The 133,608-nt window shown below is 41.6% G+C and overlaps 3 protein-coding genes across 7 annotated transcripts in view; 1 reads left to right on the top strand and 2 right to left on the bottom strand.

The window, feature by feature from the left end:
• Nucleotides 1–16,729: 16,729 nt before the first annotated feature.
• Nucleotides 16,730–64,839, bottom strand: PRKCG (protein kinase C gamma). The gene is made up of 18 exons (XM_058183815.1): nt 64,284–64,839; nt 51,166–51,197; nt 41,506–41,588; nt 40,540–40,651; nt 36,470–36,601; nt 34,105–34,261; nt 32,851–32,985; nt 32,421–32,508; nt 31,094–31,123; nt 27,994–28,131; nt 27,676–27,849; nt 26,991–27,082; nt 25,619–25,681; nt 24,029–24,167; nt 21,879–21,959; nt 20,607–20,714; nt 18,501–18,641; nt 16,730–17,743 (listed from the first exon to the last, which is right to left on the bottom strand). The coding sequence occupies exons 1-18, from the start codon at nt 64,448–64,450 to the stop codon at nt 17,492–17,494; spliced, it is 2,124 nt and encodes a 707-aa protein (XP_058039798.1). The 5' UTR covers nt 64,451–64,839; the 3' UTR covers nt 16,730–17,491.
• An 865-nt stretch (nt 64,840–65,704) lies between these two features.
• LOC131198076 (protein lev-9-like) lies at nt 65,705–85,711 on the top strand. The gene is made up of 8 exons (XM_058182587.1): nt 65,705–65,870; nt 76,046–76,201; nt 77,584–77,769; nt 78,216–78,327; nt 81,945–82,021; nt 83,255–83,434; nt 83,549–83,746; nt 85,456–85,711. The coding sequence occupies exons 1-8, from the start codon at nt 65,789–65,791 to the stop codon at nt 85,518–85,520; spliced, it is 1,056 nt and encodes a 351-aa protein (XP_058038570.1). The 5' UTR covers nt 65,705–65,788; the 3' UTR covers nt 85,521–85,711.
• A 45,672-nt stretch (nt 85,712–131,383) lies between these two features.
• MYADM (myeloid associated differentiation marker) overlaps nt 131,384–133,608 on the bottom strand; it is an 11,523-nt gene continuing 9,298 nt past the window's right edge. For all 5 annotated transcript variants that reach the window (XM_058181187.1, XM_058181185.1, XM_058181186.1 and 2 more), the window contains one exon: nt 131,384–133,608. This exon is cut by the window's right edge and continues 860 nt beyond it. In XM_058181187.1, coding sequence (XP_058037170.1) covers nt 133,552–133,608 — 57 coding nt within the window. In that variant the 3' untranslated portion in view covers nt 131,384–133,551.

The following is a 133,608-nucleotide window of genomic DNA, read 5'->3' as shown; positions in this document are numbered from 1 at the left end:
ACTGTTTTGCTCTGGATGAAGTTTAACGCACTTCGTCAAGCATCTCATCACTGTCAGTCAGGTGAACTCTGAGGCCATGGGATCAGCCCACCACACAGTAATCCTTGACTTATGACCACAATTGAGACCATCATTTTTGTAGCTAAGTGAGGTAGTTGTTACGTGAGTCACACCCAAGTTTTTTGCCACAGTTTTCATAAATCTCTGCAATTGTTAAATGAATCATGCAGTTAAAATGAATTCAGCTTCTTCCATTGACTTTGTTTGTTAGAAGCCAGTTGGGAAGATTGCAAATGGTGATCACATAACCTCCAGATGATGCTACAGCCATCAAAAATACATGCCGATTGCCAAACACCCAAGTTTTGTTCACTTTTATTAGTGCTGTGGTAACTATGAACAGTCACTCAAAAAAATTGTTGTAAGTCAAGGACTACCTGTATTAGCCATCAGGCTGGAGACAAACCACACTATTCTCATCACCTTGACTTTGCACCCAGGCATAATCCATTTTTCTTTGCACACAGGGAAAATCCATTATTTCAATCCAAACTTTGGGGAGGGGATTGGAATATGGGGGATAGGTTTCTGTATCCCAGGCTCATGAGGTTGTTAAATTGTCCAATATTATAATATTTAACATGTCACATTTTTCCTGCACTGCCTGGAAAATCTGGGTTATTCAGGCAGAGTAAGAAGGAAAATTTGAAGTGTATCTGGTAGGGATTGGGATTGGCATTCACAGGCAAAGCTACAGCCCTAACAGGATTGCAATCTGGCTTCTCCAGGCAGAGTGGAGAGACTTTCATTCGTATCTTAAAACCAACTGTGGAAACTTGAAAACTCAGACTTAAGCACCCAGCGAGCAGCTTAATTTCTATTTATTTCTTGTGGTTTATTGATTGAGGCTTGGAAAAATTTGTCCTATGCTGTTGCATGTATTCATGACTCTGGGCAGAAAATTGTGTAGCATCTACCCTGTTATAATCAGAAATGTGGCCAGGGAATTTAGGATTGCAATTGATGTCTCTTAATTAATAAATTCTTTGTTTGAATTAGATGTGTATCCTATCAACAATATTAAAAAGAATGGAGGGGGGGTGGAAGTTAAATAAATAAAATTGTTCTTTCCAAGCATTTATACCTGGATTTTTTTTTCTCTTTTTCTCTTCAATTCTTTGAGTGAAAAAAGGACCAAATTTTCAGACCTCTTTTTATTGAACAAGTCTTTGCAATTGTTTAAATTAGATATGTATCCCACCAACAATATTAAAAACAATATTAAAAAGAGTGGGGATGGGAGTTAAATAAAGAAAACGGTTCCTTCCAAGCAGGAAGCTCCTTCGGAGCTTTTTCTCTCTTCAAATCTTTGAGTTAAGTAACAAGGACCAAATTTTCAGACCTTTTATTATTAAGCAACATTACCAGCTTAATATGGAAGGTGTCAACTTCAAACTGACCCTGGCCGCAGCCGTCTTTCTGTTCCTCAGTTTCCACCCAGAGGCGGAAGTGGGAGAAGGAGATTGGAAAGTATTACTAGACACAACTAAGAGCTTTCTCATGAGAAGCAAGGTCATCTCTACTGGGAACAGATAAGGTTGGGGAAGGAGTGCCTGAAGATCCCGCCAATTAACTCAATTGGCCAACATGACCTGTGACCCTTGGGGATGGGGTTATTTCCTAGTTTAATTATACTGAAACCGTGGGAAAGATTTAGATTTGGCTTTCCATTGAAGCTGTGCTGATACAATATACTCATTAAAGAAGACCTTTGAGAAGGAGCCAAGTCTCAGGGTTCTGATTGTTTTATTAGACTGAGCCTTGACAGAAGGTTTTTTGGGGGTCAGTCTTCCAAAGTACATTCCTCTAGAGTTTCAGTCTGACTTTAATTAAATGGTATTATTTAAAGCAGAATCCTGAGTTTGTGGTATCAGGATGATAAGGAAGATCAATTCTATTGTTTGTAACACAGCAATTTTAAGAGCATCCAGTCTTATTGGCACTGGTGTAACTCATGGTGGTTTTATCTTTATTTAAATAATATATCTTGTTCTTAGATGCATGGCTACACTCTAATTAACTAATTTTTCATTAGAAAAAGAATTAATTTGCCAAATTATTGGTGGAACCAGGCCTAATTTACATACATAATACCTCTGTCTCCAAGGCAGATCCCAGATTGGATCCCAATCTCTCTCTCTCTCCTTCTCCATGTTGAAATTTGCTTGTGTTTATCTCCTATTTTCAGGTTGATTTTGAATGTAGGTTTAGTATTTTTCTAGCATAAATGTGGAATCAAAACACAGACTCAAAGCAGGGGTGGCCAACTTGACAAAGTTAAGATTTCTGGACTTCAACTCCCAGAATTCCCTAGCCACCATAGCTAGCTGGGGAATTATGGGAGTTGACGTTCACAAGTCTTAACATTGCCACGGATGGAAACCCCCAACCCAAACTAATAATCTAGCCTTGCTCCAGTGTTTATTTGACAGTAGATACTGGAAGGGGTCTCTTCCAAAGGAATAATGAAAGTTATATCCCTGCAGACAAAGAGATCTCTCATATATTTCCAAAAGGAGGGTGAAATGATGTATATATATTCACAACTAATAATGTAATAGATGTCAAGTTACTTCCAGCTCTTCTGTTCTCTACAAAGAACAATGGTCTCAGAAGAAACATTTGCATCTTGAGATTCAGGAGTTGCTATGGGCATGTTCTGATAAAACTTACTATGGGCCACTGTGAGCTGCAAGGCCATTCCTTGTGTCTCAATTTTCCCGCCTTTATTTTTACAAATAATTCAGGGCAAATACATCTAATACACCTTCTTTTTCCCATTTTCTCCACAACCACCACCCTGTGAGGTGGGTTGAACTGAGAGAGAGTGTCCGGCCCAGAATCACCCAGTTGGCTTTCATGGCTTACATGGGACTTGATCATCTACTTTCTAGCCTAATACCTTAACCATTAGACCAGGGGTGTCAAACTCAATTTCATTGAGGGCTGCATCAGGGTTGTGTTTGACCTTGGGAGGCTTGGGGTGCATGGCCAGGGTGAGCGTGGATAGCTTGATGTCACTCATGTTGGGAATACCTGTGGTGGCCCAAGCGCTCCGCCAGCAAAAACGGGCTCCCAAGCTCAGTTTTTGGCTGGGACGGCCTCCTGCAACCTTCTGTCAACAAAAACGGAACTCAGGAGGGCCAAATGCAGCCCTCCCGAGCTCCATTTTCACTGGCAGAGGCACTGTGAGCTGGTCCTTTGCTGTTTCCAGGGCAACCCTGCAGGCCAGATCTAAGCACCCTGCGGGCCAGATTTGGCCCCCGGGCCTTGAGTTTTACACCCCTGCATTAGACCATACTGCCTGTTAAAGAGTCCTATTCTGGGGAATTCTGGGAGTTAAAATCTATACATCTTAAAGTAGCCAACTCTGACAAACACTGCCACAGACAATCATAATAAAAGTCATTCTAATCTTCCTATGAAGTTGATTTCTTAGTCTGGTTACATAGTCGGGCTATCAGTATCCCCCCAAAAATATATGGATTTTATTCAGTTATGGTCCTTTTCTACCTGTCATGATTTTCCTTGGAAAACAGGAAATCTCTTCTCCTGCAATTACTTATTCACTTCCATCTTTAGGGGATTTCCCCTCCCTTCCCCCCCCCCAACAGGGAAATGAAAGAAGTCACAAGGATGCCCAGCTGCCTCTCTGTAGATCTAGCAGTTGGTGACTGGAATGTGAATGCTGAACCACTGCAGATAGAGTGACATCACAGACAGAGAAACACTTCTCTCTTTTACCCATTCAGCCTGAACCTCTGGATGAAAGTAGCCACAGAAACCCCAGGCGATAATAGAGAGATTATGGAAAGGGAGGAAGGAGGAGGACCATTAGCATGTGGGACATGTCTCAGCCAGAATGCAGAACAAGATACATGCCAATGTACATAAATATACTACCTGCATTTACATAACAGAAAATCAGCCTCCTGCATTCGGAGGCATCCTGACTAACCACCGTTGCATCTAACTACAAGCAATGCTCTGGTGAACTGTCTTTGCTTTAACCAGGACATGATGCAGATACACACAAACACACGTATGATGTAGAGTGTGTATCAGTAATAATGTAGCCCACCCATAGAGTATGCTCCTAAGCATTTTTCACTGTATTTAAGAAATAGTTTAATGGGGATATTTTTTTCCTGTCAGCTCATTGATGTAGGTAGGATCAGGAAATACAGATAGTTCTCAACGTACAACTGTTGCTTAGCAACCTCTCTGGGGCAGGGGTAAAATGCTACTGGTTCGCTCCGATTCGGGCAAACAGGTAGTAATAAAAACTACCAGTTCAAGTGAACCGGTAGTAAAAAAATGCTTTAAGAAAGTAAAAACAAAGGTTCCGATAATCCCGCCGCACAGCTGTGATCATCAGAATCTTTTAAAAACTTTTTAAAGCATTTTTTTTTACTCCCTATTCGCCTGAACCAGTAGTAAAAAAATGCTTTACAAAAAGTTTTTTTTTAAGTTGGCCACACCCAGCCAGTCACATGACCCTACCACCACCAAGCCACGCCCACCAGGCCATGCCCACAGAACTGGTAGCAACAAATTTTACATTTCACCACTGCTCTGGGGGTTACTTAGGGTCACATGACTGCATATGAACTGCTTGGCAACCAGACTGCATTTATAGCCACTTGCAGTGCTTCCCGGTTTTGGCAAAACCAACCCCAAGAGAACCATCAGTTCAGCTTAGACTGCCATGTTCACTTAACAAATGCTGCAAAAAAAGGTTGTAAAACTGGAGTTGGTCACATGGGTCACCTGCTTTATGACCATCATGACTTATGACCGTGATGAGCAGGCTCCATTAAGGTTGTAAATCAAGGGTCACATATAATGTGGGAGTAGATTGGAATGTATTTTAAAATGGTTAAGGTATTGTTACCAGTGTTGGTATTCAGCCAATTCTATCCAATTCAGGAGAAACAATAGCGGTGGCAGTAGGCTCCGTCCACCCACCCAGACATAATCACATCCCGTTTTTGATGCTCTGCACATGCGCAGAAGGTCCTGTGCATGCACAGAATTGGTGCATACACTCACAGTAGCAAAGGTAAGTGAATACCATCCCTAATTGTAACCAAATCTTGAAAGTCTGTTTTTATTCCCCACCCTTTACTTAACACAATCAAGTTGTTTTGAGTTCCTTTCTTACACATTCTCTGTTCCCAAGACTCAAATAGCTTTTCTTTACCAGCTCACTATTGTCTTCCTCCTTCTCTGAGCCAAAATTCACATTTTCCTTGAAACTCAGCATAAAACTGTAGCCATGTTATTTCTTTTTCCAAATATGCCAAACATTTTCCAAGTTCTTACTTCTGGGTACAGTAGTACAATCCTTGTAGTTATATTTAGTCCATGAAATTTAAAAGCTGCTGGTAGCAAAATATACTTTTTCACATAACAAAACACTGCTCAGAGGTGGGTTTCAGCAGGTTGTGATCAGTTCTAAAGATCTGATAGCAGAAATTTTGAGTAGTTTGGAGAACCGGTAGTAAAAATTCTGACTGGCCCCACCCCCATCTATTCTCTGCCTCCCGAGTCCCATCTGATCTGGAGGGAATGGGGATTTTGCAGTAACCTTCCTCAGCCACACCCACCAAGCCATGCCACACCCAGTATGCCACACACCCAGAACCGGTAGTAAAAAATTTTGAAACCCACCACTGCACTGTGTCTAGCATAAACAGGCAATAAATCTGTGTCTAGTTCTTGCAACAAACAGTTTGGGGGAGGAGGATGGAATCCACTGTACCTGTAGTAATGATGTAGGGTAGATTGGAACATAACATGATAAAAATGGGAGGGTCCAACTGAGGCTATCAAGCTCATCCCTGCCCAGGGCAAAAATCCAAAGTAAAATTTCCCAGAGTGTGTTATCCATCTATTTGAACATGAAGTAAAGAGGAACCTATGCCATCTGGGGGGGTCAACATAACCTAGGATCAAGAATCTTCCTGAGCAATTTTTGTCCATTGTTTGTTGTTTTGCCTTCTTCAATTTCCTGATCCTTCCAAGCCAAGATCAAAACCCACAATACATAAATATATGCTTGAGGGAAACAATTTTTGAAAAGAGGTATGTTCTCTCCCCTGGCTATTCTTGTACTAGGTATGGTTACATGCCTTGTACAAATGCTAGAAATTCAGTCTTTCCAGAATGCAGGAAAATCCTCATCTATTTGTTCTTTGTTATACAGATGTTCTTTCCAGAGGTGGAAACACCCAGAAGGGATTAATTCTTCCCAAATAAGAGTGGGGGTGGGGGATGGAATACTGCTTTTTATCCTGCAGTGCCCTCTAGTGTTCATAAACCCTAATTACATATGTTCCAGGTAGGAAAAAATTCCATTCCTGACTAATGGGAACTATATATTTTTGTTCAAGAGTTAAGAAAAACTAAAAAGACTTGGATTTCAGCCTCCAAAATCACTAGAAACTGTAAAATCAAACAAACTGATTTTTTCCACTTTGGACTTTCTTTTTTCCATCGTCTTCCAGAGGCACAGGAAGCATTTATTATGCCATATTACAGCAGTCTCATTGACAGAATAAAGATGGTAGTCTAGCACTCCACCAGTTAAGAATATTTTTATTTATTTATTTATTTATTTATTTATTTATTTATTTATTTATTTATTTATTTATTTATTTATTTATTTTAGTCAATCATGTATTTTATGACAGATATAAACACATGTAAAGAGTATGAATAAAAGAAAACATTAGGACAGGGACGGGAGGCACAATAGTGTGCTTATGCATGCCCCTTACAGGAATGGGGTGAGGTCTACAGTAGACAGTCTAAGGTTAAAGTTTTGGGGATTTGGGGAAGAAACCACAGAGTCAGGTTGTTCTGTCCCCCTCGCCTCAGTCCGAGCGATGGCTTAATTAGCCAGCACTATCAGCTCTGGCAGCAAACTATCGAGCGTCTGCCAAGTGTCTCTGTTATCTGCCTTGATGCTCTGTTATCTGCCTTGATGCTGATGTAAAACAGTACTTCAAACAAACAGTACTTCAGCTCTAGTCAAGCAGTTGATTTGCCTGCTACGAAGAGGCATAGCAGCCCTTGCTGCTTTTATATCCTGTGGGGTGTAGCTCCATGACTCAGCACTTCCTAGGCCTGCCCCACCCCTGCTTCTGTTGTTCCTGCCTCTCCTGCCTACAAAACCTAGGGTCCAGCCAGGCCTGATTGCCATCAGCTGGGTCTGGAGGCGTGGCCTGAGGGAGGAAAGAGTCGGGACGGAGGCCTCATTATCTCCTCCACCTGGCCTGCCTCTGGCTCCTGGAGCTGAGCCAGGGAAGCCGGTGCTCCCAAGGTAAGTCCTGATAGCCCTTCCCCCTCACTTTCCAAGTCACTTTCTGGCAGGGGGCCCAGCTCGGGGAGGCACAGACACAACACAGGTAGTGCATTCTAGGCGTTGACAACTCTGTTACTGAAGTCGTATTTTCTGCAGTCTAGTTTGGATCAGTTTACCATGAGTTTGTATCTATTGCAGTGGTAGTCAACCTGGTCCCTACCACCCACTAGTGGGCATTCCAGCTTTCATGGTGGGCGGTAGGGGTTTTGTCCGATACTGAAGCACTTTCCTTTTTTTAATTTAATTGACTTTTTAAAAAAATTTCATAGCATTATTTAAAAACATTTTTATTAGGTTTTCATAAAATTCCCTGTCACAATTTAAATTTCTGAAAATATACTATTTGTATCGCCCACGCATAAGTTTAGTTCACGTTACGTAAGTGAAACTAAATGGTGCTATAGTGTGACCGCAAACAAGAGCCTCGTTCCAGAATAGCTCGCGCATCTCCCCCCACACCACCCAGCTGTAACAGACAAGCAGAGCTGGTAGCTGGTGCCCCTCCCCCCAAACCCAATCCACGATGCGCGAGAGGCATGCACAGACAACAATACACGGAGCATTACTGTGGAACCGGTGGGTGGTTAGAAAATTTTACTACTAACAGAGATACAAAAGTGGGCGGTAGGTATAAAAAGGTTGACTACCCCTGATCTATTGTGTGCTCTTGTATTGTTTTGGTTGAAGCTGGAGTATTCATCGGCTGGTAGGACATTGTAACAGATGATTTTATGTACTATGCTTAGGTCAGACCGAAGAAGTTCTAAGTTGTCTAAGCCCAAAATTTCGAATCTGGTGGCATAAGGTATTTTGTTGTGAGCAGAGGAGTGGAGGACTCTTCTTGTGAAATATCTCTGGACTCGTTCAATTGTATTAATGTCCGATATGCAGTGCGGGTTCCAGACAGATGAGCTGTATTCAAGAATTGGTCTGGCAAAAGTTTTGTATGCCCTAGTTTGCAGTTCAATATTACCGGAGAAGAAACTACGCAAGATTAGGACTGTCCTTGGCACAAGTGCCAAGTTGGCAGACATGATGCCCACCCAAATTGTAATCTCTATTATAGGCAAAGGTGTTGTTCAGTGAGACATGCCCAATTTTATGACCTTTTTGACCACAATTATTGAATCACTGCAGTTGTTATGTGACTTATGTGGTCATTAAGCAAATCTTTCTACATTGACTTTGCTTTTACAATGCTCCAACGGTGGTGAATACATGCAAGTTGCCAAGCACCAAACACCCAAATTTTGATCATGTGATCATAAGGGAGTTGTAACAGTCATAGTGTGAGGACCAGTTGTCATTTTTTTTCTAGTCCCATTGTAACTGTGAATCATTGTTAAATGTGATAGAATATTTGTAGCTCAGGATTGAACTGTGGAGTCCTAGGAGCTCTCTGAGCTTGATGGGCCCAGAGGACACTAAGCAAGGAGCCCACGGTTGCTAAATGAATGGTTATTAAGTCTAGGACTATCCATATATATTATTTTGTATTTTAAATGGACTCAAAACAAGATACCCTAGGTAAGGAATAAAATGGACCCTGGGATGATGTTAAAACTCATTTATATTGGGCTGTGTTCATAGTCAGACATATGGCTCACTGCCCTTCTCACTTGAAAATGTTTTAAAATAAACTAAGAGCCTTGCCTTGAACCTAGTATGGCTGCAGCAGCCCACATCATTTGCTGCTAAGATATTAATGGGGAAAGAAGAATAAGAGAGCTGAAAAGGACTTTAGAGGTCTTCTAATCCAACCCCCTGGGAAACCCTATACTACATTTCAGACAAATGGTTGCCCAATCTCTTCTTAAAGCAGTGTGAGAGTATCTTGAGATTCAGCCTCAAAATCCACCTGTCTTCTACCTCTCCTTCCAACTCTATCCTATTAACAATTTGTTAATGAAGGCAGAGGTCCTTTTTTCAAAACCTTTTCTTCAAACCCAAACCCTCAGAAGCATTTCCAAGACTTCCAAGGCATAATTTTCAAGATATAATTTTTTTCCCCACAAGCAACCATGAAAATCCAGTGTACGCAGTCCTTTATTTTCAACCATTCATTTGGGCTGTGGGTGGCTTTTATTTTCAAACCTTAGAAAAACCTTAGAAAAAATACAGGTAGTCCTTGACTTACCACCGTTCGTTTAGTGACTCTTCAAAATTACAACGGCAGTAAGGTGACACCTGGAATACTGCATCCAGTTTGGGTCACCACATTATAAAAAAAAGATGTAGAAGCTTTGGAAAGAGCACAAAGGGCAGCAACAAAGATGGTTAGGGGCCTGGAAGCTAAAACATATGAAACAGCTAAAACAGTTGATATTCAGCCAGTTCGCACCGGTTCAGGCAAACTGGTAGCGGCAATCGCAGCTCCAAGTCATGCTATTTAGGCATGTTTTCAAGGCCAGGTGCAAAAGGCGCACGAGCTTGCGAAGTGCATGCGCGGAAGGCCAGGTGCATGCGCGAACAGCATGCGTGGTGAACAGATGGTAACGATAAGTGAAACCCACCCAAGATGGCTAATCTAGAAAAGAGAAAGACCAAGGATGACATGATAGCAGTGTTCCAGTATCTAAGGGGCTTTCAGAGAGAGGTCAACCTATTTTCCAAAGCACCTGAAAGAAACAATGGATGGAAACTGATCAAGGAGAGATTCAAATAAGGAGAAATTTTCTGAAGGAGAGAAAAATCAACCAATGGAACTGTTTGCCTTCAGAAGTAATGGGTGCCCCATCACTGGAGGCTTTCAAGATAGCCACTTGTCACAAATGGTGTAGGGTCTCCTGCTTGAACAAGAGGTTGGACTAGATCATTTCCAAGGTCACTTTCAATTATTATTGAAAGACTATTGAAAGACTAATAAAGACTTATGACTTGTTCACACGACCATTACAGCATCCCCATAGTCACCTGATCAAAATTTGGATGCTTGGCAACTGGTTCATATTTATGACAGTTGCTGTGTCCCGGGGTCATGTGGTCCTCTTTTGTGACTTTCTGACAAGCACAGTCAATAAGGAAGCCAGATTCATTTAACAAGTGTTACTAATAACAACTGGTTAGTAACTTGCTTAACCACTGTGGCAAAAAAAAAGTCGTAAAATGGAGCAAAACTCACTTAAGTATCTCAGCGATATAAATTTTGGGGTCAAGTGTGGTCATAGGTTGATGATTATTTGTAAGACATTAGGGATATTTTAACTCCCAGAATTCCCCAGCCAGCATAAATTTTGGGGCTTGAAGTCCACACACCTTATTTGCCATGTTTGAAAAACACTGCAGTAAGGCAACCAGCTTTTTCCAGCTGACCAGTGGACTAAAACAGTACCGTTTTCCCCAAATAAGACATCCCCTGATAATAAGCCCAATCAGGCTTTTGAGCACATGGCAATAAGGCCAAGCACTTATTTCAGGTTTCAAAAAAATATAAGGCAGGGTCCTATTTTCAGGGAAATACGGTAATGACAACAAAAACTACCCAACCAATGCCCCTTTGCGTATACAATGTGTTTGCTTGTCAAAACCCAATGCCACAGTCAGGGAAAGCTGCCACAGCCTCATTCTTTTCTCAGAGCTCCTGCCAATGAAGGGGGAAAAAAACACCCACCCACTAGTTCTGCAGAGCTATAACGTTTCAGCTGGAAAACTAAACTCACTGTGAATTTGGAGGCATGACTGCTGAGCTGGAAATAAATGGGCTCAGCTGCTAAGCAGCGACATTATGGCACCCCAGAGGTGGGGCGCGGATTAGAGAATGGTGTAGAGGCAGCCTATAGAAGTGCCATGTGTGTATGCTTGAATGTTCTATGGCAAGCATTAAAAGCCAGGGGAAATTGCTGTTACCATCCAAAGGACAGAATTCCTTTAGGTCTACAGTCTAAAATTATCCAATTGAAGCCATTGCTTGAAAGTAATGTTCTCGGCATTATCAGCCACCACCCAAAATCTGTAGTGTCGTATCACCCAAATTATTGAAAGAAAAACAAACACATGCTGAGGATTGGATAAATATTTTTTTATGTTGAAATGCATAGGCGAGTCCATTCGATTATGATACTGGCTACAGAGAATCACAAGCCAAAGAGAAGGTAGGAGTAGTGGGTGTCCGATTATCCCCGAATTGGTGGTGGCGGTGATGGAGAAAGGTGGGGTAATTAGCAGATGGAAGGGGAACGAGGCAGGAAACTGATGGAAGACTTATGCATTTTAAGGGTTGAAGGAAAGAACTGTAGAAGTATTTGGGAAAAAACAAATTGGCACACTCTAGAATAGGGGTGGGGAATTATGGTCCCTTTATGATCTGTAGACTTCAACTCCCCAAATTCTTGAGCCAGTAACTGAGTTAACCAGTTGAAATCCACAGGTGATAAAGGGGCTATAGTTCCCACCCTACTCTAAACCTTGCTCACTGCTCATAAACCCAGAACTCTGGACTCTGAAACCTTCTGCTCTATCTATGAGCTACCTTAGATACTTGTGCAAATCACTCTGGTTTCCTGCAAATTATTGGCCCAAGCTGTAGATAGGCAACAATGCTCCTAATAGCTCTATATTTTAACATCTCCATCTATATCTAACTTGCTGTATATATCTTGCTTTGCAATTCTGGGACTGATATACTATATAAAGCTTGGGAATTCTCCCTACTCTTCCGCTAACTAATATACTGGAATTCTGTATATATTTAAAATGTTCCGTCTGCCAGAGAGGGAAAACATGAAAGTCTACCAATCTTCATATATATAAGCCCACAATATTTTTCCTCAATCAGGAATGAGAAAGGGGGGGGGGGACACAAAATTGTAGACCAGTTTGCAGAAATTTGCTATAAAGTGATAGTTTCCACCAATGTAAAGGAGAGAAAAATCAACCAATGGAACTGTTTGCCTTCAGAAGTAATGGGTGCCCCATCACTGGAGGCTTTCAAGATAGCCACTTGTCACAAATGGTGTAGGGTCTCCTGCTTGAACAAGAGGTCGGACTAGATCATTTCCAAGGTCACTTTCAACTATTATTGAAAGACTATTGAAAGACTAATAAAGACTTATGACTTGTTCACATGACCATTACAGCATCCCCATAGTCACCTGATCAAAATTTGGATGCTTGGCAACTGGTTCATATTTATGACAGTTGCTGTGTCCCGGGGTCATGTGGTCCTCTTTTGTGACTTTCTGACAAGCACAGTCAATAAGGAAGCCAGATTCATTTAACAAGTGTTACTAATAACAACTGGTTAGTACTTGCTTAACCACTGTGGCAAAAAAAAAGTCGTAAAATGGAGCAAAACTCACTTAAGTATCTCAGCGATATAAATTTTGGGGTCAAGTGTGGTCATAGGTTGATGATTATTTGTAAGACATTAGGGATATTTTAACTCCCAGAATTCCCCAGCCAGCATAAATTTTGGGGCTTGAAGTCCACACACCTTATTTGCCATGTTTGAAAAACACTGCAGTAAGGCAACCAGCTTTTTCCAGCTGACCAGTGGACTAAAACAGTACCGTTTTCCCCAAATAAGACATCCCCTGATAATAAGCCCAATCAGGCTTTTGAGCACATGGCAATAAGGCCAAGCACTTATTTCAGGTTTCAAAAAAATATAAGGCAGGGTCCTATTTTCAGGGAAATACGGTAATGACAACAAAAACTACCCAACCAATGCCCCTTTGCGTATACAATGTGTTTGCTTGTCAAAACCCAATGCCACAGTCAGGGAAAGCTGCCACAGCCTCATTCTTTTCTCAGAGCTCCTGCCAATGAAGGGGGAAAAAAACACCCACCCACTAGTTCTGCAGAGCTATAACGTTTCAGCTGGAAAACTAAACTCACTGTGAATTTGGAGGCATGACTGCTGAGCTGGAAATAAATGGGCTCAGCTGCTAAGCAGCGACATTATGGCACCCCAGAGGTGGGGCGCGGATTAGAGAATGGTGTAGAGGCAGCCTATAGAAGTGCCATGTGTGTATGCTTGAATGTTCTATGGCAAGCATTAAAAGCCAGGGGAAATTGCTGTTACCATCCAAAGGACAGAATTCCTTTAGGTCTACAGTCTAAAATTATCCAATTGAAGCCATTGCTTGAAAGTAATGTTCTCGGCATTATCAGCCACCACCCAAAATCTGTAGTGTCGTATCACCCAAATTATTGAAAGAAAAACAAACACATGCTGAGGATTGGATAAATATTTTTTTATGTTGAAATGCATAGGCGAGTCCATTCGATTATGATACTGGCTACAGAGAATCACAAGCCAAAGAGAAGGTAGGAGTAGTGGGGTGTCCGATTATCCCCGAATTGGTGGTGGCGGTGATGGAGAAAGGTGGGGTAATTAGCAGATGGAAGGGGAACGAGGCAGGAAACTGATGGAAGACTTATGCATTTTAAGGGTTGAAGGAAAGAACTGTAGAAGTATTTGGGAAAAAACAAATTGGCACACTCTAGAATAGGGGTGGGGAATTATGGTCCCTTTATGATCTGTAGACTTCAACTCCCCAAATTCTTGAGCCAGTAACTGAGTTAACCAGTTGAAATCCACAGGTGATAAAGGGGCTATAGTTCCCCACCCCTACTCTAAACCTTGCTCACTGCTCATAAACCCAGAACTCTGGACTCTGAAACCTTCTGCTCTATCTATGAGCTACCTTAGATACTTGTGCAAATCACTCTGGTTTCCTGCAAATTATTGGCCCAAGCTGTAGATAGGCAACAATGCTCCTAATAGCTCTATATTTTAACATCTCCATCTATATCTAACTTGCTGTATATATCTTGCTTTGCAATTCTGGGACTGATATACTATATAAAGCTTGGGAATTCTCCCTACTCTTCCGCTAACTAATATACTGGAATTCTGTATATATTTAAAATGTTCCGTCTGCCAGAGAGGGAAAACATGAAAGTCTACCAAGCTTCAGTTATATTAGTCCACAATATTTTTCCTCAATCAGCAATGAGAAAGGGGGGGGGGGGACACAAAATTGTAGACCAGTTTGCAGAAATTTGCTATAAAGTGATAGTTTCCACCAATGTAAAGGAGAGAAAAAACTGCAAGAAGTTGCTTCTAAGGTACGAGAGGAATGAACACGCTAATATTTCATTTTTCCTAAATATGTCCTGCTGTCAGCAGAATAAGTCATCCTTTTACCTCACCCACCTGAGGTAAATTCAGTTCTCTTTCATCTGTAGCACAAATTCATATGAGTAAACACTTCAAGGGTGTGAATAAACATTGCACTTTCAATGTGCCGTCTCATGACAATTCAGTAGCTGACATAAGCCACGGCAGGAAAATTTTAGTTTCCAGTGGAGTTCTATCACCAACTAAGTAAATACCAAGATGGGGGATTTTTTTTGGCACCAAAAAAGTAATTGGGAAGAATCACGAGGGGAGTTTACATTCCGATCATTAGTGATGCTCTCAGAATAGAGAGTAAGATCTCAGTTTACCATACCTCAGTTTTAAAGCTGTAAAAAGGTGTAGCTTGGAAAAAATGGATGTCCCTTTAGAAAGATGGAAACGTGGAAGGTACACATATTCATTATGTACATATAAATCAATTCATTATATAATAGTTAATGCATGAAAGCAAAGACAAAGTTTCCATCTCAACATGCTGTTCTGTGGAAGAAGACACATATTTTACCCAAAGTCTAATACCAAATTTATCATCATCATTGCTCTCTTTCAAGGTTTTATTTACAGCCGATGAGTTGGTGATGGGAAGCCATGTTAGAGGAAGGTGTTAATGTTGGGAAATTAAGGACCAGGCGGCTGTGCCACATACTATGCGATCCAGCGTTTCTCAACTAAGGCAATTTTAAGATGTATGAACCAACATCTTAGAATTCTGTAACAGAATTCTCTAGCTTACCAAGGTTGGAAAACACTGGTGCGATGCTTAGGAGGGAGGAGGAGGACTGGTGAGGTTTTCACAAGATTTTGGAAGGGAAAGTCTACTAACAATGTGTGAGGTGCAAGGAATCAAGATTTTAAGACAAATACATCAAGTATTATAATATTCCACTGTAGCAGATAAGACTAGGAAAAGCACCATGGAGGTGAAGCTGAAGATTACAATTTGCAAATGGATATTAATTGAAATGAATATCAGAAATTATTTGAACCACTAATTAATGGAGAGAGAAGACAGTCATTCTTTCTCGATAGCTTTCCACTTTAAAAAGCATTTCAAGGGAGTAACTCAGAATCACTTAATTTAAACTAGATATCCTTTGAAACGGGGTTTTCCAACTTGGCATCCTGCAGATGTGCTAAAATTGGGACTTCTGGAACTAGTTTTGACATACCTGAAGGAGAAGTGCAGGAGACTCCATGTTTTAAGTCTGTGAAGAAATATCTCCTCTACACACTACAATAGTAGCCACTAAAGAGTAAGTTTTCTTCCACCAACACTTTCTATATAAATGTAGCATTCTGAGATTGTTCTTTCTCCATGCATTGCATATCCAGGTTTGTTAAATGTGAAGTTCTCAAATTTAATAAATCCATGCCACATCATTCCCTTTCTGGAGCCCAAATCTCAGATAGAGTTAAGTGATTCAGTGTGCGCTTCATATTTAGATCTCCGTTTTCATTGCACAACCACAATTTACCATACAGCTGTCATTTTGCTACATTATCGGATATAGGATATTTTCTAAAGCATGACAGCCATTTTATAGTCCTGAAATAAGAGCAAAAGGTATAGTCTGGATAACTCCAAGTTAAAATTCAGAATGCCCCTTCACAAAATACAGCTGTTATTCTTTGGCCAGTTATTTTTACACAAAATATGCATGACATAAAATTAGCTGGGTAATCCATGGTTTAACCATTTCTAACAAGATGAGTCATCCGGTACCCTAACTATCTGGGGGAAATTAGGAGGACCTTATTGGAACTAGTCTTCTACTCTTTCATTCGCTGTTTTCAGTCAAAAGCCCAATCTACATCATTTGAAGGACCATCACAAAAGACACAGAGAAGCTGAACTCCAGTGAAAAGATTACAAGGCAGAAACAATTTTTACAAAATTCTTCACATCGGTAATCTTGATACGTGAGAGGATAACCTTGATAAAATTTCAGGACCCACCAAAGGTTGATTGTAATAAGAGGAATGCCTCTCTTATCTAAGCTCTAAAACTTTATTTCCCTTGATGTAGCTACATATCTCTATTTATTTACTTAACTATCTATATCGGGGTGTCAAACTCTTATTTCATTGAGGGCCGCATCAGGGTTGTGTTTGTCCGGGGAAGGGCATGGCCGGGAGGGGGGAGGGCATGGCCGGGAGGGGGGAGGGCATGGCCGGGAGGGGGAGGCTCGACATCACTTGTGTTGGGGGTGCCTGTGGTGCTCTACCAGCAAAAACGGGCTCACAAGCTCCATTTTCAGCTGTGATGGCCTTCTGCAACCCTCTGCCAGCAAAACGGAGCTGTTTCCAGGGCAGCCCCGCGAGCCAGATCTAAACACCATGTGGACCAGACCCCATCCCCAGGCCTTGAGTTTGACACCCCTGATCTATTATAGTATGTCTGTGTGTACATGTGGACCAGACCCCGTCCCCAGGCCTTGAGTATGACACCCCTGATCTATTATAGTATGTCTGTGTGTACATGTATCTGAGTCAGAAGTCCCAAACCCCTGGGCCACAGTCCACTACTGGGCCTTGAGATGTTTAGAACTGGGCTGCGGAAATGGCAGGAGAATGCAGCATATACCCGCCACTCACACAGAACCATCCCCTCCCATCCCCACCAATCCGCAAAGTCGGAAAGGTTGGGGAACTCTTGGTCTGAGTATTTGTATTGTATCTCCCTTTCCCTTTCTCTCTCTCTCTCTCTCTGTGTGTGTGTGTGTGTGTGGGTGTGTGCGCACATGTGCGCTTTCTCATTCTTAACCTCACCAGTTTGATTGCACCTAAGGGAAGGAAGGAAAGAGGCAAACGACACACCAGAGAATGCAATTAATAAAATATTTCTGGGGATCAGAGTTAGGATTGAGTTTCAACAGCCAAGGTTTACCATGGGGATGTTGGGTGATTACGGATCATTCTCACACTAAAGAGGTAGGAGAAGGGATAATTCCTGCTGGGGAGAGAGGCATCCCAGTTGGGGAGAGAGGCATCCCAGTTGGGGAGAGGCTTCCCTGCCGCAATGTTGATGGATGCACGAAGTCAGGGTTGATGTAGGTAAATCCTTGGAATTCACTCTGATCGAGGCTTGCCAGAACCAGCTGGTCTGGGGGTGTCAGCGCTGGTGGTGCCCGTGTAAAGAACTTGTCAAAGTTTTCACCACTCCGACCACACTAGAGTAGACGTAGAAAGAGAAAAAGAAAAGGACCAAAGAGATTGAGGGAAGAAGTTGAGAAGAAAAAGAGTTATTTTTCAGTCTGTTAATATAATCATCTCTTTCCTCGTTTACTAATTAAGGCTTAAACTACCTAATGGTATTTATGAAATTAATGATGAACACACATTCTGAATTTTATACTTAGATTTTGAGGAAAAAGAAAAAACAAACAAGCTTCTTCAAAGAGTTCTTTGTCCAGAACCATATGAATTCATACAGGTAGTCCTCGACTTACAACTAGCACATGTTCAGAGTTACAACAGCACTGAAAAAAAGTAACTTACAATCATTGAAGCATTCCCTGAGATCATGTGATCAAAATTTGATCAAAATACATGGCACCTGGCATGTATTTATATTTTAAAAATACAATTGCCATTTGCAACCTTCCCAGCCGGTTTCCAACAAGCAAAGTCAATGAGAGAAGATTTATTTAACAACCTCGCGATTCATTTAATAATGCAGTGATTCACTTAACAACCGTGGCAAAAAAGGTCATAAAATCAGGTGTAACTCACTTGATGACTGCCTTGCTTAGCAATGGAAAGTCTGATCCCACTTGTGGTTGTAAATTGAGGACTGCCTATGTAACCTTACTTTGGGATTCTTCTCTTAGTTTTCTATTCTAAAAACATGGCGGATAGCAGAATAATATAAACTCTATTTGGAGAATAATCGGTGAGCCTGTCGTTCAGCAACCAACAGCTACTCACGGGCCTAGGTATGAAAGGTGGAGCAATTTCCAGCTGTTCCAGTTTCTCCCAGTCCATCCAGCGGAAAAATCCATGCTCCCGAATATCCCGTTCCCCTTCTGGTCCTGATCCCAGGCGCTTCAGGGGGTGTTTGGTCAAGAACTAAGGAACAGAGAGAACAGTGCTAGCCCTGCATCTTACTTGAAGGAATCTAATCCAATCTGGCACCAGATGGGAAGACATAGTGGCAACGCAGAAGACCATTGTTATTTCGAGGAGTTTAGTGACCTATTTTGATCTATCCTTCATATTAAGAAAAGTCTAGAAGTTTAGAATCCATTCTGAGCAAACCTGTTTGGTGTTTTTTTACTCTTGCTATTAAATAAGGGAGAAGAAGGAGGGGGGGTGAATCTTCGCCAAGCTGTAAAGCTTTTCTTACTGCGAAAGCCTCCGATTTTTAATTCCCATCCCAGAGGCCTGTGCAAAACAGTCAAGGTCAGGTCCTGCAGTCTCATCACCATAGCAGGGCCATAAATTCGTGGTGCCCGGTTTTGGTATAATAAAAAAACAACCTTGGGGCTGTTGTTGGAAGCTTTGGCACAGACCCCAGCAATTGGCCACTTTAGGACATCTCTGCTGTCAATGTTGTATCTTGATGAAGGTATCTTTTCTTTTAAGTACACTGAGAGCATATGCACCAAGACAAATTCCTTGTGTGTCCAATCACACTTGGCCAATAAAAAATTCTATTCTATTCTATTCTATTCTATTCATTGTTCAGGAGTCCTGGCAGCCTGTAAGAAATTTGGGTAACATTTTGTTTGATATGTATTGCTTTTTATGTTGTGATTTTAAATCAGTTTGCTTGAGCTAATAATAAAGGTTTACAATCCCTTTATTCACTGGTGAATACTGGTGTACTTACTGTCTCTGGATCTAAAACAACCAATTGTCTGGGCATCTGATACGTGCTGTGACACTTGGAAAAACAGAAGGAGACACTGAACTAAGCAAACAAGAGTTCCCACATCCACACCTAGAAGCAGAGGAACACCCACAGGGCAAAGAGATGAAGTAAATACTTAGAAGTATAGAATAACAGAGTTGGAAGGGACCTTGGAAGTCTTCTGGTTATCCAACATCTTCTTAAAAACTTCCAGTGTTGGAGCATTTACAACTTCTGGAGGCAAGTGGTTCCATTGATTAATTGTTCTAACTGTCAGGAAATTTCTCCTTAGTTCTAAGTTGGTTCTCTCCTTGATTAGTTTCCACCCATTGCTTCTTGTTCTACCCTCAGGTGCTTTGGAGAATAGCTTTACTCCCTCTTCTATGTGGCAACCCCTGAGATATTGGAACAAGCTATTATGTCTCCCCTAGTCCTTCTTTTCATTAAACTACGCATACCGAGTTCCTGCAGCTGTTTTTCATATGTTTTAGCCTCCAGTCCCCTAATCATCTTTGTTGCTCTTCTCTGCATTCTTTCTAGAGTCTCAACATCCTTTTTACATTATAGCGACCAAAACTGGATGCAGTATTCCAAGTGTGGCCTTAACTGCTTCCCACCATATTGATTTTCCTCTGCCAGTGTTTAATGTAAACTGAAATTGCTTTTTGGTTTGAAAACCAAGCAGGGAACAAATCCATATAACGTAAATTTCAAAGGCCAGATTTTTTTCAAAAGACAATCCATCAGTTTGGATTCAGTTGTATTAGTTGTCCCTTCCCTGCAAAACAGTACCTTAGAAATGGTTCTTGTAGCATTAGATATGTAATGGTGTGTGGGAATAACCTTGGGGCACAGGAGCTAGAAGAGAAACTGCCTAGGGAACTATCAGATAAGAGGGGGTTTAGTCTGCAGCTGCATAACAGGAAGAGAAAGGGACTCATAAAATAATCTCCCTAATCTATCAAGTGGTTAAAAAAAAAAGACAGTGGGAGATCTGTACTTTGAAACTTGTAATATTTTGTTAATGTAGCCTCACAATGAAGTAGAATTGGCTCAACTGGTCATGTTTCTTTTCCAGACTACCTGGGAAGGCTGACAAGGTTCAGTCTTTCATGTTGCCTCAGGAAATATGATAAGGAGCCCCTTCCACCTAGGTGTGCCAGTTCTGAAACAAGACTCACTCCTTTGCAGATGGAGACAGCCTCTCGAGAAAGAGATTTAGGATAGGATACTGTGTGTTCCATAATCGATTGGAAGAGTTCATCCTCATCCTCTCCATCAAATGGTGGCTGCAGACCAAGAAAACACAGGGAAAATAAGCAACGATTATTCTACTTTTCCCCAGAAAGCACAGCATGTGTGTATGAAATGTCTGATCCATGAAATACATTTTCCTACTTGGAAGTCTCAGTTGTGTACAAAACGGCACTTAAACTTACATCTTTGAGCCACATATCCAGGTTTTGTGCAAAAGAAGGCTGCAAAATGGCACTTGGATTCATACAGAGAACAAAAGTAGTCCTCTTCCACACGTGACAATCAAAATATACAAAGCCCTCTGGAAGAACTGGAAGAATATTACTCCGTTTCTAGTTTACATTTCTGAAATCGCATGAATGCTTTTCTTTTCAAAATGTCTACTAAGCCCTTTCTCCAACGGTTTCTGCCTGCCCCATCAGATCTAGCAGAGAAGGTATGCTCCAGGTATTTTTTATTAAACAATGTCTTTTTGTCAGAACAGCATCGGCCCAGAAATTCAGATAGCTCCGATGGCTGTTCCCCCAGCCTTTGGGTCAAGGTGGGTTGGGCCCTGCTGCTACAGCTAATCATTTGTCCTTGGACCCTGAGGGGGTGGTTATGTTTGGAGGGTTTTTTTGTTTTAATCTTGTCAGCTGTCCAAAGTCACTTGTGTAAAATGGGAAGCTATATAAATGACATACGTTAATTAATAAATGAAGAATTGTTCATCTAACACTAAATTCAGTGGAAACATATATTTCAGCTTTAATGCAACCTCTTTTTCCTCAGTCTCAATTCTCAAGGTTTCCACTAAGAGCTAAGAACCACTATGCATTTCTTCCACTGGTGACTCCTAGCTTCTCACATGAGATCAATGCTCCTAAGAATCCAGTAAGGAATGCTAGTTTATCATCAGAGACTCAATGAGCAACAAATTCCCTGCACCCAGCTATTTAAGAGATCAGTCCCTTATCTGTATCTTTCAAAATTAATCTGTTTCAAAATCTCAGTCCCACTTGGAAATTATGAAAATTCTCTGGAGCACACAAAGGAGATGGTAATGACTGAGTTTAATTCCTAATAGCCTTTGTTTCTTGATCTCATAGCTTCATGGCTATCAATCATTTCTCCAGATAATGTAAACAATTTTTTGAAGTGGAGTAAATGGTAAAGAATCCTTGCATATACGTACCTGAATCCTTACTTATACGTACCTGTCCGGCTAACATTTCATATAGAAGAACACCAAATGACCACCAGTCCACCGACTTCCCATAGGGCTGGTAGGCTATAATCTTAAGAGAGGGAAAAATGAGGATTTCAGCCCCTTGAGATACATCTCATTTCACGGTTTGGGCAAAGCAGCTCCAACCAAGCAGCTAACAAAGTTAAAGATATAATTATCTACGAGCAAGCCAAACATAGCCAAAAAAAGCCCAAAAAAATCTAAGAGAAAAACTCATATATCTCTATTGAGGCTAAATACTTAACCGAAATAATAATATATTTTGCAAAGTAGAAATCGTATTTAATATAAACAAATGAATAAAGTAAGCAAGCAAGTACAGGTAATCCTTGATTTACAACCATTTGTTTGACAACTGTTCAAAATTACGCCGGACTTGGAAAAAGTGACTTATGACCTGTATTCACACTTATGACCATCCTTCTATTCCCATGGTCATGTCATCAGAATTCAGGCACTTGGCAGCCAGCTTGGATTTACGATTGCGTAAATCCAAGCTGCGGTCATATGATCACAATTTGTGACCTTTATTTTGCCAGTTTCCAGTCAAAAAAAAAACCCCAATGGGAAAGCTGGATTTGCTTAAAGACTCTAATTCGCTTAATGAACATAATGATTTGCTTTAATGATACCATAAAAATCAAGTTAAAACCAACTTACAGCCGCAACGATTTAGGACAGAAATTATTATATCAATTGAGGTTCTAAGTTGAGGAGGAGCAGCTTATGCCCTATGGAGAAAGAATTCAACTATCCGAGAATTACCACCAAAAAGATTTTGTCTTACATTTCTATTGTTTACACTTCCAATGGAAATTTTGAGCAAAGTTTCCATTGGTGAATAAAATATGTGTGCTGGTTGTTACAAAAGAAGTGGCTCATGAAATACTTAGATCGTAGAGCATTTAAGAACTGATAGTTGCGTTTTGAACTGATAAATAAAACAATAATTTTTAAATGGGACAGATAGACAGACATTCCATGCAGCTTGACCCTGAAAAAGCCTGCTCTTGACATTATAATTTTATTTTTCAAGAGTGATTTGAAGCAAACAGCATTGCTGTGATTCAACCTCAAAACCATGGTCATAACACAGTTAGGATCCTGGGCTTTTCAACCAATTAAAATTGAAACGCAATAAAAGAATGGAGTTTTCATTCATTCACTGCCCCCTCCACCCAAAATATTCTGAGAGCCAAACTAGACATGATGGAGCATTTCAGAACTTAAAACTGAAATGGCCTAGGGAGAACATAGCGCCTTAGAGGGAATAAAGCAAGGGTGAGTCCCTGAATTGAAATAATTCATATGTTTAATTGTAAAAACTGGATTTCAGATGCAAAAACACACTGGCTGTAATGGATATACAGAGTTTGGATGTATGTAAAGCATATGGTGTAGGAATTTGAAACCCTGAAATTTTAAAGAGCAGTAGGCTTTAAGTTTTTACAGAGTCCAAAAGGGGATACAGTTTTTTTTCTTCTTGTTTTGCAATTACATTTGGACTCCACTTTTCTCTTTATATCTAGGAATAAGGAATTTTGTGAAACAATACAGTAACACCAAACTATTACAGATTTAAAAAGAAATAAAAGCAATTTAACAACTAAACTGTTAGACATTTAAACTTACGACCCAAAAGCCTGCTGAAGAAAGGAATTTAAGATTAATCCTCTGATCTCTGTAGAGAGATGATTTATTTAAAAAAAAAATTCAACAGTACATAAAACAATCAAAAATAATTAAACCCTTTTTTTAAAAAAAAAAACCCTACTTTTTAAAAAATAAATACAAGCAAAACTATCCATCCAGCTAAAAACCATCGATTAACTTGACCTCGGAAAGGAATTTAAGATGAGACTTCTCTGCTCTTAGTAGACAGATTATCCCTAAACATTGGAATTGCAGTGAAAACCTGACCTATAATCCTAATTAACTGCAACCCAAAAATGAGGAACCTGCAACTGAAGATGCTTCCTTAAGTGACTTGGCCATAAACCATTCTGGGCTCTGAGATCAGATAGTCTCGCCTTATATCCTGCCCAGAAACAAACTGGAAATAGAAGATGAAAGTAGATGTAACTTGGGCACATTGTGTTTTTAAGTGGAGATCTGTACCTCTGGAGCAATATAGTCAGGTGTTCCACAAAAGGTCCGGGTGGTGATGCCAGGGAAAATGTTTTCTTTACACATCCCAAAATCTGTGATCTTAATGTGGCCATCAGCGTCCAACATGACGTTGTCCAGTTTCAAATCCCTAGAGACAATAGTATGAAGAATTGGAACTGAGTCTGTCCAACAGAGGGCTCCAATTATATAATGACTCCAAAATCTCTCATTATAGATAGTCCTTGCTTAATGACCGATCACTTAGTGACTATTCACTAAGATATGATGGACCTCCCAGATCTATTTACAACCGAGTTCCAGAGTTCCGAGCCCTCCTTCCCATAGTTAAGTGACTGAATTTTGGGCACTTCGCAACCAGCTCACATTTATGGCCCTGTTATGGCTCCCGCCCCCGAACCTGGCCCCATGCCCGAAAGTGCCTTGGAGCCGGGCCTGCTGCCAGAAAGTGATTTGGACAGTGAGGGGGAAGGGCCATCAGGACTTACCTCAGAAGCACCGGCCTCCCTGGATCAGTTCCAGGAGCCAGAAGCAGGCCAAGCGAAAGAGATAACAAGGCCTCCTTCTCCTGACTCCTTCCCCCCACAGGCCACGCCTGCAAACCCAGCTGACAGCAATCAGGCTTGGCTCAATCCCAGGTTTCGTAGGCAGGAGAGAAGAGAACAACAGAAGCAGGGGAGGGGCAGGCCTAGGAAGTGCTGAGTCATGGAGCCACACCCCACAGGATATAAAAGGCAGCAAGAGCTGATGTGTCTCTTTGTATCAGGCAAATCCACGGATTGACTAGAGCTGAAGATTGTGAATCACCAGCGTCTTGGCAGCCAACGAGGGCTCTTGGCAGACGCTGGCTCTTTTGCTGCCAGAGCTGATAAGAGCCGGCTAATTAAGCCATCGTTCGGACAGAGGCGAGGAGGACATAACAGGCCCTTTGTAGCATCCCATGGTCACTAATTTTCATCATTTTTTGCCACTTTTTGGTATTCCAGTAAAAAACATTTGGGTTAACAATTGCCATGTTTGCTTAATGATGTTGACATCTACTTAACAACCATAAAGTTCAATTAACAACCGCTGCTAAAAAAAGTTGTAAAAACAACGCAGTCGCGTGGTAACCCACTTGATGACCACCATGTCTTACGACCATAATTCCAGGCTTAATTATGGTCATAAATTGAGAATTAGGCTGAATCCGCCCACTGCCAGGAGTTCAATCCTGACTCAAGTTGACTCAGCTTTCCATCCCTCCAAGAGATAAAATGATGACCCAGACTGTTGAGGGCAATATGCTGACTCTGTAAATTGCTCAGAGAGTGCTGTAAAACACTACAAAGCGGTATATAAGTCTAAGTGCTGTTGCTATTACCTGTATTCAGATTTTGATACTGGGGGGAAAAAAAGACGGCTGGAGAGGTCATGGGATGGAAAGAAAGGAGTGGAGCTGTATCTTCTCAATTCTTACAAAAACATTGGGATTTTAGTAAGTTCCAAAGATTTTTAATCAAGACAACCCCCCGCCCCCCATCTCCTTCTCCTTGGGTGGGCATGAAGAATGGACAGCAACCAGAGCAATCAGAGACTCACCTGTAAATAATTCCCTTGTTATGCAAAAAGAATAGGCCAATCGCAATTTCAGCTGCATAAAACCTATAGGAGAATAGAGGAAATGATGCCAATTAGAAAGAGGATGGCAAATAGCTCACTGCTAGAATCTTCAGTGTGTTTTTTATGGCAGTTTCAATGGACACTTTTTCATGCTCTATTGGATGATGGCCAAGCCTATTCCTAAACCAAGGCAGTCCATGTCGGGATGTTCAGAGCATTTTTTCCAGAGCATCTTTCTGTTTTTAATCCATTGATGAAGGTCTGGCCCTGGCTGCCCCGCCAGGTGGAAAAACGTCTGCCAGGGGGCAGAGCAAGAGAAGATGCTTTCTTCTTTCTGCCAGAGGACAGTAATTACTTGCTGAGAATTATTTGTTTGTTTTGATGGATGCCTTCAAGTCAGTTTTTGAGTCCTGGCCAAGACCCTTCAGTTTCCTTGGCAAGATTTGTGAGAAGTGGTTTGATACCGTCTCATTCCTAGGGTTGTGAGAAAGTGACTGGCCCAAGATCACCTACTTGGCTTTGTGCCTAAGGCAGGAGTAAAAGTCACTACCTGCTAGTTTCTAGTCTGGTACCTTAACCACTGCACAAACTTCATTTTTTGCAAAGAATGTTCTCTTTTTGTCTTTTTTTAAAACATAAAAGCATTGCTCTACTTCCAGTCTCAAATCATGCAATCATATTACTTCACAATCTCATAAATTATTGCTTTCCCACCTAACTCCATTATACATGCCAGGAGTGGGGAACGATGGCCCTTTTTTAATAATTTTAATAATCGGCCTTTAAAATTTGCTCTTTTTAATTGTTGTTTTAAACTGTATATATCTTTGTTTTTACTTTCTTTCTGACTTGGATGCTGGGACGAATCTTTACCAATGATTCTCAAAATCAAACTAAAAGTTTCAACCAGTGTTACTTCCAGTTTCTGGCGGGGGGGGGGGGGAAATGCATCGTAGCATTGGGTTCACTTAACAACTGCCATTAAAAACGTCATAAAATTGCGCACAGTGACATGATGATCTACTTAATTACTGTCACAACTTATGATCACAATTATAGGATCTACTGTAGTCTTAAATCGAAGACTACTTATAATCTGAGCAGTGGGAGATACTTTTCTCATCTCTCTAATTTTCTTAAGACAAACAAGGGACGGTTCTGCTGTTTGGTGATAGTGCATAGCCAGACTAGACTAGGATATTAAACTAGATCAGCAAATGACCAGACTACCACTCTTGGGAGCTAATCATGATTTTTAAATCTGCATTTAAGTTTTTCAGAGTAACTTTTCTTTGGGTTTGATGATGGTTGACATATAGATAGCCAACTTCCCCCCAAAAAACTCACGTACATAGCATGGGGTTCCTTGAATTTCCCAACCTGCTGGATGTGATACATTAGGTCTCCTCCATTGACATACTCCATAACAAAATACAGCCGGTCCTTGAAGGAAAAGAGCAGAATATGTCCCCAGACAAATAAATTCCTCCATAAGTATTTCCTAAATCAGTGTTTCTCCACCTCGGCCATTTTAAGATGTGTGGACATCAGTTCACGAAATAAAACATACTCTGATTATATAAATAAGCCCTCTTTAATAAAAAGTAGTGGTTTTTTTATTGTTCAAATTATTTTGAACACAATTAATATAAAAACAATTGGCACTGTCTCAAAAGCAGCCCTTCTTTCTCCAATTGCATTTGTAAAGGGCACACGCAGGCATAATTTCAAAAAAATTCAATGACACATGGTGTTTGTTCAGTGCAGAACTATTGATTTCTCTTGTGCCCAAATGCAAGTGGTGGGAAGAAATTATTTATTCCAATTAAAGAATCAATTTCAGGGTTTCCATCCTTAGCAACTTTAAGACTTGTGGCTTTTAATTTCCAGAATTCCCCAGCCAGCACGCCTGGCTGGAGAATTTTGGAAACAGAAGTCCACAGTTCTTAAAAGTTACCAAGGTTGGACACTCCCAATTTATTTAATTAAAAGGCTAATATTTGTTTAATGAAATAACTCTGGAAGACAAGAATTACCGCTGTTTGAAAGGTAGAATGCAGCTGAGTTAGGAAATGTGGGCGCTCCCCCATGGCCAAGACCCGCTTTTCCACCATAGTACATTCTACATCATCATCTTGGATTATCACATCTTTCTTTAGGATCTTGATGGCATAGAGCTCATCTGTCCCCCGGCGCTCGGCCAGCATCACCTGTGGGGAAAGCACCCCAGAGTCTTGAGTCTTGTTTCCACCTAACTTAAGGAAATTCTGCCTTTGCAAGGGCCCACAATTTGGACACTGCCAGTATTTGTACCTCCCTCTCTTGTGCGCCTCTGGCCCACTGCCAAGACCCACCTTGCCAAAACTTCCCTTGCCCAGAACCATGAGAAAGTTGAAATCCGAGATGTGGAAGCGGTTGGTGCCAAAGAATCCGCCACGCTTAGAGTCTGTGGGGCTTGGAGATGGAGATGGGATAGGACCATGGCGGACCTTCTGCAGAACAAAAGGAGGAAATGCAGGCGTGAAGGTTCTGCAGGCTCAGAATTAAGGGCATCGCAACTAGAGTTACATTAAAACTTCAGCAATCTCTGCCATTTTGAAGAAGATGCACCATGGGTGTTCACCTGTTTCTTCATACCTTTGAAATGGAAGCTGGTACAAGCTACATTTAGTACAAATGGTAAAATTCTTAGATATTAAGGAGCGTGTGAGAATGGACAATGGAATGTCCCAAAGGTGCTTTTCCAAGAGGCAACTGGACTTTCTTTGAAAACGTTTTGCTTCTCATCCAAGAAGCTTCTTCAGGTCTGACTGGATAGTGGGGAATGGAAGGATTTATATTCCTTGCACACAAGTGGTGATTTGCATTCCTTCTGTGCTTTCCTACAGAAAGCACAGCTCCAACTTCTCAATGACAACACAGTTCTTTCAGCAGGACTCCATACCCATTTGCACTACTCAGGTGACCCTGAGGACATGGACAAATCCATGATTCTCTAAAAGAATGCTAATGACCAGCTGACTACAAGGAACATAAATCCTTCCATTACCCACCTTCCATTCAGTCAGAGCGAAGAAGCTTCTTGGATGAGAAGAAAAACACGAAAGTCCAGTCACCTCTTGAAAAAGCACCTTTGGGACAACCATGACCTGGATGACTGAGAATATTAATGAAGAATGAAGTGATTCTGATATATATGCAGTTGCTAATTAACTTTCTTTACCAGAGGATCTGTGGAGTCATTACACAAACAGGGCAAATCCACAGTAAACTGAGGAAGTTACCATGACTCCAGACTCAGATTTTTTAGGCAGAAAATCTTGGTGGCAATACCCAGTAATCTCCAATCTAGAAGGCTTATATTCAAGGTACAGTTAATCCTTAATTTACAATCATTCATTTAGTGACCATTCAATGTTAAACACTAAAAAAAGGACTTATGTTTTCGCATTTATGACTGTTGCAGCATGCCTATGGTCACGTTATCAAAATTCAGAAGCTTGGCATCTGGCTCGTATTTATGACAGTAATCACATTTGTAATCTTCCCTGCTGACTTCCGACAAGCAAAGTCAATTGGGGAAGTCAGAAATGCTTCACTTAAGAACTGCAGTGATTCACTTAAAAACTATGGCGAAAAGTCATAAAATTGTTGCTAAATGGACAAAACTTACTTAACAACTGCCTTGCTTAGCAATGGAAATTTGGGACTCAATTGCGGTCATAAATTAAGGACTATCTGAACTGCTTTCTGGGAAGACCACCAATAGGTGGATTTATTTCAGTGATCCTGGTGTTATCTTTCTTTCTCTGATACTTTTGCTTCAAAAGAGCTGCTGATCCAGTTCTACAGAGGAATTATTGAGTCTGCACCTCTATAACTGTCTGGTTTGGTTCTGCAACCCAACAAGACAGACACAGACTTCAGAGGATCATTAGAACTGCAGAAAAAACAATGGCTACCAGCCTGCCTTCTACTGAGAACCTGTATACTGCATGAGTCAAAAAGAGGGCTGTGAAAATATTTACAGACCCCTCACATCCTGGACTTAAACTGTTTCAACTCCTACCCTCAAAAGGATGCTACAAAGTACTACACACCAGAACAGTTTTTTCCTGAACGCCATCACTCAGCTAAACAAATAATTCCCTCAATACTGTCAAACTATTTACTAAATCTGCATTACTATTAATTTTCTCATCGTTCCCATCACCAATCTTCCTTCCACTTATGACTGTATGACTGTAACTTTGTTGCTTGTATCCTTACAATTTATATTGATAGTGATTGTTTCCTGATTGCTTATTTGTAACCTATGACTATCATTAAGTGTTATACCTTACAAGTCCTTATGAATGTATCTTTTCTTTTATGTACACTGAGAGCACATGCACCAAGACAAATTCCTAGTTTGTCCAATCACACTTGGGCAATAAAAAATTCTATTCTATTCTATTCTATTCTACTCTATTCTATTCTATTCTATTCTATTCTATTCTATTCTATTCTATTCTATTCTATTCTATTCTATTTGTATTTATACCATCTCCATTTTTCTCTTTCCAGCGTATGGACAGATCTAAGGAAATGCTTTTTCTCCAGAATTAAACACTGTGATTCAGCCAACAATGTTCCCGAAGAGAGACATATCCATGACTGTTAAGCATATTAGCTAAGGACATGTTTCCAAGTTCAGAAGGAGCATATCAATGGCTGCTGGAAGGAGGGAAAGATGGGCAATATATTGTGAACAGCCAAAAAGCAACATACCGTATTTTTCGGAGCATAAGACACACCTTTTTCCACTAAAAAAGAGGGTGAAAATCTGGGTGCATCTTATACTCCAAATGTAGCCCCGCCCAGCTTCTCCAACAGAGGTTTCAGAGCCTGAAAAAAGCATCAGAAACAGAGCTTCAGAAAAAAAGCCCCAAACGGAGCTTAGGAAAAAAAAACCCAAACGGAGCGTCAGAAAAGAAGCTCCCAAACAGAGCTTCAGAGGATTTTTTTCTGAAGCTCTATTTTGGAGGCTTTCAGAGGCAAAAAAAAGTTTTTTCTGAAATGGAGTTTCAGAGGCAGAAAAAAAAGCAAGGCACAGAGCTCACAACCAAGGAACCTGTTGCTAAAATTCAGCTCTGGGAACAGCTGATTGGGGGTACTCTGGGAGGCCAATCCATCTGCCAATCAGCTTTTTTCTTATTTTCTTCCCCAAAAACTAAGGTGTGTCTTATACTCCGGTACGTCTTATACTCCGAAAAATATGGTAATTGGTCCTAAAAAAATTAAAGGACCGGATGGACATCAGTAGATTCAAGGGATCAAGTGGCTCTTTCCCTTTTCTTGTGTCCTGCACTTCCCTCTTTCTCTAAGTGAGCTTTGATGGCTGCTTTTATGGCAACAGAAGAATCCATCTTTCACCTCTTCTCGAAATAAAAGAAACAGAATTTTTTTTTATACCTCATAGAGTTCCAGAGGGAAGTTGCAAGCCTGGAAAACAAAACATTAAGATGTAAGCAGCTGCCTGAATGACCTCTGTTCCATCCTGCCTCTCTTCATTAAAAATATAATTTCTGCCCATTTTTAAGCCGGACCATCCACCCACCATTTATAGGACCATCTCAAGAAATTTAGTTGTTTAAGGCAAAGGACAAGATGATTCTCTCCATCCAGAGAAGACAGCCGAGACTGTCTAATGGCAGGATAATGAATGCCATTTCAGCAGACTCAGGTCAGAATAAAACACACAGATCGGTGTTCTCCCCCCCAAAAATAGCTAGAGAAGGTTTCTAAAATCCTCTCTCTTTGAACCGTCTATCATTCTGCCTCACATTAGAGCTGATCTTATAGATCAACAGGCCTGCCCTTCAATAATACTGTGTTTGTCACAGTAGATCCTAGAGCTGTGAAGTACATGTTTCGTGATCAGGCTTGATGCAACACAGTGAGTGTAAAACACACAGCCCAAACTGCCTTTAAAAGATAACATTTATGGATTTGTTTGTTTAGCATATGGTGAAGTTGCGTTAGCCAGGAGACTATAGTGCTAATACAGAGTAGTAGTTTGGCTACCTAAGATTGCTAAGCCTGTTAGGTTCATGGTCACACACTTTCCAAAGTGCACCACAGGGGACGAGCTAGTTCCACACCAAAAAGAAAGACGAGCAGCTTTCCTGCAGCGTCATCTTGGGCCTTTTCCCTCTTCCAAAGTTGTCACTCAGCTTGCAGACATGCATTGCAATTGGGAAAGTCCAGTGCCCGCAAGATTCTAACTGGCTGCATGAAGTGCCGAATACCACCAAAGTGGTACCTATTTATCTACTCGCATATAACATGCTTTTGAACGGCTAGGTAGCAGAAGCCAAGTCGAGTGATGGGAGCTCGCCCACCATGTAGTGCTAGGATTCAAACCGCTGAAGCAAAGCTCCAGCATCATTAAACCACTGAGCCACACGCCTCATTTATGGGATAACAGTGAAATACGAAGAACATTGCAAGTGGCTCTATTGGAAAACCAGATTCATTTTTAGGGCCCTAGAAAGGCTCTGGAGCATGAGAAGAGCAAAAAAGGGGCCCTCCCCACCCACACCAGGTCCTCCGGAGGTAGGAAATAGCCTGTTTCCCTATTGCAGGAGGATCCAAAAGGGCCAAAAATCAGCTGGCGGAGCTGAGCTCGCATGCCCACCAATATAGCTACACGTATCATCTGTGGCACACATGCCATAGGTGCGCCATCACGGGTGTATGGGGTACCAATCCAAACATTGTCATGGAGCCACATGGTTACCTCAAATTTCTGCAGCAGCCCACAGTTTTCTGCATCCGCCACAGGGACACTATAATATTCGCCCTCCTCCTGATTGAGCAATTTGTACCTGGGACAGCAACGCAGACAGGGACATTGGGCAGGATGGAAGTGGACAAAAGAGGGAGCGATTGAGCAAGAGGGATGATGGGGAAGAAAATGGAAGGAAACAGAGAGAGGAGAACAGAATGAACGGATGAATGGAAGCCAAAAATGGGAGATATTTGGGGGGTTAAATTAAAGGAGAGGAGAGAGAGAGAGACAGAGAAAGAGGATGGTGCCAACCAAGCAAACAGATAAAATCCAAAAAGACGCCAAGACGGAGAAAGAGAGAGAATATGAGCACTGGTGGGCCACTGTGTTGCTCCATTGTTCTCTTCCATTTTTTCCTACCCAACAGATTTCCCCTTACCATCCTTCCACGGGGCCCTTGAACAGCTCAGAGACTCCAAAGGACATGGCACCCATGAAGTCATTGCGGGTTGTCCGGTCCCAGTCCCAAACCTCGATGGAGAGGCGCCGGTCCATGTCACCTGGCTGCAGGGTGCTGGTGGATGGCAAAGGGAAAGGAGGAGATTTTTAAAAATCGGAATAAACAAATTTTCTTATTATTTCATGTTGTGCACCCTTTCCTGGAAAGCCACTCATGCCTTGGTCATCTCCCAACTGGATTATTGCAATGCGCTCTACATAGGTTTACCCTTGGAACAGGATCCTAAACTTCGGCTGGTATGGAATGAGGCTGCGTGATCAATCTTGGTAACCCAAAGAATGATGCATGACACCCCGCTGTTGCACAAGGTGCACTCGGTGCTGATTTGCTTCCAGGTCCAATTCAAATGTTGGTTTTGACCTTTGAAGCCCCATATGGCATAGGGACAGGTTACCTATAGAATCATCTTTGCTCCATTATGTCAGCCTGTCCCACTTGGTCCCGCTGCGACACATTCTGTTAAAGCATGGCTGACTGGGGAATTCTGGGAGTTGAAGTCCACAAGTCTTAAAGTTGCTACACTTGGAGATCCCTGAGTTAAAGAATTCCAACTAACTCTGCTGTTGCTTCCACCCTTTAGAACAGGGGTCTCAAACTCGATTTCATTGAGGTCCGCATCAGGGTTGTGTTTGACCTCAGGGGGAGGTCAGGTGGGGTGTGGCCAGGATGGGCATGGCCAGCTTGATGTCATGTTGGAGGGGCACCTGTGGTGGCCCTAATGCTCTGCCAGCGAAAACGGAGCTTGGGAGAGCTATGGGTGGCCCTTCCAGGCTCGGTTTTCGGCCGTGATTGCATCCTGCAGCCCTCTGCCAGCGAAAAAGAAGCTCTGGGGGACCACGCGTGGCCCTCTTGAGCTCAGTTTTTACTAGCAGAGGTACCGTGGGCAGGTCCTTCGTTGTTTCCAGGGTGGTCCTGCGGGCCAGATCTAAGCACTACATAGGCTGGATCCAGCCCACGGGCCTTGAGTCTGACACCCCTGCTTTAGAGCCTTTTCCCCCCAAAGGTGAGGCAGGCCTCCAGTATCCTGGGCTTTCAGAAATGTCTAAAGACCTCACCCTGCCATCCTGCTTGGGATTCACAGCCATGGGGCTGGTTAGCACCATGAAGCTCCTCTTCCCGCCATTTCTAAATTTGATAAATAAAATGCACATTTCCTGTCCTTTCTGTACTTACAAAACAAAGGTTTCATTCCAGACAGGATTCAGGGTGGACCTGACGGTTCTGGTCTTTTGCTTTGTGAGATTCTTTGGGTCAGGAATCAGCTTGAGTTTCACATAAGGATCAGAGAGACCATTGGGATCCATCGGGATCAAGTTCAGTGCTTCTCCAACTGATACAGAAAGAAGGGAGGGAAATAGAAACAGTGATATCAGCTTCCAAAAAGGATTATTAACTTCCAACAGAGTCCTTGTACCAGAGGGAAGAGTGAGTGGGTAGGAAGGCAGACCTCCTGTGTTTGCTGGTGGGCTGAGGGAGGAGGAACTTCTGGCATCTGTCCCGGGCCACCTGCTGTGGGCCACGAAAATTGCTACCGCAGCAATTTGTGTATGTTTGCGTGTGTGTGCATGGGGGAGAAGGGGATGGTAGGGTGGGTGAGGAAATCCCCTTCTGTCAAGAAGAATGCAGCGATGGCTTTCTTCTCACCACCTACGTGCTGGTGTTCCAGAATGCGGGAGAAAGACAGCGAGAAAGTCTGCAGGGGAAGGTGTGAAAAGCAGAGGCGGGGGAATGTCAAGTTTTGCAGCTAGGAATAGAACCCAGGTGCCCAGCCTTCACCACCCCAATCAGACCCATTCTCCACCCTGGCTATCAAAACCGCAATTGTTGGTGCCACAATACTCCTCTATTCTGAAGTGCCCAAGTCATTCTTCAAACTTCCATCTGGGCTGCCTCCATTTTTCATTATTCTTTAATATTTTTATTATTCATTATGCATTATTTTCATCTATTTTTCATGACAACAAGTTAATCCCTCTTCAAAGGAAAGGGGGAGGTTTTGTGATTTCCCGGTCCAGTTTTAGTCTACTATAACTAAATTGAATCCTTTAAGGAGAAAGAAAAAGAAGAAGAAGAAGAAGAAGAAGAAGAAGAAGAAATTGCAGAAATGAATATGCATATTTGCCCAGGAAGGTTCACTAGGATTTTACATCTGATACCAGAACTAAATTAAAAAAACTGAATCTTGGATCCTAAATGAATTGTGAAAGAATTACTGCATGTTTAAAAATGCAAAATGAGCAAACATGCCTGCATTTATAGAATTCATTTCTCTCTGAAACAAGTGGAGGAAAAAAGATTTGTGAATGTCTGCTACGTCTTCTTTTGTTGTCTATATCCTGAAATTTTTATCACAGAAAGGTTTATAAGAAGGATTAGTTAGTCTACTCATGGACTAAAACTTGCACTGACTGGAAGCACATTCATCAATGTTTTAAAATGAGGCCTTTTAATTTATGGCATTAAAGAATCAAGAGTAGCTTTTAAGTACTACAACAACAAGTTGAAGGTAATTAGTCACCTGACTGAATTGGGCAGCTATAGAAATGGAATAAAGGAATAAAAATAAAGAAATAAATTTGAAATGCTTAGGGCTCCTTTACCAGAAGACTTGTGTCTAACCGATCAATTTCATCAACCCACCTAAAATCTATGTCACTCCCAGGTAGACTTTTCAAAATATCTACGGTATCAAGTTCCCTTCAGGTATTATAGTCACAAACATGGGACGTTAATAAACTAAGTGATATTATTTTGAGACAAAGAAAGAACTAATAGCTTATATAGAAACTGCAAGTTCAGAAGCCATCTCTGCATATCCAAAGATGGCAAAACAATGGAAACTATTACCCAGAAACAATTTGTTTGCCTTGGATATTTTAGCAAAATCCTAAGGTTTTCCCAAGGACTACCATTAGCAAAAGAGTGTTTGGCCTCGTGAGTATACATCATAAATTTGCAAATTTTCTTTCCTTACAAAAGAGAAATGATGTTGGGCGAACAGTACTGCCTTCCCACTTCCGAGCCTTCTCACACCTTTTCAAGCTAGCTTGGCCCCCCGCGAAGGCTTTCTTATTTCTACCTGTTTTCAAAAGCTTCTAATTCCTTAAGTAAAGAATGAAGAGGTTTTGGTGAGATGGCGGCCATATAAATTTGATTTATAAACAAAATTGGAGTCCCAGTTTCTTCAGCTTGATTTTTTAAATAAAGTTTCTAGTCCTCAAAGCCTATCGCTTTCTATTTGACTTTTGATTATAAGAGGCAGTTAATAACAGGTATCAGCATTAAAGAAATATTATAATTATTTGAGCTCATCAAAAATCTGGGTAAACTGAATCAATGTAACCCACCATCTAAAAGACAGAAGAGCAAAGCAAATTGTTTTGGAAGACTACCACCAAAAAGGCCCAGCAGTTCCTGACAATGCCACCAATATAAGTTTCAACATCGAAATGTTGAGAACAGGACATCTAATAAGATATTAATAAGTGAGTACACATATGTCCAATTTCATTACACTTCAGTGCCACTCTTTCCTTACCAGTCACCCGGATCTCATCACTTCCAAATGTATCAATTTGAAGTTGGAGGCGTCCACGGCGTTCTGTATGGTCAACACCACACAAACTGGGAACACAATGGACACAGCGTTTGTGTACATTCATCTCACAGCCTGCAGGGGGCAACAGAGGTTGGCAAATCAGCCCAAAGCTGATAGACATAAGGAGAAAAGATTTCCATACTCTTGACACAGGTTCAATTTATTGCTTAAATTGGAAGGTTTTTCTAAATATTAGTAAATAAATCTTGGAGTTTTCACTTTCAAAACCTTTTAACTTAAACATGGCTAGTTTGAGTGTTCTGAGCTTTGCATTTGCAATAGTTTTGTTCTGAGGCCAGAAAAAAAAAAACAGCAATCAGAACAAAATTTACCTACTTCAAAAATTCAACAGTATTTCAGAATTCCTAGACCGCAGGTCACAGGAAGTAACCTCACATCCAACCAATTCAACCTTCTTGAATGTTGAAGCTTAATATAAAATGTGTGTGTTCTAAGAGTTTGTTCCAAGATTGTATAAAGGAATTGTATGAACTTGTTATGAAACAACTGTCCAGAAGGGGCTTGGGGAAGTATTTACATTGTCCAGAGTTTAAAGAAAGCTTAAGAAAGAAACTAAGAAAATGTCCTTGATTTTATTAATATAACAAAGGACAGAGAGAACAGTGCAGGACAGGGTTTATAATATTTTTCAACCACAGGAAATTTAAGATGGGCAAACGTCATGCTTTTTGGAGAATTCTGGAAGATGAAGTTCACCCATTTTAGAATTGCTGAGGTTGAGAAACACAAGAATAGGATTTCAAAATTCTGTTAATTTATTCCACTATTGTAAAGAAGCATTATTGGAATGTCTGTGTTTCTTGACCTTACCTACTTCAAATGGCTGACACATTAGAACAAAACATTCAATCTAGGACTGAGTCCGTTTGTTCGAAGTTCAAAACAAAATACATTTCTGCTTCGTGCACATCCCTACTTCTAATTTTACATGTCTTCAATTAGTGAAATCACATTTTTTCCCCTGTAAGTTAAATATTTTACTACAGGAAGTTACAAATGCCCTAGATAAAAGGTATCTTTTAAAAAAGAGGCATTTCTTTTTCATTCATTTATACAGGAAGGAGTCCTGTTTAGGAGAATGCCAGCTTACAGCTTATGGCTGTATCATAAGCAATCATAAGTAATAAGCAACACATACTTTGTTGTTTTTTTAAAGATTAATCACTGCAAATCCATATCATTAATTAACTAAGATGCTTCTAATGAGATAACAGTCTTCTTTGCTACATGCAAACATCTTTCTGATATTGCTCTTGAAATGGAGAAGACATTTGGCTGTGTTTGCAAGCCTATCTCAGAAAAACCATAGGTCAGATTCAGCAAATTAGCTGAAGGCTGTTCACCATCTGTTCTATAACTGATTGCAGGGATCCACTCTAAATCTTTGGGAGAAAGCAAAATCATAATATTGGCCACATCTTCCATTAAAGAAATTACTGCCCTTTAACATACTTACATTCAGGTACCCACATTTGATGCAATGGCTTCTCAGTTATAGCTCCCAAATTCTTAGACACTGGCTGCATTGGTTACATAAAATTTCTTCTTGAATTTATGTATTTTGATGTTTCTACATCCCTGGGGTGCAATTTCAGACGAATCTACTTCTATACACCCAGAATTTATAGAGCTGCCTTGCTATAATGAAGTTACAAAATTGAGTCATATTTTCTTTGTATGCCAGATATAAATATTGTCATCTATGCAGCTAATGGTTATTTGGCTATCACTGAACTCCAGAAGGCTTACAATTTTAAAGTCGCTTAATTTTCATCTTCATTTTCCTATCATAGGCTTTCAAAAGCCTATGCTAGTAAGATTCATAACAGACTGCTACTACTGAAGTCATAGATGGAAGGTCACCGTTTAATATTTTTAGGAAACCTGAGAAGCTTTGTTCATGTAAAAAGAAGCTTCCAATAAACAGATAGGCTCAATGCAAGAGAAGAACTAGAATCTTTCTCCCTTCTAGTTTACTTGAGCACATTGTTTACTTGGGGCAGCACATTAAAGTTGTGTCTCTTGCCTATCTGAGACCCAATAGTCTATTTTACAAACTCATTTTGATGCACAAAAGGGAACAGCAGGAAGAAGTGTGTACACATCTTTTTAAAGTGTGTATCAAGTGTAGAAGAATGAAAGAATAAGGTTTTGATAAAATAAAATAATAAATAATAATAAATAAGGTAGCCACTGAACTAAAATTGATTATTGAAAGCATGCAGTTTTTCTAGCATATGCTATGTAGAGCATTTTAGATGAATGCTACTATATTCATATATGAATGCAGACTCCTCTTCTTCTTCCTAGCGTATTCCCGCAGGTGCAGGGTCTGCTTTTCGGATCATTGAACACCACTTTGCACAATCAGCTGTGTCTCCAAGGTGCAAGCCCGCAGCTTGCATATCTTTGTTGATGTTGTCTTGCCGTCTCTGTTTTGGATGCCTGCGAGGTCGTCAGCCATTGATTTCTAGTTGGCAGGCAGTCTTGGAAACAGTGGAAGGTGCTGCTCTCTGGACATGCCCATACCAGCGGAGCCAGCCTTCTCTCATCTTCTCTATAATTGGTGGAACACCAAATGCCGTTGAATGGTGTCATTTGTGATATGGCCAAGAAGGGAGATGCCTGATATCCAACGGCACATTTGCATTTCCATGGCATGGAAGACTCTCACCTCTTGAAATTATATTGGTGTTTTATGTACAGTATGTTATTACATACACAAAAACACAAACTACTAATACTGTAATAATATTGGAAGAATATTTGAAGGACAGTGAAGAAGATACACTGAAGCATATACCACGAAGGTCTACTAAATACCAGAGAGATCAAATTGGCCTATAAGGAAGACCAAATGAAGAATAGAAAAGAGATATGGCAAGGCAAAGATTTACATGTCCAGTACATTAAAATAATAGCAGGCAAAGCAAATAACAAGTCCTAAATCAATGAATAAATCCAGGAAAGCTGAAGAAAGAAACACAGGGGCTACAAATGTATACAAAGCCATTGTTGAGAAGACCACAACAGATAGCAAGTGCTGTCTCTGTAAGGAAGCTGAAGAAACAGTGATTTACCTGATTAGCTACGGTAAAAAGATGGCACAGACTGATTACCAACAACAGCATGACAAAGTAGCAACAATGATGCATTGGAATGTCTGCAAGAAATACCACTTATTTGCAACAAGAATTGGTAAGGCCACAAAATAAACAACTGTAATAGTAAATAGACACTCTAAGGTGCTCTGGGACTTTAAAATTCAAACAGACTGTCACCTGCCATATAACAACCCAGACTTAACACTTGTCAATAAAAAAGAAAAACGTCTGGAAAGTGAACACTGCAGTAGCAATGGAGACAACAGAATAGAAGAGAAAGAAATGAGGGGAAAAATCACAAAATACAAAGACCTCCCTTCATTATATCAAATTAATATAGTTGATGCATATTTTTTTACTTATATCTATATATATTTTCTTCATGATATGTTGTTTTATCTATGACAATTGTTTGTGTATACTGTTGTGACAAAAAGAAATAAAAAAAAAACAGCTGTGGCAAAAGAAAGCAAAGATAGTAGCCACTGTCATAGGCACTTTGGGTGCAATCCCAAAACATCTGAAGAACTTCTAAGACAGCTTTACTTGGAACAGTTTACACCTGTGACAATACCTTTAATACCATTGAACAATATTTACCTCTCCTAGATCTATGGGAGGAATAAAAAAGCGAAATCCAATCTAACCATTTGACTGATTGTGCAACCAACCATACTATTAATAATAAAAATATGATTTATCTGCCTGCCTTGTGTATTCAGGAGGGATATAATATTAGAACTTGGAACTTTTTCCATGCCACAGCAGCCCTTAGTTGAAAGAAGCTTTTTGTGACAATCATTTCTGCTATTTAGTTAACAGCATTTTAATTCTTTTTCTTATAACAATTCACACAACTCTAGAGAAAAATTAAGGCTTACTCACAGGTGCATTTCATCCCCTGGTGAACTAGTCCGTACAGGAGCGAGCCACAATGATCACAGAAAGTGGGACTGCTGTAGCTATGGGTTTTGAACTTATGCTTATTCCGGGGATCCTGCAAAAGAGAAAATTTATAAACACATGTAATTAGTGAAGGCAATTATGCATTACTGTGTGACAGCCAGAAAGCAAGAATTTTGTTTATCTGAATTCCCACCATCATCTCTAAAAAGTCTACATACACTTCTCTCACCATACAGAAAAAGCCAATTTGGTATAGTGGTTAAGATGTTGGCCTAGAAACCAGGAGACAGTGAGTTCTAGTTCTGGCTTCAATCCCTCTCTCTCAGCCCAGCCCACCTCACAGGGTTGTTGTGAGGAAAGTAGGAGAAAGGAGTATTATATATGTTCGCTGTCTTGAGCTATGTAGAAAAGAAGTAATAAAAGCAGGATAAAAACAATCTAATAATAATATAAATACAGAAAAGATAATGAAATGGTTCATGGCAGATAACATTGAAAGCTCACTCTAACCATTACATTATCCAGCTACCCTATGCGTATTTTCTCCACCGTAGAATAAGTGCTATACACAAGGAAATATGTCTGCATCTGTATGACGTAAGTCTGCCTTTGCATCCAGAATAACTGAACATACCCCCAAATTTTATGCAAGAAAAAAAACTGGCAAATTTGTTCTTCTGAAAGAGAAGAGGCAAATCTTCCCATCTTTTCTAGTGTATTCACTAATATTTCAGGCCAAGGGCAACAGAAATAGGACCGTGCCAGCTGCTGAAAGTATCCATTCCTTCTGTCAGCAGTATAAATAGCAAGGAAACCAGGACATTCACCTGGAATGGAGAGACCCACTGTCCAAGTTCTTAAAAATCTCCAAACTATATTTTTTCTTACCATAATCTCACTTATCTCTCAAAAGACACTGAATTCTGTAATGAAAAAGGTACTTACATCCGTCTGGGGCCCTTTTCCAGCTCCTGGACACTCAAAAGTGACAAATTCATGGCATCTTTTATGCACGACAAAGCTGCATACTGAGAAAGAGGACACAGAAGAAAAAGTTTCATGAAAATTAGAGGTCTGATGTGGGAAAAGCAATTAGGCGAAGGAATTAATATAAGAAAGAAACAATGGCAAAGTCCAAAAATATATATATTGTAAGAATATAGGGTCAAAAGCATTATTTGTAAGAATGCTAGGGTAAAATTACGGAAACAGAAACAGAGAAAAGGAACATATGAAGTTGCTTTATCTTAGTTCCTTACTACCTGCTTTGAAGTCAGTGGGTCTCCAATCTCTTCAGCCATACTAAACCGAAGATGATAGAACTGCAAATATTTACAATAAAATGCATGCTCTCTTCACCTTATAATCTTCTTGTCCATAATATAATATGCTCTTTCCATATTACTTGTCCTTTTTTCACTCATAAGACTTCACTGAAACACTAAAGGGGTGGGTGGGGGTGGAGGACATTATTTTCAAAATCTAATCAAAGGTGTGCAAGACTAAAAAAGAAATTAAGGCATAATTCATAGTCCTTAACTTACAACCATTCATTTAGTGACCGTTCAAAGTTATAACAGCACTGAAAAAAATGATTTATGACCAGTCCTCGGGCTTACGACCTTTGCAGCATCTCCACATTCACGTAATCACAGTTCAGGCTCTTGGCAACTGGCATGGATTTACAACAGCTGCAGTGTCCCAGGGTCATATGATTACCGTCTGCGACCTTCCCAGCTGGCTTCTGACAAGCAAGGTCAGTGAGGAAAGCCAGACTCATCTACAACTGCAGTGATTCGCTTAAAAGCCATGGCAAAAATATTTTGTAAAATCAGCTGCGACTCACTTAGCAACCACCTTACTCAGCAATGTATAATCTGATCCCAAATCTGGTTATAAGTCAGATACTTATAAAGATACAAGACAGATTGGTCTATGGTCTGTGTGTGCAGGTGTAAAAATCCTGTTCTTCAACTTCCAGTCTACTCTTACTCAAGAGTGCATCAGTTTCTGCTACATGTCCAAAAAAAAAAATCATCAAGTTTAAAAGGTATTCCAAGAACACAGGGCTGCATCTTAGGTGCTATTTTGGTAGATGAAACTTTAAAAAAAAGGCCTAAAGACATTCTGAGCATCATACCAAATTACTCAGAAAACATGAATTTTGAGCCAATATGCAAGGCGTGACATTTTAAAACAACACCTGCAGTTGTTTGTCTACAAGTCAGCAAATATTTTACAGTATTGATCTTGAGTCTCCTGCTCAATGTAAGCAACTAGAACCTATTGAGAGAAAGCCAAGATGCTAATCTAGGAGGGCAGGTGTGGGGCGACAGAGTGACTTTTTTCTCACCTACAATCCCCCTCTCTCCCCACCTCTTCTTCCTTCTGCAGCTTTAGGCCTGAGATTTGGAAGAGGGTCTCTATGGCAACAAGCAGGGACAATCTCTGAGTATCCAGCTCAGCGGGGGAAGAGATTGGACCACATTAGAGGCAGGAGGAGAGAAGATGTTTGCACAAGGGTGGTTCCAGATGGAGAGTTCCTTGCTGTCTAATCAAAAGATACTTTGCAGTTACCCAAACCTCCCTCCTTAACAGATTTTGTGTGGTATATTAAAAAAAGGCAGGGAGCACTAGAAGGTTACAAACATAAGACAATTTGCTCCAGACCCTCAAAAAGTTCCAGAAATGAGGCAAAGCAGCTGCAGATTAAAACCTTTATCCAAAAAAAAGAGCAGGAAACTTTAGCTATGAACCTCTTACTCCAACTTTAAAAGCTGTCCATCTCTTTGGGCTGAGGCAACTTATTTTTAATATTTTTACATTCATGATTTTAATTGTAAGCCACCCAGAGTCGCTCTGCAGCATGAGCATATAACTGTAATGAAGGGTTGCTGGTGTTCTCTGAGCTTGGTTGTTTTGTTGCAAACGTTTCATTAACCAAACTAGGTAATATCATCAATGCTAGTGATGACGTTACTAGCACTAGACGATTAGTACTGATGATGTAACCTAGTTTTAGTAATGAAATGTCTATAAGAAAACAACCAAGCTCAGAGAGCACCAAGGACCCTTCATTTCAATCCTGAGCTACAAATATTCTCCTTTGATTGATGCAACTGTAATATATATCACAGTCTTCCTCTGTTGTTTCCGCTAATTTATACACACACACACACACCAAATAAGTGGATTTGTAGCTAGACCAACTCATCAGATATTTGACTCAGAGGCATGAGCAGCTGTTCCAATAATGATGCCCCATTATTGTGAGGTTTGGGTTTTTAAAGACCTGCAAAACAAAACTGTTCCTCATGACTCTTTCTTGTTTATGAAGCTGTGGGAGATACCTCAAAAGCAAGGCAGATCAGGATCCCCTCGCCAGCACTCCCCCTTATCCCCAGTCCCTCTCTTTGGCTGAGACATTTCTGTAAACATCTCTGGGTTGCCATAGTAACAGAGATCCTAGCTGAAGCCCCTCTATATGTGGGTCTCTTGTCTCCAGCCTCTGTAAAATAAGCATAATGTGCAAGTAATGTGTGTGGGGCGGGGGATGTGGTGGTCTAGAAGAGCTGGGAGGGGGAGTTGCTCAGGAAGGCTATCGTGGATCTTCCCCACAAAGTTGGAAGACAAAATAGGGGGCGGGGAAACATTTGGGTGCTCAGATGCTGATGGCAGAATTGAGCCAGGCACATTCGGAATGAGACGGGACCACAATTGATTGGCAGGTGTGATGCAATTGGCAAGTGAGGAGAGGGTGTCGCTTAGTGATCTCCCTGACAGCCATAGGGTGGTTTCTTAGCAACCATCAAATCTAGGAAGTGATTTCTAGAACAATCATCCCAGTTCAGGGGAGGGGGCAATGGGAGATGGTTCACACACACACACAAGCAGTGCCTGTTGAGAGGGCGTGGACCCAAACCTGAGGAACATAATAAAGAGCCAGATGACCATTAATATCTCCACTAATACAATTTTGAAGGGTGGAGATTTTTTAAATCCTCAGGTGGAACTATACAAGAGAATCTATCCGTAAAACTATTCACCATGAGTGTAATGGACAAAGAAGAAAATGGGCAGAAGATGCCATGCTTGAGGAAAGAAGCATGCCCCTAGCCCAGAGGAATATAGTGAGACAGGTGGCAAACAAAAATATTTGTCACGATTTTTTGCATCTGTTTGCATGCAAAATGCTGAACGTACAAAATATAGAGCTGCTTTGTATACATTAGACATACAAAAGTCGAGAAGTTAGCGATGCTGAGAGCAGAACATACAGTATCTCATGAGTCAAGGGCAAGATCTACGCACAAAGAGGGAACATTCCTTTAATGATCTCACCCTTCCCAATCAAAATATATAATAAAACCAATTTCAGTGGATTTCTGCCTTATGTACAAAGAAACCTTAGTTGCATGTCTCTGAGGTGCATTCAATTCTCAACCCATGAATCATTCCCCCGCCTTTCTTTTATATGAAATGCAGATGGGAAGCTATAATTTTTCATGGGAAACGGGTGCAGGGAAATGCTTCTTAAACAGCTTCACCCTGTCTGCAATGGAGGAAAATATATAGGTTTCTATCCCAACCCACAGTGTGGGATGAAAAAACAGCTCAGCAGGAAAATCTCTGAAAAGATAATGATAAAGGGGACTCTCTTCCTCTGGTTTCTCCACAAGGAATTAGAAAAAAATTGCATGTAAATGATTATAAAACAAAAAAAAACATATTGGTAGAAACTACATTAATTTACAGGGATTCTAAAAATTAGGACCCTTTTTTAGCTTGGGAAACATTATACATAAAATAACATACTATCATAAAATCCGGGCTTTGAGGTCATGTAGTCCAGGGGTCTCCAACTAAGAGCAACCAATAGATTTAAACTTAATGTCAACCACTAATCTAGATTGCAGAAAATATGACTTCTGTAACAGAATCATCAGTGCTTGGAATACTTTACCTGACACTGTGGTCTCTTCCCATAATTCTTTTTTTTTTAATAAAAAAGTTTTATTTTAACATTCATATCCAATAACATATTTAGTGTACCATCATATACAATTAATCGGACCTGCCCGGTCACCACCCCCTTCCTTTAACTCTCTTCCCTTCTCTACCTTCTTCTACTTTCCACGACCATCCTCCCCTTCTCTTATCTACATCCTCTCCTTCTTCCTCCCTACTCCTTTCTTCTCCCTCTTCTATCCCTCTTCCTTCCTTTCCTCTTCCTCTTCCTCCTCTTCTCTTGCTCTTTAATCCTAAAAGCTTTATCCAAAAACTTTCTACCATTGACCTCACCCCATTCCTAAGAGGACCATAAGGGGCGTGCATAAGCATATATATATATATATATGCTTATACCTCCTAATATTTACTCATATATATGTTTATATACTATATAATCTTTTTGTATGATACTTACATATATTGTTGTGACAAAATAAAATAAATAAAAATAAATACAAAAACCTTGGTAACTTTAAGCCTGGAGGACTTCAACTCCCAGCCAGCTTTGCTGGCTGGAGAATTCTGGGAGTTGAAGTCCTCCAGGCTTAAAGTGGCCAAGGTTGGAGACCCCTGATCTACTCAATTGAAGAATCCTATACAGGTAGTCCTTGATTTATGACCACAATTGACCCCAATATTTCTGTTGCTAAGCAAGACAGTCGTTAAGTGAATTTTGCCCCATCTTACAGCCTTTCTTGCCACAGTTGTTAAGTGAATCATTGCAGTTGTTAAGTTAGTAACATGGTTGTTAAATGAGTCTGAGTTTCCCATTAACTTTGCTTGTCAAAAGGTCGCAAAAAGAGATCACATAACCCTGGGACACTGCACCGTCACAAATATGAGCCAATTGCCACACATCTGTATTTTGCTCACATGACCATGGAAATGCTGCCACAGCAAAAAACAGACATAAATCAGTTTTTTAGTGCCAATGTAACTTCAAATGGTCACTAAATGAACTGCTGTAAGTCAAGGACAACCTGTGCCTACAGCACCATTTAGCCTTTTCTTAAACACCTTCAGTGAAGTGAATCTACTCACCTGCTAAGGTCCCATTTTCTCACCAGCTTTATAAACAAGAAATAATGTTTACGTAATGTTTACCTGAAATTTGCCATCCGCAATTTCCTAATTCTAGAAAATAACTACCCTGTTAGGAACAATATAATCAAAGTGTTTCACTGCTGGATTCACACATTGTGCTAAACCCAAGTTCAACCACAATGTTGAATAAGCTATTGTAATTTGATTCACATATAACACTAATATATAAATCAAGGGTTAGAAATGATAATAGCAGCTTTTCACATTTCATTAATCCCAAACCAAATAACTCCACTGTAGCTCAATCCAAACCAATCTGTGAATCTAACCATTACTTGCTTGGCCGGCACCTCCATCCATACAGGCTCATCTTGGGATAGCTGTTAAAATTAGCTCTATTCCAGGATCTTTTCCTGCCAATCAAATTTCATTTCTCTCATTATTCTTATTCTTCTACTCTAGCACTAGTCATGAGTCTAACTTTTCCAATTTCAAATGTTCCAGCATGTACCCAAATATCTATGCCTAACTAAACCATCTACCTAGTACTGCATCCCCTTCCAGTTTTATTCTCTGATGGAGACCATGCAGAGTCTCTGCCTCCTCTAACTGTTGAGATTTATTTTTGAAGTAGCAAAGAGCCATTGGCAGCCGAGAACAGGAAAAAATAAAAGCGCCAAATAGAAAATGGTGTATGCCAACAGTTCAGTAGGAAAAGTTGGAAAACAGTAGGAAAACAGGTTGCTGGGGAGGTTACATGCAAACTACATGTTTACTGGACCCGTGTCCTTCCTGGTTAGTGCTGGCTGCTCAGGAAGTGACACGAGGCTGGCTCCAGGGGATTATAAATGCTTCTTTGGTGGAAGGGGTTTTCCCCGCCGCCTTGAAAGAGGCGGTGGTGAGACCTCTCCTCAAGAAGCCTTCCCTGGACCCAGCTATTTTGGGAAATTATCATCCAGTCTCCAACCTTCGCTTTGTGGCGAAGGTCGTAGAGAGTGTGGTTGCATGGCAGCTCCCCCGGCACGTGGAGGAAGCTGTCTATCTAGACCCGTTCCAGTCCGGCTTCCGACCCGGTTATAGCACGGAGACGGCTTTGGTCGCGTTGGTGGATGACCTCTGGAGGGCCAGGGACAGGGGTTGCTCCTCTGCCTTGGTCCTATTAGATCTCTCAGCGGCTTTTGATACCATCGACCATGGTATCCTGCTGCGCCGGTTGGAGGGATTGGGAGTGGGGGGCACCGTTTATCGGTGGTTCTCCTCCTATCTCTCTGACCGGTCGCAGACGGTGTTGACAGGGGGGCAGAGGTCGTCCTCGAGGCGCCTCACTTGTGGGGTGCCTCAGGGGTCGATTCTCTCGCCTACCCTGTTCAACATCTATATGAAGCCGCTGGGTGAGGTCATCAGTGGTTTCGGGGTGAGTTATCATCTGTACGCTGATGATACTCAGCTGTACTTTTCCACTCCGGACCACCCCAACGAAGCGGTCGAAATGCTGTCCCGGTGCCTGGAAGCTGTACAGGTCTGGATGGGGAGAAACAGACTCAAGCTCAATCCCTCCAAGACAGAGTGGCTGTGGATGCCGGCATCCCGGTACAGTCAGCTGCATCCGCAGCTGACTGTTGGGGGCGAGTTAGTGGCCCCAAAGGAGGTGGTTCGCAACTTGGGCGTCCTCCTGGATGGACGGCTGTCCTTCGATGAACATCTGGCGGCCGTCTCCAGGAGGGCCTTTTACCAAGTTCGCTTGGTTCGCCAGTTGCGTCCCTTCCTTGACCGGGATGCCTTATGCACGGTCACTCACGCTCTGGTTATGTCTAGGTTGGATTATTGCAATGCTCTCTAAATGGGGCTGCCCTTGAGGTGCACCCGGAGGCTACAGTTAGTCCAGAATGCAGCTGCGCGAGTAGTAACGGGAGCCGCTCGTGGCTCCCATGTGACATCACTGCTCCGTAGTCTGCACTGGCTTCCTGTGGTTTTCCGAGTGCACTTCAAGATTTTGGTTACCATCTTTAAAGCGCTCCATGGCTTAGGACCCGGGTACTTACGAGACCGCCTGCTGTTACCCTTTGCCTCCCACCGACCCGTACGCTCTCACAGAGAGGGTCTTCTCAGGGTGCCGTCTGCCAAACAGTGTCGGCTGGCGGCCCCCAGGAGTAGGGCCTTCTCTGTGGGGGCAGTGACGCTCTGGAACGAACTTCCCCCTGGCCTACGTCAAGTGCCTGATCTTCGGACCTTCCGTCATGAGCTCAAAACATATTTATTCATTCAAGCGAGACTGGCATAATATTGTTGAATTTTAATTGGGGTTTTTAATGTTTTAAAATCGTAAAACTAAATTTTTAATTATCAGCCTTTCTAATTTTCTATGTTTTAAATGTTGTCTTAATTGTATATACTCTGTTTTTATTTCGGCTGTACACCGCCCTGAGTCCTTCGGGAGAAGGGCGGCATAAAAATTTAATAAATAAATAAATAAATAAAAAGTGGTCACACATATTGGCCAAGAGAAAATAGGTACAGGGTAGCTAGTGACCCATTACACAAGACCAATCCACATACTGATATATTCATCCACATGCATCATCCGTATGCATCTGGATGGTTACCTTGTACATAGTGTGAAAATAGGGCATGAAAAAGTGTGTATCACAGTTGGACAATTTATTCTACTATCAATGGCCTTTTGGGGTGAAAAGGGACTACATGAAATATGTTAAAAGCAGATTGCTGGAGTGGCAGCAATTGATATATGCAAAAGATTAAACTTTCCTAAATTCTCCAGATACATTCCCGTTATCTCCAAACAACATTGATTGGGCAGGGTATATTAATTGCTCGTCTTGGTGGGATAAAATGGCCCCTGTAAATGAACAAAGAGTGAATGAAATAAATGAAACAAATTAAATGTAAAAGTAAAAAAGTGTTTTATCCTTGGGGTGAACACAAACACAGACACAAACACAAACGTGATGTGTGCAGTACAAAGCAGTGAGCAGTGTGCAGATACGTACATTGGGGAAACAAAACAACTACTTCATAAACTCATAGTACAACACAGGAGAACAAACCCATCAGGACAAGATTCAGCAGTCTATCTGCATTTAAAAGACAAAGGCCATTTTTTGGAAGACAACAAACTGCACATTTTGGACAGAGAGGACCACTGGTTTGAAAGAGGGGTCAAAGAGGCCATCTATGTCAAAATTGAACAGCCCTCTCTCAACAGAGGGGGAGGGATATGACGCCATCTATTCCAGACTACAATACAGTCCTTTCAACAGTTCCAAAAATCCACACCCATTTGCACTACTCAGGTAACCCTGAAGGCACACATAAACCTCCAAGTGGTCTCAACAACTCTCTAAAAGAATGCAAATGACCAGTTGTCTGCAAGGAATATAAATCCTTCTATTCCCCACCTTCCAGTCAGAGCTGAAGAAGCTTCTTGGATGAGAAACAAAACGTCTTCAAGTCCAGTTGCCTCTTGAAAAAGCATCTTTGGGACAACTACAACCTGGATGACTGAGAATCTCCATTGATGATATTTAAAAAAAGTAAACAAACAGTAAACGAACAAATATCTATCAGAGAGATGGGTGGTTTACAAATATGAAATACAAATAAATAAATAACAAAATGCAAACAGGAATACACGACCACATGTACAGTACATGAATACAAAGGGACCATAAGGCAACAGGATGAGTGAAAAAACAAAAGAAGATTTCGACAGAAAAGTCAAGCATGAGGGTAGTGTGGGATATAGATGTGTATCTAAAATATACAAGAATGAAAGAGACATTTCACAGTCCTAAAATAGCCCGAAGGAATGTAGTTCAGAGAAACAATAAAAATGGATCAGGGACTCTTCTGTGTGTGCAGAAATTGCTTGATTAAAATGGGAATTGGGGAAATTAGAGGCAACCTGGCCCTGCCCCCACACCCTTTGCTCTTCCTTGCCATCAGCATCTAGCACTCCTCAGTCCCAGCTATCTCTGAATAAGATCTTAACTTAATATACAGTATGTACCAACATTTCTCAACTTTGACAACTTTAAAATATCTGGACTTCAACTCCCAGAATTCCCCAGCCAGCATGCAGCTAAGTCCCAAAACCAAGAATTAAGCAAACCATTGCATCTAATCCTTCTCACAGCTTGTGGTGGTGTTTTCTACTCAAATAAGAGAGGCTGTTCAGCCTTTTCTCCCATAACTTGTATCTGTTAAGATGCAAACCCCCGACACAAGGCTGTCATTTCCAAAAATTACAATTCCTGCTTACAAACCCTCTTTTAATCAAGAGTAAGCTGTTAGCCTACCAAGCTGACCAGGAGAGCCTCTGAGCAAGTGCAGGGCACGCTCCTCGTTAACAACAGCCCCATACTTTTGGGACTCAAGGAGAAAGGGGTGTGGCTGCAGCGCCCACATCCTTTCTTTCCCATCCAATAACCCTGCTGCTCTGCCTCATAGGCCTGATTGTGCTTTCACACCATGTAGCGCTCTAATGGGGAAAAGAGCACCACGCCAAGGGCATTGTCAAAAGAAAGGACTTACCTAAGCACTGAAGTCCCTGCTTTCCAATTCCCCTGCAGGAAAGAAAAAAGAAAAAAAAAAGAAAAGAAATGAAATGGTTAGTTTACACAAAGCGTAGGATGTCTGGTTAAAGAGCTCTGAGCTAGCAAATGTCTTAAATGTGGCTTTAACAAATACACATGTATGCTGTAAAAGCGAAGAACGATAAAGAAAAGATTTTGCTAGACTCTGGAGAATATATTAATGCTCAGGGAGTTAGAATGCCTGGAAAATATATGGCATCTTTCTCCAATCTTATCCTCCAGAACAGTGGTCTCTAGCCTTGGGCACTTTAAGACTTGTGGCCTTCAACTCCCAGAATTCCCCAGCCATTCTAGGAGTTGAAGGCCACAAGTCTTAGTGCCCAAGGTTGGAGACCCTTGTTCCAGAAGTATCAGACATTAGCTCCTTTCATTCCCAACAACAGCCATTTCTTATATTATCAGAAAATTCATCGAACACAGAATGTCAGAGTTGGAAGGGACCTTGGAGGTCTTTTAGTCCAACCCCCTGCTCAAGCAAGAATGCAGCATCGCTAAAGAGCACCAGTTCTTGCTCGATGGACTTCAGAAATGCCAAAATCTCTGAGAAAAAAAACTTATCAAGATTTATATACCTTTTATCCATTTAAGACAATGCTTGTTCATCTGTAATAAAACTTGCCTATGGTTCTATACGCTCAATTAAGCAAAAGGACCAAATCAACCAGTTTATTGCTTTGTGATTAATGTTGCAGCTATGAATGCTTAGTTAGACATCCTACTGTGGTCAATGGGGCATGCTTAGAGCTATATAGCAACCAGGGTGAGAAGATAGGTCTCATCAATGGTTTGTCGTCTCCAAGGCTAAATATCTCATCCAACAGTGTATGGTTCTTAAGAGATTGGAGTTGAAGGTCATCAGCAGGAAGATGAGCCACTGGCCACATATTCTGCTTGCGGATTTTCCAGATATCACTGATTATCGTGGAAACAGAATGCTAGATTCCTAGATCTTTGGTCTGATCTAACATAGCTTTTTTCTGTAGCAGGAGAAGGAGAGGCAGAGCCTGGGAATCAAGAGAGGAATCAGCCTAGAGTCGTTATGTTCTCAGAAGTGGTCCAAGTCCAGCCCCTCTTGAATTCCATTAATTTATCTAGCACTAATTTAGTGCTGACTGTCAGCTGAATAGACTGTTATGTATAAAAAGGTAAAGGTTCCCTTCGCACATATGTGCTAGTTGTTCCCAACTCTAAAGGGCGGTGCTCATCTCCGTTTCAAAGCCGAAGAGCCAGCGCTGTCCAAAGATGTCCCCGTGGTCATGTGGCCGGCATGACTCAATGCCAAAGGCGCATGGAATGCTGTTACCTTCCTACCAAAGGTGGTCCCTATTTTTCTACTTGCATTTTTTATGTGCTTTCGAACTGCTAGGTTGGCAGAAGCTGGGACAAGTAACGGGAGCTCACCCCGTTATGCGGCCCTAAGGATTCGAACCACTGAACTGCCAACCTTTCGATCGACAAGTTCAGAGTCTTAGCCAACTGAGCCACTGCGTCCCTGTTGTGTATAGATGTGAGCAATAAATCAGTTTAACTGGAACTTAATGCAAGATCCTCATTCTTCTCGCCTCACATCCATGTTGCTACCTACAGCAAAGATCCCAGCTTTCTGAGCTACATAAGCAATCAGCCTGTCAAATTCATCTCCCTGTCACCATCTCTGGTAACCAGAAGTCAGTTCTTTTAATATTTTGCTAGTGAGATCAATCAATACCTAGAGAGGCAGACTGGTGAATGATAAATTGGCAAAACTTATGTCAACACACAAGGAGGAACATCTATCTATCTCTGTCTCTATGGACTTATCAATATACAGTACTTATTTGCTTCTCCCATCTTGAATTTCAGCACTTGGATTTATATTTAGAAGCGCACAGAAGGAATAAGCAAGCCAAACAGGTTATGACAGAAACAATTCCACAAAGGGAAGCAGTCAAAAAACATAGGCTAGAAGAACAAGGTTGCAAGCATTTAAAAATCACACACAAAGAATCTCACATGGTACCTTGCAGTGCTTTTTTAAATGGTATGTCCTTCACAGGGACAACATCTGAGCTGTTAGAGGAGGTGGAAGTCAAGTTTAGAAATAACAAGATATTAAAACATGTTTGGAAGAATTCAGATGACAGGGTCTTGGATTCTTAACAAGGCTGAGAGAACAAAATTCTTATGGGCTGTATATCTTGAACTCACAAAGCAAGTTCTCCCAGCTTCTTCTCCAGCATGTAACATGGCCCCCTTGCCTGGTTTGTCAATAGATATGAATTCTGGCCATGTCCCCTATTTCTACATTTTCCTGCAGCTTCATAAATTTTAAAGAAAGAAACATTATTCCATGTATAAGTTTGTCAGGGTTCCAAGTAACACCCCCAACGAAAGAAGACTCCGAGGCTAGAAGTTCCTCAAAGTTCCATTTTATTAGAGATGTCATATTGGCACATCTGGGAAAACCCAAATCTGAAAGCTTCCAGGTTTTCCCCACCCAAAGGAAAGTCCATGTCCCTGCCCAGCTCCCACAGGTCCATCACATGGTCCAAGCACCACACCATCCCAACTGAAGATGCCTCCCAGTTCCAGCACTCCAGGTGCAGTGCAAGATGTCCTTGACTCTCTGAGAAAGGAATGTTATTATGACTACATATCACCCATGCGCCATACAATTTCCCCTCCCAATTTCCCACAGTAGTAAATGTGGCAGGCCTAAAAGCCCAATGCAAAAGATAGCTTCCAGGCCTGACAAAGTTCTTATCTTGATCTCTCCTGATAAAGTTCTTCAGAAGCTGGGTGACACTGTCAACATTCAACAAGTTAATTTTGTTCATCACCTCACCTTAAGATTTAGCTGTTAAATGCCTGCAAATGTTAAAGCAGGATTGGAGAACCTCTGACTTGCAGATTTAACCTGGCCCATTTGCTCTAGGGAAGCCCCTTCCCCAGCACTGAGCTGCTAATGCTGTGCACTGCCTCCCACTGGCTTTCTTAGGGAGAAGGGGACATGTTGGCCACATCATAGAGAATGTTGTCCCAAAGGTGCTTTTTAAAGTGGCAATTGGACTTTCTTCAAAGAAAAACAAAAGGACTGAAAGGACTGTGTTGTGGAGCTCTGCTTTCTGCAGGATGTTTTCTACCCTGTGTCTCTTCAACTGCTGAACAGACACTGGCTGTTGGAGATGAGCCTGTGTTGTCTGCATCTAGCTATGCACTTTGGGATGAACACCCTTCAAATAGTGCAGGAGTATGAACAGATGTCTAGAAAAACCTCAGACTACAGGAACCATTTGTTTTTCAGTCTGAGATGGAGACAACACAAAAGCATCCCGAACAGCCTGTGCCTGTGTTCAACAGTGAAGAGACACAGAGCAGAAAACATCCTGCAGAAAGCACAGCTCCACAACATAGTCCTTTCAGCAGTTCCAAGAAGGTTCCACACCCCTTTGCACTACTCAGGTGATCCTGAGGACACAGATAAACCTCTAAGCGGCCTCTACGGCTCTCTAAAAAAAATGCAAATGACCAGCTGTCTGCAAGGAATATAAATCCTTCTATTCCCCACCTTCCAGTCAGAGCTAAAGAAGCTTCTTGGATGAGAAACGAAACGTCTTCAAAGAAAAACAAGGAAATCCACTTGCCTCTTGAAAAAGCATCTTTGGGACAACTTGACCTGGATGACTGAGAATCTCACAGAGTGAATCCAGGAATTTCCAATTTGTCCTGAAAAGGCTGCCTTTTTATGATTTAAGACAGTGTTTTCCAAACTTGGCAATTTTCAGATCCGTGGACTTCAGCTCCCAGAATTCCCCAGCCAGCTATGGGTTATCCAGTGAATTCTTGGATTCATTCTCTATGATGTGGCTTCAGTGCCTAACATGTCTCCTCTTCCCTGAGAAAGCTATACTGCCTGGGGAAATCTAGGAATTGAAGTCCACACATTTCATTCATTCAAATCTTTATTATCAGCGGGGAGATTGGTTGAACTCCCTCAGTGCACACCCCCAACACAATACAACTCACAATGAAGGCAGAAAATCCCGAACAGAACAGAACAGAACAGAATAGAATTTTTTATTGGCCAAGTGTGATTGGACACACAAGGAATTTGTCTTTGTGCATATGCTCTCAGTGTACATAAAAGAAATAAATCATATTAACAAAACATCCAGTCCTATTGCACTGGTGTGAAGGTGTTACAGATTGCGCCGGCCCTGCAGTCCATCATACTACATAGTTATGATGTTATTTCTCATTCAAGAGTCTGACAGCTGACCGATAAAAACTGTTCTTCAGCCCATTTGTGCGGCTGGCTATACTTCTATATCTCCTTCCCGATGGTAGGAGGGTAAAGAAGTGCTGACCAGGGTGAGAGTCGTCCCTGAGGATTTTCCTCACTCTTCTAAGGCAACAAGCCCTAGCGAGCTCATCTAGTGATATCAGGGGACAGCCCACGATGCTTTGCGCTGTACTCACCACCCTCTGTAATGTTTTTCTATCTGCGGCTGTCAGACCAGCATGCCACACCATGATGCAATAAGTGAGGACACTTTCTATTGTGGACCGGTAAAAGGAGGTCATCAGTTGTTCCACCCTGTTTTTATGCAAGACAGAAAATTTCTAGCAACTGAAGATTGCCAATTTTGGAAAACACTGATTTAAAGCATAGAGTTTTTTTATGAAGGATCAGCAGCGTAAAGATTCCCACTTATCAGGAGGTACAGTGGGAAAGGAGCTAGAGCAACCCTATAGAATCCTATAGCTTGCCTCCTGAGTGAATAATCTAATTTTTCATGGCCTTCCAAAAGCTAATAAAAACCAATTCTTGTGGAGGCTTTTTGGGATTGAGTTATGGCACAACTGGTGGTCTGTATGAGCTAATACATTAATGGGCTTATAAACCATGGCTATTATTATCATAATTTATTAGAGTTTTCTCCTGTTGTTTTATTATGTTTTTCATTATCTGTAAATTGCTTAGCCTTTCTGGACTGAGGTGAGGAAAAGAGCATAAATAAATAAGGTTGCAAATGTGAGGGATAAGATTTCTAAGAGAAAGAGGTAGCTGGCCCTTCTTTTAATTAAAAATACAATCCTATATGAATTTTCCTGGAAGAAAGTTCCACTGAATTAAATGAGAATTACTTCTGGGAAGACATAAAATGGATTGTACTATGAATCAAAATAAGTACCATCTCCTTAGGTCCCTATTAATCATCACTAGTAAGGATTTGAACCGGTAAACAGTGTTATACCGTGAAGTAAATCAATTAAATAATTATAGCCTTCCCGTTGGCTAAAACTGCCCATATGCTATAGGAGTTTGTCTCTGAATGAGTCACTGCTCTTGCTATATCACTTCTTGTCACTTTCTGCTAAGAATTGCGTACTACTTCCAGATCAGATCAACATGGCCAGTCCATCTCCAGAAACCCCACAGGTTCTGTGCGATAACCTTCAGAAAATGGAATGGAACAATTAAAATAAGGCTAATTTCTGCAGATTTGACAAAACGTTGTGAAAGAGACAGATTTAAAACCCATTTTCTGTTAAGGAAGGGAAGATTAGTGGAAAAAAGATTTGACTTTTTCATTTCTGTTAGCAATTTTCCTAAAAACTTCAGTGTGTGTTTTTATGGTTTAGCATGGCTTGATACTCTAGAGCAGTGTTTCTCAATCTTGGCAATGTTAAGATGTGTGGACTTCAACTCCCAGGATTCCCCAGCCAGCATGGATATTCTGAGAAGTTGAAATCCATACATCTTAATGTTGCTGAGTTTGAGAAACATGGTCTCACCCCCACAGACAGAATGCTTAGATTACCAAAAAGCATTTAAGACCTGATGTTGGTTTCAGGCCTGAGGTGATATGTATGCAGGGCTCTTGGTGGTGTGGTTTGGTTTGATTTGGATTGGATTGGATTGGTTTGGTGGTTTTTGATTATTTTTGTCTGGGCTGCCTGGTAGGTTGTATATTCCAATGTTTTTCAACTTTAATATGTATGGACTTCAACTCCCAGAACTCTCAGAGTTGAAGTCTATGCATCTTGAAGTTGACAAGTTTGAAAAATACTGAAACTGTTTTATTGTACAATATTGTATTTGTAAGCTGCCCATTGGGGTGGGTGGCTGTAATAAATTTAAAATCATTATTATTGGATTATGATCCATTGGCTTATTATTCACCAAAAAGAATTGGAGACAATGCACTCCACTTCACCCAGCCCTCCTAACAATATTTTCCCACTCAAAAATCTATTTTCTCTCTAGCTTATGTTATGAAAGTTCTTTCACTCAATCACAGCCTTCATGTACTGCCATATACACTACTTTTAAAAGCAGGGAAAATCAAACCTGGAAATTTTCTAAAAAGTGGCAAAACTAAGGCATTTGTACTTTGAACTTATCAGTTTCATGCATGAGAGTTAGAGAAATAAGAATGGAGTAAAAAATGAAATTTGCCTGGGAGGAAAAAAAATCCAGGAATAAGGCTGATCACTTTAACAGCTATCCTAAAGCTAGTCTCATACAAATGGAGGTGCCGGCCAAACAACGGCTAGTTCACACATTGAATTGAGTGATAATGTAGTTATTTAGTTTGGGATTAATGCAATGTGAAAAGATGTCACAGCAGTTTCTAATGCATGGTTTATGTCTTAGCATTATAAATGAATCCAGCCACTACAATTTGTTCAACTGTGTGGTTAAATCAGGATGTGAAATGGGCAAATCCTCAAGAGAATGATGGGATAGCTATGTACACTGCTTCCCTCAAGAGACTACTAAGAAGAATAGTGTTATTTATACATTTATTCTGGTATTGTTTAAAAAAAAATCCAGGCTTCTGTACATTTACAAACTGCAAATCTGATTTAAAAGCAAACATGGCATCAACAGGAACCTGCAGTTGTAGCACTACAGTATTGCAACGGATAAAAAAAACAACCCATGGCTTTTATAGTATCTCCTACTCCTCCTGTAGTTGCAAGATGTGGATTTTTGCAAAATGTGGAATGAATGTGAAATTCACTTCACATTTCAAGTGGAGTGAATATTTCCCATTTCCGATGCTCTACTTAGCAGCTGCATTTTAGATCAAACTGCCACTGTAGAGCTGTACATACGTACAAGGGACTTAGTGTATTTTCTCTTCTTTTAAGATAAAAGACAAAAAATAGTTATTTAATCAAAATATGTTTTTGTTTATTTATATAAGGAGGAGAATCATGGATGTGATTTCAGAAGCTGCCTATCACTTACCTGGAAGAGGGGGGGTATACAATTTTAAAACTTAACTAGATCTTCCTTCAAGCTTCCTTTTACATTTACCTGGTCAGAACCCTAAAAGAGATACTGAAGAATAGACAAAGGTTTTCTTCTCTCTGGCTTTTTTTTCAAGATTTTATAAATCTTTTGCTTTTTTAGAATAGCAAGATATATGTATTTGGGCTATATGCGAGTAGGTGGAGCAGCATTTCTATTGTCATGCTAATCTGTAGAGCCAGATGTTTAACTCACTTAGAGGCTTCCTATTTTTGCTTGGGTTTGCACGCTTTTAAAAGGTGATGCCAAAGTAAACTGGCACGCCTGAGTGTACTCGTGTGGCTTGTAATTTGCGTTGCTCCTGTTTTTATTCACCCGAACTTACTTTAAAGCAAGGTGATAATGTTTCTCTACACCTTAACATTTTTTTTCACCCGCTTTTATCTGGAGGTAAAGCTGCTGTTAAAGCTAGAAGAATAGGCTATGGAGGTTTTTTTTTTCCTTGTGAGCTTGTGAGAAGAAAAGTTGGAGGGAGGCATATTTAAATAGATGGATGAGTGTGCCCAGATATCTATTTATTGTGCTGCCAACCGTGAAAATTTCAACAGAATCTGAGGGCAGTGCTTATGTGTCAAAATACACTTCTAAAATAGAGGTCCCTCCAGCTACACTTTAAAGTCAATAACCAAATTCCTCATGCATATTTCATCTTCTAGGCCAGTTAAATATGCGAGAATATGTTACAAGGCTGCGCAAAGGAAGGCAGAGACATCAACAGCCCTGCTCAGAAGCCAAACACTTTTGCTGAGCTCCGATTCGTCTCCCTCTGTCACCAGGCAGCAAAGAAACCAGCAATTTTGCTGGTTCCCATTATAGCTGTTTATGAGATGAACACTAATAACTTCTCCCAATATTACAAGTAGTCATTATCAGAAACTGATGCAATTTAGAAGTGAATTTTCAGCCCTCTTTCATTCCCCGTCACCTTTTCCATTTCTGTTATGTCTTTCGGGATTTGTCAAGACAAAGGCAGGAACTACCCTGTTTCTATTAATCTTCTCACCAGCAGAAGAGCGAAATATCCATGCCTTAAATAAGTACAAGCAGTGGTAAATGTTCAGTTAGACTTCCACCTTTTTAGAAGAAGTTGGCCAGGCTTTTCTCTACCTGCAGTTGCTGCCAACTGAAATGTTTTTGCTTTCTCTTAGCTTTATCAATCTACTCTTTTAAAGTTCACTGCTATGCTATTTTGCTCCAAATTTATTCCACTGACTTTTCCTGGAAAAGGAAACCTGACATTTCAGATTTTTTTTGCTGCAGATTACGGTATTAAGTCATCCATTTTTGCTGCTTGTGTCTCAGGTTTTTCTACTCCCCTCCCTTTTCATTATATTTACCTGAATTTCAAACTATGAAAGATTTATATATGTAATACGGTCCCCTTTGAGCACCAAATATGGATTACAGCTAGTCCTCAATTTATGACCATTCATTTAGCAACTGTTTGAAGTTATGACCGTACTGAAAAAAGAGATTCACAACCAATCCTTGCACTCATGATTCTTGCAGCATCCCCATGATCTTATGATTAAAATTAAAATATTTGGCAACTGGTATGTATTTATGATGGTTGACAGTCCTGGAGTCATGTGATCGCCATTTGAGGCCTTCCAAGTCAGCTTCCAATAAGTAAAGTCAATGGTGAAAGCCTGATTCACTCGATCAATGCATGATTCGCTTAACAACCCTAATATAAAGGTCATAAAATTAGGTACAACCCATTTAATGACTGCCTCACTTTGCGATGGAAGTTCTTGTCCCAACCGTGATCACAAATTGAGGAACAGCTGTATAGAAGGGTGAGAACTGGTGTTTAAGGGGCAAATCCTACTTGTCCCTCCTCATACAAGATGGAAATGTTGGCAGGTCCGCAGAGTTGATCACTATGAAGACTTGTTTCTATGCTGTCTACAAGGTGAGTCACAAACCAAGATGGGAGATTCAATAAAGGCCTGACACTAACTCAATGCTACTTCCTGCCAGGTAGCTGTCTTCAAACAGTTTTTGCTTCTTTCACCAACCTTTTTCCCATCATACTGGGCCAATCCTCTTTATTGTTGCTTTAGCGTCACTTGCTGAGTTGTTGAGCCAGTCTCATAAAGAATCCCAGAAGTAGCCATCATAAAATACATTCTGCATTGAGTCTATTCAGATGTCATTTGGACAGAAAGCAGAACCTCAGGAAAAACTTTATCCCAGTGTTTTCCAACCATGGCGACTTGAAGATGTGTGAATTTCAACGCCTAGAATTCCCCAGCCAGCAATGATTGAGAAACACGGGCATAGAGAAACAGGAAAGAGATGCAGCATGAAGGCTACTTGGGACAGGATGTCAGAGATCTATGATAAGATCTGTGCTTGAGTAAATTGTGGTAGCTGATAGGCAAAAGGAGAGATTTAGATCTAGGCTGGGGCACAAAAACACCGATGCAATCTATTGGCACAACTGCTTTTGGCCTTGTAAGATAAAACGTGTAAGTACTTACATGATGAACTGTTAAGGTTGCTCTCTGAGTCAAGCAACAATATGGGTACAATAGTAATTTTAGTGGGGGGAAGGGGGAGGAAAATATTGCATTTCAGCCCTAAAAATGATTTCAGCCAACAGAGGGTGGACAAGGCAGGTCTCCATCTTTGGTGTCCATAAAATGAGAAATGTTGCTGGAGAAATTAGTTGGAAAAAACTCTACAATGAAAAGAGTTAAGCTGTATATGTTTATATTCTCTCTCTTACACATACACATATATGCTGTACACACTTCTCTCACTCGCTCACACATACACCCTCTCCACTGACATTCTTAGCCTCCAATGCTGCTTTCTTTTAAATAGAAAAGTAACTATAGGTATCTGTGAAATAAGAGGGAGTTATCAGCATGCCTGGCTGAACCTCAACAGAACCAAACATTTTCAGCTTTCTATAAAAAAAACCCACAATCTAATCCTTACCAAACTGTAGGTGTTCAGTAAGGGTGAAACACCCTCGTTTACATAGCATATTAAATCTTACTGTGGTTTTTTTCTATTTTAATTTGTTTTAGATTTTTATCCTGCCTTCATTATTTTTATACAGCAAACACAACTAATACTCTTTCCTCCTCTTATTTTCCCCACAATAACCCCCCTGCAAGGAGAGAGGGGATGAAGTATAATTCACCATCCCCTGGTTTGTCCCAAATTCACCTGGCCAACTTTCATGCCTAAATCGGGATTCAAATTCACCCTCTCCTGGTTTCTAGGCCACCACCTTAACCTCTAGAAACTGACCACCAAATTCATTAGCCACCCAATGTAGTTTAGTCAATAAAAAGCGGTTATACAGATCATGACTTTTGCAAAGCTTGAGAAAGTTTATGACAGAATGGGGTGACCAAAGCAACCTATGTGAAAGGAACAGCTGCTAACATTTCCCCAAATCACTTTGGCCTATTCTGGCTTATTCGTCTCAATGGGAGATGGGTACTAAATGCTCTTTCTAAAGCTCTATTGGAAGAAACAATGGGAAACGGTATCAAACCAATGATCCAGAGATAGTTCAGGCTCTCAGAGGCACCAAACAAAACAAGCTATACCGTTTAAGAATAGATCTTTGTATTGCTGAACTTAATAGAACTAGAGAATGATCACAGTGAGAATGTAGCCTGCTTTGAAAGCAGAAGGATGAAAGAGAGGATGGGGAGGCTTATCAATTAGATAATCACCTCTAAAATTTAAGTGAAAATAACACTCCTGTGCTCCTTGTCTTGTCTTGCAATCTAACCTTTCTGATTTATTTACCTGCGAACCTTACCAACAATGGATTGGCACCCACCTAGTGGCCTTTCGTACATTTCTCTAACCATTATCAGCTGAGGAAATAAAACATGTGTGAAGGTTGTCACTAATTACTGGAGACTGGGGGGTCGGGGAGGGGGAGAAGAGAACTCAAGGACATGCTACTTGCTAGAATTAATTTCCCAGTGCAGATTTGCTGTCCAAGGGATGCCCCTTGGAGGGAGGCATAATCAGGTCACATTGTTCTTTGCATACTGCAATCTTCTTATTTTATCTGTCACACCCACTTTGAATGCTGGAATTATCCATGTAGAAATGGAATCTATACAGATCTTCAGAAAGGAAGGACCCATCTTCTACCTCCCTATTTAACACAGAGGAGGTTCATCGTACATGATTTTTTTTTTCAATGATGAAGTGCCCATATTCTTTCAAAAAGCCTCTTGAGATTCTGTATGATCTTTTCCATGAAAGTAGTTAATGCATCTGTAGCTCATCAGCTGATGAGTTAGAAACATTATCAGTCCCAAGACTTTACTTGTGAGCTTATCAGCTTTAGAAATATACTGTATACTGTGGGATAAAATGGAGGATGAAATGGAAGATAGCATTCTGAGCAGAAAAATGACCAGAAATATCTAATCATTCAATCATGGGAAATAAGATGAAGTATTATCTTGTCTATCATAATACATTGTGGTATACTTTCCAGGTCAGTTGCACAATTACATTTTCAGAAAGCAGAACTCCGACTGAGCCGAGGGCATACCTAATTCAGTGTTTAAGATGAAATCATGGATGGGATCAACTACAAGTAGGTAGGGCCACAGATTATAGGAGAGAAACAGGGCCAACAAGGTTTAGGGGACTATCAGAATAAAGAACACATAAAAAGGATTATTGAGTCAATGAAGTAGAATTGTGGACTGGAATAGAAATGAAAATAAGGAATTACGGTTTGAAGAATAGAAGGCTCAAGAGCCAAAGCTAAGGAGGTTAAAAGTGGTAGAATTAGAGCAATAAAGTTACACATTTTGAACTATCAGGTTGCACCTCAAAAATCTATGGAGCTGCAGAAAAACAAGAAAGGAAGGAAGGAAGGAAGGAAGGAAGGAAGGAAGGAAGGAAGGAAGGAAGGAAGGAAGGAAGGAAGGAAGGAAGGAAGGAAGGGTACATACATACATGAAGCCATTAATTGGGGCATGACAAGATCATTAAAGGCAATACATTAGCACAGAAAGTTCTTTTATCAGCAAAGTGTAAACATATTGCCTTTTAGAATTTTACAAGGCAGTTAAGAAGGCTTTTTTCCTCTTGTAAATATGTTTTTCTATATTATCCATTATCCATATAGAAAATCTTGTAAATATGGAATGGTATCACCAGTCAATATATTTTGGCTAAAAGTGCTAGGGCCTGTCTAATTGGAAGCACTCATAGAAACCATAGGTAATTCAACATGGACATCAAGTAAATCCTTTGGACATTTTTAGAAATTCTCCAGCAAGGACCAGTAAAATCTGTGACCTGACCAAATTCTGCATTTTCTTGCAATTTTTATTCAGGCTTTTAACTAATTGACATACAAAAAAAAATTAAAACAAAATATCACAAGCCACCTCTTTTCTTCAAAAAAAAAGCCAAACCTTCTTCTGATTTCCAGATTTCGGTAAGGTTGGGCCTCCCTAAAGAGGACTAGAAATTTACTTAAGATGTGCACAGGAAGGCATGCATACATCCAAAAATAAATCTATAAATAATAACAGGATAGCCAGCCTGCTAAAGTCTGCATCTATTGCTCAGTTCTGCACTTTTTCAGCCTCTGGGCGTAATTTTAAGAAAGATAGTTTTTTTGCAAAGTAATAATGTCCGAACCGCCACAGGGTTGTAGAACATAAGCTGGGTAGTAGGAAACGGCCCACAAGGGTCAAGGCAAATGGGAGGTGGAGGCAGAGATTAGGGGCTGGGGTTTCTCTCACCAGATGAAGTCTGTGCAATGGCTGCAGAAGGTGGGCTGTTTGAAGAAGCGGGCGGTAAACTTGTGGCTCTTCACCTCGTGGATGACCTTCTGGCGGAGCGCCCCCTTGCGGCAGAAAAGCGGCTTCGTTAAGCACTCGGTCTCGGTGGGGGAGCTCAGGAGCGCCATGCTGCCCCCTGGGGGAAGCTCCAGTGTCCTGACCCACAAAGGCGAAGGGGTGCCGGAGAAACAGACGGCAAGGGAAGAGAGGAGGAGAGGGGAGAAGGGAAGGACCCACCACCCAAAGGAGTGGAGCTGGGGAATGTGGGTCGATGAAGGGCAGGAAAAGAGGATGGACGGAAGATGAATGAATGCTTGGCAGAGAGAGAGAGTTTGCAAAGAAGGGGATAACAGAAAGGATGGAGGGAAAAATCCAGGGATGCGAAGGAAGGGATGGGAGATCAAGAGAGCAATTGGGTAGAAGTGGGAAGTGGAGCAAAAGGAAAGGAAATGAGAAAAAGGAATAGAAGAAAACGGAGGAAGATGCGGAGCAGCAGGGACAGGCTCGGAGCGGAGAGAGAAACAGGTTGTGGCTGAGCTGCCTCTCTTCCTCAGGGAGGCTTGGAGGGGGAGGCTAAGGCTGGGAAGGAGGAGTTAGAGTTTAAAGAGGAAGCACAATGGTTGTCTTTCTCCAAGGAAGCAACAGGGGAAACACACACACACAACACACACACACCTTTCTAAATTCCCTTTTAATTGCACCGAGTCTCCTTAGAGAACCCAGGTTCCCAGACTTCTCCTATTAAGAAATCCCACCTACCCACCCACCCAAAAGCAAATGCCCATCTCTTCAGGGCACGTTAAAAGACAAGTCAATAGGTGAAACTAAAGCAACGTGGTTGGTTGGAGGGGGGGGAGAGTATCTCTTGGATGGGGTTGCAGAAGAAGCAGAATTACGAAAGACTTGAGCGTTGAAATGGGATGTTGTGAAAAAAAAAAACGTCAACCAGAAGGATCAGGAAGTTCTTAGTTTGCTCCCTAGGCTGGGTGAATGATGGGGTGGGTGGGGTGTGTTTGTGTGTGAATCCGATGAATGGAGAAGTTGGAGAAGTCCTGGGTCCATCCCCATCTCCTGATCCCTGTTTTTGAGTTCAGAGTTCCTGGTGACAAATGTGGAAGCCATCCTGCCCTTTGGCAGGGCGCTCTCAGGGCCTTATTAATGAATAACTTTGGCTGCAGGGCTGAAGAAATGGATATATAGTCCCAAGGTAGAATCCCCGCTGGGTTTTATGCAGTTGTACCAAGCCTGTAAGGCTGAGTCCTTCTGCTCCTCACTGTGCAGAAGAGAATCCCAGGTCAATCCCTACAGCAACCAGGAATCTTCGGTCGTCACCCCTTTCCTGTCACCCCTTCCTTCCATAGGTCTGACCCTGACCGCTGCGTCCCATTCCTCACCCTCAGAAGGCAGTCCCCCATCCCTCCCCCACCCTGAGGATTCCCAAGGATCTTCTTGTGTCTTGTGACACCATGTCTGGGTTAGTCTCTCTGCTGCTGCTGCTACTGCTGCTCTTTTCTTGCCAGATCTCAGAAGGCTCCAAGCACGTAGAAGGTGAGTTCCTTCATAGTTCTTCTCAATTTTTAACACAAAGTGCTGGGTTAGGAATACAGGAGCTGCTTTCCACTACTGTATCCAAATGACATGATGAACCCAGCCATTTAGTGGCTTTAGTGAAGCCAGCCAATTGTGGTTTATATTCAAGAGAGCCTAAGTGAGCCACGTTTAGCCCTAAGTATTTTTTAGGTCAGGGGTCTCCAACCTTGGCAACTTTAAGACTTTAAGCAAAGCTAGCTGAGGAACTCTGGGAGTTGAAGTCCACAAATCATAAAGTTGCCAAGGTTGGAGACCCCAGTTTTAGGTAAGTTTGGATGGAGTGGCACACCTAGCATCAACTGTGACACTGTAAAAGCTTCTAGATTGTTTAAAATACAGTTGCCCAAACTTTTGGCTTGCCTGGGCCTCATTGAGTGAAGAGGGATTATTTTGGGCCGCATATAAAATATATAGTATATTTAATGTATATAAATAACAGACTTCCTTTATTTTTTGGCATGTTTTTATTATCTTGGGGGCTGCACTGCTAGGTGTCCAGAGCCACATGTAGCTTATGGACTGCAGGTTGCACATTCCTGGTTTAAAAGGTAGGCAGATGAAAAATATGACTATCTTCCATTGATTTGCCTTATCAATGTTGTAACTCAAGTTGGACATAGGAGCAAAAATAATTGTGGGTCCTTCTGCCGGAAGGTAAGTTAGGGACAAGAGTTTAATTATCTATTTCTTTTCTTTCACTCAGGTGCAAATAAATAAAATAATAATTATATAGCAATATAATAAAATACATCAAAATAATATTTTATTAAAGACTTGAAATATTAGATACTGTTTTTAAAACTTTCCATGCAATAGGATACAAACACACAAAGCAAACTGCCCTGAATAAAAGGATCTTACAGGGGGATGTAATTATTTATTCTGAAAAACCAACTGAAGACATTTAGCTTTCTTCAAGCTATTTTACAGGTAAAAAAATTGAAACTTCCCAGAGAACCAGTCTAAGTAGTGACATTTAGCTACTCAACTATCCCTGAATTCCAAATTCTAACCATTGAATAATATTGCCAATTAGTACTTTTTAACTTCTACATTGCACACTTTCACACATTTTCTTTTCTGCCCATCCAATGGTTAATTTTAAAATACAAATATTTCTAAAATGAAGGTATTTATGCCTCGTTTAACTTTTTTATAGTATATGAAATCGATGCATTCATTTGACTTTATATATACTCAAGGTATTTTCCATAATCACATTTACATTTATATATGTGTGTGTATATATATATCTGTAATTATATGTTATAATTACATAACTACTGGTTTTCTATAGAGATTTAATGCATTTGAGAAAGATCCAGAAATATTTAAGCTAGCATGTCTATTTTAGGGAAGTACAAGCTTAATTATGTACTCAGATTTTATATATATATTTGTTTTCTGAGGTTTTCACGAGTGTTTGTATGTAGGTCTTTGGTTGTTCGGGTTTTCTCCCGTGTAAAATTGGAAGTATCTTGGCGATATTTCGATAAAGTCTCATTCGTCATCTTCAGGCTGGTGTTTACTGCTTCGTGCTTCTAGGAGTAGAATATTCTATTCTATATATATATATGTATGTATAAAATCAGACTATATGTGTATGCATTTTCCACCAACATCACAGAAAATATCTCTCAATTACTTAGTCTAGATTGAATGTGTCTATATGAAGTAATATGGTAGTGCAATTGATATGGTTCTATTGTTTATTTGTGTGGCTGCACACAGTAAAAATGGAACTCATATTGCAGATCATCAGCTTATCTTGCTAAACATCTAGTTTCATAACTGCATAAAATAACATTTGATCAATAGTATTATTGAGAAAAGTTTAATAATAGTTGTATTTTATCGTTTGGAATATATTATACACAATAACTTTTATTATGTTTCAATGCTTGATTTATTTATCCCCAAATTACTAAGCTTTAAAATCTTTATAAAGGTGCAAAATATGAAGAAATATTCCAGAATAGATTAGTGCCCACTGGATTCCACAGTAATGGAATTTCTTGAGAAAAAGAAACGGGCTAAAGCACAGAAATAACTAACAAATAGGTACACAACATAAATGTGTGGGATTTTTTTCTTGCAAATGAATATAAAACTCTGTTTTAGAATATATTTCTCCATCTGGCGGCCACTGATAGTAAAGCAACTTTCCTCTTGTATGTTAAAAAAATATTTTGTTTGAGCTTAAGTTATTTTACAGTCAATTTAGCGCTATAGGCAGCAATATGAAACTGACCTTCTTCCCGAGTATTTTTTAACTCTTTAGCCCTAATATTTACAGTAATGAAATTTTCGCAGCCGGACCTGATTAGTTCTGACCCAGCTTAGCTTATTAAAATCATTCAGAGTTGGGTATATTCCAGCTGGACTCTTCTAAATTAAAGTGGAACAAAAGATTTGCTTAATGAACAAAACCTACTTTCTTTCTTTCTTAACCCCCACACCGTTCTCTTCCATATAGGATATATTTAAAGTGCAGTCTCAGGGATTTTTGAAAATGAGTGTTATTTCTCATTAGCATCCTATTAAGAACTGTCACCTTATTCACAATTAAGGTTGTGTGCAAGGGCAGGTGATTTTGCTTTATATAGCCATGACAATTTCTTAGACATTAAAAAGCTGTTAAAAGCACAGGAACAACAGTTGTGCCTCCTGCTCACAATCACTGGAGAGAAAGATTTGACAATCTTTTGCTCAAGCATATGAAGAAGAGGGAAGTTTAAATGTGTGCAATATGGGATTGCAAATACTGCACAGGTCCAAGGGTGATAGTTAAATAACACAGATCTGTGCTACTACTGGTAGTCCTCGACTTACAACAGTTCATTTAGTGACCACTCAAAGTTACAACAGAACTGAAAAAAGTGATTTATGACCGTTTTTCACAGTTACGACCTTTCCATCCTCCTCATGATCTTGTGATCAAAATTCAGATTCTTAACAACTGACTCATACTTATGACCATTTCTATGTCCCAAGATCATGTGATCCTCTTTTGCGACCTTCTGGCAAGCAAACTCAATGGGGAAGGCAGATTCACTTAACAGCCAGGTTACTCATTTATCAACTGAAGTTATTCATTTTTTTTTTTGTTGTTTACATTTATACCCCACCCTTCTCCGAAGACTCAGGGCGGCTTACAGTGTATAAGGCAATAGTCTCATTCTATTTGTATATTTTTACAAAGTCAACTTATTGCCCCCCCCAACAATCTGGGTCCTCATTTTACCTACCTTATAAAGGATGGAAGGCTGAGTCAACCTTGGGCCGGGCTCGAACCTGCAGTAATTGCAGGCTACTGTGTTCTTAATAACAGGCTTTACCAGCGTGAGCTAAACCGGCCCCTTTATTTAACAACTGAAGCAAGAAAGGTAATAAAATGGGGCAAAATTCACTTAACAAATGTCTCACTTAACAACAGAAAATTTGGGTTGAATTATGGTCGTAAGTTGAGGACTACCTGAATTGTTTTCACAAGCATTGATAGAGTTTGTTTCCATCACACACACACACACACACACACACTTCCTAACGAACTGTGATTTAGTTCAGAGGGAGGCATAGACTAGAAATAAAAATAAAGCCAATTTAAAAAACAGTCTTTTTTTCAAAAGTCAACACACATTTTCCCCTGGATAATGCTTAAATCTGGCAGGATGTTTGCAATTTAAATTTCTGTATAAGTAGACTGAGTGAATATACCAGCCAATTCAGAAGGTGATTTATTTAGGTTTTGACTTAATGTGTTACACCCAACCATTCTGGTTTATAAACCATGATTTATGGCAGCATATTGTATGAATCTAGCCAGTTGTGGTGCACTTAATTTTCATTAAACAATGGTTTAGCATGATATGTGAATCCATCAATCATCTTGCAAGAGTGCTCCAAAATTGCAAAATATATGTCATTAAATGATTGCCAAAAATTTTGAAGCAAGCTGGTAGCCAAACGTTTTGAAGATCTGCATAGGGCCACAGAGGACTAGATATTCAGTTTGGGAACACTAAGAAAAACAGAGAGACTCCCAGTTTGGCCTTGGGATTCTAAAATAAAATACAAGAAAGCTTAGTTCTCAAGCTAATTTGCTTTTGGATTGATTTTTTCCCCTCTCATATATGTATTCCATATTAATGAGGATTTCCAAAATTAAAATACCCACACAAAAAGTGTTGAAAACTGGACCAGTTTCATTTCTCAGACAGATTCAGTTTTGGAGAAAAGGTGTAAGACATCAACTGGCATGTAAGGGGTGAACTTACTTTTTAGCTGAACTTACTTTTTAGTTTTTGTGGGGTTTAAATATGTGTGTGTGTGTGTTTTCTGAGGTTATATATATATATAATACAATTTGCATATTTATTTATTTATTTATTTGCAAAAAGTTTTTTTTTTGTAAGCATAATAATAAAAAAAATCATTGTGAACAGGTTATCAGTCAGGTACATCCTTAAACTTATTTCAAATTTCACCTCCCATTGTGTTCTATACAATATATTTCCTTCTCCTTCTTAAAATTAATTATTTGCACATATCTAATAAAAAATTCTATTGCATCCCATTCTGAAATTTATTTCTGATCTTGTTTTTTAAGTTTTCTTCATTTTTGTATTAGATTTTAAATAATTTATTGCCTACTTACGGATACAGGACTTGGGAAACATACTGAGAAAAGGGGGTCTGGGAATATTCGAAATAAAGATGACTATAGGTAGTCCTCAGCTTATGAGCACAACTCAGACCAAAAGTTCTGTGGCTAAGCAAGATAGGTGTGAAGTAAGCTTTGCCCCATTTTACAGCCTTTCTTTCCACAGTTGTTAAGTGGATCACTGCAGTTGTTAAGTTTGTAACATGGTTGTTAAATGAATCTGGCTTCCCCATTGACTTTGCTTGTCAGAAGGTTGCAAAAGGTGACCCCAGGATGCTGCAACCGTCATAAATATGAATAAATAAATATGAGTCAGTTGCCCAGCATCTGAATTCTGATCACGTCATCATGTGGATGCTGCAATCAAAAGTGTGAAAAAGAGTCATGTCACTTTTTCCAGTGCTGTTGTAACGAAAGTCATTAAACAAATGGTTGTAAGTCAAGGACTAACTGTAACCTGGTATGGAACTTGAATTAACACCCCATCATTTTTTAAAATTAATTCATTTACTCAATTTGTATGGCCTCTCATCTCAACCAGTGAAGAAGCTTAAAATAAATTCCAATCACCAATACCAAAATTAAAATACGCAGCAGGTGAGGAAGGAGTCTGTGGCTGTTTTTTTACTATGGCTTTTCTTATTTATTTACTCTTCCAGTTTATACAGCCGACCATCCAGATGATATCCATGGCATTTTGCTTTTAAGCAATGTTTATCACACAGGAATCCAATTTTTGTTCCTTCATGTTCTGTTCACACCTTCGTGCCTTCTGCTAGACTGTGGGGAAAAATGAGCTTTGATTTGAATTTGGCTTTCTTTCTTTTCAATTTAGATTAAGTTTCAGCTTGACATCTTTCTTGTTGGAAAATCTGCAGGAACTTGCTCTGGGGGAATGAATCAAAGCCAACAACAGGCTAATGAGGCAGAGCTTAAAAGGTTCAGCTGAGGGACATTTAAAAAGTACACAAAGAGGAAATGAGCCCAAACACATAATATTACCTTATGTGTCACAAAATGGAGAGAAAAAACAAAATCACGCTTCCCACCAGAAAACCCATTTGGGGGCAAAGTCACACTAACAGTTTAATTCCTGACAATTTTCTGTTTTAGCTTTTGTTCTATTGGCCTCTGCGCTACAATGCCCATCATTCTCGGATGCCTCATCTAGATTAGAAAATGCCAAATAAGATACTTTCTTCTCTTTTTTCTAAGCTCACAATGAAAAGGGAACATATCTAGATTTTTTTTAAAAAAAAATCTGAACAGCAACCTCTCTTGGACCAGTATGCTGGATAGAAAGTCTTCTTTGACTTTGGCTTTTCCACTGCAGTTTCAGTCTTAAATATTATGAAACAGATATATAGAAGTAGTCCTTGATTTACAACCTCAATTTGGACTGGAATTTCCATTAGTAAGCAAGGCTTAAGTAAGTCACGCCCGATTTTATGACCCTTTTTGCCACAGTTAAGTAAATCACTGCAATTGTTAAGTGGGTTATATGGTCATTAAGTGAATCCACTGCCCCTTCCATTGACTTTGCTTGTCAGAAGCTCGCTGGGAAGGTCATAAATGGCAAACAAATGACCATTGGATGCAGCTGCAACAGTTGTAAAGAGATACCAGTTGCTAAGAGGTTTCTTATTAGCTTGGTATCTTTATCAGTTGCTAAGCTGAATTTTGGTGATGCGACCACAAGGATGTTGCAACAGTCATAAGTATGAGAACCACTTGTAAGTCACTTTTTTCAGAGCTGTTGCAACTTCAAATGATTGCTAAACAAAAAGTTCTAACTGAGGACTACCTGTACAGGTAGGTAGATAGGCAGGTTGGTATATCTATATCTATAGCCACATATAGAATAGAGTAGAGTAAAGTAGCGTAGAGTTGAATTGAATTGAATTGAATTGAATTCTTTATTGGCCAAGTGTGATTGGACACACAAGGAATTTGTCTTTGATGCATATGCTCTCAGTGTACATAAAAGAAAAAAATACATTCATCAAGAATCATAAGATAACAACACTTAATGATAGTCATAGTTTACCAATAAGCAACTGAATCATACTAGGAAACAAATAAAGCAATATAAATACTGTATAATACAAGCAACATGGTAATAGTCATAAGTGGGAGGAAATAGATAATAGGAAGGATTCAGGGGAAAACTGTTCTTGTGTCTAGTTGTTCTGGTATGCAGTGCTCTATAGCGTCATTTTGAGGGTAGGAGTTGAAGCAGTTTATGTCCAGGATGTGAGGGATCTGTAAATATTTTCACAGCCCTCTTTTTGACTCATGCAGCATAGAGGTCCTCAATGGAAGGCAGGTTGGTAGCAATTGTTTTTTCTGCAGTTCTAATTATCCTCTGTCTGTCTTGTTGGGTTGCAGAACCAAACCAGACAGTTACAGAGATGCAGATGACAGACTCAATAATTCCTCTGTAGAACTGGATCAGCAGCTCCTTGGGCAGTTTGAGCTTTCTGAGTTGGCGCAGAAAGAACATTCTTTGTTGTGCTTTTTTGATGTCATTTTTTATATTAGGTGTCCATTTTAAGTCTTGAAATATAATAGAACCTAGAAACTTGAAGGTCTCTACTGTTGATACTGTGTTATCTATTATAGGAGGATTTTTCCTAAAATCTACCATCATTTCTACAGTTTTGAGTGTGTTTAGTTCAAGATTGTTTCAGTTGCATTAGAAGGCTAGTTGTTCAACCTCCCATCTGTATGCAGATTCATCATTGTCTCGAATGACAATCATTGTTGTGTCATCTGCAGTCTTCAGTACTTTAATAGAGGGATCTTTTGAGATGCAGTCATTTGTGTATAGAGAGAAAGGGAGAGGGCACACAGCCTTGGGGGGCTCCTGTATTAATTGTACAGGTATCTGATATGATTTTGCCTATCTTCACCTGCTGCTTCCTGTTTGTTAGAAAGCTTATGATCCATTTAGAAGTGTGGTCAGGTACAGCTAGCTGATTTAGTTTAGTTAGAAGAATATCTGGAATGATGGTATTGATGGTAGGGCTGGGAAGTAGCTCAGGCTGCTAATGCAGTCTGTTATTAACACACAGCTGCCTGCAATTACAATTACTGCAGGCTCGAGTCCCACCAGGCCCTAGGTTGACTCAGCCTTCCATCCTTTATAAGGTAGGTAAAATGAGGACCCAGATTGTTGGGGGGGCAATAAGTTGACTTTGTATATATATATATACAAATAGAATGAGACTATTGCCTTACACAATGTAAGCCGCCCTGAGTCTTCGGAGAAGAGCGGGATATAAATTCAAATTAAAAAAAAGAAAGAATGCTCAGCTGAAGTCTACGGAGAGGACCCTTGCATAGGTCTTTGGAGATTCAAGATGTTATAGGATGTAGTGCAGAGTCATATTAACAGCATCATCTGTCGATTTATTTCTCAGTAGGCAAATTGCAAGGGGTCTAACAGGATCTGTGATGGTTTTCAGGTGGGCCAGCACTAACCTTTCAAAGGTCTTCATGTCAGAGTAACCGGTCTGAAGTTGTTCAGTTCCTTGATGGAAGGTTTCTTTGGCACTGGGATGATAGTAGAGCATTTGAAGCAAGAAGGAACATAGCACAGCTCTAGTGATTTATTAAAGATGCGGGTGAAGATGGGGGCCAGTTGGTCAGCATAAGCTTTTAAGCAAGAAGGAGTTATCTTGTCTGGGCCTGGTCCTTTTCCTGGCTTTTGTCTGTGAAATAGACCTTGCACCTCATTTTCTGTAATCACCAGAGGTAGTGAGCCTAATGGGATGGGGTCAGTTGTAGAAGGCTTGGCTGTAGTTGGTGCATCTAAGATGGGGATTGTGGAGATGGGTGGCAGTAGTATGCTCTCAAACCTACAGTAAAACTCATTCAGATCATCTGCCAGTTGTTGATCTCCTTCAGCACGGAAAGGAGGCTTGCTGAAACCGGTGATATTTTTAAGAGTTTTTCACATGTTTACTGGTTCATTTGTTGAGAACTGGTTCCTTAGCTTTTCAGAGTAGCTTCTCTTTACTGCTTTGATCTCCCTTGTTAATATGTTTCTGACTTGATTGTACAGCATTCTATCACCTTTTCTGTAGGCTTCATCTTTGATTTGACATAGCTGCTTAAGTTTAACTGTGAACCAAGGTTTATTGTTACTGTATATTCATAGGTTTGTGATCGGCACATATAGGTCTTCACAAAAACTGACGTATGATGTTACAGTATCTGTGAGTTCATCCAAGTCTGCAGAGGTATCTACGAAAACATTCCAATCAGTGCAGTCGAGGCAAGCCTGTAGCTTTAGCTTTGCCTCCTCAATCCAAGTCCTCACTGATTTAATTGTTGGTTTCATGGTTTTTTAAGTCTTTGTCTGTAAGCAGGCACAAGGTGAATCATGCAATTATCAGAGTATCCCACAGCTGCTTGTGGTAAAGTCCGATAAGCATTTTTTAATGTTGTGTAGCAATGGTCTAGAGTATTCTTGCCTCTAGTGAGACAATTGACATGCTGAAAATATTTTGGTAGCTCTTTCCTTAAGTTAGATTTGTTGAAATTTCCTAAAACAATCGGAAGTGAATCTGAGTATTTTAACTTCAGCCCACATAATATGGTCAGCTAGAGTTCGTTTACACAAGATTGTGGAGAAACATACATAGCAATTAAGAGACATGAGAACTCTTGTGGAGAATAAAATAGTTTGCAATTGATAATTAATGTCTCTAAGTCCACATCATAGCATTTCTTTATTATAGTTATATTTCAGGACCATCAGCTGTTAATATATAAATATATGCCTCCTCCATTCTTTTTATCTGATATTTCTGCAATTCTATCTGCTCTTTGTATCTGAAACCCTGGAATATGCAGGCTGCTATCATCAATTGACTCATTTAGTTTCAGTGAAGCAGAGAGCGACTGAGTTGTAAAAATCAGAATTGCATCTATTTAAAAGAAGTATTTCATCCATCTTATTAGCGAGTGAGTGTAAATTAGTTAGAAAGAGTGAAGGGAGAGGGCTTTTTATCCCATTTTTCCTTATACATATATATACAACTGAAAGCAGTTAGCATACCAATATGCCTTTCTCCTCTTGTTTTCCACACAACAACAACTCTGTGAGATGGGTTGGAATGAGAGACAGATTGATGGGCCCAAATCACCCAGCCAGCTTTCATGCCTAATGTGAGACTTGAACTCACCGTCTCCTTTTCTCTAGATCAACACCTTAACCATTGTACCAAATTAGAAATAGATTATCCATTAGAGAGGTATTTATTGCCATTTTAAAAGATCTGATTTTGTTCATAATTTGTTTTTGCTATTGCTGTTGTAAATGTTCTGTGTAGGTTTTTTTAAAGTAAATAAAATATTTTTCTAAATCAAGTGTAATATATTAGGATTTCACCTTCTCCTACTGCCCCTCTCCAATCTCCTTCAGTTGCATTTTATAAACATTTATTCTTTTTATTTTCTCCAGCAAGGAACATCACTGAAACCAACTGTCCTTCACGGAAAAAGAATTCTGCAGTGCGTACAGGACATGTTTGTCAGAGGAGCTGTGAACGCCGCCAGTGTTCAAGAACCAGAAAGTGTGAATGTGACGGTAAATGTGGACTGAGTTGCATTTCTCCAGGTAATCATGTACTGACATTAATTTTAGGGCCTCGGGATTCTGAAATAGTTTGTAGTGGTATTTCTCAAACTTAGCAACTTTAAGATGTGTTAGCTTCAACTCCCAGAATTCTCCAACCATCCATGAATTCTGGGAGTTGAATTCCAGACATCTTAAAGTTGCTAACGCTGAAAAATACTGGTTAAATTGTGATCACATTATCCCAGGACACTGCAACCACCACAAATGAGCTTCAGTTGTCAAACACCCAAATTTTTATCATGTGACCATGAGGATGCTGCAACAGTCATAAGTGTGAGGACCAGTCATTAGCAATAGTACTTCAGGTTTATATACCGCTCCACAGTGCTTTACAGCACTCTCTGAGCACTTTACAATGCCAGCATATTTCTCCCAACAAGCTGGGTCCTTATTTTACCGACCTTGGAAGGAAGGAAGGCTGAGTCAACCTTGAGCCGGTCGTAAGTCAGTTGTTTCAGTGTGCTGTAATTTCAGATCGTTGCTAAACAAATGATTGTAAGTCTAGGACTAACCGTATTCCTTTAGCACTCTTGTTGGAAGCTGGCTCAGAAGGTTGCAAATGGCAATCACATGACTCCAAGACATTGCAACTCAAAAATACATGCGGGTTGCCAAGTGCCAAAATTTTGCACAGTCACTTTTCCTAGTGCCATTGTAACTTTGAACAGTCATTTAAAAAATGGTTATGAGTAAAGGATTACCTGCCTCTGAGAGGAGGGCAGGACATCCTACCAAAGCAGTGGTAAGATCCTACCAGTTTAACAACCAGTTCGGTGATCATGCACTTTGGCACGCCTGCACCAGAAGCGTGCTATGTACACATGTGCAATTGAACAAAAAAGTCATCTTCCATGTTAGTGCTAGGGAATTAAAACAGCTGAGGCACAGCAATCCACTCTGCCGCGCTAATCAGCTCCGAAGATATAGGTAAGTAAAGTTCAGGGGCTGGCGGGCCCAGCTGATCGTCAGAGAGAACCAGTTCACTCCCAGCTGATTGTCAGAGCTACCAATTTGTGCGAACCGGTCTGAACCAGTAGAATCCTACTCCTGTGCCAAAGTAAAAGCCCTTCTGTGTCTCCTTTCATTACATCTTGCTTTATCTTTCAAGGAATCTCCCATGTTTAGCTTTCAAAGCAACCAGTAATCAACCATTAGATGGGAGTAGATGACTATGGCCACTTATGACCTGTGGACTTCAACTCCCAGAATACTGGGAGGCTTAGGAATTCTGAGAATTGAATCCTCAGGTCATAAAGTGGCCATAGTACCTCACCTCTATAATAGTCTTCCATCCTTTGTGGTATAAGTGACTAGATCCTTCCTGATTGTGACCATGTCATTTTTTTCTGTGTTCATCCAAGCGTTAAGATGTCCGTGGCCTGTGACAGTTGATAATGCTGAGACACACTTGGCCCAGGAATCCCATGTGTTTGGAGACTTCATGACAGTGACCTGCCAGTCTGGATATAGAATACTGGATGGACAAGAAATGTCAGTCAGCCGTTGTCAAGGAGACGGAAAGTGGAGTGTCACTGCACGCTGTGAAGGTACTATTTCCTAATTATTAATAATTACTCAGTAGAACCAATCTGACAGTCTTGTCTTGTCTAAAAACCTTTATCCAATCCAAAGCCACATTTGATCCCCAACTTTCAGCTCTTTGAAATGATCCTGACCAGGAAATCAAAGTTATGAATGCTGATACTAATTTTATTGCGAGCAGGAACAAAATCTTGCAAGTCTGAATGCGTCTTTCCTCTCCCTGCTTTTACATTCAAGAAAAATAGGAAGAGTCAAGTCTGACCCGCTTTTTCATATTAAATTTCTGCTTTGGACTCAACTGTTCTCTTATCTGTTGTCTTGGTTGCTGTTCCTCAAGGTGATTTTCACAGCCCATGGCATTACATCAATACCTTCATCAAAAGGCTAATTAATGATTGGCCTGATTGACTTTACATATCCTTGACCTGTAGTATGTGCTCTTCTTTTCCAGAAGTTTTTACTTTTGCAAATGTTTGCAAACCTCCTCCTGAGATTGAAAATGGAAACCACGAAAATGGTCCTTATACCATAGGAAAGGAAATACTATATATGTGCAAATCTGGGTGAGTCTAGTACTCTATTTCTTCAGTGAGGGCTATCCTAAAATTCTAAGCAACACACATGCTACATCTCTTATCTCAGTGTTTCTCAACCTCAGCAACTTTAAGATGTTCAGACTTTTTTATTTTATTTTATTTTATTTTGTCACAACAGTATACACAAGCATCAACATAAAACAACAACACATCATATAAGCATATATATGAGCAAAAGTATGCAATAACTATATTAATTTGATATAATGAAAGGAAACAATAGGACAGGAATGGTAGGCATTTTTGTGCTCTTATGCACACCCCTTATAGTCCTCTTAAGAATGGGGTAAGGTCAATAGTAGACAGTTTTTGGTTAAAGCTTTTGGGATTTTGAGAAGAGACCACAGAGTCAGGTAATGTGTTCCAAGCGTTAACAACTCTGTTACAAAAGTCATATTTTCTGCAATCAAGATTGAAGCGGTTAACATTAAGTTTAAATCTATTATTTGCTCTTGTATTATTGTGATTGAAGCTGAAGTAGTCTTTAACAGGAAGGACATTGCAATAGATGATTCTATGTGTTAAACACAGGTCTTGTTGGAATCGGCAGAGTTCTAAGTTTTCTAATCCCAGGATTTCAAGTCTGGTGGTATAAGGTATTTTGTTGTTTTCAGAGGAGCGGAGAACTCTTCTTGTAAAATATTTCTGGACGCGTTCAATTGTTTTAATGTCAGAGATGTGGTATGGGATCCAGACAGATGAGCTGTATTCAAGAATAGGTCTAGCAAATGTTTGTATGCTCTACTTAGTAGTGTAGAGTTTTTGGAAAAGAAGCTACACAAAATTAGGTTTACAATTCTTTGAGCTTTTTTTGCTATGTAGTTGCAGTGGGCTTTGGCACTTAGATCATTTGATGTGACCAAGGTCTTTAACAGAGTGGGGGTCATCTGTAAGGTAATGTCCATCAAGCTTGTACTTAGTGTTTGGGTTCTTTTTTCCAATATGTAAGACTGAGCATTTGCTGGTTGAGATTTGGAGTTGCCAAGTTTTAGACCAATCGGATACAAAGTCAAGGTCTTTTTGAAGGATAGTAGTATTGTTGGTGATGTTAAATAGTTTGACATCGTCAGCAAAGAGAACACAATAACTTGAGATAAGGTCACAGAGATCATTTATGTATAGTATGAAGAGCGTTGGTCCAAGAACGCTGCCTTGGGGAACGCCACTTTTGACAGGAACAGGATTTGATAGAGCATTGCCAATTTTGACCACTTGTTGTCTGTTTGACAGGAAAGTAGTTATCCAATTGTGAAGAGGTCCTGAAATGCCATAGGATTTTAGTTTTAGGAGAAGTTTATCATGTACTACTGAGTCAAAAGCTTTGCAGAAGTCTATGTAGATTGCATCTATTGCTTTGCCTTGATCAAGATTAGTAGTCCATATCTTTTTGCAGTGGAGAAGTTGTAAGTTACATGATAATTTTTTTCTGAAACCAAATTGTTTATTAGAGAGTAGGTTGTTTGTTTCTAGGTGGAGGGTAATGGATTGGTTGATGATAGATTCCATAACTTTACAGGTGACACAGCATAGAGAGATTGGTCTGTAATTTTCAACTAGGCTGGGATCTCCTTTTTTGAAGATAGGGATGACTGTGGCTAGAGACCAAAGTTTGGGAACTAGTCATGAAAGCTTTATCAAAGATTATGCTTAGGGATTCTGCTATATTAATTGAAAGTTTTTTTAAGAAGTATCCACATAGTCCACCAGGCCCAATAGATAAAGATGGTTTCAGGTTGTGAAGAGCTTTTTCAACATTATCTTCTGTGAAGTCTATATGTGTTAAGTCGTTGTACTTGTTGGTACGATTGGGGAATGTCGGATATGAGCCATCACTGTTAACAAAGACTGAGCCAAAGAATGTGTTAAAGAGGTTTGCTTTAACTGTTTCATCAGTACATTCTTTGCCGTTAAATTCTTTTAGTGGTGGGATGAATCTTTTTTCTTTAAGTTTATTGTTCACAAAATTATAAAAAGCACGATTGGAATTTGTGCGCAGAAGGACTTTTTCTTGCTTGGTGTGGTAAATGGTGCATTCAGTTTTTATTTGGTTGCAAATATTTCTGTAGCGGTTTTTGAAATTAGCTACATAGCCCTTTTTGTTTCTTCTCCAGAGGGATTTTTTTTTGGATTGAAGCTTTTTGATTGATATGGGTAATTTGTTTTGTTTTTTTATTTCGGTGGTGATTTGTGGTACGTATAGTTTGATGATTCTATTGATTTCAAGTAGGAATACTTTATAGTAGTCTTCAGCAGTGATGCAGGTTGAGAATAGATTTTGCCAGTCAAGAGATGAGAGAACGTTGTTTATAAGGTCATAGTTGGCTTTTTTTAAATTGTAGTTATAGAATAGAATAGAATAGAATTTTATTGGCCAAGTGTGATTGGACACACAAGGAATTTGTCTTGGTGCAAATTACGAGTACTATTATGAGTACTATTATTATGACAATTTATGTAAGGGCGTATATTGAGACAAACATCTATCATGCAGTGGTCACTGTTGGAGAAGGGTTCTTTTATTTACATTCCATAAATTGAGTTCGTGTTGTTGCAAAAGATGAGGTCGAGGCAGTTGTTGAATCTTGTATTGTTAGTTATTAGTTGTTCAAGACCTAGGTTTGTAACAGCGTTGTATAGTATAGAATGGATTGGTTCAGTTGTACATTCATTTGTTATCCAGTTTATAGAAGGTAGATTTAGGTCACGCAGGAAGATAAGAGGATATGAACAAGAGGTAGCCCATGTTAGCAGTGAGGTTAACATCGATGTCATAGTCAGGGGCTCTGTAGCATAGTAAGAATCTAAGTGTGGTATTAATGGATAGGTCACATACAATAGTTTCAGGAAGAGAAAGTTTATGAGCAACTTGAATATTTTTTAAGTTCAATGATTTTTTGTAAAAGATAGCTACTCCACCACCTCTGCGGTGTTCACAATCTGATCGAAAAACTTGATACTCTTTGTTTGAAATAATGGAGTCAGCCATGTTTCACAAACAAATATAATATCAAATGTACCATTGTTTAATAAGAGGATAAATTCGGGTAATTTTTTTACAATACTTCTTGCATTTATTAATTTACATTTGAGACCTGTAGTATTTGGTGTAGGAGAGGAAAGGGAGTACATACCTAGTTTTGATTGGTAGTTGATTGAGAGTTATGTACAACAGGAGGTTGAAGGAAGGTTGGTTGAGCAATGAGTGGTTGATCATTTGATGGATGGAGGTTTTGTACAGGTGGTTTGAGGTTAGTAGGTTGATCGACAGTTGAGACCTCTCACAGTTGTGAGAGTTGGAACATTTTTATGCCACCACACTCCCCTGCAGTGTGACTCTCATCAGCTTACCAGTTATAAAACAAGTAAATAAATAATTAGAATAATGAAACATTAAAAACTATAGAGATTAAAATATTAAGTAAACATGAAAACTGGTCACAAATCACTTTTTTCAGTGCCATTGTAACTTTGAATCTTCACTAAATGAATGGTTGTAAGTAATGGACTGCCTGTATTTGAAAGTATGAATGATTATTCCCTTATACTGCCATCTTTCTCCCCTCCCCCCACCCTTTGCTACATAGATATTGGTTGCAGGGGTCCAATTCCCTCCGATGCCAAGAAAATGAGGAATGGTCAGACAATGCTCCAACTTGCCATCGTAAGTAGTCAAGACACAAGAGTAGAGGAAGATCATTATAACTTCTTTCAGATTTCTTAAACGTGATCAGGTAGAAATATTCTGTTTCATGGCCATAATAGTAATATGTCAAACCACAAACTTTACATAAGGGTGATCAGGCATATACACCTGGATCAACCACCTATAAACCAAAACGTAATACTTGTCAACATTTGCCTCTTTCTGTCCATCTTCATACTGAGAGATCTATCTATTCATATATTCATTATAAGAGCTGTAGTAGTGCAGTGGTTAGAATGCAATATTGCAGGCTAACTCTGCCCACTGCCAGGAGTTCGATCTAGACCAGTTCAAGGTTGACTTAGCCTTCCATCCTTTCGAGGTTGGTAAAATGAGGACACAGATTGTTGGGGGCAATGTACTGACTTTTGTAAACCACTAAGAGAGTGCTGTAAAGCACTACGGAGAGGTGTATATAACACTTAAGTGCTTTTGCTGTTACCCTTTTAACCAGGGGTGAAATGTTCCCGGTTTGGACCAGATTACATGATCCGATGGTGATGGCGCTGCCATCACTGCCCATCCCCCATGCCCAGCTGAGCCACATGATCATCAGAAGTTGTTTTTTTTTACTTTTAAAAGCATTTTTTCTTCTACCAAAAAAATGCTTTTAAAAGTAAAAAAATAGCCTCTGATGATTGCACAGCTCAGCTGGGATCGTCAGAGCCTTTTAAAAGCATTTTTTCTACAACCTCTTCAGCTGAAGAGGTTGTAAAATAATTGCTTTTAAAAGGCTCTGATGATCCCAGCTGAGTTGCCTGATCATCAGAGGCTTTTTTTTTTCTTTTAAAGGCAAAAGAAATGCTTTTAAAAGAAAACAAAAGCCTGTGACGATCAGGCAACTCAGCTGGGATCGTCAGAGCCTTTTAAAAGTATTTTTTACAACCTCTTCGGCCAAAGAAGTTTTAGAAAAAATGCTTTTAAAAGTTTAAAAAAAAGTTGGCCACGCCCACCCCGTCACATTATCCCCCACCCCACCAAGCCACACCCAGAGAACTGGTAGTAACAAATTTTACATTTCAGCACTGCTTTTAACCATTAAGCCATAACTCCCTTCTACATATCTTTCCATCTAAATAGACATTTCATATATCATTCCGTACATCCATATAAGTTGTCTTCCATTGATCTTTAATTAATCCATCCATTTAATTTGCAGACTTATCTAAGACTTTCTTTTTCTCTCATCAGCTGTTACCTGTTCCCGGCCACCTAACATTGCACAATCAACACTGGTGGCTGTACACCAATCTGAATATCCTGTAGGAACTGTAATCTATTACTTATGTCAGAAGGACTTCTTCCTAGATGGTTCTAACAGAGTCATCTGCCTGAAAAATGGAACCTGGTCCAATCTGCCTTACTGTAGAGGTATCTTCCCTTTTCACCCCCTCCCATTCCTCTTATGTAGAATATTTTATCAACCTCCCATTAAATTCCACCTCCAAGTTCTGTTTCCCTTTACTTGTTTATTTTCTGTTCTAGCTCGTTGTCCTGTCATTGTCCAGAGGAGCCGGATGATCTACAATGGACACAAAGTTTGGGCTTATGAGATCCCAAATGGTTTTGTTCACCATGGTGAAACAATCACGTTTTTCTGCCGAAGTCAGAATAAGACCTGTAATTTTGAAGTTGAAAGCCATTGTTATGATGGTGTATTGAAGATACCTGATTGCTATGATGGTGAGGAGTAAAATAAGATGTATTAGAGATCAACATGGTACATTCAGATTACTGTATCATAGCCTCTTGACTTTATAGGGATATTTGAGAAAGAAGGGAATGGAACGGAACAGAGGAGAAGAGAATGGATATAGTCCTCCAGTTATGACCACAATTGGGCCAAAATTTCTGTCACTAAATGAAACATTTGTTAAGTGAATTTTTCTCCATTTTGCCACCTTTCTTGCAATAGTAATTAAGTGAATCACTGCAGCTGCTAAGTTAGTGACATAGTTATTAAATGAATCTGGCTTGCCCACTGATTGCTCATCAGAACATCTCAAACGCCGATCATATGACCTTGTCATAAATATGAGTCAGTTGCCAAGCATCTGAATTTTGATCACATGACTATGGAGATGCTGCAACAGTTGTTAGTGTGAAAAACGGTCAAAACTCGCTTTTTCAGTGTTGTAAGTTTGAATGGTCACTAAATTACTTGTCGAGAACTGCCTAAAAAATGGAGTGGAGTGAAGAGAGGGGAGAAGAGCAGAGGTGGGTTTCAGCAGGTTCTGACCAGTTCTGGAGACCCGGTAGTGGAAATTTTGACTAGTTTGGAGAACCGGTAGTAAAAATTCTGACTAACCCCCAATCTATTCTCTGCCTCCCAAGTCCCAGCTGATCGGGAGGAAATAGAGATTTTGCAATAACCTTCCCCTGGATTGGGATGGGAATGGACATTTTACAGTATCCTTCCCCTGCCACAGCCACCAAGCCATGCCCACCAAGCCATGCCATGCCCGTCAAGCCACACCCACAGAACCGGTAGTAAAAAAATGTGAAACCCACCACTGGAAAAGAGGGGAAGGGAGGGGGGAGCGGAGGGGAGAGGAGAGAATAATTTGGCTGGAAGAGCCCTTTATCATTTATTATGGTTCATTGCACAATCAGCCAGATGTTTATAGACTGGATTTGCCATTTCTATCCACCTATTGAGTCTTCCCCAAGGACTGGGGATAGGCAGATATGGAAGCATTTGGAAGAAATTGTATTATTTATTGTTATTATTACTTTGGTTTGTCAGCCAGATGTTCAGATTGTATTTATTGTTATTTATTAAAAAAAATAATCAGTGGATGCTGGCTTGGTCATTGTGGAAGTTGAAGTCCATGCATTTTAAAGTTGCCAAGGTTGAGAAACTCTGCTAGAGTAACCAATTTAACGATGTATCTTCCAATTCTTGTCATACCGAATCTGGTTCCTCATCCCAACAAAGATAAGAGGCACAAACAGCACATTTTTACAAACAGCAAATTTGTGCCATCTACAAAAAAAAAACCTCGTTTGCATAATCAATTGCAGTAACTAATTGGTGGTTTGTGCTCTAGATATATTTGTTTTTCTCAAAGAATTTGAGTTGAAAATTATGTTAACCAAATACTTAACTTTTTATTTCACACATTCTTCTACCTTCCCTAAAGATGTATATATAAAACTATATTTGAAGAAAAGGGCCTCTATGCTTATGTGTGTATTACTATAGACCAGGGGTCTCCAACCTTGGCAACTTTAAACCTGGTAGACTTCAGCAAAGCTGGCTGGGGAATTCTGGGAGTTGAAGTCCACCAGGTTTAAAGTTGCCAAGGTTGAAAACCACTGCTTTAGACAAAGTTCCTACTTGCCTTTCAACCACTTTTTTTGATCATTTCTCCTCCTCTATCTTCTTTCAGAGCCAACATACTTGCAATACCATCTCTTCCCCAAAAGAGTTGTATCCGAAATAGGTGCTTGTTGAACATCTGACTATCTGACTCCTTCAGCAGTGAGATCTTTTCTCCTTCTCCTTGTTCAAGCTTGAGAGGCATCCTGGAAGTCCAAGGGAAGAAATGGAAATGAGAAGATTAATACTAAGAAAAGATGTCAACCAAAGGGAAAAGAGAAGGCAGGGCTGTTGTATTGAAATGCTACAGCTGGCATTCTTCACAATCAATAGTTAGGTACATATTTTATTTATTTTTATCCGTTGCTCACTAAGTGAGCATCAAAATTCTTTCAGGCTATCCCAAGCCACAGCTCAATTTCTCCTGTGTTTTTTTCGAAAATATTTCTTCCACAAATCATATGGTTAAACTCCTCCAAACTATCCTCTAAATAGAGAGGATTTTAAACATGAAGGTAGTTTCATTTAAAGCCCACAACAAGTAATGGCACATATAGTAATCTTAGAGGAATTGATCTGCAATATTCCTTTATCCAGTCTGATCTAGCGGTTAAGGACCAGGATAGAAATTTGGAGACTGTGAGTTCTAGTCCCGCCTTAGGCGTGAAAGCCAGCTGGATGACTTTGGGCTAATCACCAGGAGACCCTGAGTTCTAGTCCCACCTTAGGCATGAAAGCCAGCTGGATGACTTTGAGCTAGCCTCTCTCTCTCAGCCCAACTCACATCACAGTGGGGTTATTGTGGGGGAAATAGGATGAAGAAGGAGTATTAGATATGTTTGCAAGCTTGAGTTGTTTATTAAAAAAATAATAAAGGTGGAATCTAAATAAAATTAAATAAACTATAATAGATTGAGAGAAACTGTCTTGGAAAACAATGCTAAGAACTGTTTGCTAAAAGCTGTAGTGGAAGCTAGATAAATTTGAACCACGAAGTCCCTGGCTAGCAGTTTTTACTTTTTGGAAGTGTTCTACCATAGCACCCTTTAGGCTTAGAAAATATTCCTCTTGGGCACAAGGGACTGCAGCAAGCAAATAAAAAAAGGAACAGACTGATTGCAATTGAATTCATTATTGAACACTGAGTTCAGTAAACCCAAATGAACTCAGAGAAATGCGTAAGAGCAGACAAAATAAAAAACATGACCCCAGATTAGGGAACCTATAGCAAACAAGCTGAAGCAAATTTCCATTCCATGCTGGTAAAATATTTATCTTTAATTCCCAAAGCCTATGACTCTATACAGTACTTACATATCCCAGTGAGAGAATGGAAGAGTTATGGCAGGGTGGTATTAATAGAAGAGAATATTTGTAGCTTTGAGGTGAACCGTGGAGTCCTTGGTATTTTCTGAGCTGGGTTGTTTTCTTGCAGATGTTTCATTTCCTGACTAGGTAACATCATCAACAGTATAAATACCAGACTGGTATTGTTCCCATTATCTCCTAGTTAAGCATGATCAGGACCCTGAGGTCCAGACTGAACAATAGGATGATGGAAAAAAAGATAACTGAAGAATGATCCAAGGATAAGAATGATATAAAAACATTTTCCTGTATACTTACGTAGATCGATTTATATATAATAAATTGAATTTGTTATATAAAAATGTGATCTTGTGCTTCAAAACTAAGAGAGGCCTCTGAGGTGAAGCTGGATTCATTGATTTATTAGATTTACTCTGCCTCGTTGTGTATATTTATGAGGTAAATTCACATCCCTACAAACACACACACACACACACACACAGAGAGCAGTAAATACTATGTCATTCTTCCCATTTTATTCCCCAATTAAGTGAAGTAGAATAGAATAGAATAGAATAGAATAGAATAGAATTTTATTGGCCAAGTGTGATTGGACACACAAGGAATTTGTCTTGGTGCATATGCTCTCAGTGTACATAAAAGAAAAGATACGTTCATCAAGGTACAACATTTACAACACAATTGATAATCAATATATCAATATAAATCATAAGGATTGCCAGCAACAAGTTATAGTCATACAGTCATAAGTGGAAAGAGATTGGTGATGAAGTAGATTATACTGTAAGGTATTGGATTTCCCAAAATGGAGAAGGGGTTTTTTTAGACTGTCCCTTAAAACAAGATTACCTCCCGCCCAAAAAAATCTTTACCTGCTAATATAACTTGTTATGTTTGTATGTGGAAATGTCTCTCCTGTGCCACCTGTAATTTTTTTTCTGAAAACTGGAAGAACCGCACCATTGACATTGACAAATTCACCACCAGTCAATTGCAAAAGCCAGCTTTACTTGGAACAGTTTACATCCTGCAATGACACCTGTAACACCTTTAAACCAACATCTGCCTAACCCAGGTCTTTAGGTAGGACTTGATAGGTAGATAAAAATGCCAAATCCAGTCTGAACGTCTGCCTCACAGCAATGAACCATAATAATAAAGGAGGCACCTACATCAAAACCACTTTATAATTTCCCCTGAGGTAATTTCATTCTGATGCATGAAAAAGTGACAACACCCTCCTATGCAGGCAATCTTAGAGCATTATTACCCCCGTGAAATTAACTCGGGTCTCCAAGCTTGGCAACTTTAAGACCTGTGGATTTCAACTTCTAGAATTCCCCAGCTAGCCATGGCTGGCTGAGGAATTCTGGAGTTGAAGTCCACAAATAGCTGCGTTCCTGTCTAATAGGCAACATCAAAATACGGAATGTTCTGTTCCCCCCCACCAACACTCCCAACAAAAAGTCAGTCAAAGGCCTTCTGCCAACAGTTTATTTACACTTGGCTGGATTCCTTTTGGCACAGAAATGTTCTGGCCACGTCTCCCTATTCGCAGCTTTGTCCAACACAAAAAGCCAAGAAGCTCCTCCTCCTGCTTTTATCTCCTGTAGGTGTTCCTCCGTGACTCATCATTCCCTGGGCCTGCCCCAATGCTTCCTCTGCTGTATGCGCAGGTCACGTCTGCGCAGTCTCACATCAAGCCAAGATTGGCCTTGGGGCGTTGCCAAATCAGAAGAAGGCCCGGGAATCAGGCCTTGCCAGTCCCTCCTCCTCCTCCTGGGTCGGTGCCAGGGAGGAAGAGGGCCCAGAGGAAGCAGGCCTTGCCAGCTCCTCCTTCTCACTCTCTGAATCCTCCTCCTCCAGGAGTCCGAGTCTGGGAGCCTGGGTCACAACACTATCCCTCACTGCAGGACCCTTCCCCCGGGGCTGACAGTCGGGATGCGGTCGGGCTGGGTTCTGCTCATGGAAGGCCTGCACCAGGTCAGGGGCATGAACGTCAGAGGCATCTACCCAGGAGAAATCAGTCCCATATCCCTTCCACGCGATCAAATATTGAAAACGACCCTTCAGCCAGCGGGAGTCTCTTACGCTGTGGACTTCGTATTCCTCCAACCTGTTCTCGGCAACGGTGATGGGCACCGCTGGGCACCAAAGGGGACTCGGTGTGGCCTCAGGGACCAGAAGGGACAGGTGAAAGATGGGGTGGAGCCGCACGGATCACGGCAGGGTCAGCCGGTAGGCTACCAGGGTTGATGACTGCCTCGAACGGGCCGATGAATCGGTGATCCAACTTCTTTACCAGGCAGTCGGACAGGAGGTGTTTGGTGGAGAGCCACACCCGGCCTCTGACCGCCAGCAGGGTGTCTTGGAGCGGTGCTGCTACAGGTTTCAGTGAATGGCGGCACTCTTTTTCCCTGCACTTACTACTCTCGGAAACTCAATCCTTCCGAGCCCAACTACACCATCTGGGAAAAGGAGTTGCTGGCTCTCAAGGCTGTGTTCGTGGCCTCCCGCAACCCCTCCAGCAGCTCCGGGATGAGCGGCAGGGGGTAGCAATTCCACACCATAATGGCGTTTAGCCGGCAGTAATTGCAGCACATTCACAAAGAGAACCGGGGCTGAGAGAGGGGACTTCGAAGGTTGGATGAACCCTCGGGCCAGGTTTTTGTCCAGGAAGTCCCTGAGGGTGGCCAACTCGGGCTCCCACATGGAATATAGGCATCCCACAGGCAGCGGTACGTTGGGCAGAAGGTCCACAGGGCAATCGTAGAGCCGATGTGGGGGAAATCGGTCCGCCTCCTTCTCGCTGAACACGTCGGCGAAGTCCATCAGCTCAGGAGGCAAGGAGATGGCAGGGGTGGAGACGTCCTGGCTGGCACAGGAGTGGCGGATGTGGTTAACGCACTGCTGACTCGGGAAAGAGATGCCGTTCCGCAACTAGGCCACCTGAGGATCGTGGGTCCGAAGCCAGGCCAACCCAAGGACCAAGGGAAAATTAAGGTCTGCCGTGACATTAAACTGGATTGCCTCCTCATGGTCCCCAATGGCCAGGTGCAAAGGCTGGGTGGCGAATTTAATGGAGCTGGCCACCAGTTCTCACCCATCAATTGTCTCTACCCGCATTGGAGGGTCCACCGGAACCACGGGGACCACAAACTGGGTCACAAAAGCCTGGTCCATAAAGTTCGTTGTGGCCCCTGAGTCCACCAGTGCATGCGCCTGGAGCCCGTCCAACTGGTTCCCCAACCACACCTGTGTGTCCAGAATCAGATGCCGAGGGGGCCCAGAGTCTACTTCCGCAACGTCCAGTGGGGGCTTGGTATGTGCCCAACCTAGGGTTTCCCTGAGGTCGGGCCTCCTCTGTTTCCCGATTGGTCACGCTGTGATTCGGGGACTGGTGTGAGCGCCCCACTTCGCTTTCTGGGGCAAGAAGCAGCGAAGTGGCCGGGCTCCCCGCAATACAGGCACAATCCCCCTTGGCACCTCTGGTTCTGCTCCTGGGCCGTCAGGCGAGGTCTGGACACTCCCAACTCCATGGGCTCCTCCACAGCGGTTACAAAACGTGGGGTGACCCGGGGTGCTGGTGGCTCAGGAAGCGGGGTTACAGACGTCGACAGCAGGTCTTGGGGGCATGACGGGACGGTTGCCATTGCAGATGGGCGTCAAGGCGGAGACAAAGGGGCACCAAGTCGTCGAGGGTCCACGGCGCCTCCACCCGGGCCAGGTCATCCTGCAGCTCTTCTGAGAGGCCCTCCTAGAACGTGTCCACCAGTGCTGCATCATTCCAGTCAGAGTCCTGGTGCAAAAGACAAAATTCGGCAATGTACTCCTGCAGGGGGCGCTTCCCTTGATGGAGTTCCCTAAGGCATCTGGTTGCCATCAGAGTCCGAACGGGGTCCTTGTACATGATGCGCAGGTGCTGCCAAAAATGCTGGTGGTCCGCCAGCAGGGGGCTGTCCTGGAGCAAGAGGGGCGTGGCCCATCGGGCAGCCGAGCCGGAAAGAAGGTTAATCACGAAGGCCACCTTAGGCCCGTCATCTGGGAAATCCTCTGGCCGCATAGCCATGTAGAGCTGGCACTGTCCCAAGAAGGTTGGGAACATCTCAGGCTGCCCAGAAAACGTATCCTGCACAGTTATCAGGCACTTGCAACGAGGAGGAGGAGTGGGAGGACGGGGGTGGGGGGGCTGCAGGCCTGCCAAGTGAGCCACTTGCTGCTGTAGCTGTTGATTAACCGCTTGTAACTGCTGCAACTGCTGCTGGTCCATCTTTGGTGGAAGATGGTTTAATCGGGGTGTTGGACAAAATGTTCTGTTCCCCCCCCCAACACTCCCAACAAAAAGTCAGTCAAAGGCCTTCTGCCAACAATTTATTTACACTTGGCTGGATTCCTTTTGGCACAGAAATGTTCTGGCCATGTCTCCCCACGTGCCTGCCAAAATCTCTGAAACGGTCTGTTATCGAGATAACTAGAAAATTACAGATAAAGCGAGAGTCACTCACAAATAGATTCTTTCATCCATGAAACAGAATTGCCCGCGCAAATTCGCAGCTTTGTCCAACACAAAAAGCCAAGAAGCTCCTCCTCCTGCTTTTATCTCCTGTGGGTGTTGCTCCGTGACTCATCATTCCCTGGGCCTGCCCCAATGCTTCCTCTGCTGCGCGCACCGTCTGCACGTCACATCACGTCACGTCACGTCACGTCTGCACAGTCTCGCATCAAGCCAAGATTGGTCTTTGGGCATTGCAAAATCAGAAGAAGGCCCGGGGGAATCAGGCCTTGCCAGCCCCTCCTCCTCCTCCTGGGTCCAGGAGTCCGAGTCCAGGAGCCTGGGTTACAACAGGGAATGCCTTATCAAACCCTGCACCTGTTAACAGCAGTGTCCCCCAAGGCAGTGTTTTAGGGCCCACACTGTTTATACTTTACATAAATGACCTTTGCAAACATATTATAAGCAGCTCTTTGCTGATGATGTAAAACTATTCGACACCACTGACAATGTCTTACGCATTGGCAAAAAAAAATCAGAACACCAAATAAAAGCTGGGCAGATACAACATTGTAGACGACCCTCACTCTGTCAAAGACTTGGAGTACTCATCTCAAACAATCTAAGTGCCAGAGCTCACTGCAACAGCAGTGCCAAAAAGGCATTAAGAGTTGTTAACCTAATCTTGCAAAGCTTCTTCTCCACTAATATTGTACTGCTAACTAGGGCATACAAAACCTTTGCTAGACCAATTTTCGAATACAGCTCATCTGCCTGGAATCTGCACTGTATATTGGACATTAATATAATTGAGCAAGTCCATAGGTATTTCACGAGAAGGAGTACTCCAGTCCTCTGCTCACACTAGAAACCCTTATGCCACCAGGCTTGAAATTTTGGGCTTAGACAGCTACGCCACCTTCGGTGTGACCTAAGTGTAGTACACAAAATTATCTGCTACAACGTCCTACCTTTCAATGACTACTTTAGCTTCAACCGCAATAATACACAAGCACACAATAGATACAAACTGCTCCAGATTCGATTGCAGAAAATACAACTTCAGCAACAGAGTGGTCAATGCCTGGAATGCACTACCTGACTCTGTGGTTACATCCCCAAACCCCCAAAATTTTCACCGTAGACTGTCTACTGTTGACTTCACCCCATTCCTAAGAGGTCTGTAGGGGCGTGCATAAGAGCACCAACGTGCCTACCACCCCTGTCCTACTGTCCCCATTTATTCATATCCATTTCCTGTATCCATAATCATGTTTATGCTTATACCTGTTACCTTATGATTTTTGAAAAACTAAAATAAATAAATAAAATTTAAAAGTTGCCATGTTTGGAGACCCCTGAGTTAGCTCAATGAGCTTCCTATGTGAGGAATTTGGGTTGCCCTGAAAACACGGGCTGGTCCTCATCTTTCCTATCCAAACATATTTTGCCAGGAGTTCACCAGACACTTCCCGTCAGCAGTATCAGTTGGATTGGCTGCCAACCTTCTGCTTTTCAGGGAATTCCACTACTTATCAAAAAGCTAATATTGCAAACTTGGAAAGACACTGTGCTCCAGAACACATTGTTGGATTAAGAGAAGACGGTGCCATGAGAATATTCTATGTAATGCTGTTTCTAAATTTGGCTGGTTTTTTTCCTGTTTTTATTTGGTTTTTTTAACTGTTGGCCACCCAAAATCATGGGTGGGAGATGGTTGGCCAATACTGCGTGTTTATTAAGTTGGAGAACGGAATCAGATTGTTTAGCCCAAATTATTTTTAACCTAGAATCATGAATTTCTGAGTCTTACTAAGGGGTTTGAACCTTGGCCCTTCTGCCTGCAAAGTGTCTCTTTTATTATTTATTTATTTATTTATTTATTTAATCAAATTTATATACCGCCCTATCTCCCGAAGGACTCAGGGCGGTGTACAGGCATTTAAAAACATATAAATACAATATAAAAAACAATTAAAAAACTTATTCTAAAAAGCCCGTTAATTTAGAATTAAAAATATAGAATAAAACCCAATTTAAAACCGATAATTTAAAATCTAGCCCATTCCTGCACAGTTAAATAAATATGTTTTAAGCCCGCGGCGGAAGGTCCGGAGGTCCGAAAGCTGACGAAGTCCGGGGGGTAGTTCATTCCAGAGGGTGGGGGCCCCCACAGAGAAGGCCCTTCCCCTGGGCGTCGCCAGACGACACTGCCTAGCTGACGGCACCCTGAGGAGTCCCTCTCTGTGAGAGCGCACGGGTCGGTGAGAGATATTCGGTAGCAGTAGGCGGTCCCGTATTATATGCTTAGGTTTTCCTCTTACAGCACTAACATACCAGTTGTAAAGATCATTCCATAGAAACCCAGTAAAGGTCCATCAAACGGCTGAATACTAGGTACAGGTAGTTTTCAACTTACGTCCACAGTTGGGAACAGAATTTCTATTGTTAAGCAAGGTACTTATTACATAAGTCATGCCTGATTTTATTTTTGCAACGATGTTTAAGCAAACTCGTGCAGTTCTTAAGTGAATTATATGATCATTAAGCAAATCCAACTTCCCACTGACTTTGTTTGTCGGAAGTTGGCTTGTGGGAAGGTCACAAATGGTGATCACATGACCCTAGGAGGCTGCGATCGTTGTAAATACATGCTGGATGCCGTGCTCCTGAATTCTGATCTGATGACAGTGGGGATGCTGCAAGGGTTGTAAATTTGTGGATGGGTTGCAAGTCATGTTTTTCAGTACCATCATAACTTCAAACAGTTGCTGAACAAATAGTTGTAAGTCCTGGACTATCTGTACATCAAATGACTGATGCTTGCACTGGAAAATTTGGACTTGCTAATGGCCGCTTCATTTAAGAAGAAGAAAAAAAAAAAACAGGGGGAGATTCCTCTAATGTTTGATGTAAGGAATGACAGCTAACCCCAGCAAGCAAAGTTCATACGTGCACACTTTTATATGTTTGTTTTTTTTAAAAGAAAACATCTTATTGACCCTATTTGCATAGATAGCTTGTAGTTTTGAATAGAGGAAAAATAAAAGTGTAATTGACAGAAATTAGTTCCTTTTTTCCCCCTTGCAAGCTAATTGCAATTGGCCAGATCATAAATTATGGCTTTCCACTGGGATTCAATCAAAAATTGGCTCCCTAAGGCTAGCAATACCCCATTCGGAATGCAACATGGATGGATGCTCACCACCGTTTTGAGTCTCCCACTCCCTGCAATCTACTAGTTTTTCCCTCGAGTTTGATTAGGGTGAATATCTCCTTCATCATAATTGGGATATTATATGCTTAAATATTCCTCTTTATCAGAGACAACCCTGATTTTATTTCCCTCCAGCTCCTTATAAATAACTGTTTAGACTGAATTTCTAGAAAGTTAAACAGTCAGTGTTCGGATCCTTCTCACTTCATTCCTCTATTTTCTGATTTTTCTGGTATTTGTTTTAACACAGCAGAGTTGAGACTATCACATGGGAGAAAGTTCAGCTTTTCCCCTAGAGAATTAATAAACAGAGAGAATAACAGAGTTGGAAGGGAACTTGGATGTGTCACTCTTTATGATTGAGAAGGTTGTATCCAGGATGAGTGTATGTATCTTCTCTGCAAATTGCATATAAGTAGTCCTTGACTTACAATCACAATGGAGCCTAAAATTTCTGTTGCTAAGCAAGAGAGTTGTTAAGTGAATTTTGCTCTATTTTACAGCCTTTCTTGCCACAGTTGTTAAGAGAATCATTGCAACTATTAAGTTAGTAACATGGTTGTTAAGTGAATCTGGCTTCCCCATTGATTTTGCTTGTCAGGAGGTCTCAAAAGGATCACCATCATAAATATGAGCCCATTATATATATAAGCCCATTGCCAAGCGTCTGAATTTTAATCATGTGACTGTGGCAGTCCTCCAACGTTTGCAAGTGTGAAAAATGGTCACTTTTTTCAGTGCCATTGTAGCTTTGATCAAATGGTTGTAAGATGAGGACTACATATATACAGGAGCATAGGAGGCGTGATTGGAAAGTTTCATAAATTGCAGCTCACTGCCTAGAAGCATTCTTTTTCACTAGCCTTTGCCAACCAGATTGCTGCAAAGATGGGCTGGACTGTGATCCTAATCAGCTATAGATGGAAACGAGTTACAGTGGAGCAGCTGGGGAAATGAAGTTGTAGATCAGAATTTATGGAAGGCAATGTATTTAAAAATATTTTACAGAGGTTTTCCAAACATACCTCCTGCCATCCTTACCTGAAAACCAGAGTACTATAAGTTTTTGCATAGACAGCAAAGGAATAAATAGCCCACAACTTACAGTGGTACAGTGTTTAGAGCAGGGATCGCCAACCTTTCGGACCTCAGGGACCACTAAATTCATAATTTTAAATCCCGCGGACCATTAATATGATCTGCCTAATGACCAGCTGAATGGGCGTGGCAAGGTGGTCATGTGACTGGGTAGGCCAACTCAATGTCACTCATGTTGAGGGTTAGGGTTAGGGTTAGTCATTCACATCAAGGGGCACCTCGCCAGCCTCTATTCGCCCCTCCCCTGCCAGTCACTCCTTGCCTCCCCACCTGGGCTCCTTAGGGCCCCAACAGGAAGCAGTTGCTGGAGCTAAGCAGCCACCACAAGAAAGAGTTGGCAAAACAGCTGATTCAGTTCAAATTGGATCTGACTGAGAAGGAGGCTCAGCAGAAGCACCTCACTGAGGACTAGGAGCATAGGCTTTCCAAGCAGAGGGAAGACCTGTGGGAGTGCAAGGCCAGGTACTGGTGCCTGGAGGCTCAGCGGACTGAGATGGTCAGTCAGTTCCAGGCCATGATGCAGTCCCATTGGAACAAGGCCCTCCGGCTCTTCACCACCTGTGGCGCTTCCCTCCAGCCTTCGTCCAAAGCCTTGTACCAGGAGGCTGAAGCAGACCCCAGGTCAGAGTTTCTGTCCCCCTCTGATGCACACAGAAAGACCCCAAAGGGGGAGACTCTCTGCAGCAATACAAACATTCATTGCACGTATCTGGCCCAGGGGCCGTAGTTTGAGGACCCCTGATTTAGGGCAATATAAAAAATGCAAATAATTTTTCTGCGGGCCACCAAAATTTTCTCGCAGACCACCAGTGGTCCACGGACTACCAGTTGGTGACCGCTGGGTTAGAGTGCATTATTGCAGGCTACTTCTGCTGACTGACGGCAATTTGGCAGTTCAAATCTCACCAGGCTCAAGGTTGATTCAGCCTTCTATCCTTCCAAGGTGGGTAAAACGAGAACCCAAATTGTTGGGGCTAATATGCTGGCTCTGCAAACTGCTTAGAGAGGACTCTGAAGCAGTATATATAAGTCTAAGCCCTATTGCTATTCATTCAGCAAACATTCAGATTTACAAAGACACTGAAAAAGTGACTTAAGACTGGTCCCTGCTGTTATGACCATTGTAGTAGCCCCACAGCCACATAATTAGTGTTATGTATCTTTAAATATTTAGGCGGGAAATAAGCACGTTGCTGATTGGTTAAAGCCGCCGGCAGAACTGTATATAAGGAGAGGTTTTTCCCCAGCCTGACTGGGTTCACCATATATTAAAGAGCTGTTGTCACTACCCTGGTCTCCAGCCTCGTTACTTCCCGAACTTAACACTGGCGACGAAGGTGGGATTTCGAGGCTAAGGAGAACCAGAACCGAGCTGAAGCATGGAAGAACCGAACCCAGCAAACACAGGGCAGAAACGCGGAGATGGCCAGTTACACTCCGCCCGCGCCATTTGACCCAGCTAGAGAGAAATGGGGAATGTACATGACCCGTTTCGAAAGCTTTCTAGAAGCAAACGAACTGCAAGGAGTTCCAGACAACCGCAAAAGGGCATACTTCTTGAGCCACTGCGGTCCCGAGGTCATCGACATCGCGGAAGCCCTGGCAGAGCCAACGCCGGTACAATCGGTATCGTGGCAAACTCTGCAAACCCTGCTAAAAAACCATTTCGCGCCAACGCCGTCCAAATACGTGCGGCGTTTTGAATTTGGAGAGCGCCGACAGCTAGAGGGCGAATCCATCGGCGACTACATGGCCGCCCTGCGGAAAGCCTCCAAAGACTGTGGGTACAGAGACCTAGACGAGGCGCTGCTGGAGCAACTCATCCGGGGGGTCAAAGACATGCGTTTGCGGAGGCGGCTGCTATCAAAAAGCAATCTAACGCTGGCAAACGCTCTGGACGAAGCCAGAGCGCATGAAATGTCCACCCAAGCGGCAGAGACCCTGCAAAAGCCACTCGCAACGAAGGCGAGTTCAAAGTCAACCCCGGTGCACCAAGAAGAGATCCAAACCGAATCCGACGGTGAGGATGAGGAAGGGGTTTGTCGAACCGAGAAACGCGACAAAGAAGACCGGGACGAATGCGGAAGTTGCGGAGGTCAACACCAGCGTCAACACTGCAAGTTCAAGGACGCTACATGTCGGCGGTGCGAGAAGGGGCACCTAGCTCAAGTCTGTCGAGCTCCCCAACCTTCCCGCCGAAAATTCAAATCGGCCAATCAGAGCGCGGGATCGGCAAGGCGACCCGTGATTGGCTCAAACAAAAAAGGCGCGAACTCGAATCAAACGACGGTGATCATAGGCCGCGCCTCAACCCAGGTAGAGAAGAAAATCTTCACCAAGCCCAAAATAGAAGGAGTGCCGTGCCGACTAGAAGTGGACACCAGGTCAGCGATCACCATCATGTCCTGGGACACTTTGGCGAAGGCGTTGCCATCGGTCGCGAAGCGCCACCTGCAAACACAACGGCTACGAGTCCACGACTACCAAGGGAATCGCATCCCTGTTCGAGGGACCACGTCTGTCCGAGTCGAGTACGGACCACACAAGAAGACCCTGCCCATCACGATCGTCGAAGGGACCCTGCCTAGTTTGTTGGGACTCGACTGGTTTCGTGCACTGGGCATGGGAGTGACTGGCATCTACAGAAGTGACTGTAACCTGAAAGACACACTCATGAACGAGTTCGAAGATGTCTTCAAGGACTGCCTGGGCAAGTACAAGGGGACCCCTATTTCCTTCAATTTAGACCCCCAGGTAGCCCCCATTAGGTTAAAGGCAAGGAGAGTCCCTTTTGCCCTGAAACCTAAGATTGACAAGGAGCTAGATAAGCTCATAAATCAGGGGATTCTGGTGCCAGTTGATCACGCAAAGTGGGAGACACCAATCATCACCCCAGTAAAACCAGATGGGTCAGTTAGAATCTGCGCTGACTACAAGGCGACATTAAACAAAGCCTTACAGAAAAGCGCTTACCCGGTTCCCGTGGTGCAACACTTGCTGCACTCGTTGGGGCAAGGGCAAGTCTTTGCAAAGTTAGACTTGGCTCAAGCCTATCAACAACTGCCCGTAGATGCTAACACAGCCGAAGCCCAAACGATTGTAACACACAGAGGTGCGTTCAAGTGTACCCGATTACAATTTGGGGTGAGTGTGGCACCAGGGCTGTTCCAAAATTTAATGGAACGACTTCTGCAAGGGCTCCCAGGGGTAGTCCCCTACTTCGATGATGTATTGATATCAGCCGAAAATTTAGAGGAATTGGGGGAGCGTTTAAGAAAAGTTCTGGGCATTTTCCGGTCAGCCGGACTAAAGGTTAAAGTGAACAAATGCCAGATAGGGGTAGAATCTGTCGAGTTCTTGGGCTACCGAATAGACAAGAAAGGAATTCACCCCACTGAGAGCAAGGTCAAGGCAATCAGAAAGGCTCCAGCGCCCAAAAACAAAACAGAGCTACAGGCATTCCTGGGGCTAGTGAATTTTTACGCGGTTTTTTTAAAAAACAAAGCGACCGTTGCTGAGCCGCTGCATAAACTTCTGGGAAAGAATACTGTTTGGTCTTGGGGAAAGTCGGAAGCTAGGGCTTTCGAAGCAGTAAAAAACCTACTCTCCAGCGATAGCCTCTTGATTCAGTATCGTAGCTCATTGCCATTAGTACTGGTTTGCGATGCCTCCCCTTACGGGGTGGGGGCTGTGCTCAGCCACAGACTTCCAAACGGCACAGAAGCCCCTATAGCCTTTTACTCCAGAACGATGTCCTCCTCAGAGAGGAACTATAGCCAGCTGGATAAGGAAGCGCTAGCAATTGTGTCAGGGGTAAAAAAGTTTCACGAATACGTTTTCGGGAGAGACTTTGAGATTGTTACGGACCATAGACCGTTGTTAGGGATACTGGCTGGCGACCGGCCAACACCTGTGGCACTTTCGCCACGATTGACCCGATGGACTATCTTCTTAGCCGCTTATTCCTACAAGCTGCAGCATCGACCGGGAAAAGAAGTGGGGCATGCGGACGCTTTAAGCAGATGCCCACTACCAGAGGCGATCGAAGACCCCACTCCGGGGACGCCCATCCTGCTAATTGACTCTTTGGACTCTGGCCCAGTCACATCTAAGGAAGTGGCTCGGGCATCATACCGGGACATTACTTTGAGGACTGTACTCGGTTGGGTACAAAGAGGGTGGCCCGCTGCGCCGGGCGAGCGTTTTAAGGAATTTGTAAAAAAACGTGGGGAACTCTCGGCTCAAGGGGGGTGCCTGCTATGGGGCGATCGAGTGGTGATTCCAGAGAAATTGAGGGAAAGGGTATTGGACCTCCTCCACGAGGGTCACCCAGGGATCGTAAGGATGAAGGGGCTAGCAAGAAGCTATGTTTGGTGGCCGCTCATGGACTCAGAAATTGCTGAGAGGGTAGGAAAATGCCAGACTTGCCAAGAGTCCAGACCTCTACCCCCAACGGCCCCAGTCAGGGAATGGGAAAAACCCCAAGGGCCCTGGTCGAGAATCCACATTGATTTTGCTGGCCCTTTCCACGGCAAACCTTCCTAGTGGTTGTCGACGCGTTCTCTAAATGGTTGGAGATCATTCTCATGAAATCCATGACAGCCGAGGCAGTAATCGCAGCCCTGCGCCACCTATTCGCAACCCACGGGTTGCCTGACACGCTAGTATCTGACAACGGCCCGCAATTCACGGCAACCCAGTTTGAGGAATACTTGGCAGATGAGGGCATCCGACATGCCCTCTCTGCGCCTTTCCACCCTGCGTCGAATGGCCTTGCAGAGCGTTCCGTCCGGAGCGCTAAGGAGGCATTGTCAGACTCAAGCCAGGCGACTGGCAAACAAAGATAGATTTCTTTCTGGCCGTTCAGCATAGAACCCCCAGCACTGCTACAGGCAGAAGCCCAGCCGAATTATTGATGGGACGGAAGCTCCGGTGCCCACTTGACCGTTTGAATCCCCATTACACACCAGAGGGTTACAAGGGGGAACTGGAAAAAACTAGAGAAATGGGCATAGGCGACCGAGTGTGGGCCCGAAACTATGGGGACGGCCCAAGTTGGCTAGCAGGGCAAATCATAAAAGCAACCGGCCCAAAATCATACTTAGTTGAGTTAAAAGACAACCGAGTATGGAGGCGCCACATAGATCAGATAAGGAAACGAATAGCCGAACAACCCGAGCTAAGTGAGACAGATCTTGACCACTCATTATTTGAACCCACAGATGACCATAACCCGGGGGAGGCGCAAGACTTAGCTGAGTCCCCGGAGGTCCAGCGACGCCATCAGGTTCCCGATGGAAACAGCAGGGAAAACTCTGCAAGTAATCCAAGGCCGGAGGGCCTAGAAAAAGAGTCTGCAAGTAATCCAGGGCCGGATGGCCTAGAGAAAGAGCTGGGAGGAGCAAACAGCCCCTCCGACCAACTCAACCCACTCCCAAGGACTGAACCGCGCAGGTCCGAAAGAATCAGGAGACGCCCAGGTTATTTGCGTGACTACGTCGAAAAATAACATGTAAATAATATGTAAATAGAGGTAAAGTGTTTTCTGGGAGGGGAGGAGTGTTATGTATCTTTAAATATTTAGGCGGGAAATAAGCACGTTGCTGATTGGTTAAAGCCGCCGGCAGAACTGTATATAAGGAGAGGTTTTTCCCCAGCCTGACTGGGTTCACCATATATTAAAGAGCTGTTGTCACTACCCTGGTCTCCAGTCTCGTTACTTCCCGAACTTAACAATTAGAATTCAGGTGCTTGGCAACCAACATGCATTTAGGAATGTTACAGCACTCCAGAGTCATTTGATCACCATTTGAGACCTTCCCAGCCAGCTTCTGATGAACAAAGTCAATGGGGGAAGCTGAATTTGCTTAATGACAGTTCACTTCTACAATTCACATAACTGCAGTGATTCATTTAACAACCATGACAAAAAAAAGTTATAAAATAAGGTATGAATCCCTTAATAAGCATCTTGCCTAACAATGGAATTTTTACTTCCAGCTGTGTTCATAATTAAAGGACTACCCATATAATGCTAAAAACAGAATCAATTTGATTGTTTATGATGAAAGACTAAGGGTGGGGTGCGAATTCTTACAAGGGACTATTGTCAAGAGTGAAATTTGCGAAAAAACAGCAATGGAAGGAAAGAAAAAAAAGAATAATTACAGCAATAAAATGACGCCTGTATGAAGAAGTACTAGATGATAGTTTAATTTCTCCACAGATGAATGGAAATTGAGATAAAGAAAGAAAATTGAAATTGCTTGGAAAAAGTTGATAAGAATTGTCACAAAATGCCATATTGGCTAACACAAATGAAGAACAATTGCATGATGTCTAATTTATGAAAAGAAGGACTAGGGGCAGTGGTGGGATTCAGCCACTTTGCACCACTTCGGGAGAACCAGTTGTTAACTTTCTGAGCAGTTTGGCAAACTGGTTGTTGGAAGAAATCATTAGGGCAGAGAACCGGTTGTTAAATTACTTGAATCCCACCACTGACTAGGGGGTATTGTGATAGCAGTGCTCCAATGTCTTAGGGTTTGCCACAAAGAAGAGAGGGGTCAACCTATTCTCCAAAGCACCTGAAGACAAGACAAGAAGCAATGGGTGGAAACTAATCAATGAGAGAAGCAACCTAGAACTAAGGAGGAATTTCCTGACAGTTAGAACAACTAATCAGTGGAACAACTTGCCTGCAGAAGTTGTGAATGCTCCAACACTGGAAGTTTTAAAGAAATTGGACAACCATTTGTCTGAAATGGTATTGGATTTCCTGCCTAAGCAGGGGGTTGGACAATAACAGTAGCCCCCAACCTTTTGGGTACCACAGACCAGTTCCGTGGAGAGAGGTTTTTCCATGGACCAGAGTTGGGCGTGGTTTCACATGTTGTCTGCATCCCACATATTTTATTTTATTTTGTATTTTTCGTCAAGCATGTATTTTATGACGGATACAAGTGTAATTATAAAAACATGAAAAGGATACGAATAAAAGAAAACATTAGGACAGGGACGATAGGCACACTGGTGCGCTTAAGCACGCCCCTTAAAGACCTCTTAGGAATGGGGTGAGGTTTACAATAGACATTCTAAGGTTAAAGTTTTGAGGGTGCTTTGCATGTTTGTGCAACCCGGTTTCTGCATGTTGCAGACCGATACCAGTTCACAGACCAGGGGTTCAGAACTCCTGGAATAGAAGACCTCCGAAGTCCCTTCCAACTCTGTTATTTGATTAAGTGTGTTATAGTGAACATATGAAAAAGGATGTTTGGTGGAACAATGAAGCCACAGAAATCATGCATGAGAAAAAACATATATAGAAGAGAACGATTGGTACAAAAAATGAGAGTGCTAGTTTTTACAATCTCTTGCCCTTGATATGCACTCACAATTCCCAGTCAGTGTGGAAGAGGATGATGGGAGTCAGTTTGACATATCTGCGGAGGCAATAAGCCAAGATAGTCTTGTCCATGCAATCTAGATAAATAGAGGACAGAACAACGGCTGGAAACTGTCTCAGAACAGAGCCCTGAAGGATTTCAGGAAGTCTGTCGAACTCCACAAGAGAAGGGGAGGAACAGCAAGCATATCTGAAGGTCATTAGCTGAGCTGATCTAATGCAACATGCCCAGGCTATGCAATAAGCAAATACAGTTTCCCAGAACAAGTTTTGATAAGTAACAATCCCATGCAGAAAAACATTCTGAAAATGCAAGAACTTTGATGCTTTGATGGAAATGTCATTAGGAAAAAATGGGAAACCATCTCCTATCACACAAAGAGCAATTGGGCATGTTTTTGTACTCATTCCTTATTTCAATACTATTGCTATACTATACTTGCTACGTTATTTGTGGACATTTTATTTTTGACCTTATACCACCAACAGCTGGAAGAATTAATCAACCAGGATAAGGAGAAAGACTTAAAGCCAAGGTCTCCTGATGCTTATTAGTTCTTTTTTTTTTTTTGAAAAATTTTTATTTATTTTTTTTAAACATAGAATAAAAAAGAATCTCATCAAATCAATTCCGTTACAACGTGCTGCATGGGTGTTAACATATCTTCCTGTGCATTCACAAAATAATCATCTCTTTCATACATATACTCATTTTTCCTAACATATCTTTCCATTTAACCAGTTATAGAATAAATCCCATATTTTATAATATTGCTTATCTTCTTGTTCTCTAATTTCAAATGTTAATTTGCTCATCTCTGCACATTCCAACATTTTTCTAATTATTTCATCTTGCGAAGGTAACTTTTCATTTTTTCAATTTTTTGCAAATACAATCCTAGCTGCTGTAATAATATTCACAATCTAATATTTTATATCTCTAGTATATGTCTCCGGTATAATTCCCAACAGAAAGATTTCTGGCTTAAAGTCAATATGCTTTTTGATCATTTTTTCCAACCACGTGTGTATTTTAGTCCAATATCATTTAGCTTCAATGCATGTCCACCTCATGTGGTAATATGATCCAGGTATCTGATGACATTTCCAACATTTTTCAGATTTGTCCTTGGACATTCTAGCAATTCTTGTCGGGGGTAAATGCCACCTATAAAACATCTTATACAAATTCTCTTTGAATGCTGTATACATCATCATTTTATAATTATACATCCACAATTTCTGCCAATCATCTAGTCTATCCCGTGGCCAAAATTCCTCCCCCAAGCAATCATTGTCTGCTTATTAGTTCTAAGTAACACAATATTTGGAAGAATATTCTAGGGCCTGGTGCTCTCCATATGTGCTGGATTACAATTCACCGAATTCCTATTTGGCAGAAGGCAGCTGTTCTACCTGTTGATAAAACTCTTACTCTTGGCTCTTAGCGAATTGTGGTAGGACATCTGATAGAGGCCTGCCTTTCCAGGAGTTGTTTCCCATTCTGTCCTTGGGTTTATTAATGATTTACAAACCCAAAGTAAAGGAACAAAGTGTGAAATCATTGGGGAATTGAGGGGGTGGGACTCTGTTACCCAAGAGCAGGTCAACTACTTCCCAATAGCTATTTGGAAAGATTTCCTAAAGGATCAGTCTGACCTCAGGTGAAGGATCTCTGGATAAACAACCAGATTCGGCTTGGACAATGGTTACATTCATAGATTTGCCTTGAGATGGTCGACCATATTTGTGACTTCAGACCATGAGGCCAAAGAGCTGTCTTTGCAGAGTTAGGGGGAAAAAAATAATTCCTATCCTATATAAACACAAATGCAGTATGTTGGACCAGATTCTGCTGAAAAGCAACATTCAGATGCTTTTTTAAAATTATTTTTTTCTGCCATCCCCTAGGCATATGCAAAGTAAGACTTGGAGGTAGCCAACAGTGGTAACTATGAATCATCTCCAGGAGATCAGGTAAGAAACCCCTATCTGTCAGGGATTTTTACACAAATCTGGTTTTCTAGCTTTAATAGTAGAGCTACAGGACTATTCACTGAGAAGTCTGAAACTAATTTAAATATGCATCGGAAATGTAGGCTCAAAAATTAACTCAAATGGAGATCCAGGAAGAAAAAGGATGATTTTTAGCTCTGTATATGTCACTGAATGATATCTGAAGACTGCAGCACAATCCATCTGATTTGGAAACTACAGGGTTATCTACATACGCTACAAAAATGATGAATGCAAAAATCATTTTGCAGAATGGAATCTGCAGCAAAATAGTGCTGCTACTTTGAAGATTTGACAGGCCTTCCTGTTTTTCTCATCTTCTGTCCAAGCAACGGTTCTGAGAACACCTAGAAACAAGCAAAGATATTACTAGAAGCCAACATAGATTTGTCAAAACAGATCATACCAAACAAACTTTATTGGATTCCTTTGACAGAGTGACTAAATTAGCAGACCAGAGAACTGCTCTGGACGTACTTCAGTAAGGCATTTGACAAAGTAGATCACAACCTATTTCTTGATAAGATAGAAAAATAAAGGATAGACAGCATTACTACCAGAGGAATTCATAACTGGCTGACAAACTGTACTCAACATATAGCTCTCAATGAAAATGCCTCTACATGGAGGGAGCATGCAGTGAGGCACCCCAAGGTTCTGTCTTAGGCCCAGTACTATTCAATATCTTCAGAAATGATTTAGATGAGGGTTTTAAACTTAGGCAAGAAAAACAAAATACATGGTTATAGAATATGTGGTAGTTGGCTCAACAGCAGTAACTGTGAGAGGGATCCATCACTGGAGGTTTTCAAGAAGAGATTGGACAGTCATTTGTCCAGAATGACAGAAGGTCTCCAGCTTGAGCAAGGGTTGGACAAGAAAACCTCCAAGCTCCCTTCCAATTTTACTAAAGACTTCCACTGTTGATCAGAAAGGTCGGTAGTTCGAATCCCCAGTATAGGTCTCCTGTGTGAACAGAGGGTTGGACTAGATGACCTCCAAGGCAGGGGTGAAATCCAGCGGGTTCTGACAGGTTTTGGAAACAGACATTTTGAGCAGTACTAGAGAACTAGTAGTGGAAATTTTGAGTAGTTCGGAGAACCAGCAAATACCACCTCTGGCTGGCCCCAGAGTGGGGTGGGAATGGAGATTTTGCAGTATCCTTCCCCTGTCATGCCCACCAAGCCACACCCACAGAACTGGTAGTAAAAAAATCTGAAGCCCACCATTGAAATTCAACCTCCAAGCAAAATGTTAATTCAAGCATGCTCATATCACAATAATTCAAAAGTATAGATTATGAAACTGCAGCCAGCAGGTGGTGCTGTGGCACCATGTTCCTAGTATGTATTTTAGCCAGACATGTTTGAGAAAATTTCTGCCTTATGTTGACTAGAAAATTTTTTTTTCAAGAGGTGGAGGAGAAATCTTGAGCCATAGCATTCCATTCATTTATGAAACAGAGTTTGGGTTCACACACTGCACTTAGTAATAATATGCTTTGTTTGTTTTTGACGATGTTTCTTGTGTGTGAAACTAGCTGTTGTGTTTTCTTAGCTGCTTTCTGGATTGGAGTAGTCGGCACCATTTTTTAAATCTTTTTTTTAACAAGAGAGTCCATTTCATATAGTTTGGAATAAAGCGGGTGTAATATAAGAAGTGAGGTTATTGTTACTAAATAACCTTATAATTTCTCATTTAAACAATGTCATTTCCTCTTTTTTTTTTTTTTACTAGAATTTTCTATGCTGTACCCTTGTGTTTGAAATCACAAAGCACTAGATATTTAACAATTAAGGCAGGGTTTTTCAACCTTAACAACTTTTAAGGTGTGTAGCCTTCAGCTCCCAGAATTCCCCAGCTAACTGTGCTGGCAGGGGAATTCTGGTACTTGAAGTTCATGCACTTTAAATTTGCTGAAGTTGAGAAACACTGTCTTAATTGTAATTCTAAGGCATGAAACCTTGCTACGAGGTTTCTAAATAAGTGATCTACTTCACAAGGTTAGTTCAAAGTCTAACCAGTCAAAAGATTTTTGCAATAATCCCCCATTAAGAGGATTATTTCCTCCATTCAAGGTGAAATGTGTGGATTTTTATTTTTGTTTTTTGGCGATGTATGCAGCTGCAACCTTGGGCTGACATGCCATCCTGCTGAGCTGGTTGCTTTAGCTTGGGCCAACGTTCCAGCCATAAAATTGTTTTTTCCCCTCTTTTCTTTTCCTGTTCTGCAATCCATTAGCAGCACTCTTGGAAATTACTTCTGAGTGATTCATCCTAGAAAGGGAGGCAACCTCCCATTTAGCTCATAGCCAGACCATCCTCACCCCATTTCTCGAGAGACCAAGATGCATCTCTCCTCCCTCCCCCTCCCCCCCCCCCCATAAATTTATAGAACAAGACAGGAGCTTGGGAATGAAGTAGCTCTCTCCCCTCACCTCCCCTGCAGCCTGCAAGGAAAAAGCAGGGGGAGACGCTGCTACGCATAAAGCTTTATTCCCCAGTAAATACATTGGTGACTGCAGAGGAAGAAATTAAATCATGTCTTCTGTGCTTTCAGGAAATCCAGCCCAGCCAAATTGAGGTGGCTGTGGTTTCAGAGTGCAAGCCCTTGAGCAGTCTAGTAAATCTAAATCGTTCAAATTATCTTTCTTTCTTTTATTAATTCCCACAAGTGGCATTCCCCACTTTAATAAAGGAACAGGCACATTCATAACAAGAAACAGTACCGATCCTACAGCTGTACCACATCTGTACATCAGAATAAGGGTGATTTGCTATGCGTTGCAAATCCTGCACCATTTGCAGGGGAAGTGAAAGAAAAAATACGCAAAGTAAATACACCGTCAGTTAGGCTCATATAAATGTCTCACCTAATGGACGTCTTCAAAAACCGATTTGAGTCTCTGCAATCAAAGGAAAATAAGTACAGGTCATCCTCGACTTACAACAGTTCATTTAGTGACCATTCAAAGTTACAACGGTACTGAAAAAAAGTGACTTATGACTGTTTCAGCATCCCCATGGTCACGTGATCAAAATTTGGATGGTTGACAACTGATTCATATTTATGACGGTTGCTGTATCCTGGGATCATATGATCCCTTTTGCAACCTTCTGACAAGCAAAGTCAATGGGGAAGCCGGATTCACTTAATATCCAGGTTACTAACTTAACAACTGCAGTGATTCACTTAACAACTCTGGCAAGGTTATAAAATGGAGCAAAATTCATTTAACAAATGTCTCCCTTAACAAAATTAAGAAATTTTGTGCTCCACTGTGGTCATAAGTCGAGGACTACCTGTATCATTTCTCTCTCTCTCTTTCTGATTAAAGAGCTGCTCTTCACTAGAACCAGCACAAATGTTGGAATTGCCAACTTTTGCTACAATTCCTACATCTGTTATTTTCATCCAAATGAATTTAAGATGAAGATCACTCAGAATTGCCTCCAGGTCTAATAATATGCAGGTTTGATATTGGGAGACAGAAGGAAGAACTGCAGTTTAGATGGATGAGAGAAATCTGAGTCCAAAATAGCATCTTAGAAGGGACCCTCCCTAGTTTTCAGCAAAGTAAAGGAGGGGAGATAGACTTTCAGATTTGCAAGATTCCGTTCCTGTGATCTTGCAGGTCGTCCTCGACTTACAACCAAAATTGAAACCAGCACTTTTGTTGCTAAATAAGGCTGTTGTTAAGTGAATGATCTCTGATTTTATTATCTTTTCTTTGCCACGGTTGTTAAAGGAATCACTGCAACTGTTAAGCGCAGTCATTAAACGAATCCAGCTTCCCCCATTGACTTTGCTTGATGTCAGCAGGCTGGGAAAGTTGTGAACAGCAATCTTGTGACCACAGAATTCTGCAACCATCACAAAATACACGCTGGCTACCCGGTGCCCGCATTTGGATCACGTAACCATGGGGATACTGCGATGGTTATAAGGCAAAGACTGGTTCTAAATCACTTTTTTTAGTGCGGCTGTAACTTTGAATAATCACTAAACGAATGGTTGTAAATTGAGGACTACTTGTAAAGGTATTGTTAGGGCTCATGGTTAGTGCTTTCTGTCTGAGCTGTTTCAAAGCTAGATGCCTCCAGGGAGGCCAAAAATAAGATGGGAAGCAAAAATGCCTTTCTTAGCCAGGGAACAAGTACAGGTAGTCCTTGACTTACAACAGTTCATTTAGTGACTGTTCAAAGTTATGATGGCACTTAAAAAAGTGTCTTAGTATCAGTCCTTGCATGTACAACTGTTGCCGCATTCCCCATGATCAGATGGTCAAAATTCAGACGCTTGGGAACTGACTCGTATTTATGACCGTTGCAGTGTCCTGGGGTCATGTGATCCCCTTTTGCGACCTTCCGACAAGCAAAGTCAATGGGGAAGCCAGTTTCACTTAACGACCCTGTTACTAAATTAACAATTGCAGCGATTCGCTTAACAACTGTGGACAAGAAAAGTGATAAATTGGAAACAAAGTGTCTCACTCAGCAACAGGAATTTTGGGCTGAACTGTGGGGATTAGCTGTATTAGATAGAAGGCAGCCTTTCAACATAGAGGCTGTGTTCATCTCACCAGCCCAGTTTAGTCGGAGTTGGATTAGAAGGAGGGAGTGTTCTGACCCAACCTTAGCAGAAGCAAGAAACAGGCTCCTTGTCACCAAAACCCCCTCTTTATTTACTGCTTGTGAATTACCATATTTTTCAGACTATAAGACGCCCCAAAGTATAAGATGCACCTAGCTTTTGGGGAGGGAAACAAGGGGGGGGGAAAATCTGCCTCTGCTTCCCAACAATTTACCTCCTTGCAGCAAACAACAAACAGCCTGGTCAGCTTCAGAACAGCTTGATTTAGCACAAGCAACTGATTGGCGGTTGGATCGGCCTCCTGGAAAACTTCCTATTAGCTGTTCCAGGCTGCAGGGATTGCCACCACCCGCTGCCACTGCCCATCACCGCTGCCATCACTAATTGCCTCCACACACCCCATTTTTGGCCTCTGTGGGTCCTGTTTTCGGCCTCCATGGATCCCATTTTTGGGGCATTCCAGGCAACGGGGATCGCTGCCACCACTGCCTATCCCTGCCACCTGGAATGGGACTAAAAATGGGACGCATGGAGGCCGAAAATGGGGCATGCTGAGGCGGCAATAGGCAGCAACAGCGATGGGTGTCAGTGGCAGTGGCAGGCAGTGCAATCCCTGCAGCCTGGAACAGCTGATAGGCAGTATTCCGGGATCCAACCACCAATCAGCTGCTTGTGCTAAATCAGGCTGTGCTGAAGCTGACCAGGCTGTTTGCTGTTTGCTGCAAGGAGGTAAATTGTTGGGAGGCAGAGGCAGATTTCCCCCCCCCCCTTGTTTTCCTCCCCAAAAGCTAGGTGCATCTTATACTTTGGGGCATCTTATCGTTTGAAAAATACGGTAATTCACAAGAGGTAAATAAAGAGGGGGTTTTCATGACAAGGAGTCTGTATGCTGCAAGGTGGTAAATTGCTGGGAGGTAGAGGCCGAAGGGTGGGGGTTGGCGGATGCGCAGGGCTTCGGCAACATTCTCTGTATAAGATGCACAGATATTTCCACCCACTTTTTGTGGGTGGGGGGAAGTGCAAATACGATAATTGCATTCACCCACCAAAAAGTCCAGGCAATAGTCCTTCAAAGAGTTAACAGCAGCAACAGACCTTATCAGTTCCTTGCCATAATTCCAAGGCCAGGGGCTCCCAGCCAAGACGCTGTAAATTAAGTTCTGGCAAGCAGTCTCTGTGGCATGAAACACAATGAGTGATATCTTCAGAAATATGAACTGTTGTCTCCTATGACAATCTCTCCCCTTTCCTTCAATTTATTCCCCAGCCAAGGAGGGGCCAATCAGTGTCCATTAATGCTTTGCTTCCTGAGTTGACGTCTTGTCCTCAGTTGTTCACCTCTCATCTGGAACAGGCCCCAGCTGTTCTTCCTCCTCACTCATATCAGCCTCCAAAGGCAGCTGCCTCTCCAGTGGCTGGGAAATATCAGACAGCTTTGCCCTGCCTCTATCTTTGTGTCTGACACAGAGTATTTATCAGATGCCTTCCCCAGACTCCAGAACTGGCCCAAATTCCTCCCCAACCTCCTCATCGTCCGAGCTCCGCTGGTAGCTGGCAGGCCACAACTGGGAGAACCAGATAAAAATCCTGACTCAAACTCACCACTCTAGCCACCAATGATAAGTTTATCTCACAGATAAGCTTAACAAGGGAGGGAAAATATTCCATCCCTCTTTGGAGCCCCCTTGAGGAAAAGAGGGATAAAATGACACAATAAATACAGGAAATTCAGAATACGGCCTGACACTCTCTTCTAATCTTGTAAAATACAAGGAACTGTGATGTATTTAAAACAGCTTTAGTATTTCATGGAAAATACTCAGCTGAAAAAAAAATGTTCTCACCCTGACTTTAAGTAGGTTCTCGTTTCTGCTTGGGTGAGCTGTAATTCTTGTAGTGATTAGACATGACACTTTGTCTCATTGTTAAAGGCAAAACTATCGATCTATTTGAGTCTCCCTTGAACAGATGGAGAAGTTATGCACTTTTCCCTCCCATCTGAATGACGATAGAACAGTACTGTAGAAAGTTCCTATTTATTTTTAGTTTTTAGTTTCTAAAAGACTTCGTGCAAGGATAGCTAATTTCTGAATTCTTAGGGAAAGGGGGCTGAGTCCTTTACAAATGGGGCATGCCTATATATATATATATATATATATATATATATATATATATATATATATATATATATATATATATATATATATATATCTCAAGCAATATGAGATGCTAGAATGAAATGCATCATTCCAGTCTATAAATGGAAAATCACATCTGTCAGAGCTTCTATGTGTGTGTTTTAAATCACTCTGCAAATAGAAAAATGGCACAGCAAGTAGGCTGAGCTATTCTCCCTAATCTAGTACATTCCTATGTACAGGATGAATCTTTCATGAGGCAGCATTCCTTTATATTTATTTAGGTTTTTATTATAAAATTGATCTGTTTGTAGAAATACTCAAGCTGGTTTAGAATAATTTTTTAAAATACAGTGTAAGAAAGAGAGGTTAAAAATCAATCCAATTTAAATCTGAATTAATTCTGCATCACTGAAACCATTTGCAGCTTAAAAACTTGGTGAAAAGATGCCCTTTGCCATATTTAAGTAACAGGAAGGGGCAAAGCCGCCTCTTTCAGAGGCCCATTCAATAGCATGAGCACCCCACAACAGAATGGCACATACTAGTACAGATAGTCCTCGACTTATAACAGTTCATTTAGTGACTGTTTGATGTTACAATGGCACTGAAAAAAATGACATATGACCATTTTTCACACTTAGGACCATTGCAGTATCTCTCTGGTCATGCGATCAAAATTCAGACCCTTAGCAATTGACTCATTTATGACAGCTGCAGTGTCCCGGGGTCATGTGATCACCTTTTGCGACCTTCTGACAAGCAAAGTCAATGGGGAAGCCAGATTCACTTAACAACCGTGTTTCTAGCTTAACTATTGCAGTGATTCCCTTAACAACTGTGGTAAGGAAGGAGCGTAGAAAGGAGCAAAATTCACTTAACAAATATCTCACTTAGCAACAGAAATGTTGGGCTCAATTGAAGTCGTAAGTCGAGGACTACCTGTAGTCAAGCTTCTGGCAACAGAGGCAATTTCAAAAGGACTTCTAAGTAACCTGTCAGATTCATAATGGGAGAGGTGGTCCTGCAGTTATTCAAGCCCAGGTCTGTTTTTTAGGGCTTGGTCAATTTAGATAGTCCTTGACTGATATTGGGAACAGAATTTCTGTTCTAAAGCAGGATGGCTGTTACGTGAGTTGTGTCTGATTTTATGACCTATGCCTATTTCATTGTTAAATGAATCACTTCCAATGTTAAGTGAATCTGTCTTCTTTTGTTGACTTTGCGTGTAGAAAGCCTTCAACTTATCAGAGCCTTCCATCAAAACCTCATTCAGTGACTGTTCGCATCCAGCCATGGTTCACAGTTACGACACTGATGAAAAAAATAATTTTTGTGATCAATCCTTAACTTTACAATCTTTGCAGGTCCATAAAGCAAAGCAAAGCTGAAGGAAGATTGCAAGCAGAGTCATAGTTTCACTTAACCGCTGCTTCCCTTAACAACTAAGCTGCCAATCCCAATTGTGGTCATTAAATGGGGACTACATGACATACATCTGCTTCACATACTGCACCAAGGGCTAATGTGGCTGGCTTGATTGTGGTTCAGTGAGTTGTGTAATACCAGCTGTTGTGATTTGTGGAACATGATTTATGGCTTAATGAGTAATGCGAAGTCACCGGTTTGGTTTATTCAATAAACCATGGTTAAGCAAGAGAGAGGTTAGTTTTACATCTAACATATCCTTGGCTGCAGTCTCTTCACTGCCTGTCTTATGGAATATTCATTCATTTCCTCTGCTAATTTAAAAATCAGGATGGCATAAAAACCACTCATTTAAAAATCAAACCAGGGAGGGAGCTTGTTTTGCAGAGAAGCATATATTTCAGTCAACAGCTGCTGCGGGTGAGATAAAAGGCTGTGTACCTCATGATGCCTTCTTTTAAAATAAAATAAATTAGAGGTGAAACATTTGCAGGGCATGAAGGTTCATTTATCAACATGTGTATTTTAGAGACCTGATCTATTTTGCCAACTTCTGAAGTTTCTAAAAAGCCAAGTAAATGATGAAGAGTAAGGAGAAGTTAAGCCACATGGATAATATTTGAATAAGGAAGCTGTGGAAGATAAAAATGCAGACAATTCCCAAAGCACAACAGCTAAATCTGGAATATAGAGAGCATTCCTATAATTTTTTATAATTGTAAGTGAAACATGAGCAAAGTTTACAAATTGGAAATTTGGCAGCCTCCCCTCCCCCATAGTATAAAATGTGCAAATCTTTTATCAGGCCCAAGACATAAATGAAATGTGATGTAATTTAATTAAAACTAAGTCAAAATAACAAAATGCCATGAATATCATTATTCTTTATGTTCAGTAGTTTTGTCTAATATTCCATTCGCATAGGGACGATTGTGCATATGCACAAATATAATTTAATAACAACATATATCGCTAAATATAAAGGACTGCAAAAACATGGTGATATCTAGATGGCAATAAAGAGATACAGAAAATTATTTACTATTATCTAGTGGTCATCTGAATTTCACAGACTGGAGCAGGTATTGGTAATTCTAGATAGGGTACTGGAGGCTATAAGGAATGGGGGGAGGGGCACCCATGACAGAATACAGGTAGTTCTTGACTTACAACTGTTCATTTAGTGACTGTTGAAAGTTACAACACTTCTGAAAAAAGTGACTTATGACCGTTTTTCACACTTAAGACCATTGTAGCATCTCCATGGTCACATGATCATAATTCAGATGCTTGACTCATATTTACAATGGTTGCAGTGACCTGGGCTTATGTGATCACCTTTTGTGACCTTCTGACAAACAAAGTCAATGGGGAAGCCAGATTCACTTAACTGTGGCAAGAAAAGTCATAAAATGGGGTAAACTCACTTAACAAATGTTTTACTTAGCAACATAAATTCAATCATGGTCGTATTCCGTACAATGCAAAGTTGTTCCTTTATTACTTGTGTGCAATGCTGTGTGATGCTACTATAAAAGCGTAGGGCTCGTGTCACAACAACACAATGCACATTTCACCATTTTGGCAGAATCATGGTTAGAAGCAGACCTGTACTTCCATATATAGCTCTGGATTTCATGGTATGTATTGGGACTGTGCAATATTTTTAATTGGATTCTTAACACGTCACTTTGGAGCAGGCAGAAACAGAAAAGTACAGTAGATTCTGCCTTCAACTCTTTAAAGCAACCAAATCTTTTCCTTTGATTTGATGGAACTCTCCACCTGGAAAAAAGATTCAATTGCTTAAAAAAGTCGCAGACAAGTGTCAAATCTGAGTGGCATTTGCAAAATCATTTCCAAGCTTCTATATAGTCCTTTTAATATATCATGATAATTAGCTGTGTTGGTATGTCCATTTTAGCATTTATTGGGGACCTGTAGAGATTCTCAATCATCCAGGTCATGGTTGATCCAAAGGTGCTTTTTCAGGTCTTGTTTTTTCTTTGAAGACGTTTCGCTTCTCATCCAAGAAGCTTCTTCAGTTCTGACTGGACAGTGGGGAATGGAAGAAGTTATATTCCTTGCAGACAGCTGGTCATTTGCTTCCTTTTACATCTATTCTTTGTAGAAATGTCTTCAAAGAAAAAAACAAGAAAGTCCAGTTGCCTCCTGAAAAAACACCTTTTGGGATTTATTGGGGATGTTAAATCCAAGACCCCATTGGCATGCTCACCTCAGAACTGTTATCTTCTGTTTGGAGCATCTTTTATCTCGTTTTCCATTTTTTTTTAAAAAAAAATCTAGTCTATTATGCTTATTCTAAAGACGTTGCCCTAGAGATTAAACAAATGTTATCTTTTAGGTTGCACCATATCCTTTCTGAAAGTAGGCCGTCTAGAGCATTACTGTACAGCTGAGATTAATCAAACTGGTTCATGGCTGCTATTATTGTCAGCAGCAACCACTACTCATACCAGAGAGAGAAACAGGGGAGGGGCTCCGTTTTGTTGTTTCAATTTTTAGGCTTACAGCAAGGCTGTGGGTCTTGTTTTGCGGTAGTCTTTTGAGCCCACCTCAACTGCATCCAATTCTGGTCACCACCATACAAAAACAATGTTGAGACCCCAAAAAGAGCATAGAGAAGAGCAACAAAGATGATACGGGATCTGTAGGTTAAAGTATATGATAAATGATGGAGGGATTTAGATATTAGAGAAGAACTAACTAATAGCTATGATAGCCATAGTGGCACAATGGTTAGTGTGCACTAGAATAGCATAGAAGAGTTGGAAGGGACCTTTGAGGTCTTCTAGTCCAACCCCCTGCTTAGGCAGGAAACCCTAACACCACTGGTTATCCAACATCATCTTTAAAATATCCAGTGTTGGAGCATTCACAACTTCTGGAGACAAGTTGTTCCACTGATTAATTGTTCTACGTGTCAAGAAAATTCTAAATTGCTTCTCCCCTTGATTAGTTTCAACCCATTGCTTCTTGTTCTACCCTCAGGTCAGTGATGGGATTCAAAATTTTATATTTTATATAAATATTTTATATATTTTATATATATTTTATATATATGTACTCAGTAGTACATGATAAACTTCTCCTAAAACTAAAATCCTACGGCATTTCAGGACCCCTCCACAATTGGATAACAGCTTTCTTGTCAAACAAGTGGTCAAAATTGGCAATGCTCTATCAAATCCTGTTCCTTCAAAAGTGGCATTCCCCAAGGCAGCATTCTTGGACCAACACTCTTCATATTATACATTATTGATCTCTGTGACCATATTACAAGTAATTGTGTTCTCTTTGCTGATGATATCAAACTATTTAACACCACCAACAATACAGCCACCCTTCAAAAAGACCTTGACTTTGTTTCTGAATGGTCTAAAACTTGGCAACTCCAAATCTCAACCAGCAAATGCTCAGTCTTACATATTGGGAAAAAAAACCCAAACACTAAGTACAAGTTTGATGGACATTACCTTACAGATAACCCCCACTCTGTTAAACACCTTGGAGTTCTCATATCAAATGACCTTAATGCCAAAGCCCACTGCAACTACATAGCGAAAAAAGCCCTAAGAGTTGTAAAGCTAATTTTACGCAGCTTCTTTTCTAAAAACTCAACACTACTAAGTAGAGCATACAAAACATTTGCCAGACCTATTCTTGAATACAGCTCATCCGTCTGGAACCCATACTATATCTCTGACATTAATACAATTGAACGCATCCAGAAATATTTTACTAGAAGAGTTCTTCATTCCTCCGAAAACAACAAAATACCTTATACCAACAGACTTGAAATCCTGGGATTAGAAAACTTACAACTCCATCGACTTCGACATGTCCTGTGTTTAACACACAAAATCATCTATTGCTATATCCTTCCTGTAAAAGACTACTTCAGCTTCAATCGCAATAATACAAGAGCAAACAATAGATTCAGACTTAATGTCAACCGCTTCAAACTTGATTGCAGAAAATATGACTTCTGTAACAGAGTTGTTAACGCTTGGAACTCATTACCTGACTCCATAGTCTCCACTCAAAATCCCAAAATCTTCAACCAAAAACTGTCTACTATTTATTATTTATTTATTTATTTATTTATTCATATTTTTATACCACCCTATCTCCCTAGGGACTCAGGGCGGTGTACAGCCATCTAAAAACAACATAAATATACACAGTAAAACATAATCTAAAAAAGTTATTAAATAGGCCGAATATTTAAAATAGACATAAATAATAAAACCCCAAGTTAAAACCAAATCTAAAATTTAAACAATTAAAATTTAAGAATCTAGTCCAGTCCTGTGCAAATAAATAGATGTGTCTTAAGCTCGCGGCGGAAGGTCCGAAGGTCAGGAAGTTGACGAAGTCCTGGGGGAAGCTCGTTCCAGAGGGTGGGAGCCCCCACAGAAAAGGCCCTTCCCCTGGGCGTCGCCAGTCGGCACTGCCTAGCTGACGGCACCCTGAGCAGTCCCTCCCTGTGGGAGCGCACGGGTCGGTGGGAGGCATTCGGTGGCAGCAGACGGTCCCGTAAGTAACCCGGCCCTATGCCATGGAGCGCTTTAAAGATCATTACCAAAACCTTGAAGCGCACCCGGAAAACCACAGGTAGCCAGTGCAGTCTGCGCAGGAGAGGTGTTACATGGGAGCCACGAGGGGCTCCCTCTATTATCCGCGCAGCCGCATTCTGAACTACCTGGAATCTCCGGGTGCTCCTCAAGGGAAGCCCCATGTAGAGAGCATTGCAGTAGTCCAGACGAGATGTCACGAAAGCATGAGTGACCGTGCATAAGGCATCCCGGTCTAGAAAGGGGCGCAACTGGCGGACCAGGTGAACCTGGTAAAAAGCTCTCCTGGAGACGGCCGTCAGATGATCTTCGAAAGACAGCCGTCCATCCAGGAGAACGCCCAAGTTGCGTACCCTCTCCATTGGGGCCAATGACTCGCCCCCAACAATCAGCCGAGGCTGCAGCTGACTGTACCGGGATGCCGGCATCCACAGCCACTCCGTCTTGGAGGGATTGAGCTTGAGCCTGTTTCTCCCCATCCAGACCCGTACGGCTTCCAGACACCGGGACAGCACCTCGATAGCTTCGCTGGGGTGGTCCGGTGTGGAAAAGTACAGCTGGGTGTCATCAGCGTACAGCTGGTACCTCACACCGAAACCACTGATGATCTCACCCAGCGGCTTCATGTAGATGTTGAACAAGAGGGGCGAGAGAATCGACCCCTGAGGCACCCCACAAGTGAGGCGCCTCGGGGCCGACCTCTGCCCCCCCGTCAACACCGTCTGCGACCGATCGGAGAGATAGGAGGAGAACCACCGATAAACGGTGCCTCCCACTCCCAATCCCTCCAACCGGTGCAGCAGGATACCATGGTCGATGGTATCAAAAGCCGCTGAGAGGTCTAATAGGACCAAGGCAGAAGAACAACCCCTATCCCTGGCCCTCCAGAGATCTCACCCCATTCCTAAGAGGGCCTCACCCCATTCCTAAGAGGACTATAAGGGGCGTGCATAAGAGCACAAAAGTGCCTACCGTTCCTGTCCTATTGTTCCCTTCATTATATCAAATTGATATAGTTGATGCATATTTTTTTTTACATATATGTATATATTTTCTTCAAAATATGTTGTTTTACCTATGACAATTGTTTGTGTATACTGTTGTGACAAAAAGAAATTAAAAAGAAAAGTAGAAGAGTTGTCCACTCCTCCGAATACAACAAAATACCTTATGCCACAGACTTTAAATCCTAGGTTTAGAAAATTTAGAATTATGCCGCCTTCGAAATGACCTGAGTTTAACTCATAAAATCATCTATTACAATGTCCTTCCTGTTGAAGACTACTTCAGCTTCAATTGCAACAATTACACGAGCACACAATAGATTTAAGCTTAATGTTAACCGCTCCAATCTTGATTCCAGAAAATATGACTTCAGTAACAGAGTTATTAATTCTTGGAATAAACTACCTGACTCTGTGGTCTCTTCCCAAAATCCCCAAAGCTTCAACCAAAAACTGTCTACTATTGACCTCACCCCATTCCTAAGAGGTCTGTAAGGGGCGTGCATAAGAACACAAGCGTGCCTACCGTTCCTGTCCTATTGTTTCTTTTTGTTATATCCAATTAATATAGTTATTACCTACTTATATATATATATGCTTTTATATTGTATAGTTATTTCATGCTTATGCTTATTTGTACTGTGTGACAAAATAAAATAAAATAAAATAAAATAAAATAAAATAAAATAAAATAAAATAAAATAAAATAAAATAAAATAAAATAAAATAAAATAAAGCGCTCCATGGCTTAGGACTGGGCTATTTATGGGACCGCCTGCTGCCACCGATAGCCTCCCACCGACCTGTGCGCTCCCACAGGGAGGGTCTCCTCAGGGTGCCGTCAGCCAAACAATGCCGGCTGGCGACCCCCAGGGGGAGACCCTTCTCTGTGGGGGCACCTACCCTCTGAAATGAGCTTCCTCCAGGGTTACGATCACTCCCCGACCTCCGGACCTTCCGACGCGAGCTCAAGACCCTTTTGTTTCACTGCGCAGGGCTGGCCTAATGTGTTAATGGTTTTTAGTCAGGGTTTTATTATTGTTTTAATTAGTTTTAACGTTTGCCAAAATTGAATTAGATTTTTATAGCGTTTTTTAACCTTATTTATGAATATTGTTTTATATTGGCTGTAAACCGCCCTGAGTTTAGAGAAGGGCGGTATAGAAATTTAATTAATTAATTAAATAAATAAATAAAATTAAAATTAAAAAATATTACTGGTTCTGTGGGCATAGCTTGGTGGGCATGGCATGGCTTGGTGGGTCTGGCATGGTGGGCATGGCAGGGGAAGTTTACTGCAAAATCCCCATTTCCTCCTGATCAGCTGGGACTTGGGAGGCAGAGAATAGATGGGGGCGGGACCAGTCCAAGGTGGTATTTACTGGTTCTCTGAATTACTCAAAATTTCCGCTACTGGTTCTTCAGAACCTGCTGAATACCACCTCTGCCTCAGGTGCTTTGGAGAATAGCTTGACTTCCTTTTCTTTGTGGCAGCCCCTGAGATATTGGATCACTGCTATCATGTCTCTCCTAGTCCTACTTTTAATTAAACTAGACATATCCAGTTCCTGCAACTGTTCTTCATATGTTTTAGCCTCCAGTCTCTTAATCGTCTTTCTTGCTCTTCTCTGCACTCTTTCTAGAGTCTCAACAACTTTTTTACATTGTGGCGACCAAAACTAATACTGCAGGCTACTTCTGCTGACTGCTGATTGCCAGCAGTTCGGCAGTTCAAGTCCCACTGGCTCAAGATTGACTCAGCCTTCCATCCTTCCAAGGTCGGTAAAATGAGGACCCAGATTGTTGGGGGCAATCTGTAAACTGTAAACCGCTTAGAAAGGGCTGTAAAAAGCACTGTGAAGCAGTATATAAGTTTATTGCTATTGCTATAGCTGTTCCAGTACAGTACTTGAGGGGCTGAGACATAGAAGAGGGGGTCAACTTATACTCCAAAGCACCTGAGGGCAAGACAAGAAGTAATGGATGGAGGTTTGTCAAAGAGAGATCCAACCTAGAACTAAGGAGAAATTTCCTGACAGAAAGAACAGTCGGTGGAATGGTTTGCCTTCAGAGGTTGTGGTGCTCCATCTCTGGAAGTTTTTAAGAAGAGATTGAACAGCCATTTGTCCAGAAAGGTACAGACTCCCTCCAGCTTTGGTAGGGAGTTGGACTAAAAATATGCAGGGAATTGGACTAAAAACCTCCAGGGTTACTTCCAACCTCATTATTCTATGTTCATTACACTAATCAACATTCTCTTTTTAAAATACACAGTTACATTATTATTTTTTCTACTGTTTATCCCTAAACCACTGGCATCCTGTTGAGTTTTGGGGGGTTGTGCCACTGTGGCTGAACCCACCCCCTTGTTACTAATAATACTTATTTTTCTGCTTGCAAATTGTCAGAATACAGTTGCTAGCTTGTCTTCAAAAATACTGAAGAACATCTGTTTCACAAGCCTTTAATTTAGCTGTTAGTTTAATTTGAGAAGTTGGTTTGCTAGTTTGCAGCTGAGCCACAAAGTCTCAATAATTGCTTTGTTGGTTCAGAGCACTACTATAAATTACATTTTTGTGCTGTTTTTGCTGTAATTTGTGACTGAAGATTCTTCTAGATTTTCTCAATCATAATCTTCCCTATCTGAGTTTGATAGGTTTGAGAAGGCTGCTGCAATTGTTATGTTGCAAATGTTCCAGAGCAGAGGCAGGTATCCTATTATAATAATAATATAACAACAGAGTTGGAAGGGACCTTGGAGGCCTTCTAGTTCAACCCCCTGCCCAGGCAGGAAACCCTACACCATCTCAGTCAGATGGTTATCCAACATTTTCTTAAAAATTTCCAGTGTTGGAGCATTCACAACTTCTGCAGGCAAGTCGTTCCACTTATTAATTGTTCTAACTGTCAGGAAATTTCTCCTTAGTTCTAAGTTGCTTCTTTCTTTGATCAGTTTCCACCCATTGCTTCTTGTTCTACCCTCAGGTGCTTTGGAGAACAGTGACTCCCTCTTCTTTGTGGCAACCCCTGAGATATTGGAACACTGCTATCATGTCTCCCCTAGTCCTTCTTTTTATTAAACTAGACATACCCAATCCTGCAATCGTTCTTCATATGTTTTAGCCTCCAGTCCCCTAATCATCTTTGTTGCTCTTCTCTGCACTCTTTCTAGAGTCTCAACATCTTTTTTACATTGTGGCGACCAAAACTGTTGGTAGCCAAGGGCCATATTTCTCTTTTTATAGATAACAATTTCTTAGTTGTATGAGGATTCAAAATGGACAAGGGCACCATTTCTGGGCTGCAAATATTGAAATTATTACTAGCAACCACATGGAGGTACAGTCCTCTCTAATTCTTTGCTGCCACTCAATGGTTGTCTGGATTTTTGGACCTCAGATATAGTTTCCCAAGTTTGGTATCATGGACATGGTTGTCCCAAAGGTACTTTTTCAAGAGGCAACTGGACTTCTTGTTTTCTTTGAAGACGTTTATTTCTCATCCAAGAAGCTTCTTCAGCTCTGACTGGATGGTGGGAAATGGAAGGATTTATACTCCTTGCAGACACCTGGTCATTTGCATTCTTTTAGAGAGTCCTTTAGGCTACCTGGAGATTTATCTGTGTCCTCAGGGTCACCTGAGTGGTAGAGATGGGTGAGGAGCCTTCTTGGAATTGCTGAAAGGACTGTATTGTAGACTGGAGATAGATGATGTCATATCCCTCCCCCTCTATTGAGAGAGGGCCGTTCAATTTTGACATAGATGGCCTCTTTGACCCCTCTTTCAACCCAGCGGTCCTCTCTGTCCAAAATGTGGACTTTGCTGTCTTCAGAAGAGTGGCCTTTCTCTTTTAAAAGCAGATGGACTTGTTCTGATGGATTTGTTCCCCTATGTTGTGCTATGCTTTTATGAAGTAGTTTGAAAGAGTTATTCTGTTTTTTTATTAAGTTCGTATGGAGAGTCCCTATTTCCTTTCTCCTCCTTTCCTTGTTTGCTCCTTCTCATCGTGGCGGCTTAGCCTTACCCTGCAAACTTCATTCAGAAAATATGTGTCTGTTTATTAAAAGGCAGTACATATCAATATTTAAAATAAATAGGATGTGGGAATGAAAAATAATATCTAATAATAGCTGTTGGGGAAGCCGAGGGCCGCTCAGAAGGTGCCTTTATATATTTCACAATGGGAACCCAAAGGATCAAGTTCCACTTTCCACACACAGAAACTAAGATGCCAGCCCTGTCCTGGGCGTGGTAACAGCTTGTCATGAGTCACAGCGGCGTCAGGAAAATACATTCCCAGCAGACATACAAATATTTATAGATATGAGCTCAGACTGAGGTGCAGCTGCCAAGAGAACTATTGGAATAGAAGCAGCTGTCTGGGAAGTTGGAATCCTTTATAAAATGGTGGAAGAAGAGGTGGAGAGTTCAGAGTCTTTGGAGAGGAAGTTATTTTCATAAGCATTTTGTAGCAGGATTGAAGATCTTTGATACGATTTAGCCAGGATGGCTAAATATTGAGGTTTCCTCAGATATCTGGCAGGAGGATGGGTCATTAATTCCACAGCCTGTTTCTCCAGACTTCCAGATATGCTATATTGAAAGCCATGCCTGTGTCTTACACATACATACAGACACACATTCTGCTGTTTCTCGTCTGTGCACCCAACACATTTCAAGAACAACAGCTGTGTTCAGTCAGCTCTCCAGAGCGGAAGCTCCTGAGTACATGAGAGAGAATTTCCATGGGGTGAAAACTATCCTGTCTGCGCTTTTTCTCCTGCCAAATTCAACTAAAATCACAAAGTTCAGGAAAGAGAAGAAAAATGTTCCAACTTTTTTTTTTTTTTTTTTTTGGTCCATGGGAGACTCAACTCTTCTCTTCCACCCCAGCTATTCCACACAAAAATCAGCCAGCCGGATTGCAGTTCCAACCTCCATCGAAATGGCTGGTTTTGAATACCATTTTTATTTAATGTTCGAGTCTGTTCAGGTGCCGCCAGAACTGAACAATGTGATTCTGTTGTTTATCTTTTTTTTTTTAAATTTATTTACATTTATATCCCGCCCTTCTCCAAAGACTCAGGGCGGCTTACAGTGTATAAGGCAATAGTCTCATTCTATTTGTATATTTTTTACAAAGTCAACTTATTGCCCCCCCAACAATCTGGGTCCTCATTTTACCTACCTTATAAAGGATGGAAGGCTGAGTCAACCTTGGGCCAGACTTGAACCTGCAGTAATTGCAGGCTGCTGTGTTCTAATAACAGGCTTCTAACAGCCTGAGCTATCACGGCCCTTCTTTCTTTAGGCTCTCAGTCCCAGGCTCCATGAACAGAAAAGAGGACTGATACTAGGTATGAACAAAAAATAAAGAATCCACAGAGCCAAGCCTTTTAGGTGTTATACAAATTAGTCACAAGCTTTGGCGTTTCCAAACTCTCTTTCTGAAGCAAGGGGATTAGAAGCCCCCCATGGGTGGATGTTGGGGTGGCGGGAAATAAAAACGGAGACCGGTAAAATAAGGGAGGATCTTCAGAAGTATAAAGCGGATCTCAACAGGTCCAGAATGGTATTACAAAGCATTACAAATCCTGCAGCAAATGAAGGTTGAAAAGCAGTCACCTGGGCTTCTTAGGGCCCCAACAGAAAGCAGTTGTTGGAGCTAAGCAGCCACCACAGGAAAGAGTTGGCAAAACAGCTGACTCAGTTCAAATTGGATCTGACAGAGAAGGAGGCTCAGCAGAAGCACCTCACTGAGGACTACGAGCATAGGCTTTCCAAGCAGAGGAGAGACCTGCAGGAATGCAAGGCCAAGTAATGGCACCTGGAGGCTCAGCGGGCTGAGATGGTCAGCGAGTGTCAGACCCACTGGAACAAGGCCCTCTGGCTTTTCGCCACCAGTGACACTTCCCTCCAGCCTTTGCCCAAAGCCCCACACCAGGAGGCTGAAGCAGACCTGGAGTTGGAATTTGCCCCCCTCTGACCCACACAAAAAGACCCCAAAGGAGGAGACTCTCTGCAGGAACACAAACATTCATTGCACTTATCTGTCCCGGGGGCCGTAGTTGAGGATCCTTGATTTAATGCAATATTAAAAATGCAAATAATTTTTCTGCGGACCACCCAAAAATTTTTTGCAGACCACCACTTGGTGACCGCTGGCCTATAATACAGGTAGTCCTCAACTTATGACCATTCATTTAGTGACTGAAGTTACAACGGCGCTGAAAAAAGTAATTTATGACTGGTTTTTGCACTTATGACCTTTGCAGCATCTCCATGGTCATGTAATCAAAATTTGGGCACTTGGCAACTGGTTTGTATTTACGACAATTGCACCATCCTGCAGTCATGGGATCCCAATTTCTAATTTTCTCAGCCGGCTTCCAACCAGCAAAGTTAATGGGGGGGGGGGGAACCAGATTTATTTAACAACTGCATGCTTCACTTAACAACTGCAGTGATTTGCTTAACTGTTTTGTTTTTTTTAACAAAAAAAAAAAGCTCATAAAATGGGGCGCAATTCACTTAGCAAGGCCTTGCTTAGCAACAAAAATTTTGGGCTCAAATGCGGTCCTTAGTTAAGGACTATCTGCAATGGCAGATTCCACCTGCTGCATTGTTTTTGCTTTTTTAAACCCACTGCCAACAAATATGCACATCTGCACACTTCTTCAATTTAAAAAAGTATTGTGTATTTAGCTCCATGGTGATGTACATCCACTTTTGACCAAAAAAAAAAATGTAATTTCCTGCCAATGAGTTTCTCTCCACTAAAGTTCAACTCTTCAGAATTAACACTTGGTTTACCCTGATTGCAAAAGTGAAGGGATATGTTTTGCTTCTTCAATTTGCTTTATTTTAGCAGCTTTATGCTCCTTCCAGATACACACATGTTCCTCCAGCCATCCACTCCATTCCAACAAATTTTGTAGTCATACCCGTCAAATAAGAGTTATAGCTCATAAAACTGAAATATATTCCCGCTTATGTGGAAGTGCACAGCAGCTATAACCATCCCAAAGAATCATTATCACAGCTGCCAGGGGAAGGGGGGGAATATTGAAGGAAAATAGAAAGACAAATTTAAAAACGCGTCCTATGCCTCACCAACAAATGCAACAGGATTTTAATAATATTTGTGCAAATTTGACTGACTTTTGCCGGTCTTATCTTCTATTACGACGCGCTACTCTTCTTATGAACTCTTGCAACTGCGAGGTGCCCCCGCCTCGCAGAAATGGCCCTCCACACTACCGAGGGCCGGCCTCTATGACGGGTTTTGGGACCCACAGAGGTGGCATGCGAAAAAAAAGAACCTGTGGGGTTTTTTAAATAGGGAATTTTTAAGGGGTGGGAGGGTAAGGTTGGGTAATGGGGGTAGCCCGTCGGGGGGGGCTTTAAAGGGGAGGATCGCCAGTCCCAGTGCATGCTCACGGCACCATTTCATCGGGTCCAAGACAGGGGAGGGGAATGTTCAGAGCGGAGTGTGTCATTCCATCTGTACGGTGAGTGGGAGAGGCAGATATGGCGGAGGCAAGGGGTCGTATCGCTCTCTGGGAGCACGTGCTCGATGTCTTAAAGCGATCACGTGCTCCGGCCCCTCAGTCCTTACTCGTTCCCCGGATGGTCAGGATCCTCAGAGCCTGGGTCTTCGGTTGATGCTGTGCAATGCCCGCTCCGTGGTTAATAAGGCTCCCTTGATTCACGATCTTATCCAGAGGGAGTCCGCGGGCTTTACGGGCATTACGGAGACCTGGTTGGGCACAGAGGGGGGTGTTCCCCTGGTTGAACTGTGCCCACCAGGTTTCCGTGCATTTCATCAGCCGAGGGCCCAAGGTAGGGGTGGGGGGGTGGCGGTTGTGATTAAGGAAAGCCTAGAGCCGAGGGAGTCCACTGTGTCTCAGATAGCTGGCTGTGAATCCCTCCTTGTGAAGTGGGGCCATAGGAATCAGATGGGTCTGTTGATCACGTACCTGGCTCCTTGCTGCGTGACTACAGCCCTACCTGAGCTGCTGGAGGTGCTTGCCGAGGTGGCAGTTGAGATTCCCAGACTTTTGGTCATGGGGGATTTCAACTTGCCATCGGCCGGCTTGTCGTCAACGGCAGCTCAGGAGTTCCTGGCTTCCATGACGGCCATGGACATGATTCAAGTAACTGATGGCCCTACACACACGGGGGGAGGCACACTAGACTTGATTTTTATCTCTGGACAGTGGATTAATGATCTGGAATTAGGAGATTTAGTGATGGAACCGGTGTCATGGTCAGATCATTTTCTCCTTCGCCTAGACTTTCGGACCGCCGCTCACCACCGCAGGGAGACGGAGCCAATGCATTGGTTCTGTCCCAGGTGCCTGATGGACCCAGAGAGGTTCCAGACGGAGCTTGGGCCATTCCCTGAGGATCTTGCCCACGGCACGACTGAAGAACTAGTAGCGGCCTGGGAACGGGCCGCGGCTGAGGCTTTGGACTGTGTCGTGCCTTTGCGGCCTCTGACCCGGCGTAGATCTCAATTGGCTCCTTGGTTCTCTGAGGAGCTGAGGGAGATGAAACGCCGGAGAAGACGCCTAGAGAGCACCTGGAGGTCTAGCCGTTCCGAGGCTGATCGGACACTAGTGAGGTCTTTTACTAAGACCTACCTAGTGGCAATGAGGGAGGTGAAACGTTCCTACGTTTCCACCCTCATTTCATCGGCAGATAACCGCCCAGCCGCCCTGTTCCGGGTGACTCGCTCCCTCCTTCGTCAGGAGGGGCGGGATGACCCCCTACAGGGACGCGCTGAGGAGTTTAACGGTTATCTATACGATAAAATCGTTCAGCTTCGGGATAGTTTAGACCAAAATTGCGATGATCCAAGTGGGATGGCGGAGGCACGTCTTGTTGAGGTTGTTTGGGATGAGTTTGAGTCTGTGACTCTCGAGGACGTGGACAGGTTGCTGGGAAGGTTACATGCAACCACATGTTTACTGGACCCGTGTCCTTCCTGGCTGGTGCTGGCTACTCAGGAAGTGACACGAGGCTGGCTCCAGGGAATTATAAATGCTTCGTTGTTGGAAGGGGTTTTCCCCGCCGCCTTGAAAGAGGCGGTGGTGAGACCCCTCCTCAAGAAGCCTTCCCTGGACCCAGCTATTTTGGGTAATTATCGTCCAGTCTCCAACCTTCGCTTTGTGGCGAAGGTTGTAGAGAGTGTGGTGGCATGGCAGCTTCCCCAGTACCTGGATGAAGCTGTCTATCTAGACCCGTTCCAGTCCGGCTTCCGGTCCGGTCACAGTACGGAGACAGCTTTGGTCGCGTTGGTGGATGACCTCTGGAGGGCCAGGGACAGGGGTTGTTCCTCTGCCCTGGTCCTATTAGATCTCTCAGCGGCTTTCGATACCATCGACCATGGTATCCTGCTGCACCGGTTGGAGGGACTGGGAGTGGGAGGCACCGTTTATCGGTGGTTCTCCTCCTATCTCTCCGACCGGTCGCAGACGGTGTTGACAGGGGGGCATAGGTCGACCGTGAGGCGCCTCACTTGTGGGGTACCTCAGGGGTCGATTCTATCGCCCCTCCTATTCAACATTTACATGAAGCCGCTGGGCGAAGTCATCAGTGGTTTCGGGGTGAGTTATCATCTGTACGCTGATGATACGCAGCTGTACTTTTCCACCCCGGACCACCCCAACGAAGCTGTCGAAGTGCTGTGTCTGGAAGCCATACGGGTCTGGATGGGGAGAAACAGACTCAAGCTCAATCCCTCCAAGATGGAGTGGCTGTGGATGCCGGCACCCCGGTTCAGTCAGCTGCAGCCGCAGCTGGCTGTGGGGGGCGAGTTATCGGCCCCAACGGAGAGGGTGCGCAACTTGGGAGTCCTCTTGGATGGGCGGCTGTCGTTTGACGATCATTTGGCAGCCGTCTCCAAGAGGGCCTTCCACCAAGTACGCTTGGTGCACCAGTTGCGCCCCTTCCTTGACCGGGATGCCTTATGCACGGTCACTCATGCCCTCATCACTTCCCGCTTGGATTATTGCAATGCTCTCTACATGGGGCTGCCCTTGAAGTGCACCCGGAGGCTGCAGTTAGTCCAGAATGCAGCTGCGCGGGTAATAGTGGGAGCAACTCGTTGCTCCCATGTAACACCAATCCTGCGCAGTCTGCACTGGCTTCCTGTGGTTTTCCGGGTGCGCTTTAAGATTTTGGTTACCACCTTTAAAGCGCTCCATGGCTTAGGACCCGGGTACTTACGGGACCGCCTGCTGTTACCTTTTGCCTCCCACCGACCCGTACGCTCTCACAGAGAGGGCCTTCTCAGGGTGCCGTCCGCCAAACAATGTCGGCTGGCGGCCCCCAGGGGTAGGGCCTTCTCTGTGGGAGCTCCTACGCTCTGGAACGAGCTTCCCCCTGGGTTACGTCAAGTGCCTGATCTTCGGACCTTTCGCCGTGAGCTGAAAACGCACCTATTTATTCAAGCGGGACTGGCTTAAAATTTTAGTGGGGTTATTTATATTTTAATGTTTTAAATGGTTTTAAATTCGGCCACCTTATAATATGCTTGTTTTAATTTCTTTTAATGTTTATAATGTGATTTTTTACATGGCTGTACACCGCCCTGAGTCCTTCGGGAGAAGGGCGGTATAAAAATTGAATAAAATAAAATAAATAAATAAATAAATAGATCTTGGCTGCAAAACCTCAGACTACCACCAGGGGGACAATAGTGATTGGTCTCTTTGCTGCCATCAGAAGGTCATCCAGAATTTTGCAGCTCAGATTTGCTAGTCCTAATCTTAAAAAAGTGGGAGGGTGGAGCAGGGGAGAGATCCCTTATGACTCCAGAAGTCTCAAAAATGGTGAGCATTAGCACCAGATTTATAATTTGCTTGTCAGTGAGGTAGATAAAAATGAATCCAGAAGACAATTTAAACCTCTGATGGAGAAGAAATGATACTTCCTTAAGCCACATTTTGAAAATCCATGCCCATAAAAAATACCCTTTTCCACACAAGGGCATTTCTGGTCCTTCAAAATTTTGTCCTCTTCAAATCTGCCAACATGGGAACAAACGCAGAACAAGAAGCAAAAAATTGCTATCCCACCATTTTTATCAAAAAATCCCTACAAAGCAGAGAATGAAAAATGTTTGCTCATATTGTGGTCCCATCTATAACCTTACTACATATACAAAAAGTCTATACACAAAAATCCCCATGGTCCTTATGGAAAGGAGCTGCAAAGCTGGCCAGCTACCTTTCCTTCTCAAAGATCTGGAGTTGGAAAAAATGGACAGGCGGGAATTCCTCCAAATTGTTGGTAGTCCCCCATCGATGGCAAGAAGAGAGGGCCAAGAATGGAGATGTTTTTCTATCGTGACTCCCATATATCTATACCAGGAGTATCCAACCTTGACAACTTTTAAGACTTTTGGACTTCAACTCCCAGAATGGAAGTTGAAGTCCACAAGTCTTAAAGTTGCCAAGGTTGGAGACCCCTGATCTATATCATAGATTTATTTTAACAGATGACTGTAGCCCAGTGTTTTTCATTTTGGCAACTTCAATTCCCAGAATTTTTCAGCAAGCCTGGCTGGGGAATTTTGGGAGCTGAAGCCCATTTATCTAAAAATGTTTGGAAAACACTGCTGTAGAGTGAAGAAGACACCAAATGGAATGAGGCTTACCATTATCCAAGTTAAAAAAAAATCTTCAAAGTAGTTTTTTCTATAATGCTGTGGGAACCATAATAGAGTAACAGAGTTGGAAGGGATCTTGAGAGGTCATCTAGTCCAACCCTCTGCTCAAGCAGGACTCTATACGATTGCAGACAAATGGGTGTCCAGTATCTTCTTACAAACCTCCAGTAACTAGAGGCAAGTCATTCCACCGATTGTTCTGTTAGGAAACTATTCTTTAGTTCTAGGTTGGTTCTCTCCTTGATTAGTTCCCATCCATGGCTTCTGCCTTCAGGTGCTTTGGAGCAGGGGTCTCCAACCTTGGTCCCTTTAAGACTTGTGGACTTCAACTCCCAGAGTCCCTCAGCCAGCAAAGCTGGCTGAGGGACTCTGGGAGTTGAAGTCCACAAGTCTTAAAGGGACCAAGGTTGGAGACCCCTGCTTTGGAGAAGAGCTTGACCCTGTTTTCTTTGTGGCAACCCCTGAGATATTCGAACACTGCTATCATGTCATGCCTAGTCCTTCTTTTCCTTAAAACTAGACATACCCTGTTCTTGCAACCGTTCTTTATATTTTTAGCCTCGTCCCGTTTATGTGCTTCTGTTTTAAGACGATTATGAAAATTTTTATTATATTATTGTTGATGTTTTATTTTTGATAAATCATGTAGCTTCATGGTGGTCTTAAGAATCTAGCAAATAAATATATAAATGAGCTGTCCATAAGTTCTGTAAGCTGGGTATTTCAAAAATAAACTGAAAAGTTAGAGAAAGAGATGAAAAGACTACTTTTATTGAAGTTTTAAACAGCTAAGCCAAAAATAAATCAGCTCAGCTGTCTCTAATAACAATCCAATATTGGAGGATCATAGAAATCTGCAGCTGCTATCAAACTAGTGTAAAAATCCATTTTTTGAAGTGCCCCTTAAGTCAGGAAAAAAAGCCTATTTCTATTGTAGCTATTCAACCTCTTGGTGTCTAAAATGTATCTTTTGTTTTGATAGAAATAGGATTGACACACTCGATTGTAACATTGCTCCTTTATTTTTTACACATACATGGATTTGCATATTTCAAAAAATAATAAAAACATTGTAGATGAAGTTGCGGGTAATTGAGACAAGAAGGAAGCTTACATTTCTGCCTACACTGCATGATGTTATAAGTATTTTTATTTTAAAATAGAATGGTAAATGCAGTAGAAACACATACAAATAACTTCTATTGCTGACCTAACGGGAAAAGACTGATGTTTTCTGAAATACAAAGTTGAAAAGCAATATTATCTAATACCAAGTGCTTGGATATTCAAAAAAAATATTACTAGATTAGCAACCATAAAAAAGCCAAAAGTTATGTATTGAATACTTTGCAAAGCATGTATTTTTCTACTATGCTTTTTTTATTTAAAAAACAGAGGTCTTACAGACACTTTTAAAAAAACATCAAAATGTAAAGAAAAACAATTTACGCTATCTTTCTGTAAAACAATCTATTTGTTAAGAAACTTGAAGGCGAGGATTTTTAACTCTTACTTAAATGTTGCTCCACTGCAGCCGTTATCTTTCAGTCTGGTACAATCACAAATAAGTGGCTTTCCATTTCCCCCAAATCAAAGTGTTCCTTGTAACCTCTCCAATGTATTTTGTTGATTTTTGGAAAAAAACAAAGAACTGCCCTTAAAGTTACTGCAAGCCTCAACAGATCCTGCATGAATCATTTTGCAGGACGTCGGGATTTCTACTGCAGATTTACAGGCAGAGGTGAATCCTTTACTGTACAGTTAACTTCTCCCAGAGCAACCATGGAGAATAAACCCTCCACAGTGATGCAAAGCAAACCACCCCTCTAGTGCTGCTTCCGTGCAGTCCCCATTCATTCCAATGAAAAATGCAAGCAGCCAATGGCTCTACTGTAAACATCTACCTCCCTCCCCCCATACATATTCATAATGGAAAACAGCAAGTATATTTGGTAAAGGGAAAGGGGTTTCTTTGTATGATGACAGAAAGAGGAACCCAATATATTTAAGGCACTAAAATGGAGGAATATTTTTTTTAAGGCCAAATAAAATATGTACATCAAGAATGCTCTGAACTTTTCTTTTCTGCTAGCAAAGTTCCTGTTTCAGTTGCATTCTTTTCCTCTTGAATCTGACTGGCTGATGGTGGATGTCGAAATGTGTTTCTGAAGTTAAGTGGTCTGGATAGAGGGTAGCCAGGGTGAGAAAGACAGAGAATGGGAAACCTAACTGCAAGCTAAGTAATTTAAGGAACATGTTAGGAAATGAATTATTTTTATGAGAATACAGGTAGTCCTCGATTTACGACCACAATGGAGCCCAAAATTTCTACCGCTGAGGGATTTGTTAAGTGAGGTATGCCTCAGTTTACATTTTTCTTGCCACAGTTGTTAAGTGAACGACTGCAGTGTTAATAACATGTTTGTTTGTTAATGGAATCTGGCTTGCCCCTTGACTTTGCTTGTCAAAAGCTGATCACCTGATCCCGGGACACTGCAGCCGTCATAAATGTGAGTCAGTAGCCAAGCATCTGAATTTTGATCACATGATCATGGGGATGCTGCAATGGCTAAGTATGAAAAATGGTCGTAAGTCACTTTTTTCAGGGCCGTTGTAACTTTGAACGGTCACTAAATGAACTGTTGTAAGTCGAGGACAACCTGCATCCTGGAGTCTCACCATCAAGGATAGTGCGTGACCCTCTCTCTCTCTCTGCTTTTTCTCCCCCTCGACTGGCACCTGCAATTCCAAGCAACACCACCTTTAATAGCCCTAAGCCTCCTCATGCCTCGGAATATGAACGAACTATTACTGGCGAAGATACATGCATGGGAATAGCCAAAGTTGATTAGGCAGAAGCATTTGTGAGCCATCCCAAGCTCTGCATACAACAAATGATCATTTGGCTATTATGTGCAATAGGCTCAGGATGGAGAGAGAAGAAAAGAATTATTATGTGGCAAGCACAGAGCATAAATCTAGGCTAAGAACAAGGTAACTGAGAAGGCAGGAGAGAAACAGAATGAATTAGTCCGAGACTGCAGGCAGAGGAGAGAGACAGAAGAAAGGAAAAATCAGAACAAAAGAGAGAAAAGCATGACCCCTTCTTCTCTTTCCACTTCCCTTCTTTTGTACACTGCTGCCTTGATTCTCCTTACTGCCAGCCACTGTCTACCCCTGGATGAAAATCAGCCGTGCAGAATACACCAGATCCGCCAGATACATCAG

Source organism: Ahaetulla prasina, chromosome 4, assembly GCF_028640845.1.
Source record: "Ahaetulla prasina isolate Xishuangbanna chromosome 4, ASM2864084v1, whole genome shotgun sequence".
NCBI classification, from domain to species: Eukaryota; Metazoa; Chordata; class Lepidosauria; order Squamata; family Colubridae; genus Ahaetulla; species Ahaetulla prasina.
This window is presented reverse-complemented; position numbering and strand designations above follow the sequence as displayed.

What these genes read in the sequence shown, in the direction of transcription:
- LOC131198076 (XM_058182587.1), top strand. Translation starts at nt 65,789, where the DNA reads ATGTCTGGGTTAGTCTCTCTGCTGCTGCTGCTACTGCTGCTCTTTTCT. An exon ending in AGGCTCCAAGCACGTAGAAG is followed by an intron (nt 65,871 to 76,045) that starts GTGAGTTCCTTC and finishes TATTTTCTCCAG; the next exon opens with CAAGGAACATCACTGAAACC. An exon ending in GATACCTGATTGCTATGATG is followed by an intron (nt 83,747 to 85,455) that starts GTGAGGAGTAAA and finishes ATCTTCTTTCAG; the next exon opens with AGCCAACATACTTGCAATAC.
- PRKCG (XM_058183815.1), bottom strand. Translation starts at nt 64,450, where the DNA reads ATGGCGCTCCTGAGCTCCCCCACCGAGACCGAGTGCTTAACGAAGCCG. An exon ending in CCAGGGGATGAAATGCACCT is followed by an intron (nt 36,602 to 40,539) that starts GTGAGTAAGCCT and finishes TGCCCCCTGCAG; the next exon opens with GCTGTGAGATGAATGTACAC. An exon ending in GGCTGCTGCAGAAATTTGAG is followed by an intron (nt 31,124 to 32,420) that starts GTAACCATGTGG and finishes TTTGTTTTCCAG; the next exon opens with GCTTGCAACTTCCCTCTGGA.